Source organism: Mangifera indica, chromosome 6, assembly GCF_011075055.1.
Source record: "Mangifera indica cultivar Alphonso chromosome 6, CATAS_Mindica_2.1, whole genome shotgun sequence".
NCBI classification, from domain to species: domain Eukaryota; kingdom Viridiplantae; phylum Streptophyta; class Magnoliopsida; order Sapindales; family Anacardiaceae; genus Mangifera; species Mangifera indica.
The window spans coordinates 18284984-18428101 of NC_058142.1; the positions used below are offsets into that span (position 1 = coordinate 18284984).

The 143118-nt window shown below is 32.7% G+C and overlaps 16 protein-coding genes, 1 long non-coding RNA gene and 2 pseudogenes across 24 annotated transcripts; 13 read left to right on the forward strand and 6 right to left on the reverse strand.

Annotated features, from left to right (window-relative positions):
- Positions 1–2064: 2064 nt before the first annotated feature.
- On the reverse strand, positions 2065–4453 carry LOC123218574 (phospholipase A1-II 1-like). The gene is made up of 4 exons (XM_044640066.1): positions 4165–4453; positions 3972–4090; positions 2976–3891; positions 2065–2685 (listed from the first exon to the last, which is right to left on the reverse strand). The coding sequence occupies exons 1-4, from the start codon at positions 4273–4275 to the stop codon at positions 2230–2232; spliced, it is 1602 nt and encodes a 533-aa protein (XP_044496001.1). The 5' UTR covers positions 4276–4453; the 3' UTR covers positions 2065–2229.
- Positions 4454–19757: 15304 nt separating this feature from the next.
- LOC123219752 (LRR receptor-like serine/threonine-protein kinase EFR) lies at positions 19758–20776 on the forward strand. The gene has a single exon (XM_044641734.1). It carries the CDS (start codon positions 19781–19783, stop codon positions 20774–20776), a length of 996 nt encoding a protein of 331 aa, XP_044497669.1. The 5' UTR covers positions 19758–19780.
- A 434-nt stretch (positions 20777–21210) lies between these two features.
- On the forward strand, positions 21211–24043 carry LOC123219560 (receptor kinase-like protein Xa21). Its single transcript, XM_044641567.1, has 3 exons — positions 21211–23177; positions 23290–23664; positions 23787–24043. Exons 1-2 carry the CDS (start codon positions 21245–21247, stop codon positions 23655–23657), a joined length of 2301 nt encoding a protein of 766 aa, XP_044497502.1. The 5' UTR covers positions 21211–21244; the 3' UTR covers positions 23658–23664; positions 23787–24043.
- Positions 24044–25293: 1250 nt separating this feature from the next.
- On the forward strand, positions 25294–27250 carry LOC123218517. 2 transcript variants are annotated; one of them, XR_006502704.1, is made up of 2 exons: positions 25294–26795; positions 26907–27250. It is a non-coding gene; the product is annotated as an uncharacterized LOC123218517 (long non-coding RNA). The 2 variants fall into 2 exon arrangements; XR_006502705.1 differs by having other exon boundaries at positions 27021–27250.
- Positions 27251–32276: 5026 nt separating this feature from the next.
- LOC123219753 lies at positions 32277–34804 on the forward strand (annotated as a pseudogene).
- A 2765-nt stretch (positions 34805–37569) lies between these two features.
- On the forward strand, positions 37570–38634 carry LOC123219754 (putative disease resistance protein RGA1). Its single transcript, XM_044641735.1, has 2 exons — positions 37570–38199; positions 38350–38634. Exons 1-2 carry the CDS (start codon positions 37570–37572, stop codon positions 38632–38634), a joined length of 915 nt encoding a protein of 304 aa, XP_044497670.1.
- A 2770-nt stretch (positions 38635–41404) lies between these two features.
- LOC123219755 (putative disease resistance protein RGA3) lies at positions 41405–43882 on the reverse strand. The gene has a single exon (XM_044641736.1). It carries the CDS (start codon positions 43880–43882, stop codon positions 41405–41407), a length of 2478 nt encoding a protein of 825 aa, XP_044497671.1.
- A 2249-nt stretch (positions 43883–46131) lies between these two features.
- LOC123219216 (DNA polymerase eta) lies at positions 46132–55483 on the reverse strand. 2 transcript variants are annotated; one of them, XM_044641026.1, is made up of 16 exons: positions 55320–55483; positions 53820–53940; positions 53612–53723; positions 53360–53530; positions 52274–52438; positions 52057–52160; positions 51715–51834; positions 50227–50350; positions 49643–49756; positions 49289–49504; positions 48718–48826; positions 48519–48649; positions 48026–48098; positions 47803–47936; positions 46675–46780; positions 46132–46591 (listed from the first exon to the last, which is right to left on the reverse strand). In XM_044641026.1, exons 1-16 carry the CDS (start codon positions 55393–55395, stop codon positions 46314–46316), a joined length of 2154 nt encoding a protein of 717 aa, XP_044496961.1. In that variant the 5' UTR covers positions 55396–55483; the 3' UTR covers positions 46132–46313. The 2 variants fall into 2 exon arrangements, with proteins under 2 accessions (XP_044496961.1, XP_044496960.1); XM_044641025.1 differs by having other exon boundaries at positions 48023–48098.
- Positions 55484–61927: 6444 nt separating this feature from the next.
- On the forward strand, positions 61928–64345 carry LOC123218186 (F-box protein At2g17690-like). The gene is made up of 2 exons (XM_044639467.1): positions 61928–63221; positions 63736–64345. The coding sequence occupies exon 1, from the start codon at positions 61998–62000 to the stop codon at positions 63150–63152; it is 1155 nt and encodes a 384-aa protein (XP_044495402.1). The 5' UTR covers positions 61928–61997; the 3' UTR covers positions 63153–63221; positions 63736–64345.
- Positions 64346–65143: 798 nt separating this feature from the next.
- On the forward strand, positions 65144–66971 carry LOC123218187 (UDP-glycosyltransferase 43-like). The gene has a single exon (XM_044639468.1). The coding sequence runs from the start codon at positions 65340–65342 to the stop codon at positions 66801–66803; it is 1464 nt and encodes a 487-aa protein (XP_044495403.1). The 5' UTR covers positions 65144–65339; the 3' UTR covers positions 66804–66971.
- Positions 66972–72523: 5552 nt separating this feature from the next.
- Positions 72524–74042, forward strand: LOC123218095 (protein UNUSUAL FLORAL ORGANS). The gene has a single exon (XM_044639315.1). It carries the CDS (start codon positions 72716–72718, stop codon positions 74033–74035), a length of 1320 nt encoding a protein of 439 aa, XP_044495250.1. The 5' UTR covers positions 72524–72715; the 3' UTR covers positions 74036–74042.
- Positions 74043–75638: 1596 nt separating this feature from the next.
- Positions 75639–80389, reverse strand: LOC123218097 (GTP-binding protein ERG). The gene is made up of 8 exons (XM_044639316.1): positions 79770–80389; positions 78974–79063; positions 78222–78367; positions 77884–78042; positions 77713–77779; positions 77035–77142; positions 76790–76929; positions 75639–76006 (listed from the first exon to the last, which is right to left on the reverse strand). The coding sequence occupies exons 1-8, from the start codon at positions 80226–80228 to the stop codon at positions 75922–75924; spliced, it is 1254 nt and encodes a 417-aa protein (XP_044495251.1). The 5' UTR covers positions 80229–80389; the 3' UTR covers positions 75639–75921.
- A 763-nt stretch (positions 80390–81152) lies between these two features.
- Positions 81153–85892, reverse strand: LOC123219264 (protein SUPPRESSOR OF FRI 4). Its single transcript, XM_044641109.1, has 7 exons — positions 85532–85892; positions 84620–84720; positions 83687–83807; positions 82797–83212; positions 82416–82570; positions 82270–82323; positions 81153–81584 (listed from the first exon to the last, which is right to left on the reverse strand). Exons 1-7 carry the CDS (start codon positions 85723–85725, stop codon positions 81513–81515), a joined length of 1113 nt encoding a protein of 370 aa, XP_044497044.1. The 5' UTR covers positions 85726–85892; the 3' UTR covers positions 81153–81512.
- A 15439-nt stretch (positions 85893–101331) lies between these two features.
- LOC123218276 (phosphatidylinositol N-acetylglucosaminyltransferase subunit C-like) lies at positions 101332–103545 on the forward strand. Of its 3 annotated transcripts, none has more exons than XM_044639620.1 (2): positions 101332–101663; positions 102354–103545. In XM_044639620.1, the coding sequence occupies exon 2, from the start codon at positions 102509–102511 to the stop codon at positions 103409–103411; it is 903 nt and encodes a 300-aa protein (XP_044495555.1). In that variant the 5' UTR covers positions 101332–101663; positions 102354–102508; the 3' UTR covers positions 103412–103545. The 3 variants fall into 3 exon arrangements, with proteins under 3 accessions (XP_044495555.1, XP_044495554.1, XP_044495556.1); XM_044639619.1 differs by having other exon boundaries at positions 101332–101651; XM_044639621.1 differs by having other exon boundaries at positions 101332–101651; positions 102395–103545.
- A 468-nt stretch (positions 103546–104013) lies between these two features.
- Positions 104014–105993, reverse strand: LOC123218202. The gene is made up of 2 exons (XM_044639488.1): positions 105756–105993; positions 104014–104418 (listed from the first exon to the last, which is right to left on the reverse strand). The coding sequence occupies exons 1-2, from the start codon at positions 105850–105852 to the stop codon at positions 104198–104200; spliced, it is 318 nt and encodes a 105-aa protein (XP_044495423.1). The 5' UTR covers positions 105853–105993; the 3' UTR covers positions 104014–104197.
- Positions 105994–115592: 9599 nt separating this feature from the next.
- Positions 115593–121171, forward strand: LOC123217966 (annotated as a pseudogene).
- Positions 115619–117507, forward strand: LOC123217967. The gene is made up of 2 exons (XM_044639082.1): positions 115619–116193; positions 117072–117507. Exons 1-2 carry the CDS (start codon positions 116008–116010, stop codon positions 117276–117278), a joined length of 393 nt encoding a protein of 130 aa, XP_044495017.1. The 5' UTR covers positions 115619–116007; the 3' UTR covers positions 117279–117507.
- A 334-nt stretch (positions 121172–121505) lies between the features above and the next one.
- LOC123217965 lies at positions 121506–127926 on the forward strand. Its single transcript, XM_044639080.1, has 6 exons — positions 121506–121716; positions 123381–123842; positions 125000–125158; positions 125421–125543; positions 126073–126530; positions 127109–127926. Exons 1-6 carry the CDS (start codon positions 121632–121634, stop codon positions 127727–127729), a joined length of 1908 nt encoding a protein of 635 aa, XP_044495015.1. The 5' UTR covers positions 121506–121631; the 3' UTR covers positions 127730–127926.
- A 4113-nt stretch (positions 127927–132039) lies between these two features.
- On the forward strand, positions 132040–140356 carry LOC123219307 (uncharacterized protein PF11_0207-like). Of its 4 annotated transcripts, XM_044641189.1 has the most exons (5): positions 132046–132160; positions 132338–132604; positions 139701–139745; positions 139923–140048; positions 140112–140356. In XM_044641189.1, exons 2-5 carry the CDS (start codon positions 132349–132351, stop codon positions 140228–140230), a joined length of 546 nt encoding a protein of 181 aa, XP_044497124.1. In that variant the 5' UTR covers positions 132046–132160; positions 132338–132348; the 3' UTR covers positions 140231–140356. The 4 variants fall into 4 exon arrangements, 3 of the variants coding, with proteins under 3 accessions (XP_044497122.1, XP_044497124.1, XP_044497123.1); XM_044641187.1 differs by having other exon boundaries at positions 132040–132160; positions 139923–140356; XM_044641188.1 differs by lacking the exon at positions 139701–139745 and having other exon boundaries at positions 132338–132669; positions 140003–140356.
- The last annotated feature ends 2762 nt before the right edge of the window (positions 140357–143118 follow it).

The following is a 143118-nucleotide window of genomic DNA, read 5'->3' on the forward strand; positions in this document are numbered from 1 at the left end:
AGTCAAACCCAAACACCCTTGGTTTGAGTTCAACTCAAATGAAATATAAAGTATTTTGAGCTTGTTGAGCCAAAATTAAGGATAACTCAAGTTTGATTCGGTCTGTAAGTTTGAAGTTTGAAACTTAGCTCCAGTTTATGACTCAAATTCGTGACTCAAGCTCATAACTAATTGACAAAACGATGTTGTTTTATCCAATAATTAAAAAAAAAACAACGTCATTGTGACAATTTCTTATCATGATTCAAATTGAGTTGTGAGCTAAGCTTGAATTGAGTCATCGCTTAGCTTATGAACTAAACCAAGCTAAACTTCCTTTAGCTCAAGTTCAGCTAAATTTCATAAACGAGTTAGCCCTCCTAGTTTTAGATTGATTTGAGTTTAACCTAAACAAATTCGAGTTAAAATGAGCATTACTAAGCCAACTTTTGAGATTGACCTAGTTTATTTTGGGTCCAACCCTATGGATGTGGTTATATAGGTGTTAGTGAAAGTCTCGCCCTTTGAGTTAGCTTTCAGATTGAATCTATAATATTCAATTCAAGGTTAAACTCATTTGATTTAGTACATAGTATCAATGAAGGACTACCGATGAGATGAATAGTTTTGTCATCAAGATGAATAATATCACTATGGACAAACAAGTTAATTTTAATACTGGCTTATTTAAGCCAAGTCAACTTGAATCGGATCCAAGTGGACAAAAATATTTTTTTTTCAAGAATTTCTGAAGTAAATAAATAATATTCCAACAAAGTATGAAAAAATTTCTGTTTGTTTTTATTGCAGAGAATTGGAGGAAATATCAAGCCATACAGGCGATCTGCAAAACTTGGAATATTTCGTTCAAAATATTTTCCTTATGACTTGGAATATTTCACTCAGCTGTATAATTATATGCCATGTTTGAGTTTGGTTAATTTGCAGTTCTAAACCATGTAAAGAAAATACAATAGATGAAGCCCATCCTTGAATTTGAGCTAAATGAATTTGAACTATATCAGATTTTGAGACTGAACTAATTTGATTCGGACCCATCCTTGAATTTGAGCTAAATGAATTTGAACTATATCAGATTTTGAGACTGAACTAATTTGATTCGGATTCAGCGTTAGTTGTCATGGATTGAGCTAAAAAAAATTTTGGGGCCAAAATATAATATATAATAAATAATAGAACAATAATTAGAAAGTTACATCTGTGGGGCTAGAGGTTTTTCTTTTGTCAAGAATTCTGGACTGAGTTTATTGGGAGTAAATAAAAATTTCCATATAAATTTTAAAATTTTATTCATTGATTTTTTTTTCCACCAAATAAAATTTAATGGGCGGACTGGCAAAATTGCTAGTCGTGTTAGATTTGCTAACCATGTGGGCCATGACAGGGCCTTGGGGTAAGACTTGTGGGCTGGCCCAATAAAAAAACCATTAAAAATTTATTTATAATTAAAAATTATTATTTGATGGATGACTAACAAAAGCACATAGGTTTGCCCACTAAAGGTTTGCAAAGGCATGACCCAAAGAGTCTTGGACCGTGATACAAGCCCTTTAATCCTAACGAGTCAACCTGATTGACTAGGCCCATCAATTGGTAAGCTTAGACCCAATCTAACGCTTAGACATAGTGACCCGTGACAAAGTTGACTTAATCTGACATATTTCACTGTCATCTCTAGCAGTTTAATTTTTGTCTTTTTAGTATAATAAACATATTTGAGGTTAAAAGATCAGGGATAAATTCAATCACAATTACATCCACAGTTGACTTGAGTATGAGTTGAATTTACAATATTTAACTCGATTGACCATGGGTATTATTTTATCAAAAGATTATTAACACAATAAAAAATGTTCTTAATGAAATAAACAACATAGTTAGAAGGGTGAAGATAGATAAATAAGCTGAACTCAAATTGAATTGTCAAATTAGAGCTCTAACTCGAGCTTCACTCGTTCAAACCTAATCAGTTTAAATCCATCCTTATTTCTTATCAATATATATATATATATAAATATATATATATATATATATATATATATATATAAATAAAAACTTGCCTGATGGAAATTAAAATCACCTATAGTGTTCTTTTTATAAAATTAAAATTTGATTGAGCAATACAAGGCGCACGATGCACAAATGGCTTTATTTCCATACTCATCCACAGAGGAAGGAATTTATTTCCATAAAAGAGATCGACTCTGTATTATCTTTTTCCCAGGAATTTTATGATGCCTTGGACAAGGCATATGGTAGTGCACAGAGTTCTCTAATATAATTCTTCAAATTATGATCACTTCTTATCTTGCCATACTCATCTGAGCTTGCACTGGTTGGGGTAAACATTATCTCATATCCAACTTCAACATAACCTGTGAATGGAATTTTAGTGATAACGTCATCGACATTTGCAATGCGTAGGAGACGTAGCTTCCTTTCACTCATATGCTTATTGAATTCAGTTTGGAAGGCTATGTCTCCAACCTTAGGGCTCCCAAACACAAAGGTTGTGACCAAGAATTCCTTATTCTCTAGATTAGGGTTAGGCTTATTATATCCATTGGAAACTATATCAGCTGCGTTCAATGTAGCAAGACCTGCGCCTAAACTGTATCCTGTCATTGTTATATTGACTTTCTCGCCTTGGTATAAATTTACCAAATTTCTAACTTCTTCTAGAACCTGCATAAATGAAACATTAAAAATTACAACTTATGAACCCTACAGTAAAGGAATATACCAGGACTAATAAGGGTGGATCTGAACCGGGCTAATTGATTTGGCTCGAATCTACTCTTGCCTTGAATGAACTGATTTCCAATTGAAGATTCAACTCAATCAACTTGAGATCATTTATTTGTAACACTGTTCCCTCAAGTGATACCATTCATCCTTGAAGTTCAGCTCGAATCTAATCAACCTTAGGGACTAATGTAATTGTAATCATAGATATATTATTAGAAAAAGTTCACCTGATCTCTAGCGCTTTTGTTATTGCATTCTGAGTTTGGCTCTGTGTAGATGGAGTAAAATCCTTTGTGCACCTCAGCATCAGGGACTGTTGGATATATGACTTGAGCATGGGTTTGTGAGAAACTAGCATTCCTTTCCCACTCCGCTCTATTGTAAGTTCCTCTCCAGCAAACCAAAATGTCTCTCCTTCCCAACAATCTCGCTCCTTCATCTGTTGCCACAGCCACATAACCAATCCAAGCTGATCTGTCCGGAACGAACAATTCCACCGGGAATGAAACATTGACCCATGCATAGATGTACTTTTTCACTTGGTATATTTGGCATTTCATTGCTTTGCCTCTGTCTGGGCCAACTTTAGAAAAAAAATCTTTTTCTTCATACATGGGAAGTTCATACCTGGGTGAATTAGTATCTTTAATTATGCAGTCATAGATAGCATCAAGTCTTTCACCATAACCAGTTATAAACTTGCTAAGGTCAACGTTGAGAGGATCCAAGAGACCATGCCATTTGTATTCCCCACTAAGCTCCCTCCATTCCTTTGTTATTGGCCGAATGATGATTTTGTTGACGACGAGTCCTTTCTTGCCATTATCACAATCAGTCTGTGCCATAGAGATTTCCATGTCCCCATACAGATGATCACAAGGGGTAATAAAGTCACCAACTAGGATCTCTTTCCATTCGTTTGTCGGCATATCATTCAAATATTGTGTGCGTTCAATTGGCTCATGGTTAGGCAGGAGGATTTTCAGCGTCACTGGTTGAGAAAGTCCAGTATTATCCTCCTTCTTCATTAAGATAAATGAAACTTCATATGAAGTCCTTGGGGTGAGCATTTCTGTAAGGAATTTCTTTTTTACCTCAAGCCAATATATTCCCACCGCCTCAGCCACCTCAACTTGAACACCACTGCCAAAAGACAACATACGTACAATTAGTAACCTTCCTTTCAAGTAGAAGTAACTAAGATAGGTTTATTTATAACATACTCAGTGTCTTTCATGGAAGCCCACTTCCAGTAACTTTGATCATCTGCCCAAGCGATTGAGAGATCCCTTGCATACAACATGAATGCGCTGGCGCTGGTAATCTTGTCAATCCAGAACTTCTGCAATAATGATTTATTACTGAAGTTGATTGCTAGTACTGAAAGTAGCCATGAAAACGATATTGGGGACTTACCTCTCTCTTTTCTTTCAGGAAAACTCCATCCCGAAGGCGATCGAGAACATCTGTAGAGTCAGCATAGCTCAGAATGACCTCCAAGTTGTCTGGGAGCTTACATGAAGCCATCTCTAATGGTTGCTCTTAGTTACCAACGCACACTTAGAATTTATAGGATGAGATGAAAGATATAACCATGTGGAAAAAGTTATAAAGAAAATTTGCTTCATGAATTTACTTAATACATTATAAAAATAATCACGAATGTCAAAATCAATCACAACACTTTGTATTGAATATCATGCATGAATTTTCATCACTAAGAAGTCTTCAAAATGTTGAAATTTTTGGCACTTAGAGGATGCTTAGTTAGCATCTAATAAAATGTCTGGCATAAACAAAATCGAAAAAGTACTCTGAGTGATTGTCAAGTCATTGCCGACTCCAGCAGCAAACGTTGAACACAAATGTGAATTTGACAATGTCAAAGAAATTATCCTGTGGAAAAAAGGTGTCAACAAAAGTCAGGAAGATATTGCTGTGTGGAAAAAGGTGACCATTTAATACGGAAATTTAACCAAAAAAAATTCAATTCCTTGAATTAAAAAAAATATGATTAATTGTTTGACACTTTCAAGTGTTATTATCCCTTATTTGAATTATTTAATACTGTTATTATGGGATATTGAGAAATGTGGTCTCTAAGGAGTAACATTGGTATTTGATATCATGCACGTCTTTTTATTACAAAGAAGTCTTCAAAAGATATCATTGAGAAAAAATATTTTAACATTTAGAGGATGTTTATTAGCACTACTTCTACAAAATTCCTCAACATTAAATATTAGTTTCTCATTGTTTTATAAATATTTCACAAAACTTTTGTAATTGTAATCAAAGTATAATTACTCTCTTATTATATTAATATCATAATAGTACTTATCAAGTCATATGTAAGTCTTTATCTTACTTAAACGGTTACACATATAAATATGACATTTGCTAGTACAAATTCAAGATAATGGTTGGGTAAAAAAGGAGACATTTCTAGCATTTAATCAATACTTAAATATTGTAATATTATATTTGTATAACTCTAATAATATCACCATCATAGATATAGGGTTTTTCTTTTTAATCAAACCATGTTAAACATTGATTGTTTGTTTATCTTCTTGTGTTTCTTGGCGTTCTTGCACTAAATTTTCAATTGGTTTAGTATCCTTCTCGTTAACGCAAATCTGTCACCAACAAATTAGGTATTTATTTTATGATTTTGCTTTTTACAATGAATAATTATTTGAATAACTTAATACTATCATTATGGGATATTGAAGTGTTCTGTTGAAGCGGCAACATGGGCATTTAATATATGTGTTTATTTTTAATTAGTATTCAAAAGATAATATTGAGATAAAATATTTTAATATTTTAATATATGTTACCATTGAGAGAATATTCAAAAGAACTTGGTTTTTAATGAGTCCAATTTGGATTAGTCAAACTTAAGTTAGAACTCTTGCTTGGTAATTCGAGTTAAATTTGGTTTATTTATTCATACGATAATATTGTTTATCTCGTTAATAATACTATTTACTTTATTAAAAATATTTCAGTGATATAGTGCATCAACTTAAACGATCTTGAGCTTAAGTTAGACATTATGGATAGTTTGAACTTACTTGAACATTTGATTACAAGAGATACTTCCGGCACTATTGCAAGAGATTCCAAACCAGGTACCTGGACCTTGTTTTTGTTTTGAAGTGGATAGAAGTATTTGTGGCATTGACAAAAGAAAGAGTCCATGATGACAGAAGAGAAAATGGCTATGGTTTTCAAGGCTGGCTTTCCATATGAGAAGAGCTAGTGCTTCTTGAGCAGAATTAGAAGTAACATCAGTTGAAGAATGAGACATAACAACAAACAAGAGCAGGAAAACAAGTGAAAAAACTCTCTTCAAGATTGACAACCCCATTGTTTGTGATATTATGTAGTGCATATCATTATAGAAATATACTAGATTTATAAGTGTGAAGATCGAAACTCATATTATACAAAACCAATTAATTTGTGTTAATATCCAATTTACTATATTTATATACCATTCACTTATATTATTTTTTTTTTCATGTGAGATTCTTTAGTCTCTAACACTCTCTCTCATTTATATTATTTTTATTTGATATGAGATTCTTTAGTCTCCAACACCCTCTCTCAATACCATGTAGAAATATATTAGATATATAAATATGAAGATTAAAATTCATATTATATAAAATTAATTAACTTATATTAAAATATAATTTATCACACTTATATATCAGTCATTTATATTATTTTTATTTAATGTGAGACTTTTTAATCTTCAACAATCATAATTTAGAAACATATATATATATATATATATATATATATATATATATATATATATATATATATATATATATATATATATATATATATATATATATAATGATTGCTGGCAGAGGACAAGTAACATCACTATCCACATCAAGAGGTTGTGGAAACATTTATTTAGCGAGCAGGAAATTTGGGGGGAACATTTCATGCATTAAAGTATGCATTATGAGTTGCTTTTATATATATGTGTATATATATATATATATAATTGCTCGCAGAGGACAAGTAACATCACTATCCACATCAAGAGGTTGTGGAAACATTTATTTAGTGAGCAATTCATAATGCATGAAATGTTCCCCCTCAAATTTCCTGCTCACTAAATAAAAGTTTCCACAGCCTCTTGATGTGGATAGTGATGTTACTTGTCCTCTGCCAGCAATCACAAATGCACATTTGGTCAGACTTATTTGACTTGACTTAAAAGTGTCTGTCTTACATTCGTTCATATTTAATTATGAAATTAAAAAAGATAAGGCAGACTAATTCAATTTTGTTGCTTAGGCAGTTTTCTAGACATAAATTTTTTGCAACCCCCTGGATAATGTGGACAATAAATTTCCTGCAACTCTAGTTGGCAAATTAGTTTTCATGTAGCTGCAGAGTAGGACTCTTATTTAAATGTTGATTATGTAGTTAACACATTAGTAAAGAGAGTTAGATTCGAATCAAATTGAGTTTAAGTTGAATTGAGTTTAAACGTATCGAGTTTTTCTCAAAGTTGTTCGAGATTAATCATTTTGAGTTTGAATTCAATTCGAGTTCACCTATAGTGTCAAGTCAAGTTGAGTTTTAAGTTTAGATTGAAACTGTAGCTAAAAAAAACTAAAATAATGTCGTTTTAATGTGTATTGATCAAAACAACATCATTAATGGATTCGTATCAAATTTTTTCAAGCTCGCTTGCTTGGTAAGCCATACATCTCGCAAGCTCAAACTCGAAAATATTTAACTCTCAGGTTTGAGTTCATACTCAAGTTCATTTAAGTCAAACTAATTTTAAGTTTGTTTAAGCCAAACTTATTTATGAATTTGAATAAGCTTGACTCGAATCCAACCTTACTAGTCAAGGTTTTTCATTTTATGTAAGTGGTTATGCTTCCCGCAACAAACTATCAGAACTTTAGCTCCCTTTGCCTGAATCTTTAGCATTTTTATAAATCAAGCTATTATAAATTATTAACGTCATAATTTTCATTTTTCTTTATTCAGTAAGAATCAAGAAAGTGTTGAATTCAAATTCACATTGGAGATTTAATTTCAAGTTAACATTCTATAAAATTATTTTACAATTCAATCAAGTACTATTCTACACTATAAATAAATAGTTGAATTTATTTTATTCCCTTCAGAATTTTCCACGTTTTTGTATAAACGCAAAGATAATATGAAAATATGACCTAATTACTGGACTTTAGCTATATAGAAACTATGACCAAAATATCACTATTTTTTTTTTTTTTTTGAATTTATGCTGTTTAAGAGCCATGTCCAGATAAGCAGAGTTCTATATGAGAATAGTTTTGTCGGTTGAGATGATATTTCATCATTGGGAATCCCAGAAATGATGCAGTTCAAAATTTTGAACTCCAAAATTTTGATTTTTTTACTTTAAAAAATTAATAAATCTGAAAATATTACTGGAAAACTGTAAACCACCTTTTAGCAACTTTAGTATGTATTAAGAATAAAATCCACCTATCCATGCTGCCAAAGTCATCAAAACACAAAAGCATTCACCACATAAACATATCAGCTAATAGTTAAAGACTATTAGTTTATTTCTTCTATTAGGACTGGGAATAGTAAAATAATTAAAATGAAAAAAATGCATGAAATTTATGCATATTATTTATTCATGATAATCAAACAGTTTAAAAGTTGATGAGGTGACTTCTAAAAATATTTAAATCAATCGGAAATTAAAAATATATATATATATCATTTATTTCAATCAAACATAATGAAATAAATATAAGGGGCAGCTTGGGGGTGTTCTTATCTCGAATATCTTAAAAGCTGAAATATGGAGTCAGGGGCTGAAGTACCAAAGAAACCAGTGTTTATCAACAAATGTAATTGATGTGAGTTGAAGTCTGAAATTTAGCACTCACAGTTGGATTTTTGTGAAGAAATTATTGCCAAAATTAATAAGAAATGGAAAGACGTTGACACTGTCCTAGTTGCGCAAATTATTTGATTCGTGCATTAATGGTTACCAATTTTTCATGATTCAATAATACAGCTCATATCACATGCTGTTGCCTGTTTTTCTATCTACTGACTTAGTCAGGATGAAAAATACATTAAACCGCAAACTAAACAAAATATTTGTGGCATTACAAAACGGAAAGTTTCTTGCCATGACTCAAATTGAGCTGTGAACTAATCTCAAATCAAGTCATCGTCTGGCTTGTGAACTAAACCAAGCTAAACTTCATCTAGCTCGAGTTCAGCTAGCTTTTAGAAACGAGTTAACCCTCTCAGTTTGAGATTGATTCGAGTTTAATCTATAAATTCAAATCGAAATGAGCATTACCAAGTCAACTTTTGAGACTGAGTTAGCTTGTTTTGGGTCCAACCCTATGGATGTGGTTATATAGGTGTTAGTGAAAGTCTCATCTTTTGAGTTAGCTTTCAGATCGAATCTATAATGCTCAATTCGAGCTTGAACTTATTCGATTTAGTACATAGTATCAATGAAGAGCTACCAATGGATGAATAGTTTCGTCATCAAAATGAATAATATCAGTATGGTTGGAGCTCCTGTTTAATATGGGCTTATTTAAGCCAAGCCAATTCGAATTGGATCGAACCTTAGGATATTAGTAACCTTTGACTTTTGTTTGATATCAGGACCCAACAACCCCCAATTGAGAGACTTAGAGAGAGCACCTGATATTGTTCTCATAGACAGTGTCACTATTAATGATGTGTCAATCTGTACATTATAAGCCACTTAAAGTCACAATGTATTGTCTGGTTTAGCCTTCATTAAACTCACAATCTGGCCTGAGAGAGAGAAACAATAAATTTATATTGATCCAAGGCCGTCAAAACTTATTTGATGTGAGATTTTTAACATTAACACAATTATAACACTTATAATTACATCCCAAGGACATTCTAGTTATTTCATGAAAATAATGTTGAGTAAATCTTTAAGTAAAAGAAAAAACAGCAAAGGGACAATTGCTTTTATGATATATGATAAGCCTGTGAAGTATTAAGATGAAGACATTTAATTTGTCTAAAAAATTATGGGACATTGTTAATGAGATACCTCCTAATGGAATGAACATATAGCAGGAAAATGATGCAGCAGCTAGCACTTTTCATCCTTCAACATGTCGTGGATTATTTTTTTTCTTTTAAATAATTTCTGTAGTAAATAAATATTATTCCAACAAAGTATGAAAAATTTATTGCAGAGAATTGGAAGAAATATGAAGCAATACTCAGAGGCGATCTGCAAAACTTGGAATATTTCCTTCTGACTTGGAATATTTCACTCAGCTGTATAATTATATGCCATGGTTGAGTTTGGTTAATTTGCAGTTCTAAACCATGTAAAGAAAATGCAAGAGATAAAGTCCATGTCTTGAATTTGAGCTAAACGAATTCAAATTATGTCATATTTTGAGATCAAACCAATTCGATTCGAATCTAGCCTTAATCGTCATAGATTGAGGTAAAAGAAATTTTGGGGCTGAAATATAATATATAATAAATAATAGAATAGGAATTAGAAAGTTACATCTATGGGGCTCAAGGTTTTTTTTTTTAAATTTTTTTTCAAGAATTGGGGTGGCAGAAAATAAAAACTGAATTTATAGGGAGTAGATAAAATTTCCCATACAAATTTTAAAATTTTACTCACTGATTTTTTTCCTTCCGATAAAATTTAACAGGTGGACTGGCAAATTTGTATGTCAGTGTTAGGCCTACAAACCATGTGGGCTGGCTTGATAAAAACTATTAAAAAATTATTTATAATTAAAAATTAATAAAAATTATTATCTGGTGGATTGATTAACAAAACACGTGAGTTTGCCTATTAAAAGCCTACAAAAGCATGACCCAAGGGGCCTTGGGCCGTGCTACGAACCTTTCTGTCCTAGCGAGCCGACTTAACTAATTAAGCTCATCAATTGGTAGGCCTAGGCCCAACCTGAACCCTAAGCATGGTGAGCTGTGCTAGAGTCGGCTTGACCTGACACATTCCATTGTCATATCAAGTAGTTTATTTTTTTAGTATAATAAACATATATGAGGTTAAACGACAAGGGGTGGATTCAATCACACCTACATCCGAGGTTGACTTGAGTATGATTCGAATTCATAATATCGAGCTTGTGCTCAGACTCAATTAAACATGTGTATAGTATTATCAAAAAGATTATTGACACAATAAAAACTGTTATCAATGGAGTGAATAACATAGTCAGAACGGTAAAGAAAGATAAATAAGTTGAACTCAAACTGAATTACCAAATTGGAGCTCCAACTCAAGCTTCACTCGTTCAAGCCGAACTAGCTTGAACCAACCCTTACTTCTTGTCAATAAATATACGCACATACACTAGCTTGGTGGAAATTAAAATTAAATGACTTTTAGTGTTCTTTTTATAAAATTAAAATTTCATTGAGAAATAAAAGGCTCACAATGCACAAATGGCTTTGTACCATAGTCAACACACATAAACCAGAAGAAAAACCCCAACCCGACTCTTCCACAGAGGAAGGAATTAATTTCCATAAAAAAAATCGACTTTGTATTATGTTTTTCCCAGGAATTTTATGATGCCTTGGGCAAGGCATATGGTAGTGCACAAAGTTCTCTAATGTATTTCTTCAAAGGCCAAAAGACTTATTCCTACCCAAGGTTTGATGTAATCCCAAACTCCTATCACTAACTTTCAAAAACCTAAAGTCCCACTCATAAGTTAATTTTGATAACATTTTGGTTAGTGAAAAGGGCATTTAAGTAAAACCAAATGCATGATGCTTTTATTTTAAACATTATTATGACAATCTAAAAACAAACCCAAATAGTTTTGAACTACTCACCACCTAACTTAATCACGCTAAAAGAGTCATCTTCATTTACAACCATCACTTCGTTTTCGTTTCTCTGTCTTCTGTTTTTTTTTTTTCATTGTTAATATCTAAGTCCAAATAGTTTCACTAAAGAACGAATCAACAAAGGGAAGAAAGAGATGTTGAAGAGTCCCCAAAAAGCCATTATGCAGATTACTAAATGGGTTTCGGATCTTGATCATTGTTGCCTTTTGTTAATAATCCCTCTTTTATTTGTTTTTGTCTTTCTTTCTCTATCTTATCCACCTTTGGGCTCATTATGCAGACAAGACCTAGGAAGATGAATCTTCTTCCCAAACGAAGACAAGATCATCTTCCCCAACAAAAGCCACTGGAGGGAGAGAGATTGCCAAGGAGAGAGCTCAAGATTTATTAATCGAATAAACTGTTTGATGAAATGGGTTATCAAAAGTGTTAAAACTATGGGTTGTGTCAGAGTGGTAAAACTATGGGTTGTGTAAAAGTGGAAAAACTAAGGGATGTTCTTAAACTGTTTGACGAAATGATGCAGAGAGGCAAAGATTGTGTCATTCTTAGGAAAATGAAAATAAGGGTAATCTAGTAATTTAAAATTAAATTAACAGAAGTTATTAAAAAATTTAGATAATAGGTGGGTACTTGGGTTTTTGAAAGTTGGTGGGTGGGAGCTTGGGATTACATCAACTCTTGGGTAGGAATAAGTCTTTTGGCCTTCTGATGATCACTTCTCATCTTGCCATACTCGTCTGAGCTTGCACTAGTTCGGGTAAACGTTATCTCATATCCAACTTCAACATAAACTGTGAATGGAATTTTAGTGATAACGTCATCGACCCTAATACTTTTAAAATATTATGGAACCTTTAAAATGGTGTAATAATCAAGCAATAATTTTGAATAAAACTACTTGATTTCTTACCAAACCTGAAGAAAACTCACTATTAAATACATGATTATTTATGAAATTTCCTAATCATTGATATTTAAAGAATATTGGATAATTTGAAAAACACTTTAACTTAGGTAATGTGGTTTTAATAATCAGATCAAACTTTGAACTAGTATAAGTTATCCTTATCCGATCAATTGGATTGGAGGTTAGACATGAATTGTTTAAGAGTGATTTTGTCTCTTGTTTTGTTAAGGGGTCAACTTGATACACACTTAAGGGTGATTTTATTGATTTCCATTCATGTAGGGATCAAAAAATACTTACAAAAAGAGTATAAATAGAAGGTGAGAGGCTGCAAAAAAAAGGAGAGTTATAGCCCTCAAAAACCCTAATTGTAGAACACACAAACTCTAACCATCAATCTCCTCTTTGGTAGTTTTTGTTGGTATTGATCTCATCATTTCCAACTTCTCCAAACACTAATTTGTCAATTCCACCTCCCATCCCACCTCCATCTTCTCTTCAAAAGCTCCTCCTAATGATGATATGGTCATTTGCAACTCTTTCTAATGAACATCGATCTGGTCAGTTCTGGTGACTCATTCACCTTGCCATTGTTCTTTAATTTAAACCATAATTGATCTAGTGGTTGTACTGCAATCGGATACAACTCCCCCAATTGAACTATGTGTTAAAGTGGTTCAATAACTAAAGTCATTGGATAATTAACTAGAACTTTGGAAAGGTTTTAGGTTTCAGTCAGAAAAGTTAAATTAGCCAGTTCGATTGGTGTTTCAAAACCATGCTAGGCATTTTATAAGAAGTGTTAGAATATATTCTATTTCCTATATTAGAATAAATTTTGAATTTTGGCTTTTTATTATATGTAATTATACATTGATTATATATTGATTAGCTTGATTTTATTTCCTTGTATAAAATTTAGGACATGTATATATTCATGTATAATCAAACATTATGAGATATACAAATTTTATTTCTTCAATTATTCACATGGTATAAGAGCATTAATTTTTTTTACAGCTACCACCCATATTTTTCTCTATTACAACACTTTCTAATAGGTTGAGAAACTTCACTTCACCCTCACATAAGGGAAAACACTCTTCTTGTCCTTGACTTTTTTCAACCTGCTATCTCAATTTCTAGTCACCAACTTGAGGGTTTGTGGATCTTTCTCACTAGGTTATCCTTATTTTTGGTTTTTTATTTTTTCTTTCCTTGGTTGGTTTCATTCCTTTATGCTATTCTTGTATTCTCTGATGATCGACAAGTACAGTAGAGGGATTTGCCTCATTGCTAGTTGAGAAATGAAATGTTATCGGTTCTACTTGAGACGAGTTCTTCGACAGATAATCTTTTCGACAACAAAGGTTTTTGGTACTTTCTCTCCAAATCTTGGTTTTCTTTTTTGTGACAACCAGATGGATCTCTTAGTCTCATAGGTGTTAAGGTAAGTGCCCTAAAGCCAATTTGAAATTTGTGGATGTAATTTTATATTAATAATTGATAAAGGATTTATTGTTATTCAATTCAAATGTTATCTATTTATATGATCATATGAATAACATGCCCTTAAAACGGTATAATTGTGATGATGGGATCAAATGGTTGATTGTGGGAATCCTATGTACACTTTTAGTGGTTATTCTAGAAATGTCAGTAATCCCAACATTATAATGAACAAGCACACATGTAATTATGATGGGATTATCGTAGTATTAAGCAACCCCACTAAAAGTAATGACAGTTTTCACGTGTTGAAGTTATTGTAGACAGCTTGTGTAATACATGAGTGCACATTGTAGATGTGTTCATTGAATTGACCTGACCAAAGGATATCTATATGAATAGTTTCTCCAATGTCTATGAAATAAATCGCTGAACATCACGGGTGCATGTAATCCTCTAACTTGATGTCGCTAGACTAGCTTATGTAAGGATCAATATAATTTGATGTTATCTAATGTGTCATCGTGATTGAGGTAATTATAAAGATTGTACTTTGTCATATCGTGAGATACATAAAGACTATGGTTGATCGATAAATGATTCGTCACTCTTGAGCATAAGAAAAGATATCTCATATGAGAATACTGAATGACATCTATGACAACTTGAATCTATGACCATAGTGGGATAAGGTTGTAGCATAATTCGTGTAAGTCATTGATGTGTATCAATTCATACTAAGAAATCACTGAGATAGACATATATTTATGTCTCAGCCTTGAAAGATACTAGTTTACGAAAAGATTGAATTACACATAACTGTGATGTTGTAAAAGCTTAAGACATGTCTACTACTATTTTGTCATCCGAGTGATTATGATGTTTTGCTAGAGGTCAATCTTTATCTGTGTATAAATTCACTTTGAATCTAGACACTATGAATTTGATAGAAAGCTTATAGGTCACATGCATATAAGAATTAAATCGAACTTAGAGAAGTGAATTGTTTGTTGATAATCTTAATGTTTAGGAAAGAGAGAACAACAACGAATGAACTGGGTTTACCTCATAAGTTGAGAGGACTCAGTTTGACTATGTCTTGACATAAGTGCGTAGCCATGCACTTTAATGTGCCAGTCATGCATTCAGTGGTCATGATGTCGGCCATGCAAATACATGGCATGACTAACACCATGAAAAGAAAAAAAATTAAATAAATAAATGCATGCATGTTTGGACAAAAGCACATCCACTTGTGCAATGCTTGAAACATGTTGGCTACGCATGTTTACATGCCAACCATGCATGTATGTGTTGAAGAATGCCCTCCATGTTTAAAATTCTAATAAAACTTGGACACATGAACATATATAAGACATAATTATTCACGTATTAAGTGAGACTAGACAAGAGCTCTAGCAACCTTTTTGTTTGGAATTCCTTTGTCACATTTGTGCTTCGCATGGATACCAATGCACTACTTTGTAAGGGTTGGATAACATTCTTTCTTTTGTCATGTGAAGGCTGAAGAAGCCATCAATGCAGGTTTAAACTTAAAACACTCTATAAGTGTTTTTGTATGTTTATGAATTTATGTTTAAAATGGGTATTCTAATCATGGTTTTCAAGTTTGTATGATTTTTAAATTTTTAAATTTCTCTACACTGCTAATTGTCGATGCCTTAAAAACCCTACAACGGGTTCCTTTTCTTTTCTAACAACCAATCTTTCACGCAAAGCTTCTATGAATTGTTGTTTGGCTAGAGAAATTCGTGAGTTCAATTTTTGGAATTGTTTTTTGGCTTGGAGTTTGGTTTTCCTTTTAATGCTTTGAAATTATTTATTGTCCTGGAGATTTGCAATTATTTATTGCCTTGGAAATTGGGTTGTGACTCTCCATATGGTTGCTTGAAAAACATGATTTATTTTGAATTTAGTGGTTTATTTTTCAAGATAAATTTCTTAGATTGGGACATTTCTTTTAAAATTAGATTAGCGGATATTGTTGGGTTGTTTTGGACTTTGCATTAGGCCAAAGGACTATTTCCCACCCAAGGTACATGCATTTCTCAAGTTTTCTTCTGTTAACTTTGAAAATCTCATTTACCCACATGTGCACGGTTAAAACTAATGGTTTCAAGGGTAAAATCATTATTTTGTTTGTATTATAAAAAATAAACTTAAATTTGATTTAATTTCCCCCCCTAAACCCTAAAAACTAATAATTTCAGTTCAACCCAAGTTTTAAAAAATAGCATTTTCCTCCCTAGGGTTTCTAGTTTTTAGAATCAATTTTCTAGTATTGTTTATTTCTCTTCGACGGCCTCTAGGCAATGACTCTTCCTCTCTAACACGATCTTCTTCTGGCAGCTCTCCTGGGAGCTGTCATCGACGAAGAGTCTTTGTCGTCGACAAAGACCTCGTCTTCATCGATGACAGCTCCCAGGAGAGTCGCCAAAAGAAGACTATGCCAAAGAGGAAGAGTCGTTGCCTAGAGATCGCCAGAAAGGAAGAAACGACACCAAAAAATTGAATCTAAAAACTGGAAACCTTATGGGAAAATGTTGTTTTTTTAAACTTGAGTTGAGGTGAAATTATTGGTTTTTAGGGTTTAGGGGGGAAAATGATATAACTAATGGACTCAGTTAATTTTAACAGTCCATGGGTGGGTAAATGGTATTTTCAAAGTTAACAGGGGAAAACTTGAGAAATGCGCATACTTTGAGTGGGAAATAGTCCTTTGGCCTTTGCATTATTGGATTCTTGTGGTGGAATACTAAATTGTGTTAGGCTTGTTGCATTGTGTTGGATTGTTTTGGCTTGCTACTACATATTGAATTATCAAGTTGTGTTGAGCTTGCATTACTATTTTATCTTGGTAATGTTGGAGTTAGCCTATAAGTTGACATTATTTGGAGTTATTTATCTATGGAAAAGGTAGAAATCTCATACCTTATTAGTACCATCCTTAAGGCTACGACCTATGTTGTTTGAGCATAAGAAATGTCTGGGTTTCTTAAGGGTCGAAAATTGTGACATTATATTAATAGTGATATACCCTAACCAATCAGAAAAGAAGACATGGAGACATCCAATTATATTGCATTACCTGAAGAATAAGATAGCAAAAACTGCCAAATTATTACCTGGTTTCATAGTACTTGTGTTTCAACAATCAAACTTTAATTTAGTTGTCTTGAGATTGCTAAATAAATATGGGACTTGCTTGCTAAATGTTACTCCACTACCAATGCCATTCATTGGTTTCAACTTTATGGTAACCTCAATTGCATGCATAAAAAATTAAGTTAATCTATTAATGAATTTCTCTTAGAAATGATAGCTTTATGGGATCAATTATCGTTGTCTAAACCAAATGGCATGATCCTCAAGATGTCATACTCTATTGAAAAGAAAGATGAATTTCGAGTATATTAGTTTATTATAACATTAAATGATAAGTTTGAATCAGTGAGATTCTCTTTGCCACAAAGGGATGCCTTCCTAGATCTTAACATAATGGTTACAAAATTATGTGTTGAGGAGACTTGTCTAGCTACCTTGAAGTCTTGATAATCTTTATTCTCCATTGATATTGTTTTGGCTACTCTTGCCTCCTCTTCATCTCAATGTAAAATATTTTGTCGTTACTGTCATAAACCATGGCATGTTGTTTCTGACTGCTTTAAGTTGTAATCGAAGAAAGGCATTGGACAACACAATTAACCTAATTCCAAGTCTAGTAAGGCTTTTAATTCTAATGTCATTGTTACTGCCACCAAAGGTTCATCTTCAAGTCACTCTTTTGCCATAGATGAGTTTCTTAGTAATGTAGACCTTGATACTCTTGAGCATTCATGTCACTATTTAAGTGACTCATATTTTTATTTTTGAAAGAAGTTTTAAAACATCAAAATTTATTAAATTGATAGGATCTAAATCATTAAAAATTTAATTCTTATGGATGTTTAGTATAGATCCACCTAATATTTGTGCGTACTACAGGTACACAACCAATGACATTTATAACTACATCTATTATTTTGTGGTTTACTCTGTATTATTATTTATTTTGTTTCAATCTTAGTCCACTTCTGGTGGTATGATTGAGATTTTCTATTATAATCATCTTTGAATTGAAAATTATTTCATCCAAGATCTTACTCACACCCATGATAACTACTTATACTAATTGCGTTGACTTTAGGAAACGATGCAATACTTGTGGGACGAGTTTGATGGTTTTTCATTAATAAGAAAAATTAACTCAGAATTTTTTTCTCAATATTGCTACTACATGAGTATATTATAAAAAAATAAAAGGTGAAGAATATTTTTCTCTTCCACATTATCTCAATCAAGGAAAAATTCTGAACATCGCAGAGTTGTACTAAACTATAGAGTCATTAGGAGTATTATTGAATATGATGTTTAAATTTATCTTTTAAATTTGTCCACGAATCTAGCGGATTTATCATTATATCCATATATTCGACTTGCAATCTTTCGAGGATATGATATCGGTAAAATAGTGGTTTTAGATTTATCCTTCTAGAACATTTTATTTAATCATTTTCTCAAGACTCATAAATTTCAGGTAGAAAATCGTGTAAAAACCCCATTTAATATTATCCATATAATTTTAGAAACTTCAAATTTAAATATTATCATATTTACAAAACTTCTAGTTTTACAGATAATATATATGAGTTAATCTTTAAAACTTCAAGTTCAAATATTATCTCATATTTATAAAACAACTTATTTTATAGGGAAAATAGTGGGATTAATTTTTGAAAATTTTATGTTTATATATTATCTTATATTTACAAAACTTCTGGTTTTATAATTAATATTTAGAATATTATGGTATGTAAACTTTAATTCTATTATATTTCAGACTTCAAATCCATATTTTTTATAATTTATATAAACTTTAGATTGTAAATGTGATATAGTTAATATAAAATAAATAAATATTTTAATAGAATTTGAGACTACAATCTCATATATATAAATATATATTCTCATGATTTTGTTAATTCAGATTGTAAATCAGATTTAATTATTATAATATAAATATATATTCAAATAATATTTAGAATTTCGGCAGTAAGAATAATATTAGGATGAAAGAAGTGTGTGTCCACAATGGAAAGGGACGCAGGTTTATACAGCCAAATTTCATTACCCATAGTCAATAATATCATCCCATTCTTCCTTTTCATTAAATGCAATCCCATCAAAGTTTCTGACTTTCCTTTCGCGTTGGGTGGTGGAAAATCTACCATATATACAACATTTTCAACATAAATGGTGTGGGTTGGTGAATATCATTATTAAGTACGCTATATAAATTGTATTATTAGAAATGAATATATATAGAGTTTTTAAAGTAATTTGATTTATAGATTGAAAGTTTAGCCCACTATCATGTTATTGATTGTTTTAGGAAAATTTTAGCTTAATAACAGTATAAAATATAAATATATTACTTTTTGTCTCAATATAATCTTATAAAACATGACGAAGAGATAATTATGTAAATATAAAATTGAAACAAATACGTCCAAATTCTTATAATTATAAGAATTTTTCAATGTAATTGATCAAGTGGGTTGGTGAGTATCGTTGTTAAGTACTGTTTATAAATTGTACTGTGAGACAAGCGGTTCTCCTTTAGTTTATTTATATGTATCATTTTTCTGTTCTTGCACAAGTCTCCAAGCCTGGCCACACCAAACCGATATATCCGTTCTGATCTCTATGGAGATAAAATTTTCCGTCTGCTTTTTCTTAGCTTTCTTACTTCATCTTTCGACACTTTCCTTCATTAATGCTGAAGCAACGGATATTTCCACGGACAAACAAGCTCTTCTTGCCCTGAAAGCTGGTATAAGCCATGATCCTAGCAATTTATTGGCCGGTAATTGGTCCACAAGAGCTTCTGTTTGTGATTGGATTGGCATCACTTGTGGTGTCCGCCACCATAGAGTCACAGCTCTGAATATTTCTTATCTGAATCTTACAGCTACCCTTCCTCCTCAATTAGGAAATCTATCTTTCCTTGTAATTCTAAGCATTAGAAACAACAGCTTTCACGGCTCTATCCCGGATGAGTTGGCTCACTTACGTCGACTCAGATATCTTCAATTCAGTTTCAATAACTTCATCAATTTAAAGATCCCATCATGGTTGGGTTCCTTGACCAAACTTCAGTTCTTGGGTTTGAGTGAAGTAAAGTTTTCAGGGACTATTCCTCGGTCCCTTGGCAACTTGTCTTCACTTGAACGACTTCATCTCGATCATAATCAGTTGTCAGGTTCCATTCCCACCTCCATTTTTAACATATCATCACTGCAGAAACTTAGCCTGTATCAAAACCAACTCTCTGGTTCCTTCCCTTCCATCCTTTCCAACATGACTTCGTTAATATACATTGACCTCGGTGATAATGGATTATCTGGTGGACTTTCTGCAACTACTTTTGATCATCTTCCTAATTTGGAATCGCTTTATTTGGATAAAAACTTGTTCAATGGCGAAATACCATCCAGTCTACCAAAATGCAAAGGTTTGCAATACTTAACCTTGGCGATAAATTATTTCATAGGCTCCATTCCGAGAGAAATCGGGAACTTGACTCAACTTAAGTGGCTGTATCTCGGATATAATGAATTCCAAGGTATGATACACACAAATATATATATATATATATATATCACAAATTTTCTTTCTAGATCATACAATTGCTTACTTTAAATTTTATTTTATTTTATTTTATAGAAGTTATAAAATAGTTGAGTAACCTTCTCTTTTCCACCAATGGAAGAAAATTTCGCTATGAATGAATAAGACAAATTTATATTATCAATGGACTGCACTGAGCTTCTTATTAATTTTAGGGTTGTACCATAGAAAACATATAACTATATATTTATATAGAATTTTTAATAATGTTGCAATTACAAAGAAATCTCTGTTAAATTTTGAACGAGAGAACCTTACTAGAGGGTTACGCCCAGCAGCGACTACTGACTCTAGAAGATATGGTTTATATATAATTAGACTCTGCAATCCAACACTATTCCTTATCCTCAGTATTTCTTCTTTAATTTATGTTATCATTTCAGAATCTCTTCTTGTTGCAAACTAATTCACTGACTGAACAATCATTTTTCAGGTGAGGTACCATATGAAATTGGTAATCTTCGTAATCTTGAGATTTTAATGCTTGATTATAACAACCTTCTGGGCCCTGTCCCAGCTGCTATTTTCAACATCTCAACAATGAAATTCCTTTCGCTTATATACAATAAACTCTCGGGAATCCTTCCATCTACTGCAGAGCTTCCAAATCTTGAGCAGCTTTACTTGGGAGATAATAATTTCATTGGACCATTTCCTGGTTTCATTACAAATGCCTCTAAGCTCTCTATTATAAACATAGGATTCAACTCATTCTCAGGCTTTATTCCAGAAGCAGTTGGTAACTTAAAAAATCTTGAGTGGCTTTACTTATCTTTTAATGACTTGACATCTTCTACTTCAGATTTGAGTTTAATTTTTCCTTTGACAAATTGCAAGAATTTAAGGCATCTTGACGTAGATGGAAATCCACTAAATAGCATCCTTCCAAGTTCCATAGGCAATCTTTCAGTTTCTTTGGAAAGTATATACATGAGTGAGAGCAACATTAGTGGAAACATTCCCAAAGAAATCGGAAACTTAAGCAGCTTGGTAGAAATACAACTACACGACAATGAATTGATTGGCTCTATTCCAGTTGCAATTGATGGGCTAAAGAAACTCCAAGGTTTGTCTCTTGAAAATAATAATTTGGAAGGATTCATCCCGTACAGTCTTTGTCATTTGAATGAATTGGTTGAGTTGCACTTGGATGGTAACAAGTTCTATGGGTCCATACCTGCATGCTTAGGCAATCTTACTACACTTAGGAAATTGTTTTTAGGTTTCAACAAATTAACTTCTTTTATACCCTCAAATTTGTGGAACCTTAAAGATATCTTGTACTTTGATTTGTCATCAAATTTTCTGAATGGATCTCTTCCATTAGAGATTGAGAATCTTAAGGTTGCGATAAACATAGATTTGTCAAGGAATCTTATTTCAGGAAGCATTCCAATTGCTATTGGTAGCCTAGAGAATCTACAAAACCTTTCCTTAGCATTCAATAGACTACAAGGCTCAATTCCTGAAACATTTGGTAAGTTGACAAGCTTAGAATTCTTGGATTTGTCAAGTAACATTCTTTCTGGATCGATTCCTAAGTCTTTAGAGGCACTCATTTACCTAAAATATCTAAATTTATCTTTCAACCAACTCAGCGGTGAAATTCCTAAAGGAGGATCTTTTGGAAATTTCACATCTGAGTCATTTATGGGAAACCTTGCATTATGTGGTTCTTCTAAACAGCATGTTCCACCATGCAAAACTACCACATCTGGAAAGTCAAGTTCAAGAAAAGTTATCTTGTTGATTGCTTTGCCACTAAGCATTACGTTGACATTAGCTGTTTTTGTTATTATAATTGTCTCGATGAAATGCGGAAAAAAGAGAACAAGGCCACCTACACATGTTGAGATGCATCCACTACACACGTGGAGAAGAATTTCTTATGAAGAGATAGTGAGAGCAACAAATGGATTTAGTGAGAACAACTTGCTTGGAAGAGGAAGTTATGGTTCGGTTTTCAGAGGAAGATTACATGATGGGATGGAGGTTGCAGTAAAGATATTCAACTCGCATTTTGAAAGTTTTGAAGTTGAATGTGCAGTAATGAGTAATATTCGTCATCGAAATCTTGTCAAAATTATCAGCAGCTGTTCAAATTATGATTTCAAATCTTTGATTCTAGAGTACATGCCCAACGGGAGCCTTGAGAAATGCTTGTATTCTGATGATAACGTTTTGGACATTTCAAATAGGTTAAACATAATGATCGATGTTGCATCAGCTTTGGAATATCTCCATTTTGGTTATTCAGTTCCCGTAATTCACTGTGACTTAAAGCCCAGCAATGTCTTGCTAGATGAAAATATGGTTGCACATTTAAGTGATTTTGGCATTGCAAAGCTCTTGGGCGAAGAAGGCTCTATGACACAAACACAGACCCTCGCCACCATTGGTTATATGGCTCCAGGTAATTTTTTTTTTTTGGGTAAGTGTCAGGTAACTATTTCTAGTTCAGAATGTTTTATTTTTTTTTTCAATTAAATTTTCTTTGCTTCAAGTAACTATGTGATCATTGTCAGAATATGGAAGAGAAGGAAAAATATCTAGACAAGGGGATGTATACAGCTATGGTATTATGCTAATGGAAACCTTTACAAGGAAGAAGCCAACAGATGAAATTTTTACAGAAGGAATGACCTTAAGGAGTTGGGTTGGTGAAGCATTATGTAGCACAGTGATGCAAGTCTTAGACACAAATCTACTAAGAAGAGATGATGAACATTTCTCTAGCAAGGAGGAATGCATGTCATCTATCTTGAGTTTGGCTATGGATTGTACAAGAGAATCACCTCAGTACAGGATTGACATAAAAGAAGTAATAACAAGACTCATCAAAATTAAAGTTGAATTTGGAAAAGTCAGACAGAGAAGAGGCAGAAGGGTTTAAAATTTAGGTTGATTTCCTTCTATTTGCATTGATAGTAAAGTTTTAATGCTAGTCAGCCGTATTCTTTAACCTTTCTTTTGCTTATGTAATGTTATTTGACTATTGCACCCAATTGAATGTCATTTGCAGAGAGAAATGAATGAGTTTGCTAGTGAGCTTCCTGCCCATGAGTTGAACGGCCTGAGTTTCTGAGAAGCCTTGTGTAGTGATGAAGCGGCTTTCAACTTCTTCCAAGACTTAGATGACAACTTGTATATCATAATGAAAGAAGTGCTTGGAATCAGCTGTTAAATTTGATCGACCTTTGTGTATAAAAGACATAGTATAGAGGCTTTGTAGAATTTTCCCAGTTTTAATAAAGATGATTTTTTTTTTCCTTTTATTAACAATCGTTCCCTTTACAAACACAATCTTTATTATTTATGTTTTTGGGTATAATATTCTTACAATTGGAAATAATAAAGATTGGAAAGAACTTTTAATGGTCTACAATCAATAATAAACGTTAAAAAAATCAATGAAACTTTTTGGTACCATGTTAATGCCAAAAAAATTTTCTATAGAATGGAAGTCAAAAATATTACATCAATATAAACCTTTTGTCTTTGTCTCCCGCATGAGACACCTTTTAAAGACAACCACGAAATCAATAAAAGTTCGAGTGAACAAGATCTCACCGTTTTAAGTGGTGCATTACATATGAATCGAAACAACATTAATAGTGACACTATTTGCAAGGACAATGTTAGGTGCTCTCAAGTTCCTTTATTGAGGGTCTTAGGGTTATATTGATGCTAAAATCCTACATCGAAAAAGAGCTTAGAGCTTTGGATTCACTAAAAAGAAAAAAAGATTTAATATGGGAAAATTTTTTCTATTCCCGTCATTAATACTTTTAACAAGATAAACTATAATGATAATCGACAATTAGAAATAGACTTTTAATGATTATTTTCCATTTGTTAAAATTATAAATTTACTTGGTTTTAATGAAAATATAAATAATCGGTCATACAAAAAATCATAAAAATAAATATTTATAACGACATGATATTATCCTTTCGTTATTTCTTCTCTTAATAATGTTAGTGTTTTTTCATACTGATTAAAATAGTCCATTGTCTTCCTTGCGAGACATCTTTAAGGGCCATTTGGTTCAAAGATTTAAAAATTACCTTGACAATATATCATTTATTATTTTATTTGGTTTGTTAGTAATAAAATATTACAGTAATTTTTTATTACCAATACTGATGTAGCAAGTAATATAGGTGATAATCTGATTACCATTTTCACCTTATGTATTAAAAGATTATCAAGGTAATTTTGATTTTATTATAATTATATTCTTATTTATTAATTGTTTGAGACAAAAATAAATTTATTTTTAATTAATATAATAAATAATATAAAAAATATTTTTTAATAATTATTTTCAAAGACATTTAAACAAAATAATTTATTAGTATTTTTTTATTATTTTTAACCGAACACAATAATTATTTATACTAATCAAATTTTATCAAATATAATAATCATTTATACTTAGTAATCTTTTAAATAATCTATCTTTAAAATATTTTTTTTATTTTGATAATAAAACATTATCTAAACTAAATGTCTGTTTAAAGTAAAAACTATAAGCCCAAAGAAGGGAAAATCGTACAATACACCGCAACTTTTAGTGGTTTGGTTGTTAGAACGGTGACTTAGAGCTAATTAAATTTGTATAATTTGTAATTAATTTGTGTAATTTGTGGTTTCGGCTTATTTCATAGTGGGCAAGCCTGAGCGGCGAGCCTGATGAGATGGCCGCTCATGATCGGCTCTGTTACGAAGTTCGGGATCAGCTTAGACATACTCAGGACAGTGCAGCCGATCCCAGACTTGACTTACTATTTCTCCGTGATTCAGAAAAAACACGTAATCTGTGATGAAAGAATGGTTTACTTACTTTGTCGATTTTTCTGGGGAGATTACTGGTCATCGCCGAAGCAGAGAATAATCGGATTTTCCTCATCTGGGTCATCGCCAAACGCGAATCCAACCTCCATGTAACTGTTTCCTGTTCAGAATGTTTTATTATTATAATTTTTTTCAGTTAGATTTTCTTTGCTTCGAGTAACCATGAAAGTGCATGTGATCACTGTCAGAATATGGAAGAGAAGGGAAAATATATCTAGACAAGGGGATGTATACAGCAATAGTATTAAGCTAATGGAAACCTTCACAAGAAAGAAGCCAACAGATGAAATTTCTACGGAAGGAATGAGCCTGAGGAGTTGGGTCGATGAGTCATTATGCAACACAAATTTACTAAGAGGAGATGACCTGGCTTATCAATCTGTGGCCCCATGTATATTGTAGAACTCTCTATGTTCTGAAAAGTCATAGCCAATAACATAAAGTCCTGACAATTAATCGATCCATGGACTATACCCTGTCAATGGGTTTCCTAAACTCCCTTAATTAACCCACCTATGATATAGTTTGGCAAGAAAATTAATATCGTTTTTAACATGAATAAATATAAATTAGTGCAATAAATTTGACTGAAAAATTCGGTATAAATAGGTAACTCTCTGGCCCGTTGCGAACAAGAAATGAGAAGGCCTCTGTTTTGACTTTGGGGTCAAATTTGTCAGATGCTAAGAAGGTGAAACTGACGAGTGAGAATCCGCAGCATCGCTTGTTTCATTTACTTGCTCTGCTTCAAAATTTAATAATTCAGAAGGCAAAGACAACTTTCGGAAATGCACGCTTAATGTTTGATAAAATTCCTCTTTGAAACTCATCGTTCTGTTTTCAACTCTCGTTTTAGAGTGAAAAATGAGCTAAAACGCTAACCCTTTTATTTTTTTCTTTAATATTATTGCTCTGGTTCAAATAATGGGCCTTGTTATGGATGAGTACAACTTTTCTTCATGTGGGGTTATGCAGATAAATTTGTATTTGTGTCATTTTTTTGCTTGGTTTCAAGTTTATGATGGTTTCAATTGTTTTTGTTTGTGATTAAATGGTAGTTGAAGAATGGAGAATGAGAAGAGAGCTGAGCTAGTGAGCTTTTTAAAAGCTGTTCCCTCTTTAGAATTCTGTTGTGTTTATGGCTCCACTTTGCATCCAAACAATAAGGACAAGGTATCCCTGTGTTTTAGTTTTTTGGCTCTGTTGCATTTTTTAATGCCGCAATTCAATTTACTTTAAAGTTTGTGTTTTTATCTTTTAGCTTGTGAGTTTATGTTTATGCAGTCAGCCATGGTTGACTATATTCTCGGAGTCTTGGATCCTCTGCAATGGCATTCTCAGTTGTGATCATATATGATATCTAATTGTACTTTGTTGATTAAAATTGATTACTGATAGGAAAGTGTGTTTGTCGTACAACCAAGAATCTGAAAATGAGTGCAGATCATTATGCATCCTGGCTGAGGTTGCTTGGCGGGGCAAAGCTGGTAATTCTCTCTCTCTCTCCCTATATATCTTCCTATCTCTTAACTCTTGGGCACTCCTAAGAGATGCTGAAGAAATGTACCACCAAATACATAATATTTCAAGTTTAAACATAGGCAATATTATGTCCATTCGGTTTTGAGTATCCAATTAGATAGTCAGATGATATCACTATGTGATTGAGTATTATTTAATCTTTAATTTAAAATTACTTAACCACATAATAAAATATTATTAAAGTACTCAATTAATAACTCAAAATTAGGGGCATATATCTTTATTGTTAAAGATATTATCAACATCAACCCTAATACTTTTTAAAATATTATGGGGCCTTTAGAATGGCATTATAATCAAGGAATAATTTTAAATAAAACTATTTGTTCTCTTACCAAAAGTGAGGAAAACTACGATTAAATACATGATTATTTATGAAAATTTCTTATCATTGATATTTAAAAAATATTGGATAATTTGAAAAACACTTGGGTAATGTGGTTTTAATAATAAAATCAAACTTTGACTCAACATAGGTTAACTCTAGTCTAACCGATCAAATTGGTAATTGAATATATGAATTATTTAAGAGTGATTTTGTCTTTTTTGTTTTGTTAAGAGGTGAAATTGATATATACTTAAAAGTTGGTTTTATTGATTTCAACCCATGGAGGAATTAAAAAATATTTGTGAAGAGAGAATAAATATAAGGTGAGAGGTTGCCAAGAAAAGGAGAACTATAGCCCTCAAAAACCCTAATTATAGACCACACAAACCCTAACCATCAGTAGTTTTTTTTTTTTTTTACATTGATTTGGTCATTTTTTATTTCTCCAACCACTAATTTGCCAATTTCACTTTCTATCCCACCTCAATCTTCTATCCAAAAGTTTCTCCTAATGACGATATGGTCATTTACAACTCTTTCTAACCAATGTTGATCTTGTCACTTTTTGGTGGCTCGTTCACCTTCCCATTGTTCTTTAATTTAAACCGCATTTGATCGCTTGGTTACACCACCACTCAATAATACTCTCCTAATTAATATATATATATATATATTCCACATGCCATAAATCAAATCAAATTTAAGTTCAAACAAGTTTAAACTTAGTTTGATTTGGCTTCATTCCAACCCTACTCTACAATATATATATATATTGGGCCTTGCCCGTGCACACAGCAACATGAAGAGCTGTGTCTAAGTTTAGTGATCCTGGCTTCTAATGCATCTTTATCCTTCTCGCCTGTGAGTATAGCTTTATAGAGAGATAGATATTTCTCGCAATTTTCTGCAATAAAAACAAGAAATTCTCATAATTTGTTGGAATATTATTATCAATTTATATACTTGAGAAAATTCATTTAATTTAATTAATTTTTGACTACTTTCTCATATCTACTTCTTGCAAGTCCATTAACTAAAATTATCAAAAAAAAAAAAATTAGGTAACTGTTATAATCTATTTTAAAGAATAGACTATATTATTTTTAAGTAATGCATATTTAGTTAATATAGTAGTTCGTCATACTGTAAATTCAACGGTTTCATATTTTTTGCCAATGAAAAAAAAGTTTCTAATATAGTGGTTTTAATGGTTAAAACAGTAATTATATATTCGTTATTGTATTATTTTTTACCCTCTTTTAAATACGCTATAAATGACCTAAAAAATTAAAATAAATAATCAAATAAAAAATAGGAAAATAAAAAACAAAGTCTTATACAGTTTTCGTTTCCTATTATTATCATGAGATCCCTTCCATGATAATTTTAGTTACAACTGGAATATAATTACTTTGCCATTCTTTTGACACATGGTGATTCAATTTGTAGTTAAAAATCATGAAGATTAGCTGTGTTATAATTTTTATATTCAATTATAGATGTAGCACCAACCGTAATTTCTAAAAATTTAAAGGCCAAAGGACTATTTCCCACCCAAGGTATGCTGAAATGTCAAGTTTCCACCTTTTATCTTTGATAATACCAAACACCCATCCATGAGCAGTTAAAATTAACGGAACTCTAACCTCTTGAAATTTTATCTCCTTTTACCTCCCTAAACTTTAAAAACTAAAAGTTTCCCTCAGTCTTAGTTTTAAAAAATAGCAGTTTCACCTTAGGGTTTCCTTTGAATCTTCAACGACATCTCCGGCTCCATTGCCGACGGCCTCTCTCTCCCTCCCAAAGCATCCTCTCCTTCCAGTGATCTCTTTCTTCCCATTTGGAGCCCGATCGATGTCAGAGATGTCTTAGAAGACGAAGTTCTTCATCTTGTCGTCTTCGTCTAGGAAGACGGTCGTCTTCCCAGAGGTCTTCTTCTCATCTTCCTAGATGAAGATGACAGCTTCGTCTTCTTCTTCGTCTGGGAAGACGAAGAACTTCATTTTCTCCGACGAAGTTCTTCGTCTTCCAAGACATCTTTGATGCCAATCAGGGCTCCAAATTGGAGGAAAGAGATCGTCAGAAGGAGAGAATGTTTGAGGAGAGAGAGGCCGTCAGCAATGGAGCTAGAGATGTCGCTGGAGATTTCAAAAAGAAACCCTAAGATGAAATTACCATTTTTTAAAACTTAGGCTGGGGAAAAATTTTAGTTTTTAAAGTTTAGGGGGGCAAAAATAGATTATATTTTAGTTTATTTTTAATATTATAGAGAAAATAACGATTTTACCCTTATCACCGTTAATTTTAACTGCTCATGAGTAGATGTTTGGTATTATCAAAGATAAAGAATGAAAACTTGACATTTCAATATACCTTGGGTGGGAAATAGTCGTTTAGCCAAATTTAAACCTGGTAAATGTTAAAAAGAATATGTTTTTTAACAAAAATAATATTTTATATATCTATTTTAGATATATAAATATATGCATATTTATATATGTTATCGAATGATTAGATATTATTTTATTATTAATTTAAAACTATATAATTATATAAGGCTAAATTACTATTTTTCACCCAAGGTTTAATGCAAACCCAATTTTTTACCTGATAAATTTTGAAAATCTAAATATTCATATTTTTGTTAAATTTCACAGTTACTGTTAGAAGTAAAATCGTTATTTAACAAAAATATTTTAAAAAACTAAAAATTTATTATATTTCCATCTCCAGATTCAAAAACTAACAAATCCTCCCAAATTTCTCTCGTCAGTAGAGGTTGGCTAGAAACTGAAGGGGATTGACGGAGAAGCTGAGTGAAAGAGAGAAGGCTATCGTTGGCATCATTGGAGAGAGAAGGCTATAGGGGGAAAGGTTGATATACCCATAAAGGATAGTCAAAATTTTATTGTTTTAACGCTTATATTAATACAGGAAACCTGAATTTTATATGTGTGTGAATGATTAACATGGGACATTAAAAGTATATAATAAAATGATTGATTAATTGGTAGGACTTTGCTGTCACTGCTGAAATTGGAAAGAGAGTCATGTGATGTGATAGTCAAATTTATAGATTTACCTAAAGATTTGGTGGGTAAGGCATAGTCAAGTTGGTGCTGAGTTTCGATGATTTTGGTCCAGATGCATTCATCATATTTAGATTAAATCATATAAAATCTAGTGCCTATCGAATAATAATTCAATATGTAAAATCTACGTTTAACCTGATTTGATTTGAGTTCAAGAAAATTATTTAAATGAAGTCAGCAGCTACCAAATACCAATAATTAAATGATTCTGGTTGTATATTAAACGGTAGCTTCAACACCAAACCATTCTCTGACTTCTACGCAATTGACTTTTATCATCATGGAAAGAAGTTAATATAAAGTAATAATTTATAAATAGTAAGTCAGTCTCCAACTTACCATATATATTCATAAAAAAATATTCATTTGCAATTCTAGTTTTCCATTGATAAATTATTTTAGAGAACACGTTAATAACATGTAACATTGCATTTGCAATTCTAATGTCATTTCCAGGCCAAGGTACATTGAAAATGACATTAAAATAATAAAGTGAAGCTGAAGTGTCGAATAGATCGTTGAGACTTAGAAACGCCGATGATGAGAGGAGTTGAAACGCCAAAGATGGTGAAGAGTTGAGACGCCAGAGATAGTGAGAAGTTGAGACATCGGAGACAGAGAGGAGTCGACAAGCTTATGACGGAGAGGAATAAGGATAGGTTGTGGATATTTGGGAATGCAAAGTGGATGTTGATAGGCTGCAAATATTTGTTATGAAACGCGTTTCTTTTCCAAAAACACGCTTCATATTTATTTTAAATTAAAGAAACGGTTCCGAAATGTTTCATACTAGTTCTGAGAAGTTTTTGGTTTTCGAAACATTAGAATGCATTTATGTGCATTCTAGGTCCTAATTTATGTCCATCAATTTCACCTACATATCAAGTTGAGCTGTAACATTCCCTAAGAAACGTTTGACTTAAATGAATAATCATTTGACTTGATTTCATCAAATCAAAATTAAGGGTAACTTTAGTTTTATTCGAATTAAAAATGGTTTAGCTCGTTTGAATTCATAGTTCAAATTTGTAATTATTCATAAAACAACGATACTGTTTTGACAATTATTTTAACTATAGATATGAATCGAATTGAGTTCAAAGACCCTTAACTCAAGTTTGGCTCAAATTTGTTAAGCCAAAATTAAGAGTAACACTAATTTGAGCTATAAATTTGAATTTAATAAAAGTCAAACTAAATTGAACACCTTTAAACTCAAGTTCAGCTCAATTTAAGAAATAAATCAAATCTTTTAATTTCATAAAATGTCATAGTTTTGATGTACCGTAACATTTCATTTTTAATTAAACCATAACTAAAATTCTAATCTTTTGCAATAGTAATTAAATCGGTTGTTTTATATCTCATAATACTACTACAACACAATTAAAACCATAGCTTAAATTACTTAAGACAATGGTTTAAAATATGTAGTCTAAGTGTAATGTTGCCTAAATCCTAGTACGTGGTATTGTTGTACGGATTCTTTTTGTATCAATCACATATATATAACTTCGAGTTGAAACTAAAAAATAAAATAAAATAAAATAAAAATCATAAATCCATTTCCTTGTTTTGCGGTGTGTGGAAGATGTTAGTTGTGAACTATAAGTGCGTAGATTTTTCAAATTTGTAAAGGCCATGTCGCAATAACAAGAATATGAAAAAGTGGGCAAGCTAGTCATCAGGTTCATGAGCTCAGCCATGGAGCTCAACCTCATAGATATCATCTCCGCCTCCGGTGATGGCATATTTCTCTCACCTTATGACTTCGCAAGTGGGCTCCCCACCAAGAATCCTGACGCCTCCGTTTTGCTTGACCGTTTGCTAAGGCTCTTGGCTAGCTATGATATACTTAAGTGCTCGATTAGAACTGGAGAGAATGGAGAAGCTGAGAGATTGTTTAGTGCTGCACCTATTTTGCAAGTTCTTTGTTAAAAATGAAAATTGGAGGGTCGGTTGGGCCTTTGTTTCAATTGCAACACGACAAGGTCCCCATTCAGAGCTGGTATTTTTACTTTTTAACTTCTTTTAATTATTATCTTGTTTGAGAGTTGGGTTAAATTTGGGATACTGTAATCTTCGTTGTCAGGTATCACCTAACTGATACTCTCCTGGAAGGCGGAATCTCTGCATTTGAATACTCAGAGAAGGATCCTACGCATAGCCAGTAGTTCAACAAAGCAATGTCAAACTACCTTGATCATGAAGAAGATGGTCCAAGTTTACAAAGGATTTGAAAATGAAGGCCTCAAATCCTTAATAAGATCTGTGTAGGTGTTGAACATGTTGGTGGAGATATGTTCTTAAGTGTTCCAAAAGGCGATGCCATTTTTTTGAAGGTACGTGCATTCCTAGGACTTCAGTTTGCTGGTAATGTAAGGGCAGTTAACAATTTATGGTTTATTGGGCAGAAATGAAATTTAGAGGGCCTAGAATAACAGTAAAATATAAGAGGTTAAGAAAATGAATAAAAGAGTCAATAAAAATTTAAGGGACTTTATTGATAGTTTACATATATAAAGGTAAAATGTTTTTTGGCAATCCAGTCCAAAACACTCAAAACTCGAACATAATATTACTCTACCCCAACCGACCCTCTTTCTTCACTCCAATCTAACGTTTACAGTAATCAAATTGTATATTATATCGTATATCAAAAAGTTAATTTTGCATATCTTGTATTGTACCATACTGCATGATATTTCCTTTTTTAAAATAATAATAATAAAAAATTTTGATTTTTATATCATCATCTTGAAAAACAGTACATACATCCCTTTAAATTTTATAATTTCTTAAATACAATTCTATCATGTCATCACTTCTCAAAAAAAAGTGAATCAATTGTATCATTAATATGTTTTTTATCATACAATATGTCTATTTTATTATATTAATATATTTTAAGATATGTATTATTTTCTATCTATATTATATCATATTATATTATGCGTACCATATATGGTAAAATACTAAGGACCATGACTGGGATAGGTTGGACAAGATTTGCTTGAAATGTACACTAAGCCACTCAACCCATCTTAACTAAATCCATTCTAATGCTAAAATAAATTTTAATAGAATCATCATAACATATTTTAAATTTATTATTTTTAGATATAACTGTCATTCATATTGTTATAAATAATTAAATATTTTTATTATTGATCAAATTTATTTCAAAATAATTATTTTAGGGTATTACTGAAATTTAAATTTATGATAAATTATTAAATTTATAATTAATTGCCTGAGTTATACTTTAACTTTTTAAAAAACGATAATAATACTCCATATATATATAGTTTTAGCTTATAGTTTTTTTTTAAATATTTAGTTAGACAATATATATATATATATTGGTGGTATAAATATCTCTTGGATTATTTTATGGGCATTTTAAGAGTAATTATGAATAAAGCAATGAAGGAGGTGATGTGTCAAAATTAGGGTTGAAATCAAGCTAAGTTGGCTTAGACTCAATTCCATATTCGATTTGAATGAGTTCAAATAATTCATCTTCTTTTCTTTATCTTTAATGACCCTTTTAATTTTTTTTTTTTTTTTTTTGGATCCCTATTGTCAGTTGGGCTGGATTGGAATGTATCCTACCTAAAATAGGTTAGGTGGTCTCATCAAACATTGCCTGCGAGAAAGACGCGTTAATGATGATTGTCCAACGGGAGGAAGATAAAGGACACTTAAAGAATATGAGAAATTAGCTTTGAATTACAGATTTTCTGGGTGTGACGTGATATGTTGTGTAGCACCAAACAATGGCCCAACCGTCACTCCATTATCATTCTTAACAAAGAACTTGCAAATGGGTGCAGCACTAAACAATCTTTCAACTTCTCCATTCTCTCCAATTCTAATCGAGTATTTAAGTATATCATAGCTAGCCAAGAGCCATAGCATACGGTCAAGCAAGACGGAGGCGTCAGGGTTCTTGGTGGGGAGCCTGCATGCGAAGTCAGAAGGTGAGAGAAATATGCCATCACCGGAGGCGGAGTTGACATCTATGAGGTTGAGCTCCATGGCTGAGTTCACGGACCTGATGGCTAGCCCACTTCTTCATATTCTTGTTCTTGCGACATGGCCTTTGCAACTTTGAAATATCCCGGCGCTTATAATTTTTTTCTTTCCAGTTCACATCTTAAGACATCAGTCTAAATTAGTAATTATATTACATGCATGCTAACATCATTGGTATTTGTTCAAAGATTGGTGTTAAGTAATGAGAATTTAAGGCGGTGCTTTCATTTAAAAACAAAATTTCACGCCTATTCTTGCAACCGAAAGGCCAACAATCAATTAATAATCTAGGCTAAAGGATTTATTCTTACTCAAAGTTTGTTGTATTCCCAAATTAATATTTATTAAATATTAAAAAACTAAACACCTATACGAGAGTTGTTAAAATTAACAGAATCAGTTAACGTTATCTATTTCCCTCATAAGTTTAGAAATTAATAATTTTTCCTCAGGATTAAACTGTAAAATGTTATATTTTCTCCTTTAGAGTTTTTTTTTCTTTTCTCTTTTCCCTTTTTTGGCGTCGTCACTAGCCAACTTCTCTCTCCCTCCCTTTTTTTCCACTTTTCCAAGACGATTCTTCATCTGGAGAAGACTCTGAATTTCAAGAAGAAAAGGGGAGAGAGAGGGAAGTGGAAAATATATATTATAGAGGGAAGTCCGCTAGTGATGGGGTTGGAAAAGAAGAGGAAGAAAAAAAAACTATAAGTAGAAAATATAACATTTTAAAATTTAATCTAATGAGAAAATTATTAGTTTTCTAAACCTAAAAAAGAAATTTATAACATTTTTTTCTTTTTAATATATTACTAGTTAAATGATAATTTTAACTCTGAAATTTAACAGGTTCTGTTAATCTTAACCTCCCACGGGTGGGTGTTTAGGTTTTTAATATTTAACTAGTATTAATTTGGAAATGTAATAAACTTTGAGTGAGAATAGGTCCTTTGGCCAATAATCTATATTGAAGTTCACAAGTCATACAATGTGTAAAATCAAACTCACAAGTAACATCTTCCATACACCAAGAAACAAGTAAATGGATTCATGACTTGTATTTTATTTTATTTTTTAGTCTGAACTCGAAATTAATAAATAGTAATGATATATGCTAATGAGATTTTTCATTATTAATTGGTGTAAGTTGCATAGGCTATGATGGTATTGATTATGATCAGGTTATAAAATGTATTCTGAATAGACTATATATAAGAAGTGTACGTATTTTTGTATATTTCTCTCTTGTCCCACTCTTTTGCAGTGGTATTTATATTTATAGGATCTAAAAAAAGATGTTAGATTTCCTTTGTTGTTACGAATGACCATAGAAAAATTCTTTTGATTTTAGACAAATTATTGTTAAACGTATGTCTTCATGATAGGTTTATCTGCATTCTTTGACTGATATAGGAAAAAGGGTTGCTCTTCAATCGCCAATCCTGCAGACTAATTGCAATTGCTTGAACGTATTTCCTCGAAACGATACTTCTCCGGGAGACATCCCACAGGCAGAAGAACACCATATTATAAAAATACCAGCGCCCTACGCTTAAAAGGATGACAACAAAAGACGATGTTACTAATCATGATAGTTAAATTGCTGATCGTATTATCATATACATATTTACTACATCATTATTTTTTTAAAAAGTGTATCGATCTGTACCAATAATATATATCATATCGTAGAATTTGTATCTTATTGTATTAATTTAATATACTTTATAATATATATCATTTTCTATCTGTATCGTGTTATAAGATACGCACAGTATATAGAAAGATATTTATAATTATGCTACTAATAAGATTGTTGAATCCTTACCAGAATGCTAATCCCATGTTATGTTACCTAATAAAGTAGTTACACTACATCCTTTCAGGTATCTAAATTCCTGCAGCTGGGCTTTGTTTAAGAAATCCATGCTTCATTCCCCATGTTGTCCTGTTTCAGGAAATATAGATTTACAACCTACTCATTATAAAAAGACTATAACATCATTTTTCACTTTCCACCAATTCATTATCCCAATCCTTCTTTCCACTCAAAGAACATGGCAGAATCATTTCCATCGAGGATTGCAGCTAACATATTGACGAAGATAGACTTCCTTGATTCCCCAGACAGTGGCTTGTGTTGAATCTTCGAAAAGAAATACTGAAAGGCCAAAGAAATCTTGTTCAATGGTAAAGTCGTACTCATGAAGGCCGAAGCACAACAGTTACATAATCAGAAGCTGGAGGACGGGCTCGCAAAGCTTTCAAAACTGTTGTATGACGCTGAGGATCTCTTGGATGAATTGAAGTGTGAAGTGCTGGCGACACAGGTAGGCAAACTCAATATCCTCAAATATTATCTTAAAATCAAGGTGACTAAAAAGAGCTCAGATGATATGGTAGATAATATTCAGTCTAGATCTATAGATGACAAGGATCCACACACTAAGCTTATTTATTCAGGAGATAATGCAATGAACCACCCCTTTGTGGGCACTTCTCAAGTTTTTGGACGAGAAAATGATAAGAAAAACATTATAGACTTGTTGATGAAGCCTAACAAAAAAGATGAAAGGGCGTCTGTAATTCCTATAGTTGGCCTAGGGGGCATGGGAAAAACCACTCTTGCCAAACTAGTGTACGATGACAAAAAGATAGATGAGCAGTTTAAGTTAAAAATGTGGATAAGTGTACCTGAGGACTTTCATATGATTAAGCTGATGAAAGAAGTTATACTTCTGCAACTGGGAAAAATGATGCTGAATTGGGAGTCGTTGAGTTAGAAGCCTGCTTGTTGAAAGAATAGGTTGGTAAGAAATTTCTGCTCTTCTTGGATGATGTGTGGAATAAAAATTATGATAGATGGGACAAGTTGAAACAATTATTCACGCAAGAAGCAAACGGAAGTAAAATATTGGTTACAACGAGAAGCAGCCAAGTTGCGTCATTAATGGGCACTGCTGATAGCTATCCTTTGCAAGGCCTTTCCCATCAGGATTCTAAGTTGTTGTTTGAGAAATTTGCTTTCGGGGATGACGCAGACAAAGCAAATTCAAATTTGACTGCAATCGGAGAAGAAATAGTGGAAAGAAGTGGCCATGTTCCCTTAGTCTTGAAAACTTTAGGTACCCTACTTCATAAAAACACAATAAAGGATGAGTGGCTGATAATTAGAAACAGTATCAAATGGGAGCCAGAACAAGGTAGAAACAACATTCTATCAGCGTTGAAATTGAGTTATGCTCATTTGCCATCTCATTTGCAAAGATGTTTGACCTATTGCTCCTTGTTTCCAAGGAATTTTTGTTTCAGCAGTGATTATATGATTTGTAATTGGATAGCGCATGGTTTTCTTCAATCTCCTGCTGAATATGAAGACCTGGAAGATGCTGGGTTGCGGTATTTAAAGAAATTATTTTCGAGGTGTTTCTTTCAAGATATTGAAGATCATGGCTATTTATTCACTTTTAAAATGCATAATCTTACATATGATCTTGTGGAGAAGATGGCACAAGCAAACTACAGAACGGTAGATCTCAGAATCTTGCATGACGACGTAAATTCTCAGCAGTTGTGCTCGGCATATTTATTTTCTTGGCATTGGAAATGGCAATAAAAAAGTTCCATTTATTTCGAACAATTTAGGGACCATCATCATGCAAAGTCTACAATCTGAGAGTCTTAGTGAATCTTTTGTTAATAAATTGATATCGAATTTTAACCGTCTCAGGCTGTTATGTTTAAGCGGTTTCAGTTCAAAGAGCTGTCAGATTCTGTAGCTGAATTGAAACATTTGAGATCTCTTGACTTATCTTGGAATTCAGAATTGGAGAAACCCCATGAGGCTATTTGCAAGCTTCTGAATCTGCAAACCTTGAAACTTCGTGGTTTTTCAGCTCTTGAGAATTTACCCCGAAACATACAGAAGATGATTAGCCTCAGATATATGGAATTAACTATACAGTGCGAGCGTCAACCAGAAATTGGTACTGAAAGTTTCAAAGCTCTCCAGTAACTGCACTTACACAAGTGCAAGAAACTAGAAAGTTTTCTTGGAGCAATGGAGAGTCTCACTACCATCCGAACATTGATTTTGCAAGGATGTGAATGTGATAACTTGACATCGTTGCCAGAAAATGTAAAACTTCTGAAGAGGTTGCAGAAGCGGGTGATACGGAGCTGTTCTAAGCTAGATCTGAAGATGGACTTTCCAGGAGAAGGCCTCAGGCTGAACCTGAAAGTGTTTATGAATTATGAATTGCAAGAGCCGGTGAACTTACCCCAATTGATTCTTCAGGGTTCTGCTAACACTTGAGTACATTCGAATTGAAGGATGTCCCAAGGTCACTGAATCACCAGCATGGCTTGCAAATCTCACAGCAATTCAAAAACTTGAGATTGTAAGTTGCTCAGGATTGTCATACCTGCCACCTGGGATGGAGAAACTCACAGCCCTTAGAATAGTGATTCGAAACTCTCCAAAACTGAGTGAAAGCTGCAAACAGAAGTTGCCAGACTCTCCTTATTTGGAGATTGACCTTGACCCTGAAGTTGCTTCATCCTCAAACGACAGTGATGACCAGGCTTGTGCAAATTTCCTCCCATTTTTTAATTTTTCACACACGTATTTGTGTCTGTAAGGCACACACAATTCGAGTTAAAGTTCTATTTCAACAATTCAGATTGAGATTAAATTGTTTGTTTATTCGATACTATTGTTCATTTTGTAGAGAACTCCAATAAGACTGTATACTAACTCGAATAAGCTTAAACTCAAATTAAATATTAAAGATTTGATTTCAACTTGAGCTAGGATTAAATAATCAGCCCCCGCAATAACTGCTATTTTTTACTGTGTAAGGAGTTCTGTTTATTTTAATTTTTGTTTCCTAATATCTAAAATAACCCTTTTTCTTGTTATGTTGTGCACTGTTGCACATTCTAAGAAATTCTACGGGGGCCCTGCAAGCCAAGAAGTTCAGCTCCGTTTCCTGCTTATTGTGATGCTTTTTTTATTTGTGTTCTTGGATTGTATGTTGTGTTTATACTTTCATGGAACTTCAAGGGGAACATATAATTCAGTATATCTTGCTAGCATTGAATAACGCTTTTGAACGATTTCCAAGCTACTGTTTGTTTGTTTTATCTCTATTTCCTTTATTCCGGATTATCTTAAAATAAATATAGCTCACTTTTTATTTGTGTTGAGAGTTCAGATCGAATTCCGTTGATCTTGCTTGTATTGAATAATTCGGCAAAGTTCGAATCTGTTGTAAGTCCAACCCAGCCCAAAGATAGATGAAACTTTATAAGTAATCCTTGGGGTCAGCATTTCTGTAGGGAAATCCTTCGCCACCCTAAGCGAAGGTATATCCAAAAACTCAGCCACCTCAACTTGAACACCACTGTACATGCCATTAGTAACCTTCCTTTCAAGTAAAATTAACAAAATTTATATATTACATACTCAATGTCTTCCATGGAAGTTCAATTCACAGAAGCTGGATCAGTTGCCAAAGCGATAGAGAGATCCTTTGCATACAACTCGAATGCGCTGGCAGTGGTCATCTTATCAACCCAAAACTTCTGCGATTTCGATTTATTATTGAAGTTGATTGCTAATAATAAAAGTAATCATGAAAAGGATACCGGCCAAGACTTAACCTGTTTCTTTTCTAAAAGAAAAGCTCCAGCATGAAGGCGATCGAGAATATCTGTGGAGTCAGCAAAGCTAAGATTCACACCTAGAATTTATAGGATGAGATGTCTCAGAAAGAAACAGAAAGGGGTTCGTTAAATTTGAATTATTTCCTAAGCTGACTCAATTTTTTATGCAATAACTCTGAGAACGTGCCAAGATGCCATGAACCACTGAGAAAAACTGGATTACACCGAACCCCCAGTTGTCGTTTCTTTGAAATAGATAAGCATGAACGCTCACCTGCTGTTGTCGTTTTTTAAACAAGTTCAAGCCTTCAGAGTCAGTCAAAAGATGAATTGAAGGAATATTTTGTGTGGGGTTTGATAACTTAAAATAATGGAATATGTCAAATGTGAGTAGCCATTTAACGCAGAGTCATTTTTTTTTTTTTTCCTTCTTATCAAGTGCCAAGCATGGTTTCTTCAATACCATTCACGCACCAACTCAATTAATTAAAGACGGGCGAGTTCAAGTTAAGATTGACTTTTTTTCCATAAACAAACTAAGTTTGAGTCAATTCAAACATTCAAGTTTGAGTTGACTTTAATCAAATCTAAAAATAAATTATTTTTCAACTAAGTTTGACTTTTCGATTCTTTAATCTTGAAATAGACCTTTTAGATTCAAACTAATCACAAGCTCACCCTTGTTCAAGTTTAGCCCTCATCAAATCCAACCTGAATGGAGGATGAGCTAAATTGTAACCAAGCAGGGCCATCAAATCAGCTTGCTCAAAGTTGCTTAAAACTCAATGAATTGGCCCAATACCATATTTGAATTGATAGATTGGAAATAGTTATAAAGCATTATTTAGGGCAAAGATGATTAACATGAATCAAGATATAAAATAAAAATTAAAGGAGATAAAACTGAAAATAATTAACAAGAACGAATCTGAATAGAAACAGATGAAACAATTCATTAATGGTTCTTTAACTGACAGAATCCTGAATACAGTTACAAGTAGTTTAACAACACAAGCAATTCAAGATAGCAGAAAGTTCTAATTTCTTCTGGCGGCAATAACAACAATTTTCCAGGCTAATAATAATAAAAACAAGCAGGGAGATTTATACATACCTCTTTATTCATTAATTAAGTAATTGTAGAGTTTTGATGAAGCAATTGCAGAGTCAAGATGAATCTCCTTAACATGAGAAATTTTTTTCCAATTCTGTCTGCAGCTTTCACTTAGAATAGGAGAATTCTGTATCTTCAGTTCTTTAAGGGAAGTGAGTTTGTTCATCCCATTTGGCAGACATGACAATTCTGGACAACTTCCAAATTCAAGTTTCTGCAGTGCTGTGAGATTTGCAAGCCATTCTGGTAGTGCTTTCAGACTTGGACATGCTTCAATCTTCATGTACTCTAAAGTTTTTGCAGAGCCTTGAAGAATCAATTGGGGCAAATCCACTAGCTCCAGCAATCCATTAATCATGAACACTTTAACATTCAGGCAATGTTCTTCTTCCTTGTCTTGTAAGTCCATCTTCAGATTAAGCTCCGGGCAATTGTATATAACCAGCTTCTCCAATCTCTTTAGATGTTTTATACTGCAAGGGAGTGAGATCAAGCTGTAACAACCCTGCAGAATCAATGTATTGAGGCTGCTGAGACTCTGCATTTTGTCAGGCAAAGTTACCAGATGGTGGCAGTCACTTAAGTGCAAATGTCGAAGAGAACTCAAACATTCAATTCCATTTTGTGGTAGACGTCTCTCTTTCGTAGTGATTTCCAGATATTTGAGGTTAATCATGTTCTGCATATTGCTGGGTAACTTCTTCAGCCCTGAACACCCACAAAGTCTCAAAGTTTGCAGCATATAAAGCTTTGAAATTGACTCTGGAAGCTCCTCAATAACAGAGTTCGAACATAAATCAAGAAATCTCAAATGTTTCACTGAAGAGACAGAATCTGGCAGCTCCTCAAATCGAAGACCATTTAAGCACAACATCCGGAGATACCTAGAATTCGATACGCAACTACTGACAAAGGATTGAGTAACATTCTTGGACTGCAAACTTGGAAAAAGAATGGTACGAGTAGCTCTTAAGTTCTTCAAGAGCTCTGCAACCTTCTCAGAATGTTGAATGTCAACAAAGGAGAAATGTCGAACAATTTGGGCGATATGCTTGGGAGCCAAACTATCCCTTGAACACTCTCTTGGGGTCACAGAGGTTGCAAGATCATGGACAACATCATGCATTTTAAAGGTAAAGCAATAACCGTTATCTTCAATATCCTGAAACAAACACCTTGAAAATAATTCCTTCAAGTATCTCAACCCAACATCTTCCAACTCTTCCGTTTCATTAGAAGATGCAAGAAAACCAAGTGCCATCCAGTAATGAACCAGATAATCACTGGTAAAACGATAACCCTTTGGAAACAATGAACAATAAGCAAAACATCGTTGCAAGTGACACGGCAGATGATCGTAACACAACTTCAACGTTGGCAGGATGTCGCCTGTCCCTCGTTCTAGTAGCCTTAATTCCTGACTATCCTTTATGAGCATCCATTCGTGCTTGTATGTATTCTGATAAAGTACGCTACCCAAAGTCTTCACTACCAAAGGAATCCCCCCACAATTCTTCACAATTTCGTCTCCAATTTTAATGAGATTTGGATAGTTTTTCTCCACGCCATCTCTGAACGCCCGTTTCACAAACAACAACATAGAATCCTCATGAGAAAGACCTTTCAAGACATAAGCAGGAACAGTGCCCATTGTCAAGGCAACTTGGTTACTATTCGTAGTAACCACAATTTTGCTTCCCCTAGCACAATCCATCAATATCTCTCTCAAATCATTCCAATGAACAAGACTCTCAGACCCCACATCATTCAAGACCATGAAAAGCTTCTTCCCATTTGCAGAAGTAGAAACTTCTTTCATCAATTTACTAACTTCAAACTCATCAGATGCACACACCCACATCTTCAATTCGAAGTTTTTATCCACCCTTTCATCATTATACACCATTTTTGCGAGCGTTCTTTTCCCAATACCTCGAATCCCAACTATAGGAATGACTGAGAAGCTTTCCATCTCGCCTGGTTGCATCAGAAGGTTTACAATATTTTCTTTATCACCTTCCCTACCAAAAACATTATCCTCAAACGAGCTCCTGGAAAAGACTCGTCTGACGTCGGTACGCTCGCTAAGATTAAATTTCGACATGCTTCCTTCAACCTCATCTAGTCTCTTCCTAATCTCCTTAATTTTAGGACTCATTTTGAATTGAAAGTTTGAGAAGAAGGAGGTTACCTTTGGCTTCTCCACTTGTCTCCTCGAAGCTTCGCATTCGAATTCATCCAACACATCCTCCGCATCGTAAAGGACATATTTGAGCTTCCAGAGCCAGAAGCGGATCTCTTGGTTATGCGCCTGCTTTTCCTCGGCATCCAGAAGCACAGCTTTGATGGTGGACAAAGTTGCTTCGAGCTTTCGCAAGTCGGGTTCGAGAGTGCCCGAAGACAAGCTCTGTTCTTTGGAGACAAGGGAGCTTAGTTTGATCAAAAGGTTCGTTGAAAAGCTGAATAGAAAGGATTCCGCCATAGTGAGAAGATGAAGCAAGCATAAAGAGAGAGAGAAATGAGCTGGCTGGTATTTGTAGAGGTCAGTCACGTAAACGTTTTTGATGAGTATAGAGCAAGGGCAAATTTTATGTCAACTCCTATCTATGATAGAGTAAAATCAAACCCTCCTAGTTTCAAAAGATAACAATATCACCCTTTATTGTGTTAACTTTAGATGGCTTTCATTATTGTATCAATAATATACTCTTCATCAATAAAATTATATATACAAACAATAACATATCATCATATCATTGAATTTTATTTTATCTTTAATTTAAAATTATTCAATCACATAGTAATATGTCATTATTTATGTATAAAATTACGTATATTATTTGTGTACATAACACTACTCATATTTTATATACGTACAAAAATGGTATAACTAAACCAATACTAAGTTGGTTCAAGTTTGAAGGCCAACTTAGCTTAATTTGATTTAAATCAAATTCTTTTAGGTCAAGCTCGAGCCAAGATGGTTGACTTGTTTTCAAAATTGGGTTGAACTCTATCTAGAAACAGTTCAATTCAATTTGGCTTATGAGTCAGGCAGATAGATCAAGTCAATTCAAGCATAACTCGTAACTTGTTTGGAGTCAAATAAAAAATTGTTAGAACAATATTGTTTTTGTTTATTATTAGATAAAATTTGTTATCAACATGTGACAAACGATTCAAGTCATAAACTTGAATTGAGATTTAAGGATTAAGTTAAATTTAAACTAGTTTTAATTTTAGTTAGACAAACTCAAAACGAACTTAAGTCATTATATCTTTATTTAATCTAAACTCAAATCAAGAGATATTCAAACTCCATTTGATCCATGTTCAAGTCTGAATAGATACTAATAAATATAAACAAACTGATATTTTATCATGATATTAGATAATTTAATTTTTAACTATATTTTTATTTAAAATCACTCATTCACATAATAATATATCAATTTATTATACATATTTGTACTCAACCATTTGTATATAAAGTATTATTGTTTTTTTTTTTTTTATATAACCCTTAAAATTCAATCTATTTTTTATGTTTCTTGAATTAGAAAATAGATATAATAAATGAAAGTTAAACTTCAACTGAAGATGACATTCCTAAAATAATATTCCTAATATTCAAAATTAGACATTAAAATTAACAAAGCAAGTGATGATATTGTTATTTTGCGAACTCTTGCCTTGACAAATTGAAGATGACACTCCTAATTTTCACAATTGAAAGTTAAAACTAACAAGAAGAAGGGTGGTGTTGTTAATTTATAAACTATAGGGGTGGGATTTTTTTCCGGCCATAGATAGAGGGTCGAGAAAAATTCCTGCAATAAAGGAAGTTGACGTTGAATATTGACCGTTGAATAAGAAACACGGCCTAACTGACAAATGTGGAACCAGGAAACGGAAAAGTCAATATTGATTGGCCATACCAACCTCGTTGTGGGCTTGTTAGTCAATTAATTGTTATCACATTCTTCAAATAATTCGGTGCCCTTTAGAATTCCTCCACACCTAATTTTGTTTTTTAAATCTATTCAACTAAATAAATAATTGATGTTGAAAGAAATTTATTCTTCATTTTCTAGAAGTTTTGTCATAACAGTACAGGCAAATTTGCAACTCATTTATCATACAAAGCTAATAGTTAACTCTAATTCTATTAATTCGATTCAAATTATAATTCAAACTCAAACTATTCAAATTAAATCTAGAAAAAATTAAAATTGATATGTTACTATATGATTTAAATCATCTAATTATTTACTTTATTTTTAATTTAAAATCATTTAATAACATAATAATATATTAATCTATTAGCATTACTCACTCTCCATTCAGTAGTGCAAAAGATATTACTATTCAATCTTATATCTAGAGATAGATTTGAGCCAAAACCTGAATAAAATCTTACTCAAGTTTTGATTGAATTCGGAATTTCAAGATCGAGTTTAACAAGTTTAAGTCAGGTTTAATGATAAATAGTGATGTCAAATATAAGACATGTCACCAAACAAGGTAAAATTAAAAAATCTCGAGAAGGAGAAGAATTGCCAAACATGAAAAGCTCTAGTGAAGAATCACTAATAAACTAGCTCGGTTGAAATCCACCTCCACTTATATCACAAAAATTTGACCCAAATATACATATAGCATGATATCAAGCAAATCTAATTCACCCTTAACCTACAATATCCATAAATTTACAGGCACTGGAGCAGCCTATGAAAGCAATAAGCCACAAAACTGACTTTATTTTATTTTCATTCTACTGTCATGCATGTTCTGTATCATTCTCTTACAAATTAGTGTGTAGCGCAATTTAAGAATGAAAGAACATTTTACAGATACAGATGCAGCTCCATATAAGTTTTTGAGAGAGAACATGGATATCATTTGGGATTCTCCTATCTGTTTTTGGATGGTAAGAAATAATCAGCAATGGAAGAACTTCGTTTTACCATATTTGGTCGCTTATGTGGCCGAAGCCAGGCTCGGATTTCATCTTGGATTTGTGGGGGTAATTCTTCGATCACAGTGGGGTCAATCTCTTCAATCCTGTAATTCCATGCTTCACTTGTTTGTTGAATTTGATCTGAGCTAGATCTGCCACTGTTTGTTGCAGTCTCCGGTAAAAAATTCTCCATTGGCTCCTGAACTTGCATCGATACTGAATAGTAATCACCTGTGAATTGAAAACAACACCAATTAAGCACCTGAAAATGAAAAAAGAACATCGAAATATTACCTAGAAGTGGAATCGTATACCTATGGAAGCTGTAGCATTAGCATTTTGAGAAGATTCAACATGCTCCTGCTTCCATGATGAGCAAAGACTCTGGCTCTTAAAGAAATCCAAGATTGAAGAAGTTCCCTAACACACCATAACCGATAAAACAACAAGAAATTCCTTCTCATTTTCTAGTTTATTTGTAACATGTAAACCAGGCTACTCTTAGGAACCCGACAAACTCTACAGACAACTATTACCAATTGTTAGGAACAAGGCAAATAACATGCAAACAAATTTTTAGAAGAAAATATTGTAAGCAAAAATAGGTAAAAATAGACAATGAATTTGCATTAATTCAACCAGTTTTATAATCGATCAGAATGGCTATTCCTTTATACACAAAATAGTAACAAAAAGGAGAATGAAAATCAACAATTTTCCCCTTTTTGGCTATTGAGAAGCCAGAATCTATTTCTAAATTTTCTAGCCATTCAAAAAGCTAGACTCTCTCCACTTACACTAGCCTTTGAGAGGCCAGCTCCCTCCGTCAATCAATCGAAGGCTACTAAAACAAAACTCACTTTTTCTCCCCTCTCCTTCCCCAATCCCTCTCTTTTCCTCCCTTTTTAATAACAACCCCGGCCATTTCATAACTGTCAACTCCCTCATTTCATAACTGCCCACTTCCCACCTAAATGAGTCTTAACAGCTACATATACATAACTTTTAACATTTAATTTGGACTCACAAATGCATCACAACAAAAGGGCCAAAAATTCTCAGCATCAATACTATTGTTATTCCTCTTGCCTACAAGTAGGATTTGTTCATAAAAGCTATTAGTAAGAACAACATTTTGTCCATCTGGAATTTCCGCAAATTCATCAAATTTCCGTCAATAATAATACTCAAAATTTTATTAACTCTTATAAATTTTCAATGGCAGATATCCAAAGATCTATCATTCAAATTCCACATGTTTAATTGCCTTTGTTTTATCCAAAATTCAACTTGGCACAAATGCCACAACTAATTGCTAAAAACATTCCATATTCTGAAAGGAATAATTGAACACAAAACTTTACTCGGTAGTAGACACATAATTGCAGTTTGATACAATAAATAGCAATAAACATAGATAAAACAGAAGAAACCAGTTGAACCTTGTCTTTCAATTGATTTCTATTTTGTTCCTGCCGCTTCAAATTAGTCATGACAGGTTTAGTCCTGGAGTCATCAGAATGAGCCTGATCCCTCTGTTGCTTACTTTGGTTCAGTCCTGAACAGCTTTCAGTTCCTGAATGAGCAGTTGATGTTAATTACAATGAAACTAAAATCTATCAAGATTAGTGGAAGAGTTATGAGCAATGGTAAATAAGTTACCACCAGAGCAAGAAGATGGTGAAATTTCTGGGGTGAAGCTACAAGATGCCTGCTGTATAATGCAGCAAGATTGATCCTACAAGGACAATAATCTCACATTAGAATCAAATAATAAGAATGATGAACTTACTGTGGTTCCTTGAACTTTATTTCTTTTGTCCTGCCTTTTTTTTTAATGATAGTCTCAAGCTTCATATCCTGATGACAAGTACGACGTGGGTATTCTTTTTAAATATTTATCGGGACAAAATATTGGATTAATACAGTGAAATGTATAGATTATGCACCAAACTTTTGTCCAGGTCACTTTTGATTTGACCTTCAATAGAATCAAGCAGGCCCTCCAACCAGCATATAAGTTAATAAAAATTTTACCAAATCCAACTAATAGTTGTATATGAGACTGAAGAGCGTTGATAAGATTAGACTTCCCATAACAACATATTAACAATCATAGAAGCAAGTTATTCTTAAAAATGATGCTCATGTTTGAAACCTGTTCTTTGTATGCATCTGTTCTCTCTACTTGTTGACCCAAACCGGCCACAGAAAGTTTCAGAGGTACTTCTTCACTAGGGAACTCGTCTTGTGGCTCAGTCGGATTCAGTTCGGAATAGCTTTCACTCCCTGAACGAAAACAACTTATTAGGAATTCAACAAAAAATGACATAAAAATGACAGTCATGTAAAAAGACCTGAAGGCGACAACAATGTAGTATTTTCAGTAAAGGTAGCTGGCGATTGCTTTAAAGAAGAATTAGATGCATCTTGGCCATGGAAATATTTCGTGATTGAACATGTTCCCTATCAGAGGCATTTTCACAACAAGATACAATGTGTCAAAACTATTATCAAAGATATTCAAGTATAATACACGTTAATCAATCAAAGTTCTATTTACATCAGTAGATATGTCAATAAACAAATTTTAGAAGAGATTAAATTGGACTTTATTTCAAAAATTCTAAGTAAATATTCCACAATGAGAATCACCTACCAGTAGGCAACCACTAATCAGACAGTGGACTCACATTCTTATGGAAAGACTAAACTGAAAAGAAATGGGAAAGGCAGCAAAACATTATCATATATGATAATCTCTCTAAATGTCATGATACACAACTTCCAACCATTTCGGATACTGAGAATAGACTCCTATTGGTAACAATTGGACAGCAAAGTACCACAAATCATAATGATTTTAAGGAAACATGAAGGCCCTATGATATATTACAGATAAATTAATATTGTACTTATAGCACTTACAGACAATGTAGGAACAATTTTACTTGCTGAAAGAGAAAGAGCTGTTATTCCCCATCCATTGTAATGACTTCCTTGAGTTTTAACTCCATATGAGCCTAAATATTCACGTAATCCAGCTTGAAATAGGTTAAAGGAATCTTCTTGAATCTTGGCAGTCCCATACCTTAAAGGGCAAGACTTTGAAGGGAACTTTTTATGAGAATCTGTATCACCTGACTGCAGGAGAACTAAAAATCAGGACAGAGACATACAATAAGTTTTATAAATGTAATTTACCAACAGTTTGATGGACTTTCTGAAGGAAGCTGTGGTAGACAAAATCAATTAAAATGTTGATCAGGAAGGACATGTTACCCTGAATGCACTAGCATGCAGTGTAAGCGTGCGTGCAATGCGCTTGTTTTGCTCCAAATCAGAGCAAAGTCGTTCACTTAGTTCGTCAGAGAGTTGATTGAGCCAGTGTTGAACCTAAAGAGAAGTATCATGGGATAACAATTGAGAGGAATTTAATTGCAACCCACATTTTCAAAATTCCATGTGAAACCTAGTGAAAAGACAAAAAAAAAAGAAACTTGTTTCACCAATCTTTTTGCATAGACAGAACTATACATATATATTCATTTCCTTTGTTATACTTAAAAATTTCTCCAACCTTTCACCAAATTCAAAATTGGACACCAAACATTTCGAAATAAATGATAACGCACCATCTCCCACCATTAGGTGCATAACAATGCACTTGATACAAGCTCACACATTAAAATATTATATTACATTCATTCTTTTAGAAAAGATTTACCCCAAATAAAAACATCTTTTACTACTAAATGACTGCATGAAATGGCATGATCCTACAACCTAAACTTGAATGCACCCATCTACTTATGTACACCATAATTCATAAGAACAATTCATTTGGTTAAGAAAGAAATTCTTACAGAAGCAACTGTCTTTAAAGCCCGAGGACCAGGAAATGACTTCCCAGAGCCATGGCTTTTGGGGAGAAGGCGTGCCTGTACTTCTTCGCCGCTGATTCCTCTTGCAATATTCCATAACCAAGTACTGGAGTGCACATTAGAAATAGAAAATTTAAAAAAAAAAAATCATGACTATAAGCGCAAAAATAGCTACCAATGCTTAAAGTCTTGGGATTTAACCCAAAACTAAGGATCTGAAAACAATTAAAGAGAAGAAAAGAGAAAGAATATTGAGGAACCATTAGTCCCACATATTAAGTTTATAGCAAAGGGTTCAACTGTATATTTAAACTATAAAATGGCCCCCACATGGAGTAGCCAAATTAAATCAAACTATGCATGGACACAAAAAGAGTTCCCACTAGCCCAATTTATTAATTTAAATAATAAGATGAGAGAATTTTTAGGGCTAGAGGACAAGATCTTTAAATTAATTATACTTTTTGACAACATATTGAAATATCATTAACCCTCAAAACTCAAGATCTTAGGAAAAGGACCTAATAATACTGTTAAAACTTGAACAAAAAGAAAATTTAACTTAAACTCTCATAAAATTTTAAGAAAAAATAAAGTATCATCAAAACTAAAATAATATGACATATAACGGAAAAGGCCAAAGGACTATTTCCCGCCCAAGTTTAAGTGTTATCCTAAAGACACACCTGTGAAGTTTGAAAAATCCAAAATCTCACTCATACATTAAAAATCTCAATTAAGATTAAGGATAAAACTGTCTTTTAACAAAAAAAACTAAAGTTTTATTATATTTGGCCCCACTTAGCTTGAAAATCTCACAATTCCCCCCACCTGAAGTTTGAAAAATCAAAATTTCCCCCCTAGGGTTTGCAAATCATGGTTGGAGTCATCAGAAATGGTCGTCTCCGGTGGCGTTGACTCTCCCTCTAGGCTAAACTCTCCCTGCCGATCACTTTCCAGCCACCGGCGTAGGTTATTTCCCCCAACGAAGAGGTTGGGAAGTGATCGGAAGGGACAGTTGAGCCCGGAAAGAGAGTCAACGCCATCAGAGACAACCATCTCTAACAACTCTGACCATGATTTGCAAACCTTAGAGGGGAAATTTTGATTTTTCAAACTTCAGGTGGAGGTTGAATTGTGAGCTTTCAAGCTAAAGGAGAGAATGTAACCAAACTTTATATTTTTAAAATTTTTTATTAAATGACTATTTTGCCCCCAACCATAACTGTGATTTTTAACGGATGGGTGGGATTTTGGGTTTTTCAAACCTCATTAGTGTGACTTTGGGATAGAACTTAAACTTGGGGGGGAAATAGTCCTTTGGCTGAACGGAAAAAGCAGCTGACTTTTAGTCAACTAAAAAGAAACATTTACACAAGACAGAAATTATTTCACAAAAAGCGGAAAAGATTGCTCCACTTATGATCCTACAATTGAAAATACAGACTTTGTTCTCCAATAGAAAGTTACCCAGTATTCACGCCATAAAGTTCTTGCAGCTTAATCTCTGAAAATTTCAAAAGATCACCAACAGTGTTCACACCCAGCTCACTTTGTAAGGATGTACCCAACTTCCCACCAAGCTGTTTCCTGCAAACGAAAATTTGAATTTGGAAGAATGTAATCCAGATTGGAAGAGCATAAAAGTCAGCAACTTCTCTACTTTATACAATTCAAAAGAACCATAAAGAAAAAAAAAATGTTTTCAATTCATTTTACATTCTAGGAATGTAACAAAAAGTAGCACTTCCTCTCACTCCTGTAGTCAATAACATAAACATGAAAAGAATAGTAACTATCACAAAAACCTACATCTTTTTAACTGGCAACAAATTGAGCAGTTCTTTCACAGAAGCAAGGGGCACGACAGTTTGCTGTGCAGGTTTATTCATAGAACTAGCAAGTTTGGCTAGCATCTGCAGACAATTTAAAACATGAGCCTACAGTATAAAATCACAGTTATAAAGATAACCATGTCTATGCAACATTATAACAGAGAAAAAAATAAACAAACCAAGGACTGCAGAACCTTATTATGAGCAACACCAGCAGAACACGTAAATTCAGTCTCCTTCAAAACCTGCTTCCTAAGCTCTGCAACAATGAGGGCCCCACAAGCTAATAATTTATCACGGTGATCAGCCTCACTTCTACATAGCCACTCCCTCACAATTGATTTGGCATCAACTCCATCCTGAACTCAATGCCAGATCCAATATAAGAGTTGCAGGAAATGCAGTACAAAGCTGACAGGAAAAATAAAAAAGAGAGGAATAAAGAAAGAATAAACTGCAAAATGAGCAGTCTCACATCTAATGAAACCCTGTAAATTTCCAAAAAGGCATTGTTCTGAAAATACACAGAATTGTGGTTCCCAAATTACATTTTTTGGATAAGTTAAAAGAGGAAATGATTAAAAAAACAAGTCTTTGACACTTGGGCTTGGGGTTGTAGAAACAAATAAATGAAAAGTATAGATTTCTCTTCTTTATTTTCTGTTGAGTTTATAGATGAGCAGAGAAAAGAAACTGGCCAATCATGAGGGTTAATGAGTAATTCTACCCCATAGTAGGTGAGATCTAAAGCAAAAAGTTCAGTGGCATTGACAAAAGAGAGAATGTGACTTCAGTAATTTCTACCAAAACTTTAATATCTATGTAGAGCATTAGTTGTTGATTTCAGCCAGTGCTAGAAAATCATAGATGTTCAACAATAGTGATTCTCTCTGTACCAGCCCCTGGGACACAATAAAATATAAAATACTGTAAAATTTAAAAAAAAAAAAACTTTTATTCTGTACTGTTTCTGGGTCAACATTCTGAATCTTTAGATATTGAGCAGAGGGTAAATCCCCACCACAGTCGATATGTGTACACTAGTATCAACTAGAGTGTAGAGTTGTCACTAAACAATTTATAAAAAGAGCAAGAGTTTGAGTTCAAATGATTAATGAACAGCTTGGTGGTTTATAACCATTATGCTTTGAGACATTTGTATTGAACTATATGTATAACAATCAGTATCCAGCTGTCATCAAGTTTATCCACTCAATTTAACCATCATAATCTAAGCATTTATGTAATGTTACAGAAAATCCAAAAGCAGTATCTTGTACCCCACTTTCAAGCCCCAATATGTGCGATTTAAGAGCTTCCTCATCTACTACTTCCAAGCTCTCTGGAGGAGTTTCTGCTAGCATAGCTTCTGCAGCATCAGTAAGATCAAGATACACTTCATCAATAGAAGCCCTTTCACAACGACCCTTCCTTGCAAGAATAGATACTACCTGCAAATTTGATAAAAGTCAGCATAGCATTACTTTCAATAATTTTATCAATCCATTCAAAATTTATTTTAAATCCATCACCTCTGAACCCGCATTGCGGTATGTACTCAGATCAGCTTTACCACGAGCTACAGGGACTTGGACTAGCTCAATATGTGGGCATGCTTCCTTTGCCTCATCACCTCTCATTGAACTGAAAATCACACATGAGATACCTAAAGCTAGTGCATTTCTGAGAAGCACTTTGTTACCAATAAAGATCCTCAGAAAGTAACAAAAACTGACTTACCGTTTTACACCATACTTCCGGGCCTCATAGCTAATAGCAATCAGAGCCCCACCTTTCCACTCATTGTACTGCACCACAGCAGTAGGTAAACCCCTCAAATGAGGCTGCTTTCTCTGCTCCACTGCATTGAGAAAAATAACACATTTTCAGAACAGACAAAACTACAGCATAACTAATGCAAGTAAATGTGAAGAGAAAGAGCCTTTTCTTATAAAAAAAAAAAAATTCAGTGCATCATCATTATTTGAGTCCAAAGAAAACAAATTCACCTCTAGTATTGTACCAATACTAACACTCTCAGTAGCAATTCCTACCTCAGTTAATTTAACAAATTACCTAATGCAAGTCAAGTGAAAATGTAGGTTTCACCGTTTCAAGGCTCTGATACTCTTTACTTTCGATGTACCAATACTACCTCAGCTAATTCACCTCTAGTATTGTACCAATACTAACACTCTCAGTAGCAATTCCTACCTCAGTTAATTTAAGAAATTACCTAATGCAAGTCAAGTGAAAATGTAGGTTTCACCGTTTCAAGGCTCTGATACTCTTTACTTTCGATGGATTTCATACCATCCATAATCCTAAAGCTTCAAAAACTGTTCTAATTTTCCAATTAGTCAACCAGCAATAGCAGTATTTCACACTATTAACCTTCTTTTTTCCACATCAGTAAAGCTCAGTTCACCAACATAGTCCAATTCAACTACTTATACACAATGAAAAGCCAAAATTTCTCCATATTATTACTCATAAAAACAAAACTATTCTCTAGAATTCATCAACTTCAACCATCAATAGCAGTATTCACACTATTAACCTTCTTTTTTCCTTGTCAATCAAGCACACTTACCAACATAGTTCAATTCAGCTACAAATACACAATGAAATGCCAAAATTTTACCCATAAAAACAAAACAATTCTCTAGAATTCATCAAATTCAACCATCAATAGCAGTATCTCATACCATTAACCTTCTTTTTTTCTCATCAATCAAGCTCAGTTCACCAACATAGTTCAATTCAGCTACAAATACACAATAAAATGCCAAAACTTCTCCAAAATTTTACTAATAAAAACAAAAATTTTCTCTAGAATCAATCAAATTCAACCATCAATAGCAGTATTTCACACTATTAACCTTCTTTTTTCCTAGTCAATCAAATTCGATTCACCAATATATTTCAATTCAACTACTAGTACACGATGAAAAGCCAAAATTTCATCAAATTTTCTTCGAATTGAACTACAAATAGACTATAAACCTTCTTTTTCCCCATCGACAAAGCAAAGTTCACCAACATAGTTCAATTCAACTACAAATACACAATTAAGAGCAAAAGTTTCTCCAGAATCTTACTCGTGAAAAGAAATTTATTCCCCAGAATTTGTTAAATTTTCTTCGAATTCAAAACAAACAGTGATTTTCTAAAATATATATTCATTTAAATACAAAAAATTAAAAAAAAAATACAAAAGAGAGGGAGAATTGGAAGAACCTTGAACGTAGAAGCAGTCCATGTCAACGTGTGCGATGATCCTGGCATCAGACGATTGTGGCTTCGCCACTGGCATTTCTTTTCCCTCCTCCAATCCTAAGTCGGAAAAAAACGAGGGGGAAAGAATAGAAGCCCCACTAAGTATGCTTTGTCAAGGGCAATTCACAACTACCTCCTCTAAGGTTTAAAAGTACAAGTTACCCCAGAGTTTTTGAGTTTCTCTTCTTTTAACATGAGAATTAGTTTGATTTTTTTTATATTTACAATAATATTTATCACTAATTTTGGAAATAATCTGTTGAAAATGAAAAGAAAAATTGTATTTGACATTTATAGAATATTATAGTAAAAGTATTATTACGTGTATATATTTTTTTATATAATTTAAATATATAATTAATATGTTATTATGTGTGAGAAAGATCGAAAAACCATGAAAAACAAATTCTAACACCTAAGCAAGAGAAGGCAATGCTCAAAGAGAAAATGGAAGAATATGGAATGGCTAAGAATTTCTTTATTAAAAGAAAATAAAACAAGCCCTAATGTTTACAGATTTTTGTGAGTTTTTCTCTTAGTTAGTAAATATGATAACAGAAAAAAAAAATAATACCTAAATTATATAGGTATAATATGACAAATAACAAAAAATACGTTTGTAAAAAAGTCTTTAAAATTTGCATACGAGAAAAGTATGGAACATGTATATGCAAGTTTAACACGATACATCATTAATAATATATTTCTAAAAATATGGTAATATTATAATAATTTTAGTACTTTTTACAAGTTTTTTATTGAAAATCAATATAACAAGACCAAAGGACTATTCCCCCCCCCCCCCCCCCCCCCCCCTTCAAGGATTGCTATTTTTCCAAGTATCCCCTTTTAACTTTGAAAATCTCAAATATCCACCTATGAACAGTTAAATTTAACGAAACTCTAACTCCTTAAAATTTTATATCTTCCCACCCCCCCTAAACTTTTAAAATTAAATTTTTTCACTAACCTAAGTTTTAAAAAAATGAAAATTTCCCTTAAGGTTGGGTTTTCAGATCTTTGACGCCAAATCTGGCGTCGTTGCCAGTCATTTATCCCTCTCAAAACTTTCTCTCCCTCCACGTCGAACGAGGCTTGAAAGACGACGAGAGACGAAGAGCTTCGTCTTCCTCGACGAAGCTTTTAGTCTTTTAGAAGAAAATCGACGTCGAACGGACATCCAAATGGGTGGAAAGATACCGTCAGAGGGAGAGGAAGCTTCATGAGGGATAGACGGTCGGCAATGTTGCCGAATTTCGTGTCGAAGACTTGGAAACGAAACCCTAGGGGGATACTGTCATTTTTGAAAACTTCAGTTAGAGGAAAACTTTTAGTTTTCAAAGTTTAGGGGAGGAAAAGGAAATTGTATTTTAGTTTATTTTTAATATTATAGATAAAATGATAATTTTATTCTTGCTATCGTTAAATTTAACTGTTCATAAGTGAATATTTGAGATTTTCAAAGTTAAAGGGGGGATACTTGAGAAAACAATAATCCTTGGGTGGGAAATAGTCCTTTGGTCATATAACAACTCAAATGTAAAGTATTTAATTAATAATTAAACCTAATATAATATAATACATAATCAAAATTTTTTATACAATTAGTAACGTTCTAGTTTGTTGGGAAAATCAAATAAATTAATTAGCTTGAATTTCAAACTTTAGATCAAAGTAAATTTTTGTAAAGGTTACAAGGGAGAAAAACGTAAAATTAGGACTTAGAATTAAAAAAGAAATGTTTTTGAGTTTTTTCAAATGAAAGTGGTATTTTTGTAAATAATTAAAATGTAAGAGACAATTTTATATTTTAAATTTAATCAAAAATTCAAAAATACTGTAAACGTAAAATATAATGTATAATTAACGTTTAATATAAAAATAACATAAAAAACACGTTTAATATATTTTAAGTTTAAAAATTATTATAAATATATTTAATATATAAATAATATAAAAATACAAATAATATGTGTATTTACTCACTAGGGTTTTTAGGCACCCTCGTACAATTACTAAAGCCCTTTAGTTTTTACAAAGTGTAGTTCCCTTTGGTTTTACAACAACTCCGCACGGTCCTAGTATTTTGGTCACACATACCAACATATCCCCTTAAGCTAAATTTCCAGTGATTTTGCTGCTTTGAGTTCATCCTTGAGGATCAATTCTCTTGGCAGATTTCTCCAAAATGGATTCAAAACATGTCGTCCTTCTTGATGCTTTGATGTAGATTTCTGCAATGATTATTATTCAACCTTAAAAAGAAAATTCAGTCTCTGCTTATTTTCTTACTTCCATTTCTTCTTCTCTCTTTTCCTTTCTTCCTTTCTTTTCTTTTTTTCCTCTTTTCTCTCTCTCTCTCTCTCCTTTTTGTCTTCCTTCTTTGCTTTCTTTTTTTTTATTATTATTATTATCCTTTTTCTTTTGATTTTTCTTTGTTTTTTTCTTTTCCTTTCTTTCTTTTTTTTTCTTTTTTTTAAACACATGATTTATAGAAATATTAAAAGCTTACAAATAAAAAATTTAAATTTAAATTTAAAGTTTCAGTTATTTTCTTTTTCTTTTTTTATTTATTTTCCTTCTTCCTTTCTTTTCTCTCTTTTTTTAATTATTTCACTTTTTCCCTTTTTTTCTTTTCCATCTATTTTCTTTTCTGCTTTTCTTTCATTCCTTTATTTATTTATCTATTTTCTTTCCTCTTTTTCCTTTGTTTTCTTTTGTTTTCTTTATTTCTTGCTTTTTTTTCCTTTTGTCACATTTCCTTTTCCTTTTAGAAGTGTTTATATGTTGATTTTCCTCAAAAAATAAAGACAACATTACAAGAATGTGACTTGAGAATACTTTGAACAAAGTAGCATAAACACAAAGACTTTAACAAGAAAACCAAAGTAGCTGATGACTTAGTGACAGGTAATTCGAGTCAAATGAAAAAACAAGTAAACTGAATAAAGTTAACCAGAAATTTTGTGTCACATCATAAACAACATCATTTCCTCCTTTCTTGTTATTTTTCCATTTTTCTCGCCAGATTTGCCTCTGTGATGTATCTTCACTCCCTTTTTTTCATTGTCATTACTCTCCCTTTCTTGTTAAATTTTTTTCCATGTCTCTCATTGTAGAAGGTAAAGGAGTCATGAATGAGTAAAAGAGTGGAAGTCAGTATGGGTAAAATGAACTGAAGGCTGGAAGTAGTGCCCAATTTCAAGAAGGTGAGGATAGGTGCAGGACAAAAAGGGAGGAGGCAAGGCAACACGGTTAGGAAGAGCTAGGAAGCCACAGGAAGACAAAACAGGACCATGTAAACACACCAAAAAAAAAAAAGGCTGAAATTGATACAACAGATGGTGAAAACACACTTGCAGACTTAGTAAGTCTAATTTGTTGGCCGAAAAAAAGTAGTAATGTAGTTTGAGAAAACACAGTAAAAAAAATCTTTAGAGAAGACAGTCCCCATGAACTAATAAGAGCAGAAGAATGCATAAGAGCAAGAAAAGAATGATAGAGATATGAGAATTGAGACCCAACCAAAACATGCAGATGACATAAAAAAGAATCAACTTGGTGACTTAGATGACAATACAAATGCGGTATAGAAGCAATCAGAATAGTAGATTTTTCACAGAAATTCTTATATTTATGTGTTTGAGTATTTATGCATCTTACTGTTTGTGTTACTTTGTGTTTCATAGTGGATTCTGAGAAATTTTCTCCTCCTTGAACTAAGGTTTAAGTTTCTTTGTTGACAACATTCTAGCAAATTTTGTAACAAAATTGAAAAATTAGTTGAAAATGGATTATTTAAAAAATTATTAGATATAAATTATTATTATTATTTGGTAATAATTGGTAAAAAAATTTATAGTTATAAATAATTATTGTGTTTAGTTATAGATAATAAAAAACTAGTAGTAAAAATATTTTTATCTTAAAAAATAATAAATAAAGATATAATTTTAATAAAAAGAATGTTGCCTTGATAAGTGGTAATAGAATACCATTTACTACTAAAATCATACTAAAAAATACTATATTAATATAGGGATGGATATATATCAAATGAGTCTCAAATTTGTAACTCGAATTTATGATTTATTGATAAAATAATATTATTTAACTCAATAACACGTAAAATTATGTTATTTTAACAATTGATTAACATGAATCAAATTGAGTCACGGGTCAAGCATAAACTAGGCCTGACCATGGTTCATGAACCGACGATTTGGGTTTAGAACCGCCGGTTCACAGTTAAAAAAAATAAGAATCCTGAACCGGAATCGTTATAGGACGGTTCGTAATCAGTTTGAAACTGACGATTCCGATTCATGACCTCAGTTCAAAACCGACATTAAACTGTTAGTTCTGATTTATGACCCGGTTTATTTTTTTAATTAATAATTATAATAATTAAGAATAAAAAAATTTAAAAAAAAACTTAGACTTAATTTTTCAATTAAGCTTTTTACATATCCTCTTGAGATTTTGGAAGAATCAAAGTCTACGTAATTCTATTTACTATTTTTTATAATTAATTTTATTTATCATCTATTATTATTATTATTTCATTATTTTTTTATAATTAATTATATAATTTATTTTATTCATTATCAAAAAATAGTAAATAGAACTACGTAAACTTTGATTCTTCTAAATCTCAAGAGGAATAATTAACTATGAAATTGTATAATAGAAAAATAATAATAATTAAATTATAGAAATTAAAATTAGAATTGATAAAAATAAAGAGAGTATTAAATTTGAGAGAATTTGATTAAAGGATTGAGAGAATTTGATTAAAGGATTGAGAGAATATTAAAAATGGAAATGATGAGAAATGAGAGAGTTGAAAGATTGAATAATATTTATCAAAAATTTTATATTAAAGAATTTAAAAAAAAAGTCAAACAGTAGCCATGTTTTAAACATTTGCAGGGGACTGTTTTAAAGCAAATGTTTAAAACATTTGCATTTGCCGGTTCATGTAAATTTTTTTAAATTTAAAAAATAAAAAAACCGGTTTATGAATTTTTTGAACCGGTGGTTCATAAACCGGCTATGAACCGATGGTTCTACGGTTTAAAAATATTAAAACCAAAATCAAACCGTCAAAATCTGGTTTTGATTTTGGTTTAGACCGGTTCCGATTTTGACCGGGCCAGTTTCAATCTAATTCATGGGTCAAACCAGCACATGGCCAAGACTACATAAACCAAATTAAATCATCCCCCAACTTATGAATTAGATGTCTGAACTGAACTCTCTTAAACTCAAGTTCAATTCAGTTTTAGAAACGAATCGACTCTTTCAATTCAAGTTTGTCCTAGCTAAATTCAAATCGAATCGAATTGAATTGAATTGAGTTGACTTTCAAAACTGAACTAACTCGATTTGAATCCAACTTTAATAAAATTGTTATTTCCAGTTTAATTGTTAATACTTGTATAATTGTATTTAGATTATAATTGTTTGGTAAAAGTTAGTAAAAAAAATTATAATTATAAATAATTATTGTATTTAGTTAGAGGTAATAAAAAATAATAGTATATTATAAGTGTATTTAAGTATAATTATTCTAAAATATTTTTTATATTATTTGTTATATAAATTAAAAATAAAGTTATTTTTATCTTAAAAAATAATAAATAAGAATATAATTTTAATAAAAAGAAGATAACCTTGATAAGTGGTAATAGAATACCACTCACTACTAAAATCATACTAAAAAATATTGTATTAATATAGGGGTGGATACAAATCAAATGAGTCTAAATACCTTTTGGCTGGAGTTCTGATCAAATAAAAAATAGTTTAACTTAAATTTAATGAACTAAAAATTATAGATAGCTCAAGTTCGACACAATGCATAGGTTCAAAGTTAATGGCTCGAAAATTGTGACTTGGATTTTTGTCTCAGATTTGTGGCTCGAAATTACAATTTATTGATAAAATAATATTATTTTACTCAATAATACGTAAAATGACATTATTTTAACAATTCATTAACATGAATCAAATCGAGTCACGGGTCACGCATAAACCAAATTAAATCATCCCCCAACTTATGAGTTAGACGTCTGAACCTAACTCTCTTAAATTCAAGTTCAACTCAGTTTTAGAATCAGATCAACTCTCTCAATTCAAGTTTGGCTAAATAAATTCAAATCGAATCTAATTGAGCTGAGTTGACTTTCAAGACTGAACCAACTCGATTTGCATTTAACTCTAATAAAATTTTTATTTCTAGTTTAATTGTTAATACTTGTGTAATTGTATTTAGATTATAACAAATTTTCCTAAATGTTTACAAAATTAAAAGGATAATTCTGTTAAGATAATTCTGAGACAGACTACCTTAGATAAGACAATTCCCAGTGAACTTTCCGGGAAAATATCTCTGAACTTTTCCCACCTTAGATAATTCAATTTCAGGATTTTAGTCAACTTGGTCGGTTTGGTCGGCTTGTACCATCCTGTAAAATTTCCTATGAATCTGTCAAAAATGTCGGCTTGAACCAGCCTGTAAAGTCAAAAGCCACTTCCATTTCAATATATAAATAATCTTCTTGTCTCTTCTTCGTCCTCATGCTCTTTGTCATATAAAAATCCGCCATGGGAACAATTACCAAATAGTAGCCAGCCATGGTGGTAACCGCCACTCCCGATTGGACCAGTCTCCCCGAACACCTCCTCGCCTCAATAGCAAAACGCCTCCACAGTCGAATCGACCTCCTCCGTTTTCGCGCCGTTTGTCGGTTGTTTCGGTGCATAATTCCTCCTGTTCCAAAAGTCCTGTTTCCCTTCTCAATTTTAACCTCCACTGACTTCCTCAGGGGCCCGAATCCTCTCGGTAATGACCTCTTTTACCCCACCGAATCCACCGTCTACGCCATCAAGCCCTTTGACGACGAAACGTCTCAAACATGGTTGATCAAAGTGGATGAGACAAAACCAGGTAGACTCCAGATAAAGGATCCGCTTTCAGGATATCCTTATAATAACTTGTCCTGGAAGTTACCTAAGTCTATGAACTTGTTGGATTATCGAGTCAAGGAAATTAGTAAATCATATAGACTTGTATCTACCGGTTTCTTTGTAGCCAAGTACCCTTACAAGGTATATCCAAAGAGTTTTTCTGTCTCCGCAAAAATGATTTTTACTTCGCATCTTGATGAGACTGATGATGAGTTTGCGGTTATCGCAAAATTCGGAAGAAAAAACCTGAGCATGTGGAGAAATTTCGACAAGAAGTGGACTAATGTAGAAATGTACCTCGAGTCATCTGAGTATATCTTGGATATCATTTACCATACTCACAAGTTCTATGTTTTGATCTCCAGGGGTTTTACTATAAGCCTGGATTCAAAATCCATGACTATTAATGAAGTTCCAAGCCCGCCCGAGGACTCAAATTCACAGTTGATAAGCCTGCTACGCTTGGTGGAGTCGTGTAAGGATTTGCTCCTGATTGGTAAGTACAGGGATTCCGGAGAAACTAAGGATCATTTTAAGGTTTTTAAGCTTAATGAAGAGAGATGTGAGTGGCTTCCGGAATTGGAGTTAGAAGATAGAGCGTTGGTTATGGATCGAGATGGTTCGTATTCTCTTTCGGCAAAAGAGTTCTCAGGATGCAGAGGGAACAGTATTTATTTCCTGGATGATTACAGTAGCCCAAAATATGGTCATCCTGGGGAAGGCGTCAGGATTTTTGACTTACAGGATGGAAGTGTTGGGGAACTCTCAAAATTTCCGGGAAATTCTCACCTTTTCTGGCCTCCACCAACTTGGCTGAAGTAGGATTCCTCTTAAGGCTGGATCCCAATCGCACTAGTTTTCCTCAATGTTCAGAACGAATTTGAGTTAAAGGTTCATTTGATTTAAATTCAACTCAAATTCTTTTTCAGTGATTCAATTTCTCCTATCAACGGCATTATTTATTTCGTCGGAGACATTATTTATTTCCGCAATAACACTACTCATTCTACCAACAGCCTGTTTAAATTTCAGTTGAAACAAATAATGTAATTAGCAAGCAAATTTGTGTTATCTTAAGTCAGTTAAACTAGTAAACTTCCCGTCTTTCTAGGTCAGATCGCTCAGCCGGCAAGCATTTATTCTGGTTTAATCGCGGCGGTTGTTATAGAGAGTTTTGGCCATCTTGCACCTCCGTGAAGACCAAAGCCACTTCATTATTCTATAATTAACCTATTTTCTCTTTTTTTTCTTGTTTGATCTGTTATTCTTTGCGAAGGCAACACAGATGACAATGAAAGGCTATTTATTATAATTTTTAAGTATATTAAATATATCTTTATTCATAATTTTTCCTTTGTCAAGTCCTTTATTTGATATTAACAAAATCGAAATTAAATTTATGCAGAATATCACCCTGGATGTATGCTTTTGGATTTTTCAGTCGAATCACGTTGAAGATTGCTTATCTATCATACTTTGTCTCTTTCTATGCTTTCACCCAAGTCTATTCAATTTTGGTGTTCTTATCAGTAGTGTAAAAGACCATTCTAGATAAGAGTCCTCCAAGTCTCCAAGTAAACGTCCCAAGAGAGTGCATTCCAAGTAAACGTTCCTGGAAGCAAAGTCCTGACTTGAATGAATTACCCACGTTAGAAACTTCAATTCAAGGAGTTTAGTCAAATTAGTCGGCTTGCTAGAGCCAAAAAAGAAATTCCCCAGCCGATGAAGTGAAAAACGTGTTTTAAAAACAAAAACCGAACCAGGCGATTGGATCAAGAATATTGACCGAAACGTCAGGTTAATCCAATCAAACCTTTGTGTTAATGTATGTTCCAAACAATTGCCATCACAAGGCTGCTATCAAATTTTGCATCCGGTGAACTCAACTCGGGTTATATCAAATATGGAGTATGCGGGTGGAAACAAGTTAAGTTACCCAGGACTTAATTCTTATTGATTGAGTTGTACCTAATTCATTTATTATAGAATTGAATTTAAACACACAATCTTAAGCATATTGTTAATCTACTTGGGTAGATCATATATTGACTCAAATAAAATAACAAGGCCAAAGGATTATTTTCCGTCAATGTTTTGATGTGTTTTCAAAATCATATTTATAAAATTTAAAAAATTTAAAGTCTCATCCATAAATCAATGGAAATTAAATTTTTTTTTCAAAAGCAATAGTGAAATCATTATTTTAGTAATAATATTAAAAAAATATAAAATTCATTACATTTTCTCTTTAAATTTTAAAAATTAATAATTTCACTCTACCTAAATTTTTCTAACTTTCAAAAGTTACATTTCTCCTCCCCCTAAACTAATGATTTTTTCTTCTTCACTCTGACCACCACCTCTGCCACCTACAACCTCCCTTCTCCATCCTAAAATGTTGGCTGACACCTCTCTTCTCCGTCTCCAATGAAGAGATCTAAAGAGGAGAGTTCTTTATGTCTCATCATGGGCTCACCAATGTTTTAAGATAGAGAGGGAAGATTGTTGATGCTGGAGATAGTGCTCAAAAGAGTAAAGGAAAAAAAATTTTAGGTTTGAAAGAGAAATTATGACTTTTCAAAGTTAAAAAATTTCAGACAGTAATAAATTATTAGTTTTTAAAACTTAAAAAAAAAACTATAATTAATTTTATATTTTTTTAATATTATTAGTAAATATCTAATAAAAATTCTTAACAATGATAAACTATAAGTGTGATTGTAGGGATACATCAAAACTTGCGTGGCAATAAATCCTTTGGCCAAATATCAAATAGATCTTTCAAAGTTCGAACCATCCAATTCAACTCCTAAAATGGATGTACCCTTAGGCCCGGTTGCCTGACGGTGGATTAAATTCCATAATTATAAATAACCGAGTCAAATTAGTTTTAAATGTCAGTTTTGCCCCCACAAGCATCAATTCTTGTCAACCAAGCAATCACAGATCCATCCATTTCATTCTTCTATTAATCAGCCACTAATCACTTCACTCAAATCGAATTCAGCCATGGATAGATTCCACGTTTTCCTCATCTGCAATCCAGAAATCGGCAATCTCACCCCCCTCGTTCAGTTCGCCCATCTTCTAACAAACCGCGACACTCGATTCTCCGCCACCGTTCTGATCATCACCGTCAAAGAACGCCACATAGTCAACTCATACGTTAAATCAAAGGCCAACTCCGCCCTTCAACATGATCGCATCACCTTCCTCTACCTCCCTACTGTAGACCCTCCCTCACCCGATCAGTACCACGGCACTCTGGGTTACCTTTCCGTCTTCATCGAGAAACACAAACCCCACGTGAGAAATGTGATTCTCGATCTCATGGAAGCAGGTTCAGTCAGAGTTGTTGGGTTGTTTATTGACTTGTTTTGTACGTCCATGATTGAGGTGGCTCGCCAGCTCGGCGTTCCTTGCTATCTTTACTTCGCTTGTCCGGCGAGCTTTCTGGGGTTCATGTTGAATTATCCAACTCTAGACGCGGAGCTGGCTACTGAGTTAGTGGACTCGGGTACTGAGTTTTTTGTGCCCCGAGACTCGTTGACTGAGTTCATGATACCGAGTTTTACCAACCCGGTGCCTCATTTTGTGTTGCCTTCAACCGTGTTGAGAAGAGGAGAAGGGCAAGATGGGTATTTATGGTATTTACATCACGCACGAAAATATAAGGAAGTCAAGGGCATTATCGTAAATACATCTCAAGAACTTGAGCCGTTTGCAATCGGGTCAGTTTCCGGTAGTGGGACACCACCGGTTTATCCAATTGGGCCGATTCTTGACCTTGTTGGGTCGGTTCAATTGCATCCGGACCGGACTCATCAAGAGGATATCATGAAATGGCTTGATAATCAACCTATATCATCGGTTGTGTTCTTGTGCTTCGGGAGCATGGGAAGTCTTGATGAACCCCAATTGAAAGAGATTGCAATCGGACTAGAACAGGCGGGGTTTCGATTTTTATGGTCAATCCGTAAACCGTCCAAGGGCAAAATAGACCTTCCAGATGAATACACGAACATCCAAGAGGTATTACCCGATGGGTTTTTAACTCGGACGGCTAGGATTGGATTAGTATGTGGTTGGGTTCCACAAGTGACAGTTTTGGCCCATCAAGCGATCGGAGGGTTCGTATCGCATTGCGGGTGGAATTCAGTATTGGAGAGTTTATGGTACGGCGTTCCAATAGCCACGTGGCCACTCTATGCGGAGCAACAAATGAATGCATTTGAGTTGGTGAAGGAATTGGGATTAGCGGTGGAGATTAGATTGGATACCAGAACAGACAGTACCGATCTGGTGTTGGCGGAGGAATTCAAGAGATCGTTGCGACGCTTGATGGACGGTGGTGATGAGGTGAGGCGAAAGGTCAAAGAGATGAAAGAGACGATTAGGATGGCTGTGATGGAGAACGGATCATCATATAATTCATTAGGATCGTTGATTGATGAATTAATGGGCCATAAATAACAGTTGAAGGATAGGCCCAATTAATCAACTAGATTTTTACGTGATGAAATGGGCTTTCTTTGGACCCAATAGATAGCTCTTAAGACATTGTTTGTTCACTCCTAAAGTTCAATGTATAAACTAATCCAATTTGAAAGTAATAAATAAAGTAGCAAGCCTTTGGTACAATTCCAGCTGTTCGAATTTTAATTTAAGCTCAAAATCAAACAATTCGAGTTTGAACTAAGAATTAAACTCGTTTTTATGAAATCAGTTGAGTTCAAATTGATACTATAAGTTAACTCAAATCAAATCCAAAATAAAATTGTCTTCAACAATCAACTTGTTAATATTAAATTAAATTTTGTTCAAATGCAATATGAAACGAATTTAACCTTAGTTAACTAATAAATTTTTACCACCATGAAGTGTCTTAAAGTGATTGGGGTTATTAAGGGATGCACAATCTTGTACTTGGATACTTTGTTGGTGGAGAGAAGTGTACAAAAAAAAAAAAAGAATTGTTTAAGAGATTTAAAAGGAAAAAGTATTGTATGCTAGTCCTGGCCATTAACCGGTTTGGCCCGTAAATCGAATCGAAATTGATCCAATCAAAATCAGAACAGGAACGATCAAAATCAGAATCGATATAAACCAGAATTAAAACCGAATTTTGACAGTTTGGTTTCGGTTTTAATATTTTTAAATCGTAGAACCGTTAATTCATAGCCAGTTCATTAACCAACTATTCAAAAAATTCATAAACCGTTTTTTTATTTTTTAAATTTAAATAATTTATCATTGATTACCCTTGTTATAGTCAAATGAAAAAGTAAATTATTGGCTCAACCATCTTTGTTTCAGTCATATAATATATCCACTTATAATTTATTTATCATACACTATAATCATTGCTCTTATGAAATTATTTTTGTTGTCACGAAACATAATGTTTATCTGCGTTTCTAGACAATTAATTCAGACTTAGAAGAAACTTCTCATGGGAAATCTAGGGAAGAAGAAACTTCTCATAGGAAATTAAGGAAATGGCTGAAGTCATCACCGCCAATATAATGGAGTCTCCAAGTTGAACTGAAACGAAGCCAACAAAAAGCAACAAGTTCCATTAACATGGGACGAGCCAAACCAAAGAAATGAACAGGGGGAAATACCGAGAAACTTAACAAAGAAAGCAGGAGGAAGGAGACAAGAGGTAAAAAATAAAAAGCATGCAAAAAGAAGAGAGAAGTAATAAGAGGTTGCTTGAAGGAAGAAGCAAATTTCCAAATCCAGGTGAGTATACTTTTTGCTATATATGGAGATTTCTTGAAGGAGGAAATGAATTTCCAAATTTGAACACCTTAACTTTTTTCTAATTTGCAATGTTTCTGAAAGACAGAGACAATGATGGATGATATGTTGATGATAATACTAGAAGAAGAGATTGACAAGAACAAGACAAGAGTGATAGTTGGGAGTGACAGCTGACTCTGACTAAGATTTTGCTTCCCTTAACCAAACCAAACAAAAGCCAAGAGAGTTAGATACAGGGAATATTATTAATTACTCAGACAAAAGAGAAAGTTGAAGTTCAAGTCTGTCAGATTGAGAGAGATTATGAATAATAATAATTTATATATGAAGAAGAAGAAGAAGAGAGAGAGAGAGAGAGAGAGAGAGGAGTGAAGATTGAAGAAGAAGGAAGGTGCACAAAAACATGGAGGCATTTTCTGAGAATGGATTGGACGTATGAAGATCTGACAAAATGTTTACTGTCACTACACAACACTACAGTGTGAGATATGATGTCTCGAAACCCTAGCTACTTCATTCATCTCTGCCTGACGCCTCTATCATATCGGCCCCAAATTAGCCATGGTAAATTTTCAAATTATTTCCCTAATAGATAGTTTGCACGGTAAAGGTGAAGTACCGAAGAAAAGGGTATGAAATAAAGAATAGAAAATTTATTGACGTGTTACTGCTAAAATATTATTGCCAAATTTTTAACTAATTTAATATAATAATTATAAAAAAAAATAAAGTAGAGAGTCAAAACAATAGGGATCTAATGAAATTATCTAAAAAAATCACATATTCCTTCCTATTGTTCCTCGAATTTATTGTTAAAATTCAGAGAAAATCTTGAGTCTTCCACAGATTCAACGCTAATAATCTTCTTCAGAATTTTTTGATATTTTTTGTGTTTTTTGGTGACAAAAATAACAAAAAAGTTAATACATCATTTATACTATTATTTAAATTATTTTATTATTAAGATTTTAAACGTTGAATATTTAGAGTTTTGATTTCGAATAATACATAAAATGTATTATTTCTTGTTTATTTTGATTAAATTATTTTAGAGTTATTGTATTATAAGATATGTATATTTACTAAAAATTAGTGATAAAATTTTTATTAAAACTTTTTGGTACAATAATTATAAAGATAGTGACAAAATTTTCGTCTGTTTAATTGATCTAGTTGTTTCAGATCTAATTAAGTTAAAAAATAACTTTTAACTAAGACAAAATTAGGGGTTTGTTACCTTAAATAAGTAAAAAAATTAATATATATTATGACTCTCGTAATTTTTTTAATATTATTTAATATTAAAAACATTTCTTAAAACTTAATAATTATAACCAAAATACAATCCCTGTTTTACTCTATTGAAATCATAATATGATGACAACACTCTCAAATTCTATGATATCTCATTTTATCTGTATAAGTTATATAATAACTATGAGCTCCGATAGAATAAATTCTAATGTGTGGAAAGGCTAAAAGATGACATATTGAGCATTCCTATGCATTCATATCATAGCATCATGCACTATATTATTGTTGCTTCGCCCAAGTTGTCAATTAGTAATATCTCTAAAACCCTAGCTCTTAATTTATCGATCAAAGCACGTTAAAAATAAATTATTGTTTCTCTACCTTCTCGCACTAAATTTCTCGTTCATTTAATTCACTTCCCATTAGTGCTAATCACATCATTAACAATTAAATTTAATCAAAACTTAAATTTAAACTTGAATAATTTAAATTTAATCTAACCCTAATTGTGCGCAAGAAGTTGAGTACATATAAACATAGAACAATAGACATTATTTTGTATTTATTCAAGATGTAGAAATAAAAATTTATATAAAGGTTTTCTATATTTTAAAGAAATTCTATCATACATTCGTTTGATTCGAAAGGGTAAAAAATTATTTCGTTAATCTATATTTTATTTTTAATATTATCTCTTTTTTATTTATTAAGTAATAAAGAATTATTAGATGGCATAACAAGTAATCTAAAATAATTTAATTATCACAATCTCTTTAAATATGAATATATTCAAATCATAATCTTAATTTAATTTCATCCTTAATTAATAAATTTAGTTAATGTTTAAAGACACTTAAATAAAATAAAATCATAATATTTTTTATTATAATTAATTAAATATAATAATTATTTATAAAAGCTAATTTATATAAAAAAAATATTATTAAAATATTGGCACAATACAAAATTGAAGGTACCCTAGCTCTCTGCATGACAGAATCTAAAGAATGATAAAACATCTCACCTGGCTTCTGCAAAATCATCTGGAACTATAAAATTGACACTTCAATTAAGTTGAATCCATTATTCACAATTTGACAAAAGTTTTTTTCTGACTACACAAATATGATTACAATGCTTCCAGAGGTTGACTGTTCACTGTTCAACTCATGACATCAACTATTGTTATTATTATTTATTTGTAATTAACTACACACAACATCAATGGTCCTCAAGTTCATCAAAATTCTTTTGGAAACAAAGTTGAAATTCAAGGCCATTTTGGAGGGTCACATGACATAGCAACTATGTTAATATATATATTATTTATTTATATATCATATGTTATGAGTATTATCCAAGGTGAGTCGTACCTCAATTTATATTTCAAAATTAAAATTTTAGTTTAATGATTCTATTCAAGCTTCATTTTGACATAAAATTTGTAAATTCTGTCGATGATACATCACTTTACATATATATAAAATTAAATTTAAATTGAGTTTGTTCGATCTTGTACTTCGTTTGAATGAATTTAAAATAAGCTCAATACAAATGAGTTTAAGCTTGAGTATAAAATTTTAATATTATTGAACTTAAATTTTAAAGGTGTTTGCTCGGTAAACTTGTAAATTTAAAAAAATAAATATAAAATAACATTTTAAATAAGATATATTAAAATAATATTGTTTTAGTATCTAACCGAATTTAAAATTTAATTCAACCACAAATTCACAAGCTCAAATTTGAGCTTGATCTCATGCAAAATAAGCCGAAGTAAACAGTCAATATATATGAGTGTACACTAAAGTAAATCATATAGGCCAAAGGACTATTTCCCACCCAAACTATGCTGAATTCTCAAAGTTTCTCCTATTAACTTTAAAAATATCATTTACTCACTTATGGGCCGTTAAACTTAACTGAGTCTATTGGTCATATCATTTTTCCTCCTAAACCATAAAAACTAACACTTTCCCCCCAACCCAAGTTTTTAAAAACTGCATTTTCCCCCTAGGGTTTCCAAACTTCAGATCCAAATTTTCTGATAACCACCGACGATCTCCAAACATCTACTCTCCCTCTCTGACAACCCCTCTTTCTGACCATGCTTTGTCCGACGCTCCTAGGTGTCGGATGTCGATGAAGACGACGCGTCTTCGTTCAAAGACGAAGACGATTTGTCTTCGTTAGAGATGAAGATAACGCGACGCCTAGGATCGTCGGTCGTTGCCGAAGAATTTAATCGAAAGTTTGAAAACCTTAAGGGAAAAATACAGTTTTTAAAAACTTGGGTTAGGGAAAAAGTGTTAGTTTTTAGGGTTTGAAGGATTATATTTAAATTTATTTTTAATATTACAGATAAAATAACGATTTTGTCTTTAAATCAGTCAACTTGATGTTTTTTTTAACAGTCCATAGATAAGTAAATAGGTTTTCCAAAGTTAACAAATAAGAATTTACAGAAAACACTTATCTTGGATGGGAAATAGTTGTTTGGCCAAATCATATATTACTGAAAAGCCAGTAGCTGGAAAATATTATGAAATATTCTAAATTAATGTGGAGTATATTCAAAGTATATTTTAACAAATTTATTTATTATTTTATCGATAACATTATTCAGTCTAACCAATTCTTACTCTTGTTGGGACAGATTCCAATACACACTAATTAACAAATCATAAAATAAACAAGCTCCTTCTTACTAATTACTAATAACTAATATTAATAGGTATAATGATTGCGGTGAATCGAAAAAACCAGCAGATTAAACATTCGTTCTTGTGAGAGTCTGTCGAAGGTGGGAGAAGGAAGATTCAAGAAAGAAAGAGTCTTTTTATTATTATTATTATTATTGTAATTTGTAAACTCAGCAGAAGAGAGGACAGTCGTGGATGATACTTTCAACTCTCTCTCTCCATGATCCTTCCTTGCAGCAAAATTGTCTCACTTTGCATCCTCACTTCCTCGGCCTTGACAAGAAAACACTGATTTGATAGATGAATCCATCACAATCCACTCCTACTTCTTCTTCTTCTTCTTCTTCTTCTTCTTCTTCTGCCTCACCGTCAAATAAAAATCAATTAAATAATCTCAAAATTCTACATAAAAATTGTCCCATGTGTCTCTTGACTCTATAAATACAAATACATGTGTCCTCCACCATACGCAAAACAAAACCCTAAAAACACACGGCAAGTTTCAGATTCAAGCGTCTTTCTTCTAAACAAAGTTATTTTACATCATTGTCTTGGCTGAATATGACAAATCCTTCAAGAAAATGACCTAAATATTGGTCTTTCCTTAGTGAAAACATCAATATTTCTTTCTTTTTGTTGAGTTTCAAGTTATAATTAAGTTTAATGGAAGCTTTTAACCCTTCTATGGCTTTACCTTTCTCCTATACTTTCACTAGTGGCAGTAGCACTGGTTCTGCTACCAGCCACTCTGCCATAACTGGTCCCTGGATGGACGCGAGGATCTGGAGTAAGCTTCCTCAGAGGCTACTCGATCGTGTGCTTGTGTTCCTTCCACCTCCAGCCTTCTTTAGAGCCCGTGCTGTGTGTAAAAGATGGTACGGGCTCTTGTTTTCCAACAGTTTTCTTGAACTTTACATCCAGATTTCACCTCAGCACCACTGGTTCCTCTTTTTCAAACACAAAACCGCCAAGAGCTTCTTCTACAGAAGCAATACAAGCGGCGGTGGCAATGGTGATAACACTAGAGCCACTGCTCTTGAAGGATATCTCTTTGACCCTCATGAGATTAGATGGTATAGAGTTTCTTTTGCCCTTCTCCCTTCCGGGTTCTCTCCGGCGTCTTCCTCTGGTGGACTCATTTGTTGGGTTTCTGATGAAGCCGGTGCCAAAAGTCTCATTCTTTGCAACCCACTCACTGGTTCACTCAGCCAATTGCCACCCACTTTAAGGCCACGTCTCTTCCCTTCAATTGGCCTCAAAGTTAGCCCTTCTTCCATCGATGTCGCCGTTGCAGGAGATGACTTGATTTCTCCCTATGCAGTGAAAAACTTGTCCACCGAAAGCTTTCACATCGATGCAGGTGGATATTACTCTCTCTGGGGAACAACTTCATCTCTTCCCCGTCTTTGCAACCTCGAATCCGGCCGCATGGTGCAAGTTAATGGAAAATTTTACTGTATGAATTACAGTCCTTTCAGTGTTCTTGCGCATGACATTTCCGTAAATTCCTGGTTCATCATTCAAGCTCCAATGCGGAGGTTTCTTCGTTCACCGAGCTTAGTGGAGAGCCGAGGCAAGCTGATCCTCGTGGCGGCGGTAGAAAAGAGCAAGCTGAATGTTCCAAAAAGCCTCCGCCTCTGGTGCCTGCAAGGCTGTGGCTCGACATGGGTTGAAATCGAGAGGATGCCACAGCAACTGTATGTTCAGTTTGCAGAGATGGAAGGCGACGATGGGTTCGACAGCATTGGGCATGGGGATTTTATTGTGCTGGTGATTAAGGGGTCGAACAAGGCCTTACTGTTTGATATTTCTATGAAGAGGTGGCAGTGGGTGCCTCCGTGTCCTTATCTCTGTGGCGTCGGCGGTGGTAGTTACGGAGGAGAAGGTGAGTTGCATGGCTTCGCTTATGAGCCGAGACTTGCAACACCCGTGACTGGACTACTTGATCAGTTGTCACTTCCATTTCCACCTTTCAGTGCTTAATTATTAATTAATTATGTTTAATTTAGAATTAATTAGTTAATTTCTAGTTGAAAACTTGAAATTAATTAATTTGTGGTTGTTGTAGTTGTGGCTCTTAATTTTTTTTTTTTTTAATTTTGTGTGATGTCTCTTCCTTTCGTTTTGTATTCGGCCTCTGTTGTTATCAATGATATTAGACTTTTTTTTTTAAAAATTATATCTCAAATATATATATGTATGTACATATAAAAGAAATAAAATAAGTACGTTTTAAAGATATACAAAATTATTTAAAAATCTAAACATTAAATTAATATTGTTTACAAATTATGAATTAATAAAATTGTAAGGAATGAGTTAGAGGTTTTAAATGATAAGAATTTATTTTTAATTAAATAATAAAATTATATATAAATAATAATTTATTAACATATAATTAAATATTATTTATTTTAATTTAAAATTAATCAATTATATGATAATATATTATTATTGATTATTTATATAATATTATTCATAATTAAATTATCTCGGTTTTAAATAGGGAATAAACCGAATCTAAATATCGCTAAATTCAAGATCGATTCAAATAAAAAAAATTAGGTTAAAATTGGTTTGAGATCAACAATCCTAATAAAAGCACAATAATGCGATTAATTTTAGAAAAATAGACAATTCCTCAGTTGGATGACAATGTATCCCAATGTAAATGCATCCACTATTATGAAAATTACATTATACCATAAGAAGACCTTTCTTGGCCTAGAAATAGACTTTATACAAACCTGATCGAACTTGGACAAGTTTTTACTTGAGTTTAACTTGAATTAAAAATAATACAACTTAAATTTGTCAAATTAAAGTTAAAGATTCACTCTCTAAGTTTAAGATTCAAAGGTCAACTTAAGTTTATGATTCAAATTTATAACTTATTAATAAAATAATATTATTTTACTAAATAATAGATAAAACGTAAAAATATTATTTTAACAATTACTTAACATGATTCAAATTGAATCACAAATTATATTTAAACCAATTCAAACCATCCACTAACTCATGAACCAAACCCAACCAAAATCTCTCCAACCAGAATTCAATTTTGTCCAAGAAATAAAAAAACCCTCCCAATTTGAGCTCAAATTGAATTTGACTTTAACAAATTTGAGTTGAGTTAGCTTACAAACTTGAGCCAGTTTGATTCAGATTCAACCAAAAGAGATATTAATAATGCCAATAAAGTTTTTAATCATTCCTAGAGGTGTCGATAAGTTGAATTTAACTTAAGACCTAGGCTTCAGACCGAGTGGAAACAAAATATTCATAAGGGCCACAACCCGACCCAATATTTATAGGACCGGGCTGAGCCTTATTATGCCAGGCTTCGGGCCAGCCCGGCCCGTTTGATGCCTCCAAATTCAATCAGAAGATTCATAATATTTTCTAATAATCCAGGATGCATTTTCAAGTTGATTACTGGACGAGGGAGGAAAACAAAACTTGGGCTATAAATAGCAAATATTTGTTTTAATAACAAATTAATATAACTTTTTTTATGAATAAGATCATCCCAGTTTCGTATAATGGTACATGAACACAAAAAAAATTTAAATATCAGACTGGATTCAGATCAAAGAAGATAAGCAATCCACCTTAATATAAAACATAATTTGGAAGCCACAGATAGGGGATTTTGTCAGAAAATATGGAGTTCTTAAATCATTTGTTGCCCTGATAATCATTGCCGGTGAAAGCTCTCATTCTAGATGCTTTTTTCATTAGGAAACGAAACAAGAAGATTACAGGTATAAGTATACCTGATGGGGTTCTGTATATATACACATGCAGATAGTACAGTCAGAGATGGTGGAGTGTTTCTTGATGACTGATTATATTTGTTGAGCACATCACTTGAGTTTAACCTGGAGGATTAGATGTACTTGTCTTTTGAAGATGGACCGTAGCTCTTCGTTAGCTTCAATGCCGATTCTCCTGTTAATAAGAATTAAAAGGCATCTCCTTCAAGTGAGATTTAAACTAGAAAATTATTGCAAAATTGGTGCTTAGGCTTTCTGAAAGTCAAAATAGCAAGGAAAATTGGAAGCAAAATGACAAAGACTGCATCAATATTTGGTTCCAAACTACAATTGGAGCAAAGCTTGATGAGGAATATATCAAACTACAGAATATACGCCTAGACGTTCTGCTTCTCAGGTATGAGTGCAATCAAGCTAAAGTAAGCTGAGTAGGGTAATGCTTGGCTCGATTAAATTACAGCAAAGCTCAAGTTTGTCAACTGGGAAGTTCTTGGCTCAAGCTTGAAACAAAAATGGCTGACTCAAGCTCTGTTAAAAAACTTACACATAAATTTTGCAACTTATACATTTATGTCACAGTCAAGATGTAGGATTTAAGGGTGTCAATTAAGATTTTAAACTTTTAAGGACTGATATTTTACTCAAACCAAACTGTGAGTATGCAACCTCTCCGAGCTGACCTACAACAAGCTCAACCTTGGCTCAATTACACCCCTATTCTCAACACTAACAGCTACAGACAAGACTGCCTAGGCCTAATTCTAGTTATTGAGAGTGAATAAAAATAGAATACAGCAATTTTGTTAGATTCATTTTGCAAAGAATCGATTTGTAGCTCTTTTTCAGTCATAAAAGATATATTCATGTTAAAATAATAAACAGGAAATCTGTTACTTGAAAATCAGAATAGTCAGTCAGCAAAATTACTAAGTGGCAAAACTGGAGATAAGCAAGTTACCCAATTTTGGAGCCATTCTTCCCCACTAGAATCTTTCGCTGGCTTAGTTTATTGGTAATTAAGTGTTGTTCAATCCTGAGAGAGCCATCTCGCAAGTCCTTCCAGTCTATCAATCGATGTTCAATACCATAGGGAATTTCCTGCAATGAAAAGGACCCCTAAATTAGTGGCTTAAAAAACAATCCCCTGCAGCCCTCCACCTCATTCAGAAAAGGTATTTGCTTCAGAAGGAGAATCTGCTCTACCTGATGTACGTGGTCCAATAACCTTTCCCGGACAACTTCCAATGAAATGTTCTTCATAACTTCTTCACTCATAGTTAGTGGATCCTCAGACCAAGGTCTCTGAACTGCCTAAGCATAAAAAGACATTGAAGAGCCAGAGTCAGGAGCATGACTTAGAAGAAGATAAAATAAAAAACAATGACATCAACTTAGCTTCGCTAGTCCAGAGAGATTTATCCCACTCCCTATTTTAAATAAAAGTCAGAAGAATAAATATACAAAAATTCAAATTTAAAATGGATTCATTTCCTTGAACAAGCATTTCTCACATGATATGGATTAGAGAACTAAGGAAATAAATGATTCATCCAGAAAATTTGATACTCATTGAACAACTTTTTTTATAGGAAACGGTAAACATATTGATGAGAGAAGCGGAAAGTTCTCATGGCATAACTCTAAATGACTTAACATACACAAGGTCACAACAAATTAATCAAAAATTGTTCATTTTAGAATGTTGTAAACTAGACAAAGATGAAGTTTTAAAGAAACTGCACTATATCGACCGACTAGACCTTTAGTGGATCTGAACCTCGGAATATTTAGACCACAAAATGCCACATTAAAGAAATAGTCAACATACATAACACATGTACACACATATAATACATGTGGAATAACAAATAAAAGACATGCCTGGTCAATCAAATATTGGGAAAGATCTTTTATTCCAGCGCCCTTCAATCCGGAGGTCATGAAAATCCTGGATCATAAATGATACAAGTAAGTGACCAGAAGCAATCTTATTGATCCCTGCTCAACCTCTTAAAACAGGAACAGAACCTTTTATCTCTGACAGAAACCTACCTTTCATACCCAGGAAGATCTTTAAATTGCTCAGCAACTTTTAGTAAGTCTTTCTTCTTTGCAACCAGATCAACCTTATTCATACATAAAATCCGCTTTTGTTTAGGGTGAGCTTGGGCACCCATTCGGTCAATTAATTTTACAACCCTTGAATCAGGCCTATATGGATGAAAATATAGACTTGTGTGATCAGAGATCGAAGTGAGGAAAAAAAAAGCATAGAATTTACCAGACAATTAAGCCAGAAGGAAAAAACATTACTTGAGGCAAAGAGTAAGCAATAAGAGAAATTGAAAGGAAGCTTAAAAATATCAAACTAAATGCAACAGATCACTCACTTGGTGAGATGTCTATGGACATCAAAAACAACCACGAGCACCTCGAACAGATCAACTGAACTCCAAGCACTTTCTACACGAACCTTTATATCTTTGTAAGGAAGCCCAGATTTCTTTAGCATAAGTCCTGGGGTATCGAAAAAACACTACAGCACGTACACATAATTAATACAATACGTTCCCAGAGAGCAGATAGAACAATCATAAGAAAATGTAATTTCACCACGTATTATCTCATTATGAACTAAGGGAATGGCACAGAGAAACCAAACATTTGACTGTTCTACCTTATCTTATTAATAGTTTACTATGACTGAATTACTAGAAGTTCTCTTCCTCCATCTCAAAAAATATGTAATACAGAGCTGAATTCCTTTTTGTTTTATAAAAAATCCTTATCCTCATAATTTCAATCAAACTACAGATGTTTACCCCAATTTAATAAAATTGTAACAATAAAATATAGACAAGGAACACAACTCAAATAAAAGGTGAACCAAATAAATCAGTATAACAAAGATCACTATAACTGAAATACTAGAAGTTCTGTTTCTCCTCCATCTGAAAAATTAAGTATAACTATACACAAATTCCTTTTTGTTTTATTCAAGAGCCTTATCTTCATAATTTAATCAAACTACAGATGTTTTACCCCATATTTGATGATATTCATTGTCACAATAAAATACAGACAAGCATCACAACCAAGATAAAAGGTGAACCAAATAAATTATTATAATAGACTAACATACAATTTGGGTGCTCCCCTTGGTCATTACTCCTAACACTTCATGAGTTGTTGTGTTTGTCTTCCGTGAAACAGCAGCAACCTTTGTCCCCACCTATAACAAATGTAAAACAAACATAATCAACATATAACATACCATCACACATCATCATCAAACGAAAATGCTGATCATAAATACTCCAATACAGCTCTTAATAATACTAATTCTGACAATCTATACAAAACATATCATATGCAAAGACAAGAGGGAGCATCTTTACTGCAAGTCAAAAAATCCCAACTAAACGCAAATTCATACATATAGTTCAAACTATAACACAAACTTTAATTCACCAACAACAAATCATCCAGAAAATACCCACAAAAAAACTAAATTTTCTCAATCCCTCTTCAGCATACAAAAATTCAGAAAAAAACAAATCCAAAACAGCAAAACAAACAAACCATGAAACTAGAAAGGACATACTTTCTAGAACTAATCAAACAACATAGTACATATCAGCACAAGAATAGTCAGGTTATAAAAAGGTTCCAGTAAAAACTTTTAATTCTTTTTACTCCAAAAATTTATACAAAATATGCTTACTCAAGCACAAAGTAAGAGCATCTCCACTCAAATTCAGTAGGTTCCATCAAATTAACTTAACTGCATGGCATTCAAACTACAGAACATATAAATTTTGACACACAACTTAAAAACCAATACAAAAATCACAACTTCTCTATCCCACTTCACCCAATTAAAAAATAAAAAATCCCACTCATTAAAAAAAAAAATCAAAATCAAAAACAGAACAAACCATGAAATTAGTAATAGCAGATTTTCCAGCATTTGGAGCTCCAATAATCCCAACAGAAAGAGACCTCTGATCTTCCTCTTTAACTTCTTCATCTTCCTCCTCTTCCTTCACCAAAGCAGCCTCAAGCAGAGCCCTTGCAAGAACTCTATTCTTCCTCTCATCTTCATCTTCCTGAAAAATTCTAACTTTCGCTTTCTGGGTATCTTTCCCAAACACTACTTTGTCAGCTCTCTCCCTGAATCTCTCGTCCCAAGTGGGCTCTTTCTTCTCAGCGTTGTGGGCCTCATCAAGGCTTGGTATTGAATAATGGGAGCTGTCAAAAACAGAATCACTTTCAGTTTCATTGACAAGCGTTGGCTGAGGGTGGGCGGTGTAAAGTCTATAAAGAAAGGTAGGGTTTTGAAGGCGGGGTTTTGTCGGGAAGGTTGTGAGTGTTCTTAAAGCTCTCAAAGCTTTCATTTGAAAGGGTTTTAGGCTTGTTGTACGAGATGAACTAGCATGAAGAAGATTGATTTCAATTGAGCGTGAGAAGAGAAGGGAGGGCTTTGGGGGTAGGAGAAACAAATTTCGGACAGAAGAGTAATGGGTTGGGGTTTTAGGGGTTTTAAGCGCCTGTTTGGTTTTTGTTTAAAATGTGCACTACTTAAACTCCTAAAGGGCTCATGCCAACAACACTATTTAATATAGTTAGTGGTGCTATTTATTCAACCACTATTTTAAATATATATATATATATATATATATATTATTAAATAATTAAATATTATTTTATCTTTAATTTAAAATTATTTATTTATATAAAAATATATATATTTCAAAGTAAATAAATATAATTTTATTGTTATTCTATTAATAATTTTTGATAACATTTCTAATCAATTCAAATAAATTTAAACTCGAGTTAACTATTAAGTTTCAAACTAAATTCAAGACAATTTACATTAAAGAGCGATTTGATTCGAATCGGACCTAATTTTTTTTTGTGGTGTTGCCAATTAAATCTTTCCATACTGAAACAATCATCAAAATAATGAATAAAAAAACATTTTGGAGCTTGTAATTTTATTTTTAATTTAAATATAACATATGATTTAATATTCTTTAAAAATTAATTAGATTATTAAGAAGATTTTATAGATTAGAATTTATCTTAATATATTTCAATACTTTCAACGCTTGATAGAATTTCATTGAAACTATGGATGAAAATATAAATGACTAATAAGGTAAATTCCACCACGACCAAAACATAACTTGGCTCAACTCAAACCTTTTTAAAATCAATTTTTCCTCTTCACTAATCGATTTTACTTCTTCTTTTCCAATGTTTGAGGCAACCTGAGATTAATTTGAATCCTGCTACTTAATATATAACAAATAAAATAAGATCAAATATGTAACAATGTGAATTATGTCACAAATGCTTTAAACTAAATCCAAAAACAAGTTAGAACATTAAAACTAAAAAATGGAACTCCTCTGATTAACAAGAAATGGCTTTTTCTACCTATCTTTCTTGCAAGTATAAAAATTAAAATTTCAAAAAAAAAAATTACTCATATCTAAATTAAATTTTGCACTGTTTTATTCAACCCCAAAGAATGAGTGAGGGCTAAAATCTACCGAGGCTCCTTTTCTTTGCAGTTTAAATTCTATGATATACGAGAAGCTATTCATCCACCGTTCCGACAATTGTTCATAGACTGCATCTGGTTGCTCTAAATCACCATTCTGCCAGCTTCCCTAAAATGCCATTCTGCCGGCAAGCCTGCTTTCTGATATCCTTCTGTCTATTGCTGCATCGATTGAGCTCATCTGAAACACAAGCACATATCACATGATCAGAGAGGAACCGTGGCCAGAATTGCTATGAATGACCAGATATCTTAAAGCTTGGTCCTCTGCAAGAGATACCAAACTCTGCGAAGGAAGCTGACCTGGGTCAAGTCTGAATTCACTGTTCGATCAAATAAATAAATTGTAACGATGCTACAAATGGAAATTTCTGTGGGGTGTGATCTTGTTCGACCCAAAACCCCCAAAATTTTGGGAATCAAGCATAAGGAGGTAAGTACATAAGCTATTTGTTCCTCTAATTGACTGAAGTGTAATGAGTGAAAAATCCTCAATTCATTTCCAGCAAGCTTGTTAAAATAGTAACTACTAAGTACCAGAAAAAATAATGCAAATACCTACTTGAATCTTTTGACGTCCACAACAGTTGGAGGCAATGCTTGCAAACCGGAGCATAGCAGTTTAAAATAAACAACATGCCCAATAGCCAGTAGTTGGAGAAAAAAGTAATTGACTAAAGGTTTATATGTCTTCGCAAATTGTTTTAATTTTTGTAAGGAAGAAAACATAAGAACTGGAATTCATATAGGAAATACCGCTCTAAATAGGTAACAATGCGTAATCTGAAAGCACAAAACATAAAGCCTATCCATCTGGTTAGATGTACAAACCAACTCCATAGATTAAAGAGGTAGTTATTACTTACCTGGCTAGTCTCATCATGCACCTGATACTTTGCTAAGGACATTCTTCTCTCCTCCTGCATACATTACAAATTATAACCAGGATTAACAAGTCTGCGATAACATTAGAAACAACCATCCAAAAACTTGCATCTTTAGAACAACTAACCATGGACATTGCCTCATCGTCCCAAACAAGATAGACCTCATTAACAGCAGGCTGAGTGGCAGGAGCTTTATTTGCTATTACAGGGGGTGGTCCAATTGAAGGACCACTAGTATTGGGACCTGAGGCATATGAATGTGAATTGGGTAATGTCCCACCTGCAAAGATGACAAAACATAGAATAATCAGGATAAAATAAACTAAATTACTATATCATTGAGACAGAATCATATTTTTTGGGAATAAAATTGCAATTGCAAGGATAACATACATAAAAAAAGTTGATATTCAGAATGGCTTCGATAACAACAATCCTAAATTTAAGATAGTAAAACAGTCTTATTAAGCTACTGTTGAAATACTAGATGTTTTAGAGACAATTACCTTGCATGCTTGGGACATAATAACTGCTGGCCATAGTTGAGCTGGCACCTGCAGTCGCATCAACTGAGCCTTTAATTTCAGCTGAAGAGGTAACTGGAATAGTAGTGGGTGGAATGGGAGCAGAAAATGGTGAACTTTGAGTGGGTGTATGGTTATTAACAACAGGGAACAAGGGTTGAGATACAGCAACAGGTGGTGTGGACAAAGGGATTCCAGGAGGAATTACTTGTGATGGTTGAAGTGAAGATGTACTTGATGGTAGAGGAGGTCTTACATTTTGCACAGGAAACAAAGGCTGTTGGACATAACCTGCTGGAACAGGAGGAATTGAAACGGCTGTATGCTGTGGATACCAAGGCTGTGGGCGAGGAGGCACTGGCCAACTAGCAGGAGGCACGGGTACTGCAGAACTGTAGCTGTAGTCCAACAATCAAGAAAAAGAACACATTAATCATTATTTCTGTAATACACAGAAGGAGCAAGTAAAACAATCCTATTTCTCCCAGGAGCTCAAACAAGGGAAAAGAATATATAATTCCTGCAATGGCAGATAATTGCAAAGAGCTGTCTCATATTTTATGAATTAAAATATATATCAAATTCACTTAGCTGCTTCCAGCTAAAATCTCCCTCTCCTAGAAAAACAAAAGAAGGTATTCATCTCCCTCACAAATACACAAACAATCCTTGTAACCTAAACTGGTGGGGTAAACACCATGCGATGACCTTCACTCACAAAGGAGACATGCACCAATACTCATTCCAGGGAAAATACTGAATTTGATTGAGGCACTAACATCACCTGTTATCATCAGTCACCACAAACTGTCTGCGTTTGTGCAAGAATATAGAAAAAGAAGAAAGTAATATCTATGTAACAGAAAACATACATTGGCTGCATTGCCCCTAAAGTTGGTTGAGGATAGCCAACACCTAATTGTCCAGGCACCACTCCAGCAAGCTGAGTGTAAGGAGTGTCAACTTTGGCCACTTTGGAGGGAGACTCTTCTTCTGAAAAAAAAAAAAAAAAGAAAAACTAATATTTGTTAGAAAGAGAAGCTTTGTTTAACAAATTACTATCACATGCTGCATGTCCAAACTTCTCTACAGCAGAATTTCACCCAGCACAAGACACTCAAAACGTCAGAGCAAGTACTTATCTATCACTTCTCATTATAAAATAGAATTAAAATCAATATATATTATATTTTGCATGGAAACCGGGGGAAAAGTATGTGTGTGTGTATATATAAAAGAGACGGAAAATGCTTCAAAACACAGTTTGTTTAGTTTGTAGTTTAAAAAATGTTTTAATATAAATGGAGTGTACAGGAGGAAGATAAATAAGAGCATGTGTGTGTTTGTAAGAAAGAGAAGAGAAAAAAAGAAAATAGTAAAAAAGCAAAAGCGCTGTAAATTCAGACGAGTCACAAGAAAAACCAAGCACCATGGATGATCTAGAGGTCAAACAGTTTGTGAAAACTTTTTCCTTCCAGCTAACTTCTAAACTACCACAACATCATAATATTGGTTGAGCAACAAATACAACCAGACAGGCCAGCACAATCTATAATATCATCTCATGAGAAAGATGTTACGCCAGCTTACAGAGTGCTCAGAGTTCAAAACTAAACCTAATGAATAACAATACTCTTTCACAAATGCTTGAATTCAAAATTCCAAGCATAATAGAACATCCCCAAAGGAAAAGAAAGAAATAAAATAATCTTCCCAAACAAATACAATCATAATGACACAAAGTCACACACACAAAGACAATGCAGAAATTACTTAACAACTAACGCATCCACAAAGTTCGTCACCTTCTTCTCCGTAGTGAGCAGCTAATATGTCGGGTGGAATTCCCTGCATTCCATATATTTCAATATCAGTCGACTCTCTTCCAGGTTTTGCATTGGGAACTCTGTCACAGTAATTATCATATTCAAGACAATCAGTAGAATTCAAACATATCTTAGATACAAACAACATGATAGCTCCAAGAACAAAAAGTAAATAAAATAACTGATACATTCTTTTCCTTTCAGGGACCAACAAGACAAGTGTTAAAATTCATTATTTTTCTCAATCAATCAAAAATATCAACAAGAGTAAAATATCCATCCACTGTAACTTGAAATAATAAATTTTAACACAAAAATTTCATTCAATACTAGTAGACCTCAATCATGCAGCGCCCTTAAATCACTAATCTCCTTCCTACAAATTTTGAAAGTTTCGGGCAAATTTAAAGGCCATTAGTAAAGATATTTATAACATTAATGCAATCTTGACAATTGAAACTAGTGAAGTGAAGTTTGCTTGTACTTCAGCCAGCCAAATAATTTCCCACAAATAGCGTAAACCTTCTAGTAGATTTCCAACAAACTTTACATGCCCATATTTCATTAAGTTAAGCCATTCCCATAAATTTCATTAGCAAAACACAATAACAAAAATACAAATTTCACTTTTTCAACTAGCTTTCACAACTTCCGAAGCCAGTGAAGTTAATTATTTCTAGTATTTTAATCAAGCCATCCAACGTCCCACAAATTTAACGTAAATTCCATCAAAAACTTAAACAGGTTTCAAAATCAGTCAATATTGCCTAATAATCTTCGCAATGATTTCTTAAAAAAATTACTAATCTTAAATCGTCCTTCTATTAAAACCAAAACCTAGAGCGAGACGAATGAAATTAAACTGAAAAAAAAAAGAGATAGAGATATTACTTTGTGACGGACTCCTTGTGAACCTGGAGGACGTGAATGGCCATGCCACCGGCGGTGGAGAGCTTCTTGTGGCAGACGTGGCACTTGAAGTGCTTAGCCTTCTGGTGCTGAACAAGAATCTTCTCGTCGTCGAATTCTCTGTCGCAGTAATAGCACCACACCTTCGACGATACTCTCTTCTTCTTCTTCCCCATTCTCCTTCCCCTAGCAATCCAAATCGAAATTGAAATCGAATCGAATCGAATCTATTCTGAGGGAATTTTCAGATTCTAGGGTTTCTCGGCTTTGCTGGGTCGCTGGGGCTTGTGAGATCTAATTGAAATAGATGGACGAGATTTTGTTTTAATGTGTTTCGTTTTCTCTCCCACGAACGACGAATGGGAACAGGAATAGGAGGCTGTCACGTGTGTCTCACGCGATACGCACACCGCTTGCTGCCACGTAGGATGTAAAAGAGGTCCCACATTATGAAACGCAGAAAAATTTTGCGCCCCTGAATTTTGTCGTGATCACACATAATGTTTGAAAAGGGGAATTTAGCTTTACTAAGGCTTGCCACTAGTGTAGGATTCAAGCCGAGCCTAAACAATGGCCAATTTAAGTTTGATTTGAAGTTAAAACAGCCAATTTGATATCAATCTCAGCCAGATTGGCTGGTAAATAGTAAAACCAAGAAAAAGACGATAAACTATTAAAGAACAATTGTAAAAAAGAAAAAGTTGCGAAGAAAAAACAAAGAGTCATCGAAAAAAAAAAAAAATCAAAAAAGAAGAAAATTCATTGGAGAAGAAAAAATTGAATGTTAGAGAATAAAAAAGAATTGTTGCAAAAAAAATAAAAAATCATCAAAAAAAGAAAAATCACCAAACAAGAAAATGAATAACTTTAGAAGAGCAATTACCAATAAGACAAACTTCGAAGTGATAACATCGATGAGTCATCAAATTTGAATCGAATTATAACTTTAAGTCATATTAAACATGAATTTAAGCCTAGATCCATTCGGTTTGAATCAAATATCCCTACTTGCCACATCAGATGTTAAGTGGGTTTCTCATGTAAACTGAAAGATTAAATTAAACAATACTGATAGATTTTGTTATGTTTTTTTTAAGGGAAATTTTAGAAAATGGCCAAAATGCCCTCCTATTAAGCAAAAATAGCAAAATCATTATTTTCAAGCTAAAATGTCCAAAATCACTGTTCCAAAAAAAAAAATGCCTATGACTTTTTTTAATACCGAAACTACCCTTCCCCTTATATTTATATAACTCTTCACTTACTATGGGGTTTTAATGTAATTTTAAATAACTATGAGGGGTTTTTGGATATTTTATATTATAAAGGCATTTTGATATTTATTTATTTATTTCAAACTTTTTCTAAAATGTCAAAATTACCCTTCCCTTCATTTATATAACTCCTCTCACTCATTATGCGGTTAAAATAATTTAGGATAAATACGGGCGGTTTTTAGATATTTTACATTGTAAAGGCTTTTTTATATTTATTTATTTATTTCAAACTTTTTCTAAAATGTCAAAATTACCCTTCCCCTCATCTATATAAACCCTCCTCACTCATTTTATTTACACACACTTCTCATATCACTCAAACACTCACTCTCACTCTCATTTTTTTTCAACATCAATTAGTAGGGATTCGTTCGGACGGAAGAAGTTCGTATTTTTATATTCGACTCGAAAAAATACTATTCATCAAAAAAGGTATTTATATCAATCTTATTCTAAAACTTAATTTTATTTGTTAAGTTTAGTTTTTATGTCATAATATAGGGGTTAAATGAAATGCTTCACAAATATAGGGGGTTAAAATAATTTAGGATAAATATGGGGGGTTTTTAGATATTTTACATTGTAAAGATATTTTTATATTTATTTATTTATTTCAAACTTTTTCTAAAATGTCAAAATTACCCTTCCCCTCATCTATATAAACCCTCCACACTCATTTCATTTACACACACTTCTCATATCACTCAAACACTCACTCTCACTGTCATTTTTTTTCAACATCAATTAGTAGGGATTCGTTCGGACGGAAGAAGTTCGTATTTTTATATTCGACTCGAAAAAACACTATTCATCAAAAAAGGTATTTATGTCAATCTTATTCTAAAACTTAATTTCATTTGTTAAGTTTAGTTTTTATGTCATAATATAGGGGTTAAATGCAATGCTTCACAAGTATAGGGGCCTAAATGTAATTTAGGATAAATATGGGGGGTTTTTAGACATTTTACATTGTAAAGGCATTTTTATATTTATTTATTTATTTCAAACTTTTTCTAAAATGTCAAAATTACCCTTCCCCTCATCTATATAAACCCTCCTCACTCATTTTATTTACACACACTTCTCATATCACTCAAACACTCACTCTCACTTTCATTTTTTTTCAACATCAATTAGTAGGGATTCGTTCGGACGGAAGAAGTTCGTATTTTTATATTCGACTCGAAAAAATACTATTCATCAAAAAAGGTATTTATATCAATCTTATTCTAAAACTTAATTTTATTTGTTAAGTTTAGTTTTTATGTCATAATATGGGGGTTAAATGAAATGCTTCACAAGTATAGGGGGTTAAAATAATTTAGGATAAATATGGGGGGTTTTTAGATATTTTACATTGTAAAGATATTTTTATATTTATTTATTTATTTCAAACTTTTTCTAAAATGTCAAAATTACCCTTCCTCTCATCTATATAAACCCTCCTCACTCATTTTATTTACACACACTTCTCATATCACTCAAACACTCACTCTCACTTTCATTTTTTTTCAACATCAATTAGTAGGGATTCGTTCGGACGGAAGAAGTTCGTATTTTTGTATTCGACTAGAAAAAACACTATTCATCAAAAAAGGTATTTATGCCAATCTTATTCTAAAACTTAATTTCATTTGTTAAGTTTAGTTTTTATGTCATAATATAGGGGTTAAATGCAATGCCTCACAAGTATAGGGGCCTAAATGTAATTTAGGATAAATATGGGGTTTTTTAGATATTTTACATTGTAAAGGCATTTTTATATTTATTTATTTATTTCAAACTTTTTCTAAAATGTCAAAATTACCCTTCCCCTCATCTATATAAACCCTCCTCACTCATTTTATTTACACACATTTCTTGTATCACTCAAACACTCACTCTCACTTTCATTTTTTTTCAACATCAATTAGTAGGGATTCGTTCGGACGGAAGAAGTTCGCATTTTTATATTCGACTCGAAAAAATACTATTCATCAAAAAAGGTATTTATATCAATCTTATTCTAAAACTTAATTTCATTTGTTAAGTTTAGTTTTTATGTCATAATATGGGGGTTAAATGAAATGCTTCACAAGTATAGGGGTTAAAATAATTTAGGATAAATATGGGGGGTTTTTAGATATTTTACATTGTAAAGACATTTTTATATTTATTTATTTATTTCAAACTTTTTCTAAAATGTCAAAATTACCCTTCCCCTCATCTATATAAACCCTCCTCACTCATTTTATTTACACACACTTCTCATATCACTCAAACACTTACTCTCACTTTCATTTTTTTTCAACATCAATTAGTAGGAATTCGTTCGGACGGAAGAAGTTCGTATTTTTGTATTCGACTCGAAAAAACACTATTCATCAAAAAAGGTATTTATGTCAATCTTATTCTAAAACTTAATTTCATTTGTTAAGTTTAGTTTTTATGTCATAATATAGGGGTTAAATGCAATGCTTCACAAGTATAGGGGGTTAAAATAATTTAGGATAAATATGGGGGGTTTTTAGATATTTTACATTGTAAAGACATTTTTATATTTCTTTATTTATTTCAAACTTTTTCTAAAATGTCAAAATTACCCTTCCCCTCATCTATATAAACTCTCCTCACTCATTTTATTTACACATATTTCTTATATCACTCAAACACTCACTCTCACTTTCATTTTTTTTCAACATCAATTAGTAGGGATTCGTTCGGACGGAAGAAGTTCGTATTTTTGTATTCGACTCGAAAAAATACTATTCATCAAAAAAGGTATTTATGTCAATCTTATTCTAAAACTTAATTTCATTTGTTAAGTTTAGTTTTTATGTCATAATATAGGGGTTAAATGCAATGCTTAACAAGTATAGGGGCCTAAATATAATTTAGGATAAATATGGGGGGTTTTAGATATTTTACATTGTAAAGACATTTTTATATTTATTTATTTATTTCAAACTTTTTCTAAAATGTCAAAATTACCCTTCCCCTCATCTATATAAACCCTCCTCACTCATTTTATTTACACACACTTCTCATATCACTCAAACACTCACTCTCATTTTCATTTTTTTTCAACATCAATTAGTAGGGATTCGTTCAGACGGAAGAAGTTCGTATTTTTATATTCGACTCGAAAAAACACTATTCATCAAAAAAGGTATTTATATCAATCTTATTCTAAAACTTAATTTCATTTGTTAAGTTTAGTTTTTATGTCATAATATGGGGGTTAAATGAAATGCTTCACAAGTATAGGGGGTTAAAATAATTTAGGATAAATATGGGGGGTTTTTAGATATTTTACACTGTAAAGACATTTTTATATTTCTTTATTTATTTCAAACTTTTTCTAAAATGTCAAAATTACCCTTCCCCTCATCTATATAAACCCTCCTCACTCATTTTATTTACACACACTTCTCATATCACTCAAACACTCACTCTCAGTTTCATTTTTTTTCAACATCAATTAGTAGGGATTCGTTCAGATGGAAGAAGTTCGTATTTTTATATTCGACTCGAAAAAACACTATTCATCAAAAAAGGTATTTATATCAATCTTATTCTAAAACTTAATTTCATTTGTTAAGTTTAGTTTTTATGTCATAATATGGGGGTTAAATGAAATGCTTCACAAGTATAGGGGGTTAAAATAATTTAGGATAAATATGGGGGGTTTTTAGATATTTTACATTGTAAAGACATTTTTATATTTATTTATTTATTTCAAACTTTTTCTAAAATGTCAAAATTACCCTTCCCCTCATCTATATAAACCCTCCTCACTCATTTTATTTACACACACTTCTCATATCACTCAAACACTCACTCTCATTTTCATTTTTTTTCAACATCAATTAGTAGGGATTCGTTCAGACGGAAGAAGTTCGTATTTTTATATTCGACTCGAAAAAATACTATTCATCAAAAAAGGTATTTATATCAATCTTATTCTAAAACTTAATTTCATTTGTTAAGTTTAGTTTTTATGTCATAATATGGGGGTTAAATGAAATGCTTCACAAGTATAGGGGGTTAAAATAATTTAGGATAAATATGGGGGGTTTTTAGATATTTTACATTGTAAAGGCATTTTTATATTTATTTATTTATTTCAAACTTTTTCTAAAATGTCAAAATTACCCTTCCCCTCATCTATATAAACCCTCCTCACTCATTTTATTTACACACACTTCTCATATCACTCAAACACTCACTCTCACTTTCATTTTTTTTCAACATCAATTAGTAGGGATTCGTTCGGACGGAAGAAGTTCGTATTTTTATATTCGACTCGAAAAAATACTATTCATCAAAAAAGGTATTTATATCAATCTTATTCTAAAACTTAATTTTATTTGTTAAGTTTAGTTTTTATGTCATAATATGGGGGTTAAATGAAATGCTTCACAAGTATAGGGGGTTAAAATAATTTAGGATAAATATGGGGGGTTTTTAGATATTTTACATTGTAAAGATATTTTTATATTTATTTATTTATTTCAAACTTTTTCTAAAATGTCAAAATTACCCTTCCTCTCATCTATATAAACCCTCCTCACTCATTTTATTTACACACACTTCTCATATCACTCAAACACTCACTCTCACTTTCATTTTTTTTCAACATCAATTAGTAGGGATTCGTTTGGACGGAAGAAGTTCGTATTTTTATATTCGACTCGAAAAAACACTATTCATCAAAAAAGGTATTTATATCAATCTTATTCTAAAACTTAATTTCATTTGTTAAGTTTAGTTTTTATGTCATAATATGGGGGTTAAATGAAATGCTTCACAAGTATAGGGGTTAAAATAATTTAGGATAAATATGGGGGGTTTTTAGATATTTTACATTGTAAAGACATTTTTATATTTATTTATTTATTTCAAACTTTTTCTAAAATGTCAAAATTACCCTTCCCCTCATCTATATAAACCCTCCTCACTCATTTTATTTACACACACTTCTCATATCACTCAAACACTTACTCTCACTTTCATTTTTTTTCAACATCAATTAGTAGGAATTCGTTCGGACGGAAGAAGTTCGTATTTTTGTATTCGACTCGAAAAAACACTATTCATCAAAAAAGGTATTTATGTCAATCTTATTCTAAAACTTAATTTCATTTGTTAAGTTTAGTTTTTATGTCATAATATAGGGGTTAAATGCAATGCTTCACAAGTATAGGGGCCTAAATGTAATTTAGGATAAATATGGGGGGTTTTTAGATATTTTACATTGTAAAGACATTTTTATATTTATTTATTTATTTCAAACTTTTTCTAAAATGTCAAAATTACCCTTCCCCTCATCTATATAAACCCTCCTCACTCATTTTATTTACACACACTTCTCATATCACACAAACACTCACTCTCACTTTCATTTTTTTTCAACATCAATTAGTAGGAATTCGTTCGGACGGAAGAAGTTCGTATTTTTGTATTCGACTCAAAAAAACACTATTCATCAAAAAAGGTATTTATGTCAATCTTATTCTAAAACTTAATTTCATTTGTTAAGTTTAGTTTTTATGTCATAATATAGGGGTTAAATGCAATGCTTAACAAGTATAGGGGCCTAAATGTAATTTTGGATAAATATGAGGGTTTTTTAGATATTTACATTGTAAAGGTATTTTTATATTTATTTAATTACTTTTTCTAAAATGTCAAAATTACCCTTCCTCTCATCTATATAAACCCTCCTCACTCATTTTATTTACACACACTTCTCATATCACTCAAACACTCACTCTCACTTTCATTTTTATTCAACATCAATTAGTAGGGATTCGTTCGGATGGAAGAAGTTCGTATTTTTATATTCGACTCGAAAAAATAGTATTCATAAAAAAAAAAGTATTTATTTCAATCTTAGTCTAAAACTTAATTTCATTTGTTAAGTTTAGTTTTTATGCCATAATATGGGGGTTAAATGCAATGTTTCACAAGTATAGGGGGTTAAAATAATTTAGGATAAATATGGGGGGTTTTTAGACATTTTACATTATAAAGGCATTTTGATATTTATTTATTTAATTACTTTTTCTAAAATGTCAAATGAAATGTTATTAAAATTAGGGCGCATTTTCATATTAAACATGGTAGGCGCATTATAATTGAAATTATAGGTTTTTTCGAGTTTCACTCCTTTAGTATATATCAATTCACATTTTGCAGATTTTTGCAGATTTTTTCGATTGTTGCTATACTAGGGTATTTCAACTTTTAGATTCCGAATTTCAGTTCCGTTTTTTCGAATTTCATCCCTTTAGGATATATCGATTCGTATTTTTAAGATTTCTGAACAATTTTTCGATTGATATTATTCTAGGGTATTTCAACTTTTAGAATTCAAATTTCAATTCTGTTTTTTTGAATTTCACCGTTTTAGGATATATCAACTTGTATTTTTCAGATTTCTGAAGAATTGTTCGATTATTACCATTCTAGGGTATTTCAACTTTTAGAATTTGAATTTCAGTTCTGTTTTTTTGAATTTTATCGTTTTAAGATATATCCACTAGTATTTTCCAGATTTCTGAAGAAATTTTTTATTATTGACATTTTAAAGCATTTCAAAGTATAGAATTTGAATCTCTATTTTAAAGTATAGATATTATAAAAACGTTTTAAATAGAACGTTACAAACAGATAGATGCATTTTGTGGGGTAAAATAACATACGAAAGTGTTATATAAATTGTTATATAAATTGTCAAATAATTATAGGGGGATAAATAAATTATTAGAAAAAATATTAGGAGTTTTTTTTAATTATTAATAATTGTACGATTGTTTTTTATAGTTATTATTGATTTTTTTATTATAAATGAATAATTATCTTCAAAAATTGGTCATTGCAGGATTCATAATTAAAATGGATGGTTATGCATCAGTTCGTTATCAGGGAGAATGGATTCAAGGTCGCAACAACACAATGAAATATGTTGGAGGAGCCAAACAATTGATTAAAATCCCTTATGGAACAACATTCGAGGGATTTATTGAGCTTTTGATGGAGTCTTGCAGTATTGATCCAATGAAAAACTACATTCAAGTATCAATGAAGCCAAGAAAAATTGAGCTCGACGGCCCCATCCAGATCCAAAATGATGAAGATGTCCAGGGTCTTCTTGATATGTCCCAGTACTTTCAGGAATGTATTCCTGTATTTGTTACATGTACCCCAATTGAAGGGCAGGAGGATGAAGATGAAGATGAAGATGAAAAAGAAAGTAGTTGGGTCAAAAAAGAATATGATTTGGAAAAGTTGATTGATTTCAGTAATGACCCGTTGTATATTGCAAACTCATGGGCTCAAGGAGAAAAAGATATAGTTCCCTATTGGGGTGACTTTGATGGAAATGATATGTCCGACATTCCTTCAGAAGATGTAAAGCTTGAGTATATGACATCAGTTACCGAGGGTATGGATAGTTTACAACTTGAAGATCCTATTTCAGGTGGTGGAAATTATTCTGGGCCATTTTTTGACAATGTCCCCACTGATCCATTTAGGTGGCTTCCTGATTTTCCTCCACAACCATCAGCATCATCAGGTAGTTCCAGATCGATCCGAGAGGAGCATGGTGTCAAGATAGGGGATATTTTTCATAATAAAGTCCAATTGAAAGACACTATTAAGCAATTCGCCTTACTGAAAGGATTTCAATTTGATGTCAAAAAGTCTGACAAGAAACGGTGGGAAATTTGAATTCTATACGTTGAAATACCTTAAAGTGACGATACTCGGGAAATCATTCAAAAATCGTGAAAATACGAATCGATATATCCTAAAATGGTGAAATTAAAAAAAAAACGGAACTAAAATTCGAATTCTATACGCTGAAATACCTTAAAGTGACGATAATTGAAAAATCGTTCGGAGATCTTGAAAATACGATTTGATATATCCTGAAATAGTGTAATTCGAAAAAACGGAGTTGAAATTTGAATTCTATACGTTGAAATACCTTAAAGTGACGATAATCGAAAAATCGTTCGGAACTCGTAAAAATACGAATTCATATATCCTAAAATAGTGAAATTCAGAAAAACGGAACTGAAATTCGAATTCTATACGTTGAAATACCTTAAAGTGATGATAATTGAAAAATAGTTCAGAAATCTTGAAAATACGAATCGATATATCCTAAAATGGTGAAATTAGGAAAAATGGGACTGAAATTCCAATTCTATACGTTGAAATACCTTAAAGTGACGATACTCGGGAAATCATTCAAAAATCATGAAAATACGAATCGATATATTCTAAAATGGTGAAATTAGAAAAAACGGAACTGAAATTCGAATTCTATACGCTAAAATACCTTAAAGTGATGATAATTGAAAAATCGTTCGAAGATCTTGAAAATACGATTCGATATATCCTGAAATGGTGAAATTCGAAAAAACGGAGTTGAAATTCGAATTCTATACGTTGAAATACCTTAAAGTGACGATAATAAAAAAATCGTTCGGAACACGTAAAAATACAAATTCATATATCTTAAAATAGTGAAATTCGGAAAAACGGAACTGAAATTCGAATTCTATATGTTGAAATACCTTAAAGTGATGATAATCGAAAAATCGATCGAAAATCTTTAAAATACGAATCGATATATCCTGAAATTGTGAAATTCGAGAAAACGGAACTGAAATTCGAACTCTATCAGTTGAAATATCTATGAATGTCGCTAACCGAAAAATCATTTGAAAAATTGAAAAAACGAATCGATATATCCTATAAACGAAAAATCGAAATATTAAGTTGAAATAACGTCGTTACATCGTAAGTTGTGCCAAAAAACACCAAAATTCGAAAACTCGAATTTAAAATTTGAAAAATACATATAGAAAAACCTAAAACAGAAAAAAAGGATATAAAATTCGAAAACTACACGATCAGAAACCGTGGATAAGAAAATTCTCAATTTAACCCCTCGTGAAAATTCTTTAATTAAAAAGGTCCAATGTTATATCAAAAATTTCCATAAAACCCCTTGTGTTGTAATGAATCTATCCGGCGCCCCAAGGATTTAAAAAACCCACTTTAACCCCCAATAGGACTGGCAAAAGACGCTGCCGTGGGAAAAGTCGTCCTGCCGTGGGAAATTCCGTTCCCACGGCAGACTGCCGATCCATTCGGCAGCCAATTTCGGCCAATTTTTGGTCGTTTCGACCTCCGATTTTTACATAAATCAAATCTACACATTGTATAACATAAAACCCCTCAATCAATTCAACAAAAACAACCAAAAATCCAAACATTTTAAGCAATATTCAAAGCGTAAACCCTAAATTTTCAAACCCAAAATTCTCAATCAAATCTCAATTATATCAGCAATAAATTGATCCAAACAAGATTACGGGAGATATACTAACTTTCTTTGTCATTTACGGTTGCCGGAAAGCTTCAAAATCAACGGAAATGACCTTCGCCGTGGGAGGAGGAAAATTTGTGGAATTTTCGTGGAAATGAACAGTAAAAACAGAACTTGCCGTGGGAAGAATGAAAATTTTGCTATGTTTATAAAGGGGGTAGTTTCGTCATTTCGCTTTTCCCACGTCAATCCCACGAAATTTTAAAAAAACCCGACATGGGATAAGGATTTCCCCGACACCCCAATGTGTTAAAAAAGCCAGTTTACCCCCCCCCCCCCCCCCAAACCCATTGTCCATTCAACTGCCATGGGAGAATTCGTCTTGCCGTGGGAAACTCCGTTCCCACGGCAAACTGCCGATCCATTGGGCAGTCAATTTCGGCCAATTTTCGGTCGTTTCGACCTCCGATTTTTACATAAATCAAATCTACACGTTGTATAACATAAAACCCCTCAATCAATTCAACAAAAACAACAAAAAATTGAAACATTTTAAGCATTATTCAAACCGTAAACCCTAAAATTTCAAACCCAAAAATCTCAATCAAATCTCAATAATATGAGCAATAAATTGATTCAAACAAGATTACGGGAGATGTAATAACATTATTTTCCATTTTCAGTTGCCGGAAAGCAAGAAAATCGGCGGAAATAACGTTCGCCGTGGGATTGCCGTGGGATATGGAAAAAATTCTAATTTTCTTTGAATTGTACAGTGAAAATTTGCAGTGTTTATATATGGGGGCAGTTTCGTCATTTCACAAAACCTGGGCAGTTTTGCTTAAACCTGAATTTTTTGGATAATTTCGCTTAGACCCCTTTAATTTTGCCTAATTTTTAAAATTTCCCTTTTTTTAATGTTTGGGAAAAAAAGTTTTTGATAAAACTATTAAAGGGAAAATTTTAAATTAATAAAATTAATTAATTTACATAACACTAAAAGTAATTATTTATTTAAGATAAGTAAAGTAGTGAAACACTTTTCTCATTTCAACATTTGATTAGATTCACCAACTCTTCTTGTTCAGAGTTCAGATCTTTACAACACTCTTTATTTTGAAATCTTGCAAACAACCCCCAAGCAACTGCAGTTTGATTTTGATTTCTCAGCCAATGATTGGAGTTGTTATCGCAATTCCATGATCATCAACCCACCCGTCTGCAATTAAGATCCATGGTCGTACGCATTCCTTTCTCAAAAATTTTAGCAATAACGCTAAGATTGTCTCTCATAATAGTTTCTTTCTGCAACTTCTCCCCTTGTTCCCACCAACTCCGGCCATGAGCTCTTCCCTGCCCAATGTCCATGCTTGAAGTTAACAAACACATATACATTTGTTAGGAATATGTATGAGAAAGTCCCATCCTTTAAACTAGGTTTTATGATAGAAAGAATACATGCAATTCTACTTTGTGGAGACATAACAAGTGATATTAGAGCTCAAGATTTAAAAAACAATTCCTCCAAATGGGAGGTTTTTGGTCTATATAATTCTTCAACTTTAATCATCTCCGAAGACCCAATTAAAGGAATGTTTCTCTCATAACTCTCTGTAGGAGCCTAAACTCTAGTTTGGTCTTGGTTTGAGGAATTGTATTTATTGTGAGTGATTGGTTTCGAACTATGTGACTCTCTAACTTTACCCATTCTCGAAAGTTTATTTAAGGATGTGAGTTTGTTGTAAGTGGTTTTGTAATTACATAATTCTCTAATTTTGCTTATCCCTCGAGATCCAATTAAGGGGTGGTTTTGTCATCTTTACATTCCATGTGGTTCTTAAACTATGACTTGGTCTTGAGCCCAATTAAGGGAGGTTTCATTACCTTTACTCCCGCAAGGTATCTAAACTGAGGTTTGGTCTTGTTTTAGGGGAGGATTTGTTGCCTTTACTCTCTAGGGGTGTCTAAACTCAAGTTGGATCTTAGTTTTGGCGGAGGTGCCTAACTAAGGTCCTGAACTTAAGTTTGGCTTTGGTTTAGAGGAGAATGAGATTGTTGTCAGCGGTGTTAAGACTGATGACTCAATATGAAAGGATTATTAAGAATCCCATGTTGGCTACGAAGGAATTTGGGTGTGAGTAATAGTAATTTGTGAAGACCAAAGAAGATCACATAATTCATCCAATAAGCCTAAAAAAAAAAAAAAGTAAATCTATAAGCACTTATTATAAAAACATAAAATATATGTTACTTACCATCACAGTAAAATCTTGCTCCTGACATGGATATATTTTTCTTTCAGAATATATTTTTTCTTGCTATCAGAGGGAAGAGACGATGGAGATGGAGTTGCATGCACATGCAATGACTTTAGTTTTCTTCAATGGACATGTTGAAAGAGGAGGCACGACGGTACGTAGGCAATTTGGCATTTTCATTTCAGATTCTTTGTGCTTCAGTTTCGACTTCTCTTATATATATATTCAAGAAGCTTTTCCTTAAAAGCTGCTGATCATGCGGAAAGTTAAGCAGTTAGTTTTGCTAAAGTACCATTTGGAGTTGGGTAGAACAAACAAGGAAATGGCCATGGAACAAGCTTACTGGGTATGAGAGAGAGTGGAGAATGAAGGTCACCAAGGAAGTGAAAAATGAGATGACCCGGTGAGCCACTGTGCATGTCCATGTGCTGTCCTTGATATATTTTTAGGGCATAGTGGGTGGATATGAATTAAATCGAATCCAATTTGAATACCCTAATTCAAATAAAAAATATTTAAATTAAGTTTAGTTTGAGTTTATCAAACCAAAGTTAAATATTGTTTGGAGATATCGATTAAAATAGGTTTTTTTTTTTACCTTTTATATATATATAGAGTCATATTTTTTTTCACTATACAAATACATCCACTTTTTAAGTTGATTTTATTGTTAAAAAAAAAATTATGAGATTTGAGGTTGATTGGATAAGTTAGCCAACCAGCCAGTCATGTACTCAACCAACTAATTTTAAAAAATAAATTGGTTGGTTAGCCAGCCGACCAACCTTTCCACTATCAAAGTCCTCGAAAAATTTCATATTTTCTCCTCACATTTCAGTCTTGATTAGGTGAGTGGATGAGTTTATACTTAGGTGGGTGAATACAAAGCTTAAGGGTATTTTAGATATTTTATGTTTTAGAACATATATATATATATAGGGTATTTTAATCGGTATCCCTATTATTTGAGTTCACTTTGGTTCTTAAATTCAAAGTTTGACCCTTTTCTCGAATTTATAACTCAAATTTATGACTTGAATATTCAGTTCATTGATGATATGATGTCATTTTGATTATTGTTTAATATAACTTAAATTAAACCACATGTTAAACTCGAAGCGAATTAAACTATCACCCAACCCGTAAGTTATATCGAGTCAAACTTTCTTTAGTTTAAGTTTGGATCAGTTTCAAAAACGAATTGACCATTCTAAAGTCGACTTTCAAGAGAATTGAGATCAAATCAGTTTAGTTTAGGTCTAAACCTAAGATTAACAAAATAATTTTCCCCTTTTTGCTTTCTTGCAAAGTGATTTATAATCGATATAACAATACTTAAAAGTATCGGACTATTATTTTTCTTCCTATTGAATGATGAAACTTTGTTTTTTTTTTCAAAGAATAGAATTCTCAAATTTTTTTATAAATTCGAATCATAAATTTGAACTATAAATTCGAATCAAGTTTCAAATTTTAAATTTAAAAGCTAAGTCAAACTTAAATTATCTATAACTTTAGTTTGATGAACTCGAACCAAATTTAAACCACCCAATTTTCTATTCAAACCAAACTCAAACTCAAACTAGAGGATATTCAAGCATGACAAGGTTGGTATTCATCCCTTTAATAAATAAATACTAGAGATGAGTGGATCCAAGTACTTTGTAAAATTTTGTAGAACCAAAATTAGAACCGATCAGTTCCTATTTGCAGGAACCGAAACCTAGTAACTGTAAGGTCGATTCCTACCCAAACTGATCCTGTAGAGTTTAGTTCCTATCTGAAACTTGTACTATATCTTAGATTTCATAATTTAAATGTTAGTTTTTTCTTTAAGTAAATATATATATTAACAAAACAAGTGGCCACTCAAAAGAGAACCTGGAGACTGCCAAGGGACCTGGAAACTGTAAATATGTATATTTACAAAACAAGATACCACTTAAAAATAAAAAAGGAGATAACAGGTTTTTGAATTTTATTTTTTTAATTAATTTTGCAAGAGTTATATAGCATAATGACCTTAAATTTACATGCCTAAAAGTTCTAATTGCTAAATATTATATTTCCTTATAAATCCTAATTCCATAACTATGACTCATTGTAATTGAAATATTATTTTTCAGAAACAAGAAGACTGCCATCAAGCAGCATATACCAGCAATAGCAACAGGATAAGCCAGAGAGCAGAAATGAAACAAAGTGCAGCCTAAGCCGTTTAGGGTGTTTTTGATTGAAGGAAATTAAAGATTACTCTGATGACTTTAATTTTATTGTAATATATAATTTATTTATTAATTTTTTAGCATAAAAATAATTATGTTTTTAATTAAAATAATAAATAATATAAAAAATATTTTAGAATGATTATACTTAAGGGTGTTTAAGTAAAATAATATACTAGTATTCTTTTATTATTTCTAACTAAATATAATAATTATTTATATCTACTTATTTTTATCAAATATTGTAATAATTTATACCTAATAATCTTTAAAGTAATCTATCTTCAAAATAACTTTTCAATTTTAATAATAAAACATTCACAGAATCAAACACCCCTTTAGAAAGATGCAGCAGGAGTATAATTTTATTGTTTATAAATTTAATGAATGTTTACATATTGAACAATCATATTATAATTTCATATTTAGATTTTAATTCCGGTTCTTTATAAAATAGAATTAGAATCAAAACCAATCATATTATAATTTCATATTTAGATTTTAATTCCGGTTCTTTATAAAATAGAATTAGAATCAAAACCAATCATATTATAATTTCATATTTAGATTTTAATTCCGGTTCTTTATAAAATAGAATTAGAATCAAAACCGAAACTGATCGATTCTATAAATTTGGAGCTAGAACCTACTCGCAATAAGCCGATTCTAAGTAAGAACTGAAGTTGAATAGTTTTTTGCTCATCCCTAATAAATACGATGCGAGTTCAAGAGTTCTGTTAATTGTAGCTGTTGGATTTCGTGGCCACTGGTCAAAGGAAGATGAGTCATGCTTGCATTTGCCAACTTTCGAGGGGATGTCGATAGTATCCCATACTTTGGGGGTTCTGTTTAAAATTTTCAAACCTTAGGATCGATCTAACCATTGACGATAAATGTGTGATTTTCAACCTCAAACATGAGAAAGCTTCTAAAATCCAACGGAGGAGACAGAAGAGAGAAGTGAAAAGATTGATTGACGTGGATTCTCTGAAATTCTGCCTTCACCGGGAAATTGTGAGTCTCTCAGTACGGATCCCATTTCCTCTTTCAATTGAATTAATATTAACATTTCGAGCATTTTCTTTTTTGGCCTATCTGCATCTCTAAATTGCGCAATCCGCCGCCGTTCGGAAATGTCCTGATTTCAGTCTTCTTGTTTACTTTGATTCAATTCATAAATGAAGTGTTGGTTTGGTGGGTGTCAATTATCATCGGGATTTTCATTAAATATAATTGAAAATGGTTGCTTGTTTAGACAAGTTATGATTATAAGTGTTCATGGTGTCTATAATCGTGAATGTGTTTTGAATGGCGAAATTTTAATGGGGTTTTGTTGTTATAGTTTGAGCTTCTGTAAGCTGACTATAATTTCTAGTTTCAGATAAGTGTTTTTGGTTGTTGAAGGGAGATATTCATCATTCCTGGTTCTGGTATTTGGGGATTTTGACTGGCTTTTTAATGCAGTTGCGGATAGTTGTCGAAAATATTAAGCAGATCTTATGATATCAACAGAACTAAAAAGAAATTTCACATCAAGTTGTTAATGTTCTTAGTCATTTTAGTTGCTGGTGTACGTGGATGATCATAGTTGTCAGTATAACTAATTGAATAAATTTTAGAACAGAGGAAGTTAAAGTTGTTTGTTTGTCCGGTGCTTTTTTCTTATTGAGTTATTACTGTGATTAGTGATTATGGACCTAAATTTGCCGTGTACAGGCAGGAGCATTCCTTAGTCATCATCTATTTGTTTCTTCTAGATCCAATGTACGGTGGAGTAGGCCTGTGTGAAGCAGGGGTTGCACTGTGATCTATGTATCTTCAAATGCTGGCAATTTGAAGTAGATCGGTTGCAATAGAGCGGTGGAATTGCAATGGATAGAAATAGCTCTCCCCCAGCTCCACCTAGATGGAGAAAAGTGGCATATGGAGGAATGCAACCTGGTTTTGATGACAATCACACGGATGAGTCTTTTCTTGAACATATGGTTATGAATGCCAATGTAGTTAAACGGGACTTGATAAAGGTGATGCAGGACTCAGTTTCCATCTCACAATATCTATGCATTGTTGTTCTTGTTGTGGTGGTTTGGATTTACACTCTTAGATCAACTCTTGATGAAAATTCCCTTTTGCTTTTAGATATAAGTCTCCTGGTTTCAGGTTTCTTGATTCTCATTTTAACTGAAGAAATGCTTTCACTTAAATTGCTGTTCCATTATATTCTCAATATCTCTTTCTTCATGACTGGTCTTTATGTTTTGGCTCCTATCTACCAAACACTTACAAGGTCCATAAGCTCAGACTCAATCTGGGCTGTGAGCATCTCACTTCTCATTCTCCATCTCTTCCTGCATGACTATTCAGGGTCTACTATAAAAGCTCCAGGGGCTCTACAGAATCCAACTTTAACCAGTTGCATCTCTTTAAATGCTTCTGTTGTAGCATCTGTGTTCATTGCATCCCGCCTTCCATCAAGGCTACATGTCTTTGCTATCATGCTCTTCTCATTGTTAGTATTCCTTTTTGCTCCACTGGTCACATACTGTTTAAAGAAATACTCCTTCCGTTTGCACCTTTTTTTCTCTTTCACCTTGATGGTTGCAACCCTTGCTTTCGTTTATATGCTACACCGGTTACTTTTTGTGTTGTTCTTAGGCTTGTTGGTTTTTGTGACTGTGGTATGTCCTTATTGGCTTATACAGATTCAAGAATACAAATTCGAGATTAATGGTCCTTGGGATGAGGCTAAGCTTTGTTTTGATATTACAGATTGAGAACACTTGTTCTACTTTCCTTCTTTATGTGCACTGACAATTTTCATTTTAACAATTGTTCATTTTTGTACAATTTTATGCTGGCTATTCAAGTAAATGTGCCCATGGTAATATAATTTTCTCAATTCGAGCTCCGTATGGTTAATTGTGTCATCATCTAATTCAATTCCAAAGTCTGATGAGTAGGGGTGGATGTGAACCAAGCTTTAACAAGAGTTAGTTCGAGCTTGACTTAGATCCAAAATGACTAATTTGAGATCAAGTATGACTCATTTGATTAGCAATGAGTTTGTTAGAAAAGTTGTCAGCAAAGAAGAAATTGTCAGAAAAGATGAATCTGTCAATGAGTTTTTTGGTGAGTCAATCTTGAGCTTGGATCCACCTGCTACCGCATATTGAACAAATGAGCTCAGTAGGCATCCATCTATAAATGCTCGTTAAACATGCACTATGGTTACATGTTCTGTTGTTTCAGCTTCTATTAAGCTTATGTCATTCAACTTCGGCTTTGCGCTGCATACTTGAATGAGAATCGTTGAACCACTGAATATATTTCAATGCAAGAACTCGCTATTAAAGATATAAATCAGAGAATCTCATTCTTAGCTAACAAAATGCCAAATTTCATTTATCAAAAACAAAGTATCAAAGGACAGTAATCATACATCTTGAGCCTCGTACAAACGATATACAAGCAAGTAGATTAAAGCTATTATCCCATTAGAAACTCTGCCAGCAACATGGTTCAGTTTCACTATTTCTACTGGTGAAATGAGAAAGGCTGTACTACTTGTCTTTCTTAGAGGAGTCGGAAGAAAACTCTGCTTTGCCAATAGGCTGGCTGATACTAGCTTTGGCTTTAGCAAGAAATGCAGGATCTGGCTCGTGTTTGTCCGAAGGTTCCTTAATTGCCAGATAAATATAAAATGCAATAACTATATTGACAGATAAAACAGCAAGTAATCCACTCAACAGAGTCATGCCGTAAGGCGACAAATGGGCTGAACCTGCAGAAATGAATTAAGCTTCAGCTACATAATTCATACGAAGAAACTTAGCAACAATCTTAGATATTACAATATGATAAACTTAGCAAGGCTCTCACACAGAGAAAATTATGATAAGGATCAGATCAAGCATGAACGGTATTGAAAACATTCTTTAGGTTTTCCATTTTTTCTGCCTTTCTTTAACTACAAAGTATCTCATTTTGATTGATATTTTTTCATCTATAAGGCAAAGAAAACCTAACCATACACTATAGCTGGGACATGGCATTTCCATGACGGAAAAATAGAGCAGTAATCGAACTGAGTTAAGCTGTGAATTGTTGGGTTCGAGCTCCCACATGAGATAAGAATGACTAACTCAAGCTCAACTTGAGAAAGACCATCGAGGATTGCTGACTTAACTTTTTATGGACCGAATCACTCGAACAAGGCTTGAGGAGCTTTGTCTACGCTCATGAGCTCACCATGTTGAGTTACAACCTATTCAAACTTAGCTCAAAGAACAATAACTAAGCTGAACCAGACTTGACATGAGCTGAGCCACAAGTAGCTTACAAGCAGCCCAATTCGATTGCAACGCTAGGGAAAAAATAACCATGGTTTTAAAAGCTTATTATAAGAGATAAGTTTATCGATTATTTCCTCAACTAGGTCACAAATCATCAAATCAACTACTAAAATTACAGAACAAAAATGATTTAAGCTCCCAATCATCCACCCCTAATATCCACAAATTAAAAAGAAAAAAAAATTGAAGAGAACAGCAATGGACAATTCAAGCGTCAACCTTGCCGCAGCAGATTTAGGCAAATCACTATCAGCTTGACTGCGAAACAATCTACACCTGGTAATTATCTTCCCAAAGCATTGTTCAAAGATTTCAAACTTACTGCAACCAAACTCTCAGATACTTAACAAAGCATCGTATTAAACGGCTAAACATTAGATTCAAAGATTTATGATCAACATGCATAAGTTCCAAAAGATGCTAATATCTCAACTAATTTGCTTCATTAAAATCTTTATCAAATCCCATAAATTAGGGTTGGGTATATTAGACTTCCGAAACAACTTCATCAATTTGGATGCTAATCAAATCAATTTTCCATATAAAAGAATATATTTTAAGCCATACCCAGAAAAAAAAAGTAAACAATTTTAACCATAGATTTCAGAGCAAGAGCTTCGCGAAGAATAAAAAACCATAATTGAATTAGAAAAACAGAGCTTGCAGCTCGCGAAGTGGGATCTAAATCACCAGAAGTATTCTCAAGAAAAAAAAAAAAGATAAAAAACGTATTATAAAATAAGATAATTAAATGAGATGATGTTACCAGGAAGCAAATTATGATTAAAACCAAATAAGATTGCGAGAGGGGCTATCCACATGAACATCGAAGCAATGAAGAATTTTTTAACGACTTCTGCCATTTTTATCCTTCAATTTCGTATCACTGAGATGCCAAGAAGCTGAATCGGCTTCAGAGTGAACTGTGAGTTTCGCGAATCGTCTTGTTTGAGATTGATTATGCGAATTGATTGGTTTTCGGGTGAGAAAGATAGAAGCATTCTGGGACATTTAGTTTGGGTAATGTTTTATCACCATAATAGAAAAATTACTTGAAAATAGATTATCATATAAATTATTACTATATTTGATAAAATTTGATAAGTATAAATAATTATTATGTTTGGTTAAAGGTAATAAAAGATTACTTACTTAAATGCTTTTTAATATAATTATTTTTAAATATTTTTTATATTATTTATCATATTAATTAAAAATAAATTTATTTTTATCTCAAAAAATTAATAAATAATAATATAATTATAATAAAATCAAGATTACTTTCATAATATTTAAATACTTAAAGTAAATATGGTAATCAGATTACCGCTTATATTACCTGTTACGTTAGTATTGGTAATAGAAGATTAGTATAATATTTTATTATTGATAAACCAAACAAAAGAATAAAAGATAGGTTATCTAAAAAACCCAAACCAAACGCTCCTTTTGAGTTATTGTTGCGAGAGAATAACGAAGAGGAGAAGGACGTTTGTGTTGGGCCATAATTGGGGTGAAATTTGGGCCCATTCGATCAGAAAAAAAAACCCAACTTATAACAACTCTTGGCCCACCAGGAACTCAATTCAATGATAAGAAGAGATGAATTCGAATTAAATTAGTTTAAATTTAACTCAATTATAATATTATATATAAATAATATATACAATTTTATATATAAATAATTATATGTCATTATATGATTAGGTAATTTTGAATAGAGATGAGCAATACTTAATTATATATGACGTATTATTATTTATACATATCATTTGTATACTTAATTTTATTCATAAAGTCACCTTTGGGTTTTTTTTAACCCATAGAAAATGGCTTATAAACTTTTGGATGTATATAATTTTTTTTGTTTGTTTTATAAAGGGATTCAGATAGAACGAAATCAAGTTTAAACACCTCTTAGTTCAAATAAAATTAAAGTAGTTGAAATTTGATTTTATTTTTAAGTTGAAAGCCTCATAACTCGAATTCATTATCATTAGTAAAACAATATCAATTTACTCAACAATAAACAAAACTATGTTATTTTATAAATACTTGACATAATTCAAATTAAATCATAACTTACAGTTAAACTGAGTTAAACTATTTGTTTGACTCACAAGTGAGGTTTTATTGAACTTTTTTAATTCAAATTTGACTCACAAGTCTACGCGCTTTTTTTAAAAGATTCAGCTTGAAATTTTTGGAAGAATTCCTTATGATGGAAGAGCACGTTCTTTCTGTAATCTTTCCAAGAGCTTCGTCTACTTCACGGAGGTTGTATAGAAGGCGGATTTGGTATTTGGATATTATTTGTATCAATGATCTGGTTAATCATGAATAATATTTCAACTTAAACTTGATTGACAGAGCCACTTAGGGGGTGAGAGGGGGCTAGGGCTAGATTTGAGTCGAGTCGAGCTCGGCTCGGTTTATTTATGGGTTGCTTGAGTTCGGTTTGAGCTCAACTTGTCTCGGTTTGAGTTCGATTCATTTTCGGTTCGGCTCGTTTTTCATTATCAAAACGACAACGTTTTTAATATATATGAATTAAAACGACGTCATTTTGTATAAAAAATTTTGAAAAAAATATACCGAGCCAATCCGAGCCAGCTCGAGCTTGGCTCAAGCTCAATCGAGCCGAGCAGAGCTCGACTCGTTTCGAGCTCAAGCTCTAACTGGCTCGACTCGAATCCAGCCCTAGTGGGGGCTCGTAATTAGGATCGTTTACACATAGAATGTAGTGAGGGTTTAGAATCTCAATTAAAAAAAAAGAGTAAATTTGATACTTCAATAGAAAAAATTTAAGGGTACATTTGGTTTTGAGAATATTTTATTACTAAAATTGAAAGATTACTTTAAAGATTATTGAATATAAATTATTACTATGTTTGATAAGATTTGATAAAAATGGATAGATATAAATAATTATTATGTTTGGTTTAAGGTAATAAAAGAATAATAGTATATTATTTTACTTAAATACTCTTAGGTATAATTATTCTAAAATATTTTTTATGTTATTTATTATATTAATTAAAAATAAGATTATTTTTACCTAAATAAATTATATTTTATAATAATATCTTAATAATCTTTTATATTAATTGTTAGATTACTATTGATATTAAAATATTAGTGAAATATTTAATTATTTATAAACCCAATAAATTAATATAAATAATGAAAATTAAATTATCAAAATAACCTTTCATGCGACTCAACCAAACGGACCGTGAAAGTTCATTAATTTCCAGTGCTCAAGTGTTGTTATCCCTGGATCAGAACGAAGAACAACTTTTTATATTAATTTTACTTAAAGCAATACTCAGAGGCTACTTGACGGAAGTAGAGATATACGTGTGTGGAGCTGCAGTGGAAGCCAGGATCACGTCGAACTCTGACACAGCACTTCACGTAGCTATAGGAACCGGGACGGCCGATCATATTATGGAGTTTCTATTGGCTAGGAAGTCAGATAATCGGGTGAAACTGAGAAATGAGGATGGCAACACTGTCCTCGCCGTTGCCGCAATCGTTGGTAATGTTGAAGCAGCCAAGATGATAATGAAAAGACTGCCAGAATTGATTGATGAGAAAAACAATAACTATGTGCCTCTAATCGAGGCTGCTCGACATGGCCATAAGCCGATGGTAAACTATTTATTGCCATTCAGTGAAAGATATTTGCTCTCTCAGGATCGGACTACAGATAAGACCCGTGTTTTCTTCGTGCATTTGCTGATAAGTGCTGGATTTTATGGTGAGATAATCTTTCCTTGTTGTAGGAACGTTTAAATTTGCAAACTATGAATATTGTGTGCGCATATGGTCATATATTTCAAATGGAGATGTTTTTACTTTACACAAGACAGTATTCTTTGTGGTTTGCGAGTTAGTAGCAACTTTTGATTTTATGTGGACATGTGTCTTCTTCCATATGCTGGATATTTAAGACAACCTATTGCTGGATTCTTTGTTTATTTGCTCTAAGCTTCGTTTATTTCTCCTTAATTTCTTGCTTACCTTATAAATCAGATTGTGGGACACTATTTCTTTTTTATTTCTTAAGGTATTTGAGGCCAAAGACTGGATTTGAGACCATGAAGTGCTTGTTAAGTTTCAGAACCTGGAATAATCTAAAACCCTTTAGGTTGACTTATAAACAAAATTTCCCATATATCTCCATTTAGGAAGGCATTATTACCGTCAATCTACTTTATGTCTTATCCATAAAAGACTAATAAACTTTAGATAACTCTTCTAATTGGAGCCTCATCAACAAGACTAAAAGTCTATTCTAGGAGTCTGTTGGAACCCTTCGGCAGCTACCTTTACCTTGCATCTTTGTATAGAACCATCAAAGCCATATTTGATTGTGAAAACCCACTTACAACCTACCACATCCATGGCACTAGAGTCCAAATATTATTGGTTGATAGGGCATCAGGCAAGAAAACAGTTCAAGGAGAGCTTGAAATATTCTAAACGGGAAGTTTAGAAGCCAAGGGAAACTTGGTATGAGTTTCAGATCTGAAAATAGGCTGAGGAATTTATTTATGCAAACTGTGAGTGAATTTGAAAAATCACAATTCCAGATTGAAACAGACCTTGTTTTATTTTCACAATGGATTTGAGTTGACTGGACAAGGTCCATGGATGTAGGCTGTGTTTATAGTCGAACTATGTAAAAATGATCTCCCTCTATACATTTCAATTGTGTTTTCTTATTAATTGATTGAGTGATGAAATATTTGAACCTCTCTAAATTAGTTCGGTATCATTTACTCTATAGTGAACTTTGATTATATATCAGACTTGGCAATAAGCGAGGTTCAATCTCATTGAAGTTTAGCTCTGTTGGAGTTATCTCCTGGTGAGACTCTTCTGAGTGCAATAGCTAGAAAGCCCTCTGCGTTTCCCAGTGGAAGAAGGCTGAGATTTAACCAGAAAGCAATCTACATACATCAGCGTTGTGAGTATATTCAATATTTTTTCTTGATCAATCAGCACGATTATGTAAGATACAAAGCAAATCCCACATTGGAGGATCATATGTGAGCTTCTAAACTTTGAATACTCATTTTGGTTGCAAAGCCTAAAAAGAAAACCATAATGGGCCAGACTATTGGAAGGTTACAAATTAATTAACTAAAATTCTGTTTAGTAATTTGTAGGTAATTCTTTGAGATGAAGTTTATGAATGTTCAGAGTTTTGTAGGTATTGCTGTCATGTGCATCCAAAAAATGATGACAAACATCTCAAGCTGCATCCGAGGAACGATGACATTCATTGCAGGCTTGATCCTAAAATACATCCCACTTACCTCAATTATCTTCATCAGTAAGTATCTGATTGATCCAAGATGAGATCTTTTATGTATTAACTAATTAATTGCTCAACACTAATCCTAGTCTAATAAGATAATGTTAGGAGGTGAACTTGTTTGTTTTGAACTATTGATAATTCAGTAAATGATATGTCAATATCATATAGAATGATATATTATTTGGGATAAATTACTTCCAGTTTCAGTTGGATTTTCATTGGTTTCCATATCAAGAAGCCATCAGGGAGGGGGAGAGATGTCGTTGAAGAGGAACGTTGGAAAAAACGATTGTTTAAAAGATAAAATAAAGTTTTTGAAGTGTAAATATAATGTTTCAAAATTTAAGAGAGATAATTGGTTATTCTAAAATATAAAACTCTAAAAACTATATATATTGAGATGAAAGATTAATTTTTTTAAAATTAAGATAGAGAAGAAATGATTAGTTTTTAAAACTAAGAAGAAAAAGAAATAAGTTTTTTTGTTTAAATAAAAATTTTATTTCTTATTATAATAATTAAAACTAATGAATAATTAAATTTTAAAAATTTTAAATTTAATAAGAATCACCTCCTTGGTTCTTATTAAATAAGTTTTTCATTATTGCTGGGTGGGAATAAGTGTTTTGGCCATAATTTCAATCTTTTCGTTGCAAAATAGAGTGGCCCTTCAATTAAAATTTCCTGATTGACACACGGTCAACATTAGCCGCATAAATTATTCAAAATGAAGAGTGACACATTGTCAACATTGGCTGCACAAATTATACAAAATTAAGAGTGAATCACATTTTTCCACTCATGTTTCGCCTAAAGACTTTTTTCGCTCCTTAACAAACCTAAAAAAATCCTGACACAATGTTTAAAAATTAAAATTTTTATAGTATTTATAATTATTTTATTTTTTAAAATTATATTATTATCTTAAATTAAAATATTTTTATTATATGACTCTTTTAGATATCAAAATTTTATCAAATTAAACATTATTATTCGATACCACCTTATTTTAGCAAGTTATTTCACACTCTCAATGTCACAAACAACTCTCTCTCTTAGATTTATTATCTATTTCCTCTTTGTTGCACGTTTAATCGATCTTGCCAGTCTCCCTCCCACGCCCACCATCCATTCTTTCTCTTTCGTTGAGTTCTTAGCTTTTAATAACCAATTCATTGGCTCATCCGCTTTGGTGAACCAATACCCAGCTGTTATTCACTTAAGAATCACGTTAAACTGAGTTTCTATGCATGTCGGTAAACCTCTCTAGCTATTTTATTAGTTTCGACGAGTGTTTCTAGTTTCTATCATTAGTAAAGTCTCCATGTGTGGCTATTGGTGCTAATCATCTACGAAGCTCAAGAGAAACATAATGGTTTGTGATTGTTTAGATAATAGATCTAATGTCCGTCACCTTATCTTAGCAAGTTATTTCACAGTCTCAACGTCGCAAACAACCCTCTCTCTTAGATCTATTATCTATTTTCTCAAGTTATTATATGGCTCTTTTAGATATCAAAGTTTTATCAAATTAAAAATTATTATTCGATACCACCTTATTTTGGCCATTGGTGCTAATCATCTGCGAAGCTCAAGAAAAACGTGTGGCAACAACGTTTCAATATTTTAAGGATTGAATTGCAACTTTTTAAATTTATAAAATTGTCAAACTATCCTACTTAAAATGTTAAGATGAAATATGTCAAAGAGTTTTTACATATTTATTTTTCAAAATTTTTAAATGTTTTAATTTTTTTTTAACGTGGTTAGGGTTTCAATTAAAAAGTGTTATCCATAAATCCAAGTGTTAAAAAATGTTTTTAGATCAAAAGTTAGGTAGGAATATGTGATTCACTCTAAAATTTATTATAAAATTAATCTAGTCCCCAAGGCATCTCTATGTATACACATATAGGCTTGCAATCAGTATTTGATAGCGAAGGTTACAAGGATTTTCATCAGCATAAGGAGGTAGCTACAGTGCCAGAATTCAAGGCTGAAGATCAGACATATCTGCTTGCAGCGATGGGTCTAAGTTAGCAATCTATCATATGCCTTTTCTCACTATTGTTTTCCCTAACATAAACCGGTCTATTGTAAGGCTAATGAGAGGCTGTTTTTGGGTATAGATTCTATTTTATCTCATCTCTTTCATATGTATTGTTCATCTTTAGTAGTTCAGACTGTAGACTCTTTATGTTGAGTTCAATGTGAACATAGGAACCACAAGAGAAATTTTTGTGCTTTATTCTGTGCGTGTGGTTTCGATTCAATTCTTTGCTATGAATGATTAAACTCGGTTGAAGTCTCTTAATAGTATGATCCTGTCATGCTTGACCACTAATGGTGTCAAAGATGGTTTCATCATGTTGGGTTGTAATATATTGGTTGGGAAAGGTGGGAAAGGGATTATGTGTTAGTATATAAAATATAAAAAAAAAATCTCACTCTTTGAGCTAGGTTTTGGGGTGGGAGATATCTAATATTTAAGTTCGGTTGTAATAATTTTACCCAGAAGTCCTACAGAGTTACTAGTTAACATGAAGGTGTAACCCGATGTGTGAGAGGAAGTCCAAATTGATGGCCCGATGTATGAGAAGAAGTCCTTTGAGCTAGCTTTTGAGGTGGTTATTAATTGACATGAAAGTCCAACCAAACCACTCGCATTTTACACCTTTGGATGGTTGGTTTTGCACTTCTAGATGACTAGTTGTAATGAGTGTCAGACTAATGGCCCAATTTTGAAGTGAAGTCCTTGAGCTAGCTTTTGGGAAAGTTCTTAATTGTCAACAGTGACTAGTTGACATAAAGGTCTTATTAGAAGCCCGCTGCGTCTCTAGATGGTTGGTTATGAGTAATGTTGAACCAAGAGATTATTGGATTCTCCCACATTGGTTTGAAAATAGAGGGACATGTTAGTGTTGAAGGTGTGAAAAAATGTCTTTTTCTTTGAAAGCTACCTTTTGAGATAAAAAAGATTCGATAACAACCTATACATCAAAAACAAGTTCAATCGTGTGACATCCAAACAACTACTTGAAACTTAATGTGTTAGTTTTTGTTTAAAATGAACCTTGGTGTTTAATCAAGTGTTTTTTATTCTTAATCTTAAGATTTGACTGAAATCAAACAACTTAAAGAGAAGACAACTAGAAGGGCTGGGGAAATTAAACAGCTAAAAGAGAGGGTGACTCGGAGAGACGAAGAAATTAAGTAGCTTAAGGAGAGGCTAGCTCGGAGGGAGAGTGAAATCGACAAGATTTCAAACAAGCTAACTCAGAAAAATGTGGAGTTTCACAAGCTCAGGAATCAACTTGGAGGAGTTATAAAAAGCCTGTCCTCCATTCAAAATAGTAGAACTTAAGAACCTGAAGCTAATAAAATTAATGAAGTCTGCAAAGGCTGGTCCTTCATTATATTGGACCAGCATTGGTCCTTGGTGAGAAAATACGAACAAATTGTATTTATGATATACTTAATTGTTTAAATAATACATAAATTTATACTAATCATAAATCTTATGTAAAAAAATGCAATAATTAAAAAAAAAACATATATTTAAAATATATGATAACCTATTAAATAATATATTTAAAATATTTTAATGTAAAAAATATATATTTGAATTATATTTTAATATCTTTTTCACACTTGGATTCCTAAATATTAATTTAATGCAATAGATGTAATTTTATTGTGAATCATGTTACGTAAATGTATGCATATTTGGCATGAAATCCAAAGAAAAACCAACAATATAATGCATAAATACTCTAAACAAAACACATGATTTCTTGAAAAACTTGAACACGAAATACCACAAATAGAAGAAGAATATTACATTTTTAAAGGTGCGTTTGATTTAAGTAATGTTTTATTATTAAAATTAAATTATTACTTTGAAAATAGATTTTTTAAAAAATTGTTGAGTATAAATTATTATTATATTTAATAAAATTTAATAAGTATAAATAATTATTGTATTTAATTAAAGGTAATAAAAGAATACTAGTATATTATTTTATTTAAATATCTTTTAATATAATTATTCTTTAATATTTTTTATATTGCTTGTTATATTAATAAAAAATGAGTTTATTTTTATTCTAAAAAATTAATAAATAAATATTTGGTAATATTTAAATACTTAAGGTAGATATAGTAATAATATTACTATTATATTATCTGCTATATAAATTATTAAAATATTTTATTACTTATAAATCAAACAAAATAATATAAATAATAATACCAGAATAATCTTTCTTTACCTCTAGTCAAATTCCCCTAAAGGGTTTGTTTGAGTAGTAAAGATGGAGTGCCAAACATAAGAGTGAGTTCAAAATTTCTGGATGGTAAGCTGATTATAGGTATGATCACAAATGAACTAGTCCAACCACTAATTAAACCAAATTGGTTTATTTTCGAGTCAACTTTCGGTCCTATTATGAAATGGTCGAATGACTATTTCCCACCTAAGTTTTGATAAAATAACAAATATATACTCGTGACAGATGAAAAATCTAAATATTTATCAAAATTTTAGTTTGTTGGGACACACCTATAAATTTTCTGTTAGAATTAAGGGATAAAATTAACATTTTATTAGTAATATTAAAATAATTAAAATTATATCTCATTTTCTCTCTTAGTTTAAAAATTAATAATTTTTTTTAGGATTTAGTTTTGAAAAATTCACTGTTCCCCCAAGACACCAAACCTAAAATTTGGCTAATTTTGCCTGCGAACGGTGGCTTTATGGTGGACAAAAGAGTCATCATCTTCTAGTGGGTAACCTCTGGATGACAACTATGATCCAAGGATAATGAGCATGACCTAGATCTGGACGACGCTTAGTTGTCTAGTAAAGGATGATGAACATCATCTAAATTTGGATGACTTTTGTCATTTAACAAAGTTCGGGGCCTCTAGCCACCGCTTGTGGCCAAAGGGAGAGGTGAGAAAAAACTTAAAGATTTAGAGGGAAAGAAGTCACTTTTCAAAGTTAAAGTCTGGAGGTAAAATATTAATTTTTAAAACTTAAGAAAAAAGTTGAGATAAAATTATATATTTTTTAATATTATTATTAAATAATAATTTTATCTAATTTTAATAAAAGTTTAGAAATAAATGAGTATTTAAATTTTTTTTATCACATATATAATTTTGAGATTAAACTAAAATTTGGATGGGAAATAGTACTTTGGCCTTACGAAATCTATGCTCAACTAAAAAGCCTGTGCATAATATCAACCCAAAAAATAAAAAATAATTAGAAAATTAAGTATGCATGATGGAAGTTACCATTTTTCTCAGTCCACTCAGCTGAAGCTTCAAGGTTGAAACTTTCTCCAGAAAAAATGAAACTTGGTTGAAAACCATTTCTTTTCACTGTAATTTAACATACCCCATGTCATCACTTCTTTATTTTCTTCTTTCTTTCCGTTTGTTTACTGAGAAACTATGGGAAAAGTAAAGGTGCTGTCTAGGGTCTCTTTTTTTCCTTTCTGTTTTTTATTCGGCTTAAGACTTGCATTCTGTTGTTGTTTCTCTGTTTGTCTGTATACCCAGATTAAGGATTAGGGTTTCGATTTTGTTTTTGTGGTGTTTATATATGAACTGAAATAGTTTTATGTGTTTTCAGGGTTTAAACGTTTGAGTTTTATAAATGAGCTTAATTTAACTTGCAATGGAGGTATTATCTCATGAATTTGAGGTTCATTCTTGTTTTTGGGTTAGTGTTTTAAGGCTGTTTTCTCGTGATTCAATCTTTTATATTTTGGGTCAGATTGTTCTGATGGAAGGGAAGCTGGTCTCTGTGCAATATGCTCTGCTTTTGACTGATTTTATGCTCCATCTTGTATCTTCTGATACTGTAAGATAATTGCTTTTTTTTTAAATGGAAACTGGACGGTTCGTATTTGTTAGTATTTGAGCTTGTATTTTGAAGCTTCATTTCGGTTCCTTAGATTGCTAATCAATCGAGTGGTGGAGAATCTGTGTCTTCCAAGAATCAAAATCTTAAATGTACAAATTTAGGATCAATGTTCTTTCAAAATGTATTCTGTAATTGAAGTTTGCTTTTTTGGATATGGTTGATTCATTGTATGGATGACATTAGAGAATACTTTTCACAACATCATATTTAATTTTGGAATTTTCTGTTTAGCTCTCAGAAAATGTTTGCTTTTGAGTGTTGATTGACGATATAAAGACACTTTTTGAAATGATCCTGCTTGTAACGTCTCACACGCTTGGGAAGGAAAGGTGAATATTAGTTAAATAATCTATGCACTCCTAAATTATCAAACAAGTTTAAGTTGCAAAGCTCAAAAGTAATATGTGATGAATTGTGTGTCCAAAACGGACAATTCTAAGTGATGCATGCAGAGATATGTTTAATCTATCAAAAAGAAAGAGTATACAACCTAGTAAAGGATTTAAGGGTGCAATATGCCCTATCATTATGCCTTTCTACAAGGCTATCTCGGCAGCTAAAAAAAAGTTGTTCATATCATTTTGGCACACTGGAATTTTGTTGGCATTTATTAACAAGATCTTCATAAGTCATCTTAGTTGTAGAAATTCAAAAATATCAGTGAACACTGTAGAAAAGTGTGATTGAAAGAATCGCACGTAATCAATAAAATTATAGTAATAACTCTAAAGAACTAAAAATCAATTATGCCTTTATAAATTTAATTGATGATGCTATTGGTGCAACTTTTTGCGCTTCATTTCTCATGTTAATAGGAGTGTGTTAGGACGAGGGTTTACATGAGGAGTAGAACTAAGAGAAAAGGGATTGTTGGCAGTAAATCAAGAGGGACTCCTGGAGATCAACAAACCAGCGAAGAAGCAGTAGGCCAACTTCAACAGAGAATAGAGGCAGCAAACACGCCAAAAGCTGATGTGGCAATACAGGAGTGGGAAAGCAATAGTGAGAATCCTGTTATATAACTGGAGGAGGAAGAAATAAGGGAGGCAGGCAATTAAGAAGGAAGAGAGTGATAGGGAGAGGCCAGCCTCTCGAAAGCTGGAAGATTGAGGGGATAGATTTTGTATTGTGCTTTTGGTCTTGTGCTTCTGGTTATATGCTGGAAAGAAATTAATGTAAATGATATTAAAACTGTAGATAAACAGTGTATTCATTGCAGTAAATTGAAGTAATACAAATGTTTTAGCTACTGTTGCGAGTTTGATCATTTTGACTATGGTACATTTCTCATTACATATTGTGTGTAGCAACTTTTCCTGGAAAATCTACTGCATTCCGGGGAACCAGGTTGTTTCAGGTGGAAGGTTCTGCAAGACCGAGCTGATTTCATCTGAACTGGATGCTCCTGACTCAACAGCTGCTGGAAGGGATTTGGCAAGTCATTCCAGGTCCGTATCAGAGTGTAAAGTGTGAGAGACTAAAAATGAAATGTCAATTGCAGTAAGAAAAATATAACATATACGGAACTCTCCCAGTAAATGGACTTAAAGTCATCACAAACTTGTTTCCTACCTTAGGAGTTTCAAAGCTAGCATATGATAGCAAACTAGAGAGGTAACATCAATTTGATGCTCTCTCTCTCTCGCTTGTTATGGATGCTATTTGAATAATCTAGGATTGATCTGAAAGGTTTTTTAGTGTAGCTGTCAAGTTTTGCTATGATAAATCTGCTTTCAAGAATGTTTTTCTCTTCAGCATAACCTTCACCGAGCACAACCATTATTCAGCACAGATGTTCTTAATACACATAATGAATTATCCAAGTGACAGTTGAAATTGAAGAGGTAATTAAAGAATGTTCTTAGAATAACTAACATTATTTTGGTTTCCTATTCTATTTTGTCATAACATGAGGATGGAACACACTCATTATAATTTTACCATCTGAATACAAATAGTGTTCAACTCATTTTTGATGTTATCTTTGATAATATGCCCTATTGGAGTAAGGTTACACACTCATTATAATTACTAAATCCAAAGAGTTTAAACCCTATGTGAAGGCTCAACAATAATGTTTTAAACTCTATTGGAGTAAGCTAACAGATATTCTTGTATTGTGTAGTTCCTCATAGTCCTTTTAATAATTTAGGTGGTAATGTGATTATTAAATAAATATGGCTTATTTGTTCTCTGTTGTTCACATATGTGCTACCATTTGAAGTAAACGCTTCCATTTTTGTGCTGCACCATGCCCTTCTGGTTGGGTTATCAGTCCAGATAAGAGCAAGTGTTTTCGATATATAGGAGGCAACTGATCATGAGATCAGTCTGAGATCCAATGTAAAGACTTAGGGGGACACTTGGCTGCCCTAACATCATATGAAGAACTAAACACTGCTCAGAAGTTAATGTAGTGAAACTTTCAATGGCTGCTGGACCAGGGGAAGAAGCATCAACAGTACTGCTGGTTTGATTTTGAACTGGTCTGATAATGTGACACAATGGAATGAGTCTGATACGAACCTTAGGAGAACCACACCTCAAAAGCTAGCTATTAAGATAGGAGAGTTCAAGACCATATAAGCCTTACACTAGTTGCCCATACTTTCCAATTTGGGATCCAAGTCCCATACCTTGCACTTGGGATTCTAACATACCACCACGCTTCGCAGCCCTGACGCCCACGCGGGCTGGCTGTGCGCTAGCTCCCTGCTAGCCCCAGGCGAACACTACAATGCCGGCGTCACCACCCGCATTGCACGATTACAACTGGGAGACATGGTAATGACTTTGATACCAAATGATACGAACTTTAGGAGAACCACACCTCAAAAACTAGCTATTGAGATGAGAGAGCCCAAAGCCATATAAACCCCACACTAGTTGCCCATACTTTCCAATGTGGGATCCAAGTCCCATACCTTGCACTTGGGATTCTAACAGAGTCAATCTAGCTGAGAGGATCTTTTCACTCCAGTTGCTCCAATTTTTCTTGCCACGTCAATGCTTCAGTTGATTTTTGTACATTGGTGACTAATGGATCTACAACCCTAAGTGCAACGCATCTTATGCCTCTATTTGATAACACCTCAATTTTGTATTTTCTCTCTCTCGCTGCATTTTCCGGTTTGAATTATAAATATTTTGTTGTAGATATTATCAGTTTGGTTGGATAGGATTTCAGTATTTTGCCAATTGTTGAGATCATTTTATCATCTATTTCAGATTCTTTCTTTCTTGTAGTACTTTATTTCTTTTATGTAAAGAACAAATGTTACTACTTGCACTGCCATAGGGAATACCTTTTCATGCTTGAAGTTGTTAGTGGCTTGATCCTTATGACAACATTTTCTGTTGTGGTTTGGCTCCTTGTGTATAGGCAGAGCAAAGGGTTCCGAAAATCTCACAAACTAGCAAATCCAGCAGCTTCTGCATTAATTCCTCTATCCTGGAAGATTTTCACCAGCGCGGAAATGAGGTTGATTACAAAGAATTTTAGTGAAGGAAATCGCCTTATGGGAGACGCCAAAACAGGGAGCACATGTAGTGGCATTCTACCTCATGGATCAAGGGTGGCAGCTAAGAGATTCCAAAGGTCTGGTTTTAAAGGAAAGAGTTCCATTCTGAAATTGTAAGGGTTGCAAGGCTTCATCATCCAAATTAGGTGGCTATCAGGGGATGCTGCTACGATCACGGTGACCGCTGCATTATTTATGAGTTTATAGTAAATGTCCTCTTTGATCAATGGCTACACCACATGCCAATAGGAGGGCGAAGTTTGGATTGGGCAATAAGAATGAAAATTGCTACAACTCTTGCCCAAGGAATTGCATTAAGTCCCAATCCTCTTGCCTCCTAAGATGCTTAGTTATTGATGTCTATTCTTATAATGCCATTTAAATGCAAACTTAAGATTTGGTAACAATTATCATATACCAGAGTCGCATGATGACTGATGTGTTAGGTAGTTCATATGTGTTGCTGTGAACTGATGGAGTAAGACCTTTAATGAAAGATAAAGAGCGTATTTTCATTATGTTTTAAATTGCTATAAGATTGGTCATGACTGAATAAAAGATCTATAGGTCATGGCTTTATTTGATGCAGAGTCTTTTGTTTGTTTAATTCTTTTGTTTAATAGATCAATTTGTCACATCTTGAAACAGGTTCTTGCATGACAAGGTTAAGCCGCATGTTCAGCATCAGGATATCCGCGCCAGTAAAGTGTTGCTTGATGTAGAATTTGGAGCACATTTGATGGGGGTTGGTTTGTCAAAGTTTGTGCCATGGGAAGTGCTGCAGGAAAGGACAGTAATGGCAGGTGGCACATATGGGTACCTTGCTCCGGAATTTGTTTACAGGAATGAGCTTACAACACAAAGTGATGTTTACAGCTTTGGAGTTCTACTTCTGGAAATTGTGAGCAGGCGCAGGCCTGCACTGGCAGTTGATTTGGTGGGTTGGCAGAGTATACTCAAATGAGCCACGCCTTTGGTGCACTCACATCCCTACCTGGACCTCTTGGATCCTCTCATGTCTTCTTCTTCTATCGACTTTCCAGAAGCCATAGTGGTTCAGAAGGTGGTGGACCTCGTACACGCTTGTACAGAACATGTCCCTTCTATGCGCCCAAGAATTTCCCATGTCGTTCATCAGCTGCAACAGTTGGTCTAGTCAACTGTTCCAAAGAAAGTCCTCATCTCAGCCACTAAAGGGATTTGCAATACTAACAAGAAACACACAATTGAGCTTTTCGCTAGTTTTCAAGACCTTTGGTAGTTTTCCAGAATCATAAGTTACAAAACAATAGTTTAGAGATCCTAGATTAACAGACTGAGCATGCCTTGATGTATTCATATATAATGTAGTTGTAAAACAGGTGTAATTTATACAAGTAATGCAGTCTTTTTGTAGATTACTTTCATCTTGCCATAGCCCCCAAACATTCTTCGCAGCACTAACTGAACCTACTTCCTTTCATGATCGGGAAAAATCGTCAGCCTGGTAGTTTCAGAATTTGCTGGGTGGCTTGTTTATTGTTAGAGAATGTTGCAACTACCAAACCGGCATAAACACTATGTCTATGCGAGAAAGTTCTTCAGTGCATCCAGTATACGTATAACCATTCGATGTGGATTTGACATGTTGACTGTACACACTTCCAAACCATAAATTACAATTTCCTTGCAATTACATCAGATTTTGCCAGGAAACCCCAAACCCTTAAAACGCGTAAACCCTAAAATTGCGTGGAAAAGGAAGATGAAAGAGATTTTGCTTGAGACAATTGCATCATTTATATCTATATATATTGTTTCAAGTCAAGTGTTTTCCGGACAAAGTTTATTCTCAAGGATGGCTTCTTCTTCTTCATGTCAGCCCCTGGCCTCTTCCGAGTCGCGCAAATGCCCCCTACTTTCATAAGGCTGACCCCTGAGAGACCTTCTTTATTACCGTGTACGTATGGCCTCTTCTTCATTAAAACACCTTTTGGTAGTTCTAAGCTGTAGAAAATGACTATAAACTTTTGGTAGTTCGAAGTTAAATATTTTTTTATTCAAATTTGTTTAAAATTTAAAATGGTTTAACTCAGATTTTAAAATTAAAAGTGGTTAAATTTAGTTTAAGTTTAATTTAATTCGAGTTTATTTTTAAATTAATCATTTAAATTTATAATATACTGATAAAATAATATTTATTCAAATAATCGATAAAATTACCTATTTAAATTATAAATTTATAACAAATTGAGTCACAGATTTAAATGACCCATTTATATCAAACCTAAGATATACTGAGTTGAATACATCTAGTATTTCATTTCCTATTATTGGGTTTGGCAAAGCCAATGCAGTTCGGTTGACCTTGCAATTTTTTTTATTTTATGAAATTAAAATTTTAAGAAAACCTTTAGGGAGCGTTTGATTTGGATAATATTTGATTACTAAAATAGAAAGATTATCTTGAAGATAGATTACTTAAAAATTACCTGATATAAATGATTACTATGATAAAATTTGATAGGTATAAATAATTATTGTGTTTGGGTAAAGGTAATAAAAGATTACTAGTAAATTATTTTGCTTAAATATATTTAAATATAATTATTTTTAAATATTTTTATATTATTTATCATATTATTTAAAAATAAATTTATTTTTATCTCAAAAAATTAATAAATAATAATTTTTCTATAATAAACTCAAGATTATCTTAGTAATCTTTAAATACCTAAGGTGAAGGTGATAATCAGATTACCACCTATATTACCTGTCACGTCAGTATTGGTAATAGAAGAGTACTGTAATATTTTATTACTGATAAATCAAATAAGGGAATAAAAGATAGATTACCAAGGTAAACTTAAAAACCCTCGACCAAACGCACAATATTTCTTTGTTTCCAAGGTTTCATTATTATTTAAAGGTCAAAAGTCTTGCTCCCACCCAAGTTTAATGCAATGTCTAATTCCAGTAGTTAAGTTTTAAAAATTCAAATATATACCCATCATCCAAAATTCTGCGTTTTTTGCATTTTCTGTTGGTTTAACTTTAAATTACCAATTTACCCTTTTTTAAAGTATAATGATAAAAAAAATCTTAAATTAAACCACTTGCCTTCTATTCGAAACGCCTCTCCTGCAAATCTCGACCTCTTGTTCCTTCAAACTCCGAACACTTACCGATTTCCTGCCAACCGTGCTACTGGTTTCGGTGGCTTTACTGTGATTGGAAAGTATTAATACGAGTGAATAATATTTTCTTACCAAGACTCAGCTTTAAAGCACTTTTCCACCTTGGCATAATAACAAATTTTCACCAAAAAATAAAGAATAAATAATAATTTTTTATCCAAAATTAAATTCTATTAATAAAATTACTATTTTATTTTTTAAAATTATTATATAACTTTAATTTAATAAAAATTAAAAAATAATCTTATAATATCATCCAAACTCTGCTGTAAAAACAAAACTGCAGGACCAACACCCCCAGAGTCTGGGCAGAAACTGAATCCTGGGGAGACTGTACACTGTCGCTTCTGCTGAAAAAACTGGGCACCGAAGCCAGAAAACGGACCAATATTTCAGTATTCTATTCTTATTTTTTGATTTATTGCAGATCTGCCACTGTATAAGGCAGTACTCAGAGGCGACGTGAGAGAAGTAGCAAGATGCTGGCTTGCAGATGCAGTAAAAACCAGGATCACGTTAAACGCTGACAGAGCACTTCACGTAGCTGTAGGAACCGGGACGGCCAATCATATTGTGGAGTATCTGTTGGCTAAGATGTCAGATGACCAAGTGAGACTAAGAAATAACGACGGCAACAACGTCCTTGCCGTTGCCGCAATCGTTGGCAATGTCGAAGCAGCCAAGATGATCATGGGAAGACTGCCAGAATTAATTGATGTGAAAAACAATAATAACTATGTGCCTTTGATCGAGGCTGCTCGACATGGCCACAAGAAGATGGTGAAGTATTTGTTGCCATTCAGTGAAAGTTATTTGCTCTCGGAGGATCGGCCTACAGATAAGACCCGTGTTTTCTTCGTGCATTTGCTGATAATTGCTGGATTTTATGGTGAGATAATTTTTCCTTTCCTTGTTGTAGGAACTTTTAAGTTTGCAAACTACGAATATTGTGTGCATGTATGATTATATATTTCAATTGAGGTGTTTTTACTTTACACTTGACGATATTCTTTGAGGTTTTGTGCACGGATTTTATGTCGGCATGTGCCTTCTTCCAGTTCGTGTACGCTGAATATTTAAACTAACCTTAGTCCTGAATTATGGACCTGTATATTCTGTCTTGCATAGAATACATAATTTATTTGCTCTAAACTTTGTTGATTTCTCACTAATTTCTTGCTTAACTTAAATTCAGAAACAATTCCCTCTTTTAGGCCACAGATTGGATTTGAGACCGTAAAGGGCCTTGTTAAGTTTACAAACTAATTTGCATGAGGAACCAGTGTGTGAAACCTGGAATTATGAGAAACCCTTCAAATTGACTTATAAAAGCCCAATCCTCTACATCTCTATTTAGGAAAACATTATTAACATCAATCTGCTTAATGTCTCATCCGTATAAGACTGATAAACTAAGGATAACTCTTATAGTGACAGCCTTAAAAACAGGATTAAAAATATCAAAATTATCCACTCCAGGGGTTTGTTGATTCCCTTTGATAACAAGCTTTGCCTTGTATCTTTGTACCGGGACCATCAAAGTTGTATTTGACTTTGAAAACCCACTTGCAACCTACCACACATCTTAGAGGTTCATGGCGCTAGAGTTCAAGTATTGTTGGTTAAAAGGGCATCAGTCAAGAAAACGATTCAATGGTAGCTTTAACTATTCTAAGCGGGAAGCTTAGAAACCAAGTGAAACTTGGTGTGAGTTTCAGATATGAAGATAGACTGAGGAATTTATTTAGGCAAACTGTAAGTGAGTTTTTAAATCATAATTCTAGCTTGTAACAGACTTTTTTTATTTTGGTAATTTATTTGAGTTAACTGGACAAGGTCTTATGGATGTAAAAAATGTTCTGCCCCGTTACATTTCACCTGTGTTTTTGTATTAATTGATTGTGTGCTGAAATTTTTTGAACTCTCAAAATCAATCCCATAGCTTTCGCTACATTGTGAAGTTTCGCTTACCTATAAGTATTTCTATGTTTCTTATTGAAATTTGGAATTAATTTTCAGTATGTTCCTGTCCATATTATGTCTCAGATTTGGCAATAAAACAGGTTCTATCTCATGGAAGTTTAGCTGTGTCAGAGTTATATCCTGGTGAGACTCTGCTGAGTGCAATAGCCAGAAAGCCATCTGCGTTTCCCAGTGGAAGAAAGCTGAGATCTTACCAGAAAGGGGTCTACATTTATTGGCATGGTGAGTATATTCAAAAATATTTCTTGAACACTTAGCTCAATTATATACACCTTTGGCAAATTCCACATCAATAAAGTATGGGAGAATTCCCTATAAACTCTTCAACCATCAAGACTCATTTTGAGTTATAAAACTCAAAAACAAAACCATAACAGACCAAGCTATTGGACCAAGATGCTGCAAATTAATTAACTAAAATTCTGTTTAGTGCTTTGCAGTTAATTCAGTGAGATGAAGTTTCTGTTTGTTATGAGTTTTGTAGGTATTTCTGTAATGGGCATCCAGAAAATGATGACAAACATCTCAAGCTGCATCCGAAGAATGATGACAAGCATATCAAGCTTCATCCGAAATTACATGCCACATAGCTTAATTATTGCCATCAGTAAGTATCTGATTGATCCAAGATGAGATCTTTTATGTATTAACTAATTAACTGCTAAACAATGTTCTTAGTCTAATAAGATTGATTACTAATTTACTGTTAAACAATAATCTTAGCCTAGTAAGATAGATTCATAATTAAGTTAGGCAAAGTTGTGGAGTTGGAATTACATGGACTGAAACCTCCCCTGGGAAGGATTGTTCTTTAAATTTTGGGCTTTGATACCACTTAATGGAGATGTTTTGGGTCTTTCATACTCAAAAGCTAACTCAAGAGATGAGACTTTCCATCACACTTATATACACATACCCAGTTCAATTCCCAACCAATGTTGGATTCCAAACACTATTGATAAATTAGTAGATGATAGCACAATATCATATAGGATGATACATTATTTAGGATAAGCATTTTGACATATCTTTTGGTCACATTACTCTATTAAAAATGACCCTTTCTAGATGTCTTTCCAGGGAGACGTTTCATCTCAATTTTTCACTATTTTAATGCTGTCTTTAAAGTTGAACAGCTCTATTTCAATCTCGATGGCGCTTTGTTTATTCTATAATTGGAGAGAAAAAATGGATGTACCGACAAAAAATTTTTCTTGTCAAACTGTTATGCATGGAAATTATATCACGCTCAAACGATGAAACGGCTTACTCAAGACTGAAACAACCACTCCTTTTAGCGGCAACATTGGGGGCTCATGAAGTTGTGGAAGAGATTGTAAAGTCATTTCCTGATGCTGTGTTATTTGCCAATGAAGAGAATCATGGTGCATTCCATTTAGCAGTCATAAACTTTCATGAAGCCGTGTTCAATCTCATATTTGAAATGAATGGCCACAGACATTTGTTGTTGATGTCTCAGGACAATTCTGGTAGCAATATCTTGCACTTAGCTGGAAACCTGGCTCCTCAATATCAACTGAATCGCATTCCTGGTGCAGCTTTGCAAATGCAACGGGAGTTGCAGTGGTTTGAGGTACCAAGACATTTTACATAAACATATGTTTTTAGTGATTTTATGTTGGGCCTCCACTAGTGTTACAGTGTCTCTTTGACCCAAAAGCTAGTGCAAGTGGTGAGGCTCCCTCACCTTTTTATGTACTCACACTCAATAATTCAATTTCCAATCAATGCGGGATTCCATATGGGGTTATTGGTTTAACACAACTCAAAACAAAACTACACTCTTACCAAACCTGAGTTATATGCACTCCACGAGAACTCAACTATGTCTCTGGGGATATTCAATGTTGGAGATGATATTATCGATTCAACACCACTCACAACAAACCTAATTGCCATTACATGGACCCAAAATCTCTCCTTGAATGGATTGTTCTTTAACCTTGGGTTCTGATACCACCTACTGGGGTTCCATAAAGTGGTACTAAGCTTCTCCCATCCCAAAAGCCAGTTTAAGGGTGAGTTATTCCCCCTCATTTATATATCCACATCCAATTCAATTCCAAACTAATGTGGGATTTTGAACATTTTAGGCCAAAATGGAATCTGTTTTAGAAATTCAATCTTTCAATTTTTTCTATTTTTGTTCAGGAAGTGGAGAAAGTTGTACCACCTACCTTCAGAGAAGATAAAAACGCTCAGGGAAAGACTCCTGCAATGGTATTTGCAGAGGAACATCAGGGTCTTGTCAAAGAAGGTGAAAAATGGATGAAAGATGTAGCGACTTCATGTTCAGTAGCAACAGCACTCATTGCTACTGTAGTATTTTCAGCAGCTATTACAGTACCTGGTGGCAACAATAATTTTGGACACCCAAATTTTTACAAAGAAATAGCCTTCACTATCTTTGGCATTGCAGATTCAATCTCTTTGTTCTCTTCAACAGGGGCCATCTTCATGTTCTTGTCCATCCTAACTGCTCGCTATGCAGACAGTGATTTTCTATATGCCCTGCCCAAAAGGCTAATTTTGGGTCTATTTTTGTTGTTTCTGTCAGTAACAGCAATGATGGTAGCATTTGGCGCCACTGTTTATTTGGTATTTACTGAAGAAAAACAAAACTGGGTTCTGGGTTTAGTAATTGGATCAGCTATTTTGTCTGTGTCTGTGTTTGCATATTCACAGTTTCCCCTTCTATTGGACTTGACCATTTCCACTTATGGCCCCAGCATTTTTGGCAAGCAAAGCCCGGGTATGTTGTACGAAATATAAATTAGATGAGTTGTATCTATAAATTTTTGAGGTATCAGAAAGGCAGCATAGAACCAAAAGTTTGTAATCAATTCAATTATGTCGATGATGCAGCTATGCATGTTGTTATTGTAATAGTTTTAGGTAGTATAGAGATCCCATTTTGCTTTAGGATGATAATAAAAGATCTATTTGAAGCACTGCCAATCTTTTGACTATTTTTCGATTGCTTAGTTTATTACATCTTTATTAATTTTTTTCTTTCCTGATTTTACTTCTCATGATCAGCAGCTCTGTTCTTTACAGAAAATGTCATATTTTCAACATTTAATGTTATTCCTTAACCCCATGTCATGAATTATACCACTAGCATGACAGAAAATGATATTGACTTGATGTCGATTATTGCTTGATCCTTTTACAGATGAATTTATGAAGACCAAAATATGAAGTAATATTAGGCTCCACAGTGGAGCTAATTTGTATCTCATTCTTGGAACATGTTGCATGTCACTGTCCAAATGAGATAACCATAATTAAGTGTTTTCTTGGCTGAAAGTTGATATTCAGTAATACGTCGGTCAAACAATTTTATCATGTTAGTTTGTACACAAAAGTTTGTGTATGTTTTGAGTGATATAAAAAATTTATTAATGTGAACTAATATTAATTATAATTTTTGTTTGATAAAATCGGATAATTGAATAGTTTAAATTGGATGGACTTAATGTGATTATTGAAGGATTGTTAACACATTTCATGTTTATTCAATGTGGATTTTAAGGTTAATTGTCCTTTTATGGAAGAGTCTTATAATTTCTTGTATAATTACTAAGCCATTCTTTATTTTTTCAAAACCTAATACAAAAACTTTAAATATTGAAATCATCATTCAAAAAGGCTTAAAAGGAGGAAGATTAGTCATTACAATCTTTGCGAATTTCATGAGCTTCAAGAATTAAAAGGAGGAAGATTAGCCAAGCCTATTTTAATACTATTGAGTTTTTTTCACCTCATAAGCTAGCTCAAGAGGACAAAAACTAACACATAAGGTTTCAAATTGTTGTTTGTGTTAGCCATTAGGAGGTGCAACAGGTTACTGGTTGGACTTTCATATCAACCGGTCACTCCGAAAGAAAGACTCTTAAGTGGAGTTGTTATGCACAGAATCAGCCTTGATAAGCCTTTCAAGTAATCAATTATAATAAGAAAACCAACGGTAAGAAAAAGCCTATGAAAGATTTCTACTGGGCCTCGTGGCTGCAATACATAGATGGAGCAAGCGGATATGTCTGAAGTTGAGCCTTGAATTCCTGCAGTCTAGCTAAGCTCCTTGCGCAGATGAGAATCCTTGTAATCTTTGCTTATTAAATACTAATTGGAAAAGAGAGACAGTGTGTAGTAATACTATGTATACCTATTTTAGGTACATAAATATATACACACTTATACAAATAATCTCATGATGATATATATAAATGTATACATATTTATATACCTAAAGTGGATATATATATATATATATATATATATGTTTATATTTTTGTATATTTATAGAAATGGCTTAGGGACTGGATTAATTTTGTAATAAAATTTAGGCCAAAAGGTATTTTCAGCCCAAGGTTTGATAAAACGGCATATTTCCACACTTCTAACGTTAAAAAATCAAATTTTAACATTCTAAGTTTTAAAAAGTTAAATTTTCATCTACCATCTACTTTCATTAATGAATTTTATTAAGTTGAAAAGATAATAAAACTATTTTGTATAAATTTTTAAAAACATTAGGGGTGTTAATAAATTTTTTAGGCCTTTTGAGAAGTCTAAAAGAGTTTGGGTTTGTTTTTTTAATTTCTAAAATTTGAATGTGCCTATTATTGGTTTTAAAAAATGACAATTACATATTTAAAGATTTAAACAAAACATAATACTTTAGAGTTTAAATATTTTTAAGAAGTAATCATTTTAAAATTGATATTGACAATTATATATATATAAACAAATTAAGTGATGTAATGGAATTTGCGAGCACTTTAACCATTCGGTGTTCTATTGTATGATATAACAATTTATTAATAAATATAATTATTATAATAATACAGATGAAAATATATTTAAATAATATCAATTTAATCGGACATATAGCTTTGTTTCGGAAAATATATATTATGTGTTTTCCCGTTTTACTGTTTATGTATGTGTTTGTTTGCTTATTGATTCCACACACTCTCCACCCACTTCCAAAAAAATATCTCTTTTGTTTATTTTTCCTATTTTCATTGTTTTGCTCACATTCTAGGATATCTCCATGATTATTAGTTGTTACACGAGCAAGATTAGGTTTAAGCATATTCTTTGTACAATAATACAAACAATCTAGGGTTAGGTTTGAGTCGAATCAAATTTGAGTAAAAATTGTTTAAATTTAACTCATTTTAGAGGAGTCAAGCTCACATTGCTCTAGGGGAATTGAGTTTCAATTATAGTTGAGCAAAAAATAATTAAAATGATATAATTTTGATACATATTAGTTAAAATAACGTTGTTTTAGTCGACTTGTAAAAAAATTTTCTAGGCTCATTAACTTGGCGAGCCTAACACTTATAAAGTTTGAGTTTAAATTCGAAAACATTTAACTCTCAGGGTTAAGTTTGAGTTCGTTTGAGTCAAACCTTTTTTAGACTCATTCGAATTGATTATGTTTTCTAATTTGAACAAGCTTATATCAAATTTAACCCTAAAACAAGCATACAATTAGAAAAAAAAAAACACATAATTTATCCTAATTCATCCAAGACAATGTTATATTTAATAAAATTAATATTATTTTAATATCTTATCATTTTTTATTATAATAAACATATTTGCTAATGAATTATTCCTTTATAAGCTTTTCCGTTATAGTTTATAAACAAAGTAGTAACCAATTCCAACATAGCCATTAGAGTGGACGCATTTCCACCTCGTATGCTTAACCTAATCATATTAGGTCAAGTTCAGATTCATTTTAAAACAATGGCTGTTGCATGCTGGCCCTTCTTTAACCTTTAGAAGGTTAGCTTTTTCTATACGAGCCAATATTTATGGGTTTTAAATTTACAACCAGAGCCATATATCAATAAACAAAGACTGAAAATTAAATTATTGAAACACCTAACTCCTAATTCCATGATTCAAAAAAGTAGAAGAAAGATAGAAATTGCATACGGGGTAATAATACACCATCACTTTTTTTAATATAAAAAAAATTAAAGAGCTTTGTTTTTTTAATTAAAAAAATTAACCTATCAAATCTTCGTATTAAAGAAATCAAATTTTCATTTTTTTTTAATTAAAGAGTGCATGGGTCAAGATTGGCTGCATACATTTTATAATATTGAAGTGAATTACATTTTAAACCCAAGGTTTGGTCTCAAAACATTTTTCATTTTTTAAATGTACAAATCATATTTTTTACCCAAAATCTGACTCAATTAAAGAAAAAAAATCTTGCCACAATGTTTGAAAGTTAAATTATCATATCATACTAAAATTAAAAGGACATTGTATTACTTTTTTAAGATATTAAATTTATATCAATACCCTATTTTATTTACTACCATAATTATTATTATTGGGTTTCTGTCACTCTTACCTTAGTAAGTCATCTTACACTGATATACTCTCAAGGTTGCAAGCTTCTCTTTGTCTTGCATCTACCATCACTTTCCTCTCCATCGTACATTTAATGGACCCTCACCACCCTCTCTACCACACCCACTATCTCTCCCTTCTCTCTTGCCATGTTCTTGGTTTTCAGTATCCCAATCCCCTAACTCATCTGCTTTCAATGACCTAATCCCCTATCTCTTGTTCACCTGTAAAATATATTAGACCAAATCTTTGTGCTCGCCAATAACCCACTCCAACTATTCTATTAGTTTCAATGGATGTAGACAAGATCTTCCTACCATTAGTGAAGTCTCCATGTGTGGCCACTAACATACATCATTTGTAAGGATCAAGAAACAGTTGATGGGTTATGGTTGTTTAGATTTACAACAAGGTTTCCAAAATTACAAGGACTGAATAATAAGTTTTCAAACCTGTAAAATAGTTAAAAATATATTTAAAACTTTAAGACGAGATAAGTAAAAAAGTTATTAGTATTTTTTGGATGTTTAAATTACTAAAAAGATTTAGAAGAAAATGTATGATTTATACATTCAGAAAGTTAAAAAAAATAAAAGGTTTTTAGACCAAACTTTGGATGGGAATATGTTATTCACCCCAATCCAAATTTTATTATAAAATAAATCTGGCCCCACAAGACACGTCTTTGTATATATAGTGGCGTCTGATTAATATTTGATAAACAAAGGTTGCAAGGTTCTCATCAGCGTAAGGAGGTAGCTAGACTGGGAGAATTCAAGGCTCAAGATCAGACATATCTGTTTACAGCGACGAGTCAAAGTTAGTAATCTATTATATGCCTTTTCTCACTATTGTTTTCCTTGATATAATTGCTCAACTTTAAGGCTTACAAGAGGCTGTTTTTGAGCATAGATTTCTGTTTTATCTCATATCTTTAATATCATAGATGAATATTACTTGGTGTTCAATCTAGTTTTTTTTATTCTTAATCTACCGATTTGCCTAAAATGAGTGAGGCAAGCATAAGAGCCATGGGTAAGGAAAATAAGCGGGTTAGAGATACGGTGACTCTGCGAAATGAAGAAATTAAGCTGCTCAATGATGAAATTAAGCAGCTGAACGAGAGGGTGGCTCGGCGAGACAATGAAATTAAGGAGCTCAAAGAGAGGGTGACTAGGCGAGACAATGAAATTAAGGAGCTCAAAGAGAGGGTGACTCGGCGAGACAATGAAATTAAGCAGCTCAAAGATGAAATTAAGCAGCTCAATGAGAGGGTGACTCGACGAGATGGTGAAATTAAGCAGCTCAAATATGAAATTAAGCAGCTCAATGAGAGGCGGACTCTGTGCGGTTTCTTCTGCTGTTGACTGCTTATATTATGCTCCAGCTTGTGGCTTCTGATACTGTAAAATCATTGCTTTTTTTAAATCGAAACTGGAGGGTTCGTATTTGTTAGTATTTGAGGTTGTATTTTGAAGCTTCATTTCGGTTTCTTAGATTGCCAATCAGTCTAGTGGTGGAGAATCTGTGTCTTCTAAGGCTGAAGGTCTTAAACATACAAATTTTAGGATGAATTATGAATGTTCTGTCAAAATCTGTTCTATAATTGAAGTTTTTCTTTTTGTTTATGGTTGATTCATTTTATGGATGACATTAGAAAATACTTTTCACAACATAATATGTAATTTTGGAATTTTCTGTTTAGCTCGCAGAAACACACTCAGAGTTGAAGCTTATGTTGATGTAGACTGGGTTGGAAATATTGGAGATAGAAGACCTACAAGTGGGTTTTGTGTCTACTTTTGAGAGAATATTGTGCAGTGGTGCTCTAGGAAACAGAAAGTTGTAGCTTTGTCTTCTACAGAATCTGAACACAAAGCAGTAAGCCAAGTTGCTACTGAAATAGCTTGGTCGAGAAGTCTGTTGGGTGAGATTCAGATTAGTTATAACTGTCCGGCAAAGGTTTGATGTGATAATACGAGTGCAGGGGCTCTTGCTTCTAATTCTGTTTTCCATAGTAGAACAAAACACATAGAAATTGATGTTCATTTTACAAGAGAGCAGATAGTAGCTAAGATACTAGAGGTTCAGTATGTGCCTACTGATTTCCAAGTAGCAGATATTCTTACTAAGTCCTTGTCTACTAGCAGGTTTTCTATGTTAAGGACTAAATTGAATATTGGTTTAGACTGTAACCAGGAGACTGATAGGTGTCAACATAGGGAAAAGGAAGAGAGTACAATTGATAAGGGTTTGAGAAAAAAAAAATCAGAGGTTTATAGTTCAGGGAGGAGTTGCTGTTGAGTACAAAAGTCTCTAAGAGTACGGTTACTGTAATCTGGAAATTCTGTGAAATTAGTGAACGGTAACTGGAAATGGTTGGCAGGTTTATGTGCTTAACAAGTAGTGCTTAGAGCAGTGGAAAGTGGTTGGTTACAGAGTTGTTGCTAAGGGAGGATAATTCTGTAGTTGTATTGGAAAACAGTCACAAAATTGGATTCTGTAGTTGTGCTGATTTTGCTAATAATTGATGGTGCACTAAAGCAGGATGTCTATAGTATGGTTCATGTTGTGATACAGAATGAAAGGAGGAGTACTGTTGTGATACAGAATGTAAACGAGAAGCTAATAGAGTCTCTGCCTTGTTCACTTCAACAAGCCATTCATCGGCATTTTTGGCTTATTGCAGAAGATGTTTGTCTCTCTCCAAAACTTGTGTTCTCTGACTAAAAGGGGATCTAGGGCTGTGATGTGGTTCTCCAATCCGGCATGATTTTAACGGCGATGATGCGATTGTCGAGATAGTTATTAACGAAAAGATTAACAGTGAGTTTTGATGGAGGTATCGTTTTTAATTGATAATCAGATGGTTCAGATTACTTTTGCCAACTGTAGTTAGTTGTAATTTGGTGTGTAAAAGATGTAATTTGTCACAATTATTGTATGATTTTTTTGAGACTATTGAATGAAGCTTGAGGCATTATTCATTTTTCTTCTCTCTGTGTTGTCTTGAGTGCTTATAGTGATGCAAATAGTTTTATTTTTAAGGTTCTTGGTGTTTGATAGTTGATTCTGTTTTCTCTGTGATTCTGATTACTTAAAGTAGTTTAATAGATTCTTGGAGAAGTTTTTGTTGGTATATCTATTGCTGGAGGTGTTGAATTAGGTCTTTGGGATCCTTGTTACAAACAATTATAATTATATTTATTTCATACCTTCAAAATAAAATTTTTTCTATAAAAAAATTTTAGAGTTCAGTACTTTAATAAAAATATTGGTCTTTTCAATAAAACAAAAAAGTGATAATCCGTTTGCTATGATATATTAGGAAATTGCCTGAAGATAAGTTTAACTTGGAGATTGAAACCGACAAGTAGTAAAAAGTTGAGAAGTTAGAGAGGAGAATGGCAATGAAAATTCCTGAATATGCTAAATAAATTAAAATTTTAATCTTAATATATTATTAATAAATCTTAAACTTTTACTCCCACGTTTAAAAATTTTTTTTTCTTTCTCAAATTCTACCTTAAAAGTAGTTGTCACAGTATTATACCACTGAAAAGGAGTGATATTATTTATTATAATCAAAAGTGAGTATATTCAAACCTAGTGATCATATCTTAGTGTTTTGGGCTTTATAATAAAATAAAAAACACAATACATTAACTCAAACTATTTACAAAGGCCATATATTTCTTGTGTATTTAATGGATGACATATATTCCAATTTTTTATCGGTTTGAGTAAGATCTTGGGTGTGGGTAGGATCACGGATAAAATAATAATGAAGAGTAATATAAAATAGTTATGATATAAAATTTCAATCATAACATTAGAAGTAAATTAAGATTGAAATGAAATAAAGAATAATAAAGGTAAACACCTATAAGGTTTGAAAAACTCAAAGTCTCATCTATGAGTCAACTGAGGTTAAAATTTTTTGTTAGAGACAAAGATAAAATTTTTATTTTACTAATAATATTAAAAAAATAAAATTCGTTGCATTTTCCTCCTAAGTTTTAAAAACTAATAATTTCACCCCTACTTAAAGTTTTTTTACTTTGAAAAGTCACATTTTTACCCCTAAACTTACGGTTTTGTTCTTCTCCTCTTTGATCACCATTTTTGGTGCTGACGATCTTCTCTCTCCACTGTAAATCATCAAATAATAATGAAGAATAATATAAAATAGTAATAACCATATCTATTGTTTTGTGGTTTACTCCACATCATTCTTGATTTTGTTTTAGTCTTAGTCCACTTCTAGTGATATGACTGAGATTTTCTATTATAACTATTTTCAAATCGAAAATTATTTAATCCATAATCTTACTCACACCCATGATAACTATTTCTAGTAGTTACATTTACTTTAGGGATCGATGCAATACTTGTGGGGCAAGTTTGATGGTTTTTTATTATGAAAAAATATTAATTTAGAATTTCTTTTCCTAATATTATTACTGTATGAACATATTATTAAATAAAAAAAAAGGTGGAGAATATTTTCTCTTTCACATTATCTTAATCAAAAAAATTTTTGAACATCATATAATTGTATTAAATTACAGAGCCATTGGGAGTATAATTAAATCTAATGTGCAAATTTATTTTTTAAATTTCTTCACAAATTTAATAGATTTATCATTATATCCATATATTCGACTCGCAATCCTTCAAGGATGTGATGCCAAAAAATAGTAGTTTTGCATTTGTTCTTCTGAAACATTCTATTTAATCAATTTTTCAAGGCTCATATATTTAAGGTGAAAAGTTGTGTAAAAAACTCATTTAATATTATCCATCCAATTTTAAGAATTTTAGGTTCAAATATTGTCATATTTATAAAATTTTTAGTTTTGTAGACAATATGTATGAGTTAATCTTTGAAACTTCTAGTTCAAATATTATCTTATATTTACAAAATAACTAATTTTATAAAAAAAATATTATGATTAATTTTTGAAAATTTTAGGTTCATTGACGAAACTTTTGAGTTTATAATTAGTATTTAGAATATTATAATAAACATTTTGATTATATTTTAGATTTTAAATCTATATTTTTTATAATTTATATAAATTTTAAATTATAAATATGATATAATTATTATAAAATAAATAATTTGATAAAACTTTAAGACTTGGGACCCATTTATGCATATAAGTTACAAATGAAGAGAGAGGAGAAAATATTTATACTAGTTTTTGTCACATCCATGTAATGAGATAAAGCAATTTTCCAAAGCCATTTAATGCAAGCCACCGAAAGTGAATATTGCCAGCTCAAAAGGCTCATTTCTTTGCTGGGTAGAAAATTACATTCACATGTGGGAAGTCACCAAATCATTGAATGCATTATTCCCACCAATTTTTCCAAATTGCGTCTCACGTGGTAGAAAAATCCACCATATGTACAAACAAAATTAAATTATCGAAATTTGTTGTAAACTTCCAATAATATTAAAAATTTTATTTAAAAATAAATGAGAAATAAGATAATAAATCTTATTTAAAGTATAAGTTACATTATTAAAATTTTTTAGTATATTTAAAATTGTCTTATAAATATCTCAATGTTGGAAATATAATACTGTCAAATCTTCGTATTAAAGAAGTCAACATGGGCGTCACACATTTTATAATATTGGAGTAAATTTCATTTTTGCACCCAAGGTTTGGTCTCAAAACATTTTTCACTTTTTAAATGTATAAATCATATTTTCTTAACCTAAAATCTAACTTGATTAAAGAAAAAATGTTTTGCCACAATGTTTGAAAGTAAAATTATCATATCATACTAAAATTAAAAAAACATCCTAATACTCATTTAAGATATTAAATTTACATGAATACCTTTTTTTACGTATTATCACAACTATTGTTATCGAGTTTCTAACATAGCCATTAGAGTGGACACATTTCCACCTCATATGCTTAACCTAATCATATTAGGTCAAGTTCAGATTCATTTTAAAACAATGGCTGTTGCATGCTGGCCCTTCTTTAACCTTTAGAAGGTTGGCTTGTGAGTTGTAAATTCAATTTCTTAATTTCCTTTTATATTGGACCAAAAATTTAAAAACAGGAACAAACGAAAGAACATTCTATACGAGCCAATATTTATATCTCATATCTTTAATATCATAGACAGATTGATTGTGTTGGGCTGTCACAAACAGTTGGAATATGGGTTAGGTGTTTAGAGTATGGCGGAAAGTTTCACTCTTTGAGTTAACTTTTTAGATGAGATAGACCTAATTACTCTTAATTCTATTATTATAGTCAAGTTACAACAACTCTAACAAAAGTCTCCGAAGTAAAGATTGACATGAAAGTCCAATTGGTAATTTGCTATACGTTTGAATGGCTGGTTGTGATGATTTTCGAATTGATAGCCCATGTGTTGAATGGAAGTCATTGAGCTAAGTTTTGGGAAAGTCCTTGAGTGTTGGGAGTAACCAGTAGACGTGAAGGTCCAACCAATAACTCGTTGCGCCTTTACATAATTAGTTAAAGCTCGATGTGTGAGGGGAAGTCTTTAAGCTAGTTTTAGGGGAAGTGTTTGAGTGTCAGAAGTTACTAATTAACGTGAATGTCCAGCCAATGGTTGTTACGCCTATGGACAATTGATTGATTGTGAGGCGTGTTAGAATAAAGTAAAAAATCTTAGCATGGTTTGGTTTAGTCGTTAGTTTGATAATCCTATTGACTCCTTGTTTTTCACATGTTTGGTACACCAACCTAACTGGCATCATGAGGCTGATTTATCAGGTGAGTTTAATAACTCACAACTTTTGTTGCCATCAGCCAGCTACCATACTATCTGATATAAAGGAGCCTGTGTCTCTCTTTGTCCCGTTTCTGCACAATGTCTACCCAGCAAAGGCCTAGCTGTCCTACATAATGGGGACTACCCTGGGGACCAAAACTTGTCTCACCGTTGGCAGAGCTGCGTTGATTCATTATTGGCTCTGAAGAGATAACCTTATCTTCTAATGTTATAAGAGTATTGTACTATAAAGTGTCAATAATGAATTTGTCAGCATCATACGCTTATTACCTTAGTAAAAGCCATGGGTATCGGCTCACTAGCCTTCTTGTACCGGGTCAAAGTTTGAACTTAGATTTAAGTTTCAGATCACTTAAATCTAATACGCTTATTATCATTAATAATACACCATCACTTTTTTTAATATAAAAAAATTAAAGAGCTTTGTTTTTTTAATTAAAAAAATTAACCTATCAAATCTTCGTATTAAAGAAATCAAATTTTCATATTTTTTTAATTAAAGAGTGCATGGGTCAAGATTGGCTGCATACATTTTATAATATTGAAGTGAATTACATGTAAACCCAAGGTTTGGTCTCAAAACATTTTTCACTTTTTAAATGTATAAATCATTTTTTTTAACCCAAAATCTAACTCAATTAAACAAAAAAAATCTTGCCACAATGTTTGAAAGTTAAATTATCATATCATACTAAAATTAAAAAGACATCGTATTACTTTTTTAGGATATTAAATTTATATCAATACCATATTTTATCTACCATCACAATTATTGTTATCGAGTTTCTGTCACTTTTATCTCAGTAAGTCATCTCACATTGACATACTCTCAAGGTTGCAAGCCTCCCTCTATCTTGCATCTACCATCACTTTCCTCTCTATTGTACACCTAATCGACCCTCACCACCCTTTCTCGTGCACCCACCATCTCTCCCTTCTCTCTTGCCATGTTCTTGGTTTTCAGTATCCCAATCCCCTAACACATCTGCTTTCAATGACCCAATCCCCTATCTCTTGTTCACTTATAAAATATATTAGACCGAATCTTTGTGCTTGCCAATGACCCACTCCAACTATTCTATTAGTTTCGATGGATGTAGACAAGATCTTTCTACCATTAGTGAAGTCTCCATGTGTGGCCACTAACATACATCATTTGCAAAGACTAAGAAACAGTTGATGAGTTATGGTTGTTTAGATTTACAACAAGGTTTCCAAAATTACAAGGACTAAATAATAAGTTTTCAAACCTGTAAAATAGTTAAAAAATATATTTAAAACTTAAGACGGGATAAGTAAAAAAGTTTATTGTATTTTTTGGATGTTTAAATTACTAAAAAGATTTAGAAGAAAATGTATGATTTATACATTCAGAAAGTTAAAAAAAATAAAAGGTCTTTAGACCAAACTTTGGATGGGAATATGTGATTCACCCCAAATTTTATTATAAAATAAATCTGGCCCCACAAGACACGTCTTTCTATATATAGAGGTTTCTGATTAGTATCTGATAAACAAAGGTTACAAGGTTCTCATCAGCGTAAGGAGGTAGCTAGACTGGGAGAATTCAAGGCTCAAGATCAGACATATCTGTTTGCAGCGACGAGTCAAAGTTACTAATCTATCGTATGCCGTTTCTCACTATTGTTTTCCTTGATATCATTGCTCAACTTTAAGGCTTACAAGAGGCTGTTTTCGAGCATAGATTTCTGTTTTATCTCAAATCTTTAATATCATAGATGAATATTACTTGGTGTTTAATCTAGTGTTTTTTATTCTTAATCTACAGATTCGCCTAAAATGGGTGAGCCAAGCATAAGAGCCAGGTTTAAGGAAATTAATCTGCGAGATGATGAAATTAAGCTGCTGAAAGAGCGGGTGACTCGGCGAGACGATGAAATTAAGCAGCTCAAAGGTGAAATTAAGCAGCTCAATGAGAGGGTGACTCGACGAGATGATGAAATTAAGCAGCTCAAAGAGAAGGTGACTCGGCGAGACGACAAAATTAAGCAGAAGGATGAGGAATATGACAAGCTCAGGAATCAGCTTAGACGAGTTATAAATAGCTTGTCCTCAATTGTAGATGGAGGACATTAAGAACCCAATGCTAATAATATTAATAAAGTCTGCAAAAGCTTGCCCTCCCTCCATTATATTCAATCAGAATTTGGTTCTTGGATTCATAAATATTAATTTACTGCAATCGATATCATTTTATTTTGAGTCATGTTCCACAAATTTGTCATGAAACAAAAGCAAAAACGAACAGTACAATCATAAATTCTCCAAACAATAACACAAGAATACAAAGAAATCATTTTCTTTGAGTGGCAAGGGTGTCGTGTTAAGTACGAGAATACGAGAATATAAGTTCGAAATCTACGTCAATCTGTCTAACCACCACATAAACTAAATTGCCTTATTTACTAAGTCATCGTCCGCTCCTATTATGAAAACCATGCTCAACCGATTGCCTATTATTAAACCGAAAATAAAAATTAATTAGAAATTTCACTGTTCATGATCACAGTTTTCATTTTCTCGGTCCACCACTCAGCTGAAGCTTCAAGGTTGAAACTTTCTGCAGAAAAAATGGAACTATAGGAAAAGTAAAGGGGCTGCCTTGGGCCTTTTTTTTTTTTAAAATTAAATTTCTGTTTTTCATTCGGCTTAAGAATTGTGTACTGTTGTTGTTTCTTCGTTTTTCCGCGTATCCAGATGGAGGATTAAGGTTTCAGTTTTGTTTTTTTGGTGTTTATATATGAGCTGAAATAGTTTTATGTGTTTTTAGGGTTTAAGGTTTGAGTTTTGCTTGTAATTTGAGGTTGATTAATGATTGTTTTATTGAAAGAGCTTAATTTGACTTGCAATGGGGATATTATCTCATGAATTTGAGGTTCATTCTTGTTTCTGGGTCAGTGTTCTAAGGCTGTTATCTCATGAATTTTTTCAATTTTTTTTATATTTTGGGTCAGATTGTTCAGACGGAAGGGAAACTGGTCTCTGTGCGGTTTGCTCTGCTTTTGACTGCTTATATTATGCTCCAGCTTGTGGCTTCTGATACGGTAATATTATTGCTTTTTTTAAATCAAAACTGGAGGGTTCGTATTTGTTAGTATTTGAGCTTGTATTTTGAAGCTCTATTTCGGTTTCTTAGAATGCCAATCAGTCTAGTGGTAGAGAATCTGTGTCTTCTAAGACTGAAGATCTTAAAGATAAAAATTTTAGGATGAATTATAAATGTTCTGTCAAAATCTATTCTATAATGGAAGGTTTTCTTTTTGTTTAGGGTTGATTCATTGTATGGATGACATTAGAGAATACTTTTCACAACATAATATGTAATTTTGGAATTTTCTGTTTAGCTCGCAGAAACACACTCAGAGTTGAAGCTTATGTTGATGTAGACTGGGTTGGAAATATTGGAGATAGAAGATCTACAAGTGGGTTTTGTGTCTACTTTTGAGAGAATATTGTGCAGTGGTGCTCTAGGAAACAGAAAGTTGTAGCTTTGTCTTCTACAGAATCTGAACACAAAGCAGTAAGCCAAGTTGCTACTGAAATAGCTTGGTCGAGAAGTCTGTTGGGTGAGATTCAGATTAGTTATAACTGTCCGGCAAAGGTTTGATGTGATAATACAAGTGCAGGGGCTGTTGCTTCTAATTCTGTTTTCCATAGTAGAACAAAACACATAGAAATTGATGTTCATTTTATAAGAGAGCAGATAGTAGCTAAGATACTAGAGGTTCAGTATGTGCCTACTGATTTCCAAGAAGCAGATATTCTTACTAAGTCCTCGTCTACTAGCAGGTTTTCTATGTTAAGGACTAAATTGAATATTGGTTTAGACTGTAACCAGGAGACTGATAGGTGTCAACATAGGGAAAAGGAAGAGAGTACAATTGATAAGGGGTTTGAGAAAAAAAAATCAGAGGTTTATAGTTCAGGGAGGAGTTGCTGTTGAGTACAAAAGTCTCTAAGAGTGCGGTTGCTGTTATCTGGAAATTCTGTGAAATAAGTGAACAATAACTGGAAATGGTTGGCAGGTTTATGTGCTTAACAAGTAGTGCTTAGAGCAGTGGAAAGTGGTTGGTTCAGAGTTGTTGTTAAGGGAGGATAATTCTGTAGTTGTATTGGAAAACAGTCACAAAATTGGATTCTGTAGTTGTGCTGAGTTTGCTAATAATTGATGGTGCACTAAAGCAGGATGTCTATAGTATGGTTCATGTTGTGATACAGAATGAAAGGAGGAGTACTGTTGTGATACAGAATGTAAACAAGAAGCTAACAGAGTCTCTGCCTTGTTCACTTTAGCAAGCCATTCATTGGCATTTTTGGCTAGAGGGAGGATGTTAAAGTTCACAAGGCAATGGTGGAGTATTATAAAGCAAAACAGTGCATTTTGAATAAGTTCAAAACACATCACTTCATTAATCATATTGAAATGAAAAAAAAAGGATGACTCATTGCAGAAGATGCTTACCTTTCTAAAACTTGTATTCTCTGACTAAAAGGGGATCTAGGGTTGTGATGTGCTGCACTAATCCGACATGATTTTAACAACGATGATGCGATTGTCGAGATAGTTATTAATGAGAAGATTAACGGTGAGTTTTGATGGAGGTATCATTTTCAATTGATAATTAGATGGTTTAGATTACTTTTGCCAGTTGTAGTTAGTTGTAATTTGGTGTATAAAAGATGTAATTTGTCACAATTATTGTATGATTTTTTTGAGACTATTGAATGAAGCTTGAGGCATTATTCATTTTTCTTCTCTCTCTATGTTGTCTTGAGTGCTTATAGAGATGAAAATAGTTTTATTGTTAAGGTTCTTGGTGTTTGATAGTTGATTCTGTTTTCTCTGTGATTCTAATTACTTAAAGTGGTTTAATAGATTCTTGGGGAAGTTTTTGTTGTTGTATGTGTTGCTGGAGGTGTTGAATTAGGTCTTTGGGATCCTTGTTACAAACATTTGTAATTAT

Excerpts from the sequence above, each read along its gene's own strand:
- LOC123218574 (XM_044640066.1), bottom strand. The coding sequence starts at position 4,275 with ATGGCTTCATGTAAGCTCCCAGACAACTTGGAGGTCATTCTGAGCTAT. Across the intron at positions 3,892-3,971 it reads GCTTCCATGAAAGACACTGA|TGGTGTTCAAGTTGAGGTGG; the intron begins GTATGTTATAAA and ends GTCTTTTGGCAG. Across the intron at positions 2,686-2,975 it reads ACAAAAGCGCTAGAGATCAG|GTTCTAGAAGAAGTTAGAAA; the intron begins GTGAACTTTTTC and ends TCATTTATGCAG.
- LOC123219752 (XM_044641734.1), top strand. The coding sequence starts at position 19,781 with ATGGAGATAAAATTTTCCGTCTGCTTTTTCTTAGCTTTCTTACTTCAT.
- LOC123219560 (XM_044641567.1), top strand. The coding sequence starts at position 21,245 with ATGCTTGATTATAACAACCTTCTGGGCCCTGTCCCAGCTGCTATTTTC. Across the intron at positions 23,178-23,289 it reads CATTGGTTATATGGCTCCAG|AATATGGAAGAGAAGGAAAA; the intron begins GTAATTTTTTTT and ends GATCATTGTCAG.
- LOC123219754 (XM_044641735.1), top strand. The coding sequence starts at position 37,570 with ATGGGCACTGCTGATAGCTATCCTTTGCAAGGCCTTTCCCATCAGGAT. Across the intron at positions 38,200-38,349 it reads ATTCTCAGCAGTTGTGCTCG|GCTGTTATGTTTAAGCGGTT; the intron begins GCATATTTATTT and ends TAACCGTCTCAG.
- LOC123219755 (XM_044641736.1), bottom strand. The coding sequence starts at position 43,882 with ATGGCGGAATCCTTTCTATTCAGCTTTTCAACGAACCTTTTGATCAAA.
- LOC123219216 (XM_044641025.1), bottom strand. The coding sequence starts at position 55,395 with ATGCCAGTGGCGAAGCCACAATCGTCTGATGCCAGGATCATCGCACAC. Across the intron at positions 50,351-51,714 it reads CTTTATGGCGTGAATACTGG|TACTTGGTTATGGAATATTG; the intron begins GTAACTTTCTAT and ends TGTGCACTCCAG. Across the intron at positions 46,592-46,674 it reads TAATGCTACAGCTTCCATAG|GTGATTACTATTCAGTATCG; the intron begins GTATACGATTCC and ends TTCAATTCACAG.
- LOC123218186 (XM_044639467.1), top strand. The coding sequence starts at position 61,998 with ATGGTGGTAACCGCCACTCCCGATTGGACCAGTCTCCCCGAACACCTC.
- LOC123218187 (XM_044639468.1), top strand. The coding sequence starts at position 65,340 with ATGGATAGATTCCACGTTTTCCTCATCTGCAATCCAGAAATCGGCAAT.
- LOC123218095 (XM_044639315.1), top strand. The coding sequence starts at position 72,716 with ATGGAAGCTTTTAACCCTTCTATGGCTTTACCTTTCTCCTATACTTTC.
- LOC123218097 (XM_044639316.1), bottom strand. The coding sequence starts at position 80,228 with ATGAAAGCTTTGAGAGCTTTAAGAACACTCACAACCTTCCCGACAAAA. Across the intron at positions 78,043-78,221 it reads GTCCATAGACATCTCACCAA|GCCTGATTCAAGGGTTGTAA; the intron begins GTGAGTGATCTG and ends TCATCCATATAG. Across the intron at positions 77,780-77,883 it reads GATCTTCCTGGGTATGAAAG|GATTTTCATGACCTCCGGAT; the intron begins GTAGGTTTCTGT and ends TTTATGATCCAG.
- LOC123219264 (XM_044641109.1), bottom strand. The coding sequence starts at position 85,725 with ATGGGGAAGAAGAAGAAGAGAGTATCGTCGAAGGTGTGGTGCTATTAC. Across the intron at positions 82,324-82,415 it reads ACGATGAGGCAATGTCCATG|GAGGAGAGAAGAATGTCCTT; the intron begins GTTAGTTGTTCT and ends TAATGTATGCAG. Across the intron at positions 81,585-82,269 it reads TGCATGATGAGACTAGCCAG|ATGAGCTCAATCGATGCAGC; the intron begins GTAAGTAATAAC and ends CTTGTGTTTCAG.
- LOC123218276 (XM_044639620.1), top strand. The coding sequence starts at position 102,509 with ATGGATAGAAATAGCTCTCCCCCAGCTCCACCTAGATGGAGAAAAGTG.
- LOC123218202 (XM_044639488.1), bottom strand. The coding sequence starts at position 105,852 with ATGGCAGAAGTCGTTAAAAAATTCTTCATTGCTTCGATGTTCATGTGG. Across the intron at positions 104,419-105,755 it reads TAATCATAATTTGCTTCCTG|GTTCAGCCCATTTGTCGCCT; the intron begins GTAACATCATCT and ends TCATTTCTGCAG.
- LOC123217967 (XM_044639082.1), top strand. The coding sequence starts at position 116,008 with ATGGAGGTATTATCTCATGAATTTGAGGTTCATTCTTGTTTTTGGGTT. Across the intron at positions 116,194-117,071 it reads ATCTTGTATCTTCTGATACT|GAGTGTGTTAGGACGAGGGT; the intron begins GTAAGATAATTG and ends TCATGTTAATAG.
- LOC123217965 (XM_044639080.1), top strand. The coding sequence starts at position 121,632 with ATGTCAGCCCCTGGCCTCTTCCGAGTCGCGCAAATGCCCCCTACTTTC. Across the intron at positions 121,717-123,380 it reads GAGACCTTCTTTATTACCGT|ATCTGCCACTGTATAAGGCA; the intron begins GTACGTATGGCC and ends GATTTATTGCAG. Across the intron at positions 126,531-127,108 it reads GGGAGTTGCAGTGGTTTGAG|GAAGTGGAGAAAGTTGTACC; the intron begins GTACCAAGACAT and ends ATTTTTGTTCAG.
- LOC123219307 (XM_044641187.1), top strand. The coding sequence starts at position 132,349 with ATGAGTGAGGCAAGCATAAGAGCCATGGGTAAGGAAAATAAGCGGGTT. Across the intron at positions 132,605-139,700 it reads CAAAGATGAAATTAAGCAGC|TCAAGGCTCAAGATCAGACA; the intron begins TCAATGAGAGGG and ends GACTGGGAGAAT. Across the intron at positions 139,746-139,922 it reads GTTTGCAGCGACGAGTCAAA|ATTCGCCTAAAATGGGTGAG; the intron begins GTTACTAATCTA and ends CTTAATCTACAG.